Here is a 144179-nt window from a genome sequence, read left to right on the forward strand (position 1 = left end):
CTAGAGTAATGCTAGTGTTAGTCCAACCCTTCAATGTCATATCTCACTACAAATGTGTGATTTCTGTGTCTAAAGTCTTATAACATATTTTTTTGTTGTTAAATGTGCTAGACTTTCTTGGGCTTTCTAGTAATGCAGACTGCCGGTCCTCTTGCTGAATTATACTTATAGTTCTTTCTGATTACTTGCTTTGGAGGTTGACCTTGTGTTGATCTTCTTGCATTACTTTAGTTTCATAATGAGACATTTATTGCTAAATAATAACTAAACAAATTGTGCTTTCTGTAATGATCTTATTTTTTAATAAACCCTTATGATTTTGACTTTGAATAATTGTCTTGTAGAGATGTTCTTTGTTGACTTTGGACTCTGTTTTATGAAAACTCAGTCCTGTTCTTGTACATAAACCCTCTTAATTATTTTAATTAGAGCATCCACACCTGTGTACACCTCATTGGGATTCTATAAATCCTTTTTGCGACTCTTAAGAATGGATTGTTATGTTTAAGTCTTGACAAAACAAAAAATATCCTTCCCTGTATGCCTAAAGCCCATGGTCGTTTCGGATATATATGATTTGTCATGCTTAATTGACAGTTATAAGTTGTTTTTACATGCTATAAAATAGTTTCAGAATATACAAACAGTGTAGTACGTTGTTTCCATGAAGCAGTAACCGTCCAGAAAACAGCTATCTCTCCACTCACTTGTTGACGATATCCTTGCCTTTGACCCTGTACAGTGCTTCGCTGCCTTTTGTCTAGATTTGCAATATACAAATGCTACTAACATACTTACATACAAGAGCTGGAAATCAAAGATAAACTAATAATATAAAAATGCCTCTAATGCATCCTCACGTTGTTCTATCATTATTCCCATGCACCACTCACTTTGGCAATGCACAACTATACAGTGTGCAAAGGTTTCTTGCTCCCATTCCAAGAGCGTGTTTAAACTGATGATAAACATATGAAAGTAAAAGTAAATAAAAAGTAAATAAAAGCATTTGATATGAGTGTTGAAACAGAGACAAAAAAAGCTAGGTGTAATACATAGAAAGTGGGACTGGAGTCAAAGTGGCTAGGTTTACGTGACTGTTCCATAGAGTGTATTCCCGTAGGCTCATCACAAATGGAGATGGATGGTGACCTGCTCTTTATAAGACCACCAAAGCTGCAGGGCAGAATAGTCACAGACTTTAGTACCCACGGCGCCGCTCTGTTGGTTAAAGCAGTAGGGATTCATGTGGGTCCCTGATGTAAGAGGGGTTGTCATTCATAGTCTGCGATGGCCCTGTCACATGAAAATGCGATCAGTGAAGTTCTCTCACTTGTATTTTACAAACTCTGGTAAATCACAGTCACAGCCTGCAAATATTTGGGACGCTGGAATTTGTAACTACTGATAGCCACTGATTTTGGAAGACATCCATTGGCATTCACAAAAACATAAGCAGTGAAAACAGTAAATTCTTCATATGATCCATGACAGAACAAGTTAGGACCTCCCCTACCGGTTTATTAGATGTCTTTACACCTTTCTGTGTAAGAGTTTCAGAATATGACATAATGGATATAATTAACATCCTTCTTATAGGCGCTGCATACGTTCCAAGATGTTGTTGCCTGTTTTTCACACGAGGAGTGGGAGCTTTTACACAAATGGCAGATGGATCTTTATGCAAATCTGATGAAGGAAATTCACCAAGTCTTGATGTCTCTGGGTAGAGTATCATCAACTATCATGAACTTTCCTTCACTGTTAGCATCATTATTGCACTTGATTGTTCTATAATTTAAATAATTTTTAGGCAAATATAAGATGAGATCTGAAGTCAACTACAATATTATTCTTAGGGTCTGACATGAAAATAAATGGACCCTAATTGAATATTTGGTGTCGGCTCATTAATCTTGTTGCACAATGGCTTTGGTCAGTGCATCAATGCAAGCACAGATGGAGGTGGAGAATACAAGTGATGTATGTGTGGCAGCAGTGACAGTGGGATGGGCTAACAAGGTACCATCTGATAGGGGGGTCACAGGATGGAGTCCGTCTCAGAAGGTGATTAAAGTCCTGGTTGCTGCATGTTTTTTTCTCTCCTGAAATGGTAGAGGTGCTTTCCTTGAAGCCTTTGAACTCTGGTGTAACTTTGTCATATATGGTGGTGAAATACCTTGTAAGGTTACTAAATGTAGTTTTGTAGGAACCTTTTATTCAATAAATGGTTAATGTGCAGGCCTTCATATCTGCATGGATGTTTGGGAAGGAGAGTATGCATCTCATTCGGTAATAGGCAGCACAGATGCAGTAGAAAGCATACTGTGCTGCTGTAGTGTCACACCTGCTGGTTGTTGTAGACTTGTTTCTGATTTGGTTAACTGTTTCTAGGTTACAAAGCATGTGTTTTTAAAGCGCATATAAGCAACTGTAGTCAAAGATAAGCATGTCAGTTCATCGTTGGGCTTACACAGCACCGCATACTAGCAGTTTGAAATGGATGCAGTCATGATCTACAGCAGAGTCAACTGTCTGCTCTGCTGTCCCTTTGCTAGGTTAGAGCAGGTAAATAAAACAATTAGATAAAAGGAAATAAAACAATACCGCAAAAGTGGCTATTGCTAGAAAAATAAAGCACTACTGAATAAAATGTAACTGGGCTAAAGTGCACAACGGCAGGCCTAGTTTGCTAAATCAACGTGTCTAAAATATGGCTAAAATAGCTATACAACAATACGTCTGGTCCAAGCAAGTCCCTAGCACGCTTTCTCTGAGAAACATTTTATTAGTCTGCTTCTACACAGGGATAGCTAGACAAGATGAGATCTGCAAGGGTTAACAATAACTGTGCCACTGTTCACAAATAAAATAAGCAAAGTGTTTGATTGTTTAAAAAAATGCAGATAGAGAGACAGCTTCATAGAAAGGCAACTGACTAAAGTACAACGTGCCATTGTAAAAATAACAAAGCCACTATTCATTAAAAATACTAATAAAGTGGTTTGATATTTAAAAGACATGATAGTAAGACATCATTTTCTAAACATTGGGGCCCACTAGCAGCCTGCCACTTGCCCTCAAGTCAATATAGCTTCAGAAAAAGCATTCTTGTGTCCATCAAATGGGCGTAATTGCCTGTTGGCCACCTACAGGTGTAGTTCATGGGACCTCCAAGGTGGATCTTACACAAATGTCTGACCTGTCGGACCTTTTGCTTGAGCTTCGTTTAACACTCTTATTAATTTTCTTGTAAGCACCATCCAAGAATGTCAAAAGCATAGGAGTGTATGTCCTAGAGAATTGGGGCATGCAGATGTGCTTATGAATGTCAGCTTGTCTTTTGTCCAACTATGCAGATCAAATGGGAACTTCCATTCATGAAAATGAAAGCCACTGTGTATTTTTTCATTCCGACCTAAGGATGTGTGTGCGTTTTCTGCCACAAAACATGGGATGCTTAAATTTCCACAGTACTTAATAGGGTATATGATGTCTCTCTTTTAGCCATTCTTTTCTGTGTTGAAGTAAAATTGTAAATGTCAATCACAGCACTTCATGTATAAGCTGCTATGGCACATTATTACCAGCTTTAAAGTTTGTTAATGCCCAAATTGTGCCAGATTTGCAGGGGGCATTACCAGAGATATTGACTCCAAACTGCCATTTAACTGGTTGCTAAGTCTTTAATTCTCCAAAAATGGAAGTCCCCATTGCCCCTACTTTTGAAGTATGGCTATACAAATGTGCAAGGAAAAGCAGCAAGAGGAGGTTTATGCACAAATGGTTGTGGCGTTGAAAAAATTCAAGGGAATATGGGATGATGAAACTGTTGAAGCTGATTCTCCTTAAGTTTTCTTTTTCTCATTTTTCTTTATTTTCTCACCCTTTCCTGTTTTAATGATTGTTAGGTTTTAATTTGGACTAAGATTGGCAACCACATTTTTTGTACGTCTACCCACATCTATGTACGATTGGTAAGAATTAATGTGTCAACTGTAATGAACTGCTTGACGCCTGATTTTCAATAATAATTGTATATCTCTCAGGACTATTGGTTCGACGACTGTAGTGATGTCCTTAATTATGAAAACAAGATAGTTCTTGATTGTTTTCAGCATTTAAATAAGGATCTTCACTATCTAGGTCAGCATATGAGGACAGAGCAGAGATTAACTGTTTAACAGCATTTATGTCCCATGTATTTGCTAAGAGGTCAGGAATTATAACATCCTTTGGAGAAACTTTTAAAACATATGGAATTTGTATAATTTCGGTTGGCCGCATAATTTGATAAGGAACCTTTTCCCAAACAGCACCGTCCAGCACAGGATATGCAGTGATGCTGGCAGCATGGTAATCCTGACGTGCTCTGTGAGAAGAAGAACAAGGCTGCAGTTTCTGAAGCCCAGGAAACTGCATAGTCTTATCAGGAATATAGATCCTATGTACCAGAAGCGATATCACAATCAACATTTAAAAAATTCTTCAGTGGCATTCCAGATATATGACCATGATGGTAGAAGGTATCTGTTGCAAAACTGTCAACACCAGAGCAGTACGCGCGCTATTGGCGACAAAAATGCAAAAACCCAGCACTCTCAAAACAACGTAATTTATGCATTGTGCTGATATGTTGTGGTTTAACCTTTTGCATTGCAGAGTTCAATCCTGAAAACCTATTTTAATATGCTTACAAATACTGTTCCTTTGCAATGTAATGCTGCAGGTTTTCAGAGTGTGTTAGGGTGTGGCCCCTTTCCAGGGCCTTCCAGAGTCTTTCCCTGCAACATGCCTGGGCGTGGTTCTGGGCTGGGCCAAGACTCTATAAAAGAGAGCCATCCCAATTCCCAGTGCTCACTACTCAGAGGTCCCGGTGCAGAGCAGCAGCTTCTTCCTGAGCTCCTGTCCCGGCGGCCTATTTGGATTTTCCAGTCTTCTGCCCTTCATCCTTCATTGGTGATCATTGTTCCAGGTGGTAAGACGGTGGTTGGACTGTCCTGACACCGTTATTGAGAATTTTCATATTCTTGGTTTAATTCTTAAATGAGTAACAGATTACTTGTGCGCTACCATTTCTTGACATTTATATGGTAGTTTACAAATAGACAAGACGCAAGATTTGTTTCATAAAGGTTTGAATTTGTTATTCATTGCGTGCTACCATTTCTTGACATTGGCATGGTGGCTTAAGAATCGGCAAGACGCGCGATTCGTTTTATGGTGTTTAAACATTGTTGTCCATTGCGCGCTACTATTTCTTGACATTTACATGATGTTTTACGAATTGGCAAGATGCGCAACTCGTTTCATGAGGATGTAACTTTGTTGTTCATTGCGCACTACCATTTCTTTACATTTACATGGTGGCTTAAGAATCGGCAAAAGAAGCGCAATTTGTTTCATTGTACTTTAATCTTGTTATTTATTCTGAGCTGTTATTTCTTGACATTTACATCGTGTTTTACGAATCGGCAAGACGCGCGATTCGATTAATGATGATTTCACTTTAATATTCATTGCGTGCTACCATTTCTTGGTATTTTACATGGTGACACTCGAATCGGCAAGACGCATGATTCTCTCCTCGAGTTTAATTCATGTTGTTTATTGTATGACACTATTCTAAAATATTTATTATGTAATATTCGAGTTGACAAGTTATGTGATTTGTTTCCTGAATCCATATTGTGTTATTCATGGTGCACAATCTTTTTATGGTGTTTACTATATATATATATATATATGTATACATATATATATATATATGTATATATATATATATATATATATATATCCGCAATATGCACAATTTGTGTTGAAACATTTTAAGAGTACACAGAAGGCCAGAGTTTCTAGATGCAATATTGTATGGTCCTAGTACACATTCTCAAAACAGGATTTATATGTCTGGTTTAAAATTTTGTCAGAATGTTTTTTTGATTCTCATGTAAAGGAAAGTACTTGAATAAGAAAGATTTAATTTAATTCATCTTGATTCCCCTACAGGTATCCAGCCATCTTGAAACTTAGTCATTTTAAACTTAACTCTTAGATTGTTCATGTTTTCAGAGTGACTAGGCTTAGAATCATAGTCTAGTATAGATTTCAGGAGATATCATTTTCATATTGTGTGTTTTAACCTTTTTCTTACTACAGGTCTCCTTCCCAGCTGTTCCCTTCCTAATCCCCTCTTCCCCTCTTGAACTCTCTCAGTCTCTGTGATTTATCTATAAGAGTCTTGGAGCTGTTCAGTGGTGGACGTGTTGGGAACATGCACAGACCCCGAGGATCTGGTGACTCTGACAGAATAGTGAGCCCACAAATTATTATCCTCCTGGCTTGTGTATGTTCTCAGCATGGCCACGCTAGACGAGTTAGTCAAGGCTATCACCCAGCTCCAAGCAGAGGTGGTATCATCCAAAGAATTGACAACTAGCTTAGCAGAGAGAGTGAGTCAGTTGCAAGATAAGGTAGAGAAGAAGGAACAAAGTCCCACAGGTGTGTCTTGGCCAGGTACTTCCTCTCAGGCTTCTGGAAGTAATCCGATTTCCCTAAATGTTCCTTCTGCAATTCCTTTAGCTCCCCCAGAACGTTTCTCAGGTGATCCTTTGAAAGCGCAATCTTTCCTGGTTCAACTGGAACTACACTTCACCTGCAGACCAAATACTTTCCCCGATGCCCAGTCCAAAGTAGCTTTCTTGTTATCATATCTGTCTGGGGATGCAGCTACTTGGGCAATTCCTCTTGTGCGTAAAAATAGTCCCTTGTTGTATAACTGGAGAAATTTTGTTCGTGAATTTGAGAGAGTTTTTGATCGTAGAACTGTAACACAGTCAGCAGATCGTGAATTATTAGATTTACATCAAGGGAATCAAGACCTAGTGTCGTATTTAGCCAACTTTAACCGGCTGGTTGCCGAGACATCCTGGCCTGAAGAAAAACAAGTGGTCTTGTTTTACAAGGGACTCAAAGGGGAACTAAACGATATCTTAGCGCAAATCGACCCACAACCTACAGACTGTCAAGAATTAATAAATCTTGTCTTGAGACTTGATCATCGTTTAGCAGAACGTAAAGGAACGCGCAAAAAGATTGAAAAATATTCATGGCGCGTTCATGATAACAGAGACTCAAGAACTCCGAAAGAAAGAACGCCGAAACCGATGGAAATTGGAACCATCAGAAGACCTTTGACCAAAAATGAAAAGGACCTGCGCAGAAAAAATGGACAATGTCTTTATTGTGGGCGAAAAGGTCATTTTGCCAAAGATTGTCCAATCAAACCAAAGAACAAGCAAGGTCCAGTTCAGAAGGTCGCAGCCAATGCACAAGTCGAGTTGGAAAACTAAAACATCCGAGATGCAGAGAAGGGTTGCTCTTGGGTGTCACCGTGCAGCCTTCACAATCTAGACATCTTAAACTGGAAATAAGAGTTCAGGTCAAGAAAAAGATCTATTTCAAAAAAGCTATAGTCGATTCTGGGGCTACTGGGAACTTTGTTGATGTCCAATTGGTTTGTGCATGGGGGATCCCATGTATTGAAAAAAAGACCCCAGAAATCATCCAGGCAGTCAATGGAAAACTCTTGACTGGAGGCCCGGTAACTCTTCAGACTATCCCCTTGTCGATGATTTGTGAAGATAAGAATCAAAGAAAGAAACATAAAGAGAAAATCATCCTTGACGTGCTCCATGCTCCCCAAAATGGGATTATCCTCAGCTTGCCATGGTTAACTCATCACAATCCGGGGATCAATTGGGCAGAACGAAAAATTGTGTTCTCATCTGCGCTATGTAACAAACAATGTCTCCAAAAGATTCAAGTACCAAAAGTTTGCAACTCTTACATAGCTACTGCCGCGGAGAAAGAAATTCAGCTGCCCAAACAGTATTCATCTTACAAAGATGTATTTGATGAGAAAGGAGCAGAGACTCTACCTCCTCATTGATCTTATGACTGTCAAATTGACTAGCCCCAGGTGCGATACTTCCCAACTGTCGTGTATATGCCCTGTCAGAACATGAAAATCAACATTTATGAAAATACCTAGATCAATTTTTGGAGAATGGCTTCATTCGCCCCTCTAAGTCTCCTGCAGCTTGCCTTTGTTTTTTGTTCCAAAAGCTAATGGAGAACTTCGAACTTGCATCGACTATAGGGGTTTGAACAAAGTCACCATCAAGAATAACTATCCTTTACCCCTAATTCCGGTCCTATTGGAACAAGTAAAGAGAGCAAAAATCTACACGAAGCTTGACCTTCGAGGTGCTTATCATTTGGTCAGAATGAGAGAGGGAGATGAATGGAAAATAGCGTTCAAGACAAGATATGGCCTTTTTGAATACACCGTCATGCCTTTTGGTCTGTGTAATGCTCCAGCAGCATTTCAATTTTTCTTGAATGACGTTCTTAGAGAGTACCTCGACATATTTGCCATAGTCTACATCGATGACATTTTGATCTACTCAGACAATGAAAACGAACATGTCCAACATGTCAAGAAAATTCTTGCAGCCCTTCGAAAACACCATTTATATTGCAAACTAACCAAGTGTGAGTTTCATGTTACCACAGTTGAGTTTTTGGGGGTTATTCTTACCCCTCAAGGTATGGTGATGGCAGAAAAGAAAGTAAAAGCCGTATCGTGATGTACAATTTTTCCTGGGGTTTGCAGATTTTTACCGGAGGTTCATAAATCATTTCTCCCAGACAGTGGCTCCAATCACTAAGCTACTAAGAAAGAAAGAAAAGTTTGTATGGTCCCCAGAAGCTGATCAAGCCTTCTCGACTTTGAAGAAAGCTTTCTCCACTGCCCCAGTCTTGACTCATCCTGATGCAAATCAACCTTTCATAGTGGAAGCTGATGCTTCAGATGTAGCAATAGGAGCCTTCTTATCACAACGAAATAAAGACACTGGTCAACTTCATCCTGTAGCTTATATGTCTCGGAAGTTGAACGAAGCCGAACAGAACTATGTCATTGCTGAAAAAGAACTTCTGACGATCCGTGATGCCTTTAAAGAATAGAGACATCATTTGTTGGGTGCCAAATAAACTGTTACAGTATATACTGATCATCGCAATCTTCAATTCATGAGTTCCGCCAGACTTTTGACCCCTCGGCAATTACGCTGGATCCTTTTTTTTGCCGACTTTGATTTAGTAGTAACCTTCCGGCCTGGTAAAGATAATTGCAAGGCTGACACCTTGTCCGTCAAGATTCTACCACGTTGCCTGCATTTCAAGCCTCCAGAGCTATCATTGCTCCTGACAAGGTTCTATGTATCATAAAAACTGAAGATTTCTTTGAAGAAATTTGCAACTCTTTCACTGTTGAAAAATGGCAAACATGGGCCCAAGCAGATCCCAAAAGGTCAATCAAGCAAGGTTTACCCTTTCATGACGCTCGTTTGTTCGTACCCACTACCAAACTTCGCAAGATAGTGTTCCATTGGATGCATGTTATACCTACGGCAGGTCACCCAGGTACTCCTAAAACTCTTGAACTGATCCAACGTTATTTTTGGTGGCCTACCCTAACAAAAGATGTAAAAGCAATGGTAAACAACTGTGAAGTTTGTGCTCGCATTAAAACAAGTCATTCAAAACCAAAAGGGTTGTTACATCCACTTCCAACCCCAAGTTGTCCATGGGAGCACATTTCTTTAGACTTTATTACCGGTCTGCCAGTGGTTCAACAGCATTTAGTAATTCTGGTGGTAGTAGATAGTCTCACAAAATATGGACATTTCATTGCCTGTAAAAAATTGCCCACTTCCAGTGAATTGACAACTATTTTACTGAACAGAGTGGTTCGTTATCATGGACTGCCAAAGGTTATCCTCTCCGATCGGGGTCACAATTTTCCTCCAATTTCTGGAAGACATGGTGTAAAACACTCCAAGCGACATCTACGCTATCTACTAGTCACCATCCTCAAACAGATGGTCAAACGGAGAGACTAAATCAGACTTTGAAACACTACCTACGTGCCTACGCTGAAAAGGCATTTCATTCTTGGACATCTATGCTCTGGTTAGCTGAGTTAGCTTACAATAACTCATTCCACACTTCTATTGGCGTTACACCCTTTTTTGGTTTATTTGGCTATCATCTTGACACCTTGCCCATCACAATTCCTCAAGAAAGTTCTCTTACTCCAGTTGTGTCAGAAACCATTCAGCATTTACATCAAACCCAGAAACGGATTCAACAGCATTTAGAAAAAGCCAAACAAAAATATAAAAGGCATTATGACAAGAAACATTGTGAGGGACCGCAATATCAACCAGGTGACAAAGTGTGGCTTTCCACAAAACATATAGACTTCAAGAAGAAGCACATGTTTAACCCCAAATTCATAGGTCCTTATACTGTCTTTCAGCAAACCAATCCGGTGACCTATAAACTACAATTGCCCAGATCCTTACGGATTCATCCAGTGTTCCACACTTCCCTCTTGAAAAAAGGCAGTCCAAAAGGTCCACCCTCATCCAGCTCCTGTTCTAGTACAAGGGGAAGAAGAATACGAAGTCAAGAAAGTGTTGGATTCTAAACTGAGAGGGCGTAATCTATGGTACTTAATCTCATGGAAAGGTTATGGTCCTGAAAGTAACTCATGGGTTTCCGCATCTGATGTTCATGCTCCAGTACTTGTGAGACGCTTTCATCGTCTTAATCCAAGCAAACCAGGCCCTAGAGCGCGTCTGGGAGAGGGGAGTACTGTCAACACCAGAGCAGTACGCGCTCTATTGGCGACAAAAATCCAAAAACCCAGCACTCTCAAAACAACCTAATTTATGCATTGTGCTGATATGTTGTGGTTTAGAATTTTGCATTGCAGAGTTCAATCTTGAAAACCTATTTTTAATATGCTTACAAATACTGTTCCTTTACAATGTATTGCTGTAATGGTTTTCAGAGTGTGTTAGGGTGTGGCCCCTTTCCAGGGCCTTCCAGAGACTTTCCCTGCAACATGCCTGGGCGTGGTTCTGGGCTGGGCCAAGACTCTATAAAAGAGAGCCAGCCCAACTCCCAGTGCTCACTATTCAGAGGTCCCGGTGAAGAGCAGCAGCTTCTTCCTGAGCTCCTGTCCCGGCGGCCTATTTGGATCTTCCAGACTTCTGCCCTTCATCCTTCATTGTGGATCATTGTTCCAGGCGGTAAGACGGTGGTTGGACTGTCCCGACACCGTTATTGAGAATTTTCATATTCTTGGTTTAATTCTTAAATGAGTAACAGATTACTTGCGCTACCATTTCTTGACATTTATATGGTAGTTTACAAATAGACAAGACGCGCAATTTGTTTCATAAAGGTTTGAATTTGTTATTCATTGCGTGCTACCATTTCTTGACATTGGCATGGTGGCTTAAGAATCGGCAAGACGCGCGATTCGTTTTATGGTGTTTAAACATTGTTGTCCATTGCGCGCTACTATTTCTTGACATTTACATGATGTTTTACGAATTGGCAAGACGCGCATCTCGTTTCATGAGGATTTTACTTTGTTGTTCATTGTGTGCTACCATTTCTTGACATTTACATGGTGGCTTCAGAATCGGCAAAAGAAGCAAGATTCATTTCATTATACTTTGATCTTGTTATTTATTCTGAGCTGTTATTTCTTGACATTTACATTGTGTTTTACGAATCGGCAAAACGCGCGATTCGATTAATGATGATTTGACTTTGATATTCATTGCGTGCTACCATTTCTTGGTATTTTACATGGTGACACTCGAATCGTCAAGACGCACAATTCTCTCCTCGAGTTTAATTCATGTTGTTTATTGTATGCCACTATTCTAAAATATTTATTATGTAATATTCGAGTTGACAAGTTATGTGATTTGTTTCCTGAATCCATATTGTGTTATTCATGGTGCACAATCCTTTTATGTTGTTTACTATATATATATATATATATATCTGCAATATGCGCAATTTGTGTTGAAACATTTTAAGAGTACACAGAAGGCCAGAGTTTCTAGATGCAATATTGTATGGTCCTAGTATACATTCTAAAAACAGGATTTATATGACTGGTTTAAAATTTAGTCAGAATGTTTTTCTGATTCTCATGTAAAGGAAAGTACTTGAATAAGAAAGTTTTCATTTAATTCATCTTGATTCCCCTACAGGTATCCGGCCATCTTGAAACTTAGTCATTTTAAACTTAACTCTTAGATTGTTCATGTTTTCAGAGTGACTAGGCTTAGAATCATAGTCTAATATAGATTTCAGGAGATATAATTTTCATATTGTGTGTTCTAACCTTTTTCTTATTACAGGTCTCCTTCCCATCTGTTCCCTTCCTAATCCCCTCTTCCCCTCTTGAACTCTCTCAGTCTCTGTGATTTATCTATCAGAGTCTTGGAGCTGTTCAGTGGGGGACGTGTTGGGAACGTGCACAGACCCCGAGGATCTGGTGACTCTGACAAAAACCAGCAGCAAACAAGAAGCCACTAGTAGCGTTGCCCTAAATGGAAGTGTGTTTATTATTTCTTCTCTTTAAAATCCACATCTGAAACATTCTCATACAGTACAATTTGTTGTAGCAGAATCACTGCACGTGATGTTGGTTCTGTTGATGGCCCATATTAAGCCACGCAGTAGTATTAACAGTTGAGACTGCTAAAATCACACTCGCAGGTTAATCCATTGATGCTGGTAGTTGGTGCAAACCTGCAGACACACCTTCTTCAGTCCCCAAAATGGGGCATAGAACTTCTTAGCTATACTCTTCTTGGGATCAATCTCTCTGAGTAGGGAAAGGATGTGCTGATCTACTCTGGAGGCACCTTGGTGTCAGTAGGGGGTCTGCTGAACCGAACTGTGATCAGTCAGCATCTTCCTGTCTTTCTTTGAGACAGGCAATGGCGGGGGATTACAACTCAAGTGCCTTCTAGGCCAAGAACTGGAAAGGCCCAAAAACTTGCTCATCAAGGATCTTTTCTTGTACTATTTCACTCCGTTTGGGGAACTGCCTGTCAGGAGCTTTGGAAATCTTATCTTCACTGGTGGCAGAGTCACAATGCTTCAAATTAGATAGTTTAGTTCTAGTTTTTAAAAAATGTTTTTAATGTTCTGTAATACATTCAAGCAGTGTAAATGATCAGGTGTTTTGGACTCCATCTTTCCAGGGACATCAAGATTAGGCACATGCATTGATACTCTGAAGAGCATCTCATATGGGAGATGACCACCTAACACTCCACTAGTTAAATTATTCAGTGCTCTCTGAACCCCGTACAGGTTATGTTGCCAGCTTAATCCTGTATTCAATACCCTAGTATCAAGGCTTGTTTATGCTTATAATTGGCATGGTTTACAATTATGTTCCTTTCTAGGCATAAAGGGTGTGACTATAGCAGTTGTACTCCCATAGCAGACATTGCATCCATGAATGCCTTAGCGGCAAATGCAGGGATATTGTCTGAATGAAACGTATGAACTGTTTATATTGCTAATAAGCACTGCAATTATTTTATGACTGGATGAGCAGTATCAGTGTTTTGTGGCCCAGTCCAAAGCAATCTTGAACAGAGAGTCAACAGCAACTAGGATATGTTTACACCAGTTTATATTCAGATTGGCCTGAAATGGTTGAGGAAAATCACCCTAAATGGTTTGTCACAGATAGTAAGATAGGTCTGTGCTAGTTTTGCAACAGTAGAATGGCTTATTTGTTGACAAACAGGGCACTGCTGCAAATATTTAGTTGCTAGGTTTGGTAAATATGGCACCAGTATTGTTGCAATACTGTGGCATTGATACAGCAGCTCTTATGCAGTATGTGCAGAAGCTGTTCCTTCATGAGCTGTCCTCATTTTATCCAACCTAGCTTATACTTTAGGAATATGTCTTTCACTGAATCCAGGTATGAAAACCATGTGGATATTACCTTTAGTGTAGGATTAGGAGTATTTGGAAGAAAAGCCATCATAAAGCGTTTTCTCATCCAACACTACTTGCATTGCTACCAGGAGAACAGAACTTGGTCTGAGATTGGGTTACAGCAGCTACCTCAAAGGTTGGCACTGCAGCACAGTTTTTCTCTACTGTGAATTTCTTCACTTTTATGGGCCATGGTGTGCTGTACATGGGCCAAAGAAAGCTTGTCTTGTAGCTACCTTTTCCCAGGGTTGCTTATTCTTTATTGACTTCCCTTTTGAAACTCTGTAACCCTTCAAGCACTACTTACCTTTTGAATCTCTGCAACCGTTCAAGAACCAATATGGTGAACCTATATTAGATCACTGAACCCAAAATGCTGATTCAAAACAATAAGTGTGCAAAATGATGGATCTGATTTTGTCGGGCAAATAGCAGGGCGTGTATTTCTGTGAGTTGTGCAGTGGAATCACCTAAAACTTTAATATATGTGAATAGCAGCTTGAAGTCACCACCTTCAAAAATGCCCTGCACTGCTGTACAAGCCGCAGACTGTTTTTGTTTAGTACCAACCACTGAGTATCCAGAACTGTCCGTGTAGAACACATTCTTGTACACATGTATAGGTAAAACCGTTATGGTATATTTTGTGTGCACTGCTAAAATTATTATGCCTCATTTACCACATATCCATCACCTGCTGCATAATCTGCAGATTTTAACAAACAAATATTTCTAGCTCAGACAGATCAATAGTTACTAAAATGGGGGTACATGTTTTGCCACACAGTGGAAGGCCCTTCCCAAAGGTTAACTGGTCACCTTTCTGTTGCTCATTGCTGTGTTTGGCTGTTAAACCTTTACTAACAGGGTGAAATATTTGCTTAGATAGTGTTAACATGTGTACAAATTACAATATAATTAAGAAATACTGACATAAAATATGCTGTAAAAGATAATTGATTTTTTCTTGCTGTATAATTTAATCAACCCTCCCATATAATTTAGTTCTTTCCTGCTGCATAGTTCCAGTGACCCTGTCTAGATATGATAGTGTCTCAGGGTTGTCCTGTAAGATATCCATAATTACTGCTAAGAAAAAGCCCAGGACTATTCTTGTGCTCCATGGGTAATTTTGTATAGGTGTATTGAAAACAGACAAAGGAAAAATCAGTTAGCTATTGAGATTCAGATGCTATAATCTAAATTAAAAACCCATTGGAAATGTCCAGAGTTGTTTTTTTTCTCACTAGATTCATCATTAGTCCGGTACTATAATTGTTTTGTACAGCATGTGTGCATATATGTGTATTAAAATGTCTATGATCTAAAACTATGTCAGGCTTCAATACTGGAAAAAGAGGGGTGTTCATTGTGGAACTACAAGGCACTATTACAGGTTGATATTGCTGCTGATCTAAAATAGCGTTTGTATGGTGCTTGGTTTCTGGTTTCAAAGGACACTTAGCCTGCACTTGAAGCTCACTCCTTAAGGTACAGATCCTTTGTCCCACCATGCTTAATTTCTATATAATGCAGAAGGCTATTTAAGAGCCAACTCACATGAATATTTTCCCTGAGCTCCTCACATACTAACAGGAAAACACTGTCAATATCACCTCCTCACTGCAAGGTGCATCTCAAATAAACATACGAGGCCAGTCATCCCCTGAAAGAATCATGTCATAAGCCTCAGTCGAATGAGGCAAAAATATAGCTTTTATTTTGTATAGCATGTCCCCCTCAATCTGTATTTGTACATTATAAACCCTATCTAGAAGATTTACAGGTCCATCTGGTATCTCAACCTGTGGGTTTTCTTTAGTTGGAGTGACCACCAAATGGTCCTTGACAGTCTGGCTATTGTGAATTCTGCTCTACTGTCAAGAAGTGCTACCCCACCCACGTCCCACTCCACAGAAGTGTCCTAATGTCTTTGAGTCTGAACCTTTCTCCTTTTCTTGCCCTTCTACTGTCCTCGGAGTCCTGAAAAGAACGCAAGAATCCTGATATCAATTTGGCATTTTAAAATGTATTATGACTCCTCAAATTGAAACCACCCCTGCTGGACTCCTGCACCTTATTTTTAGCTTTGGGATGTAGTAGTTGTGGCGGCTGCACACTTTCCTTCAAGTTGCAGGCACCAATCAGAGAGGACCCAGGTCAATGGAGCTAACTTTGGGTTTGTGGACTCGAAATTGATTTTTTTGTATTGCAGCCATATATATACGGTTTGTTCGATAAAATGGTGACTAAGCATAATGTAGCTGCTGCAAGCATGACATCAGTTCACTAAAAAAATTGATTATAACAAGCTCCCTTAATCACCACGATCATCGGCACATTAGCCTGTCAAACAGATAAAACTGTTGAACCTAAATGAAAAAAAAATAGAAAAACAAAGGAACACTGGTCGATGGTACTGTGGTTAGAATAACTAAGAGTAAATAGAGCTGAAGGGCAGGTGAGATGCCTAGGGCTGCCCTGTCTGGGCAGGCGAGGATGCGTTCATGAAGTCCAGTACCACTGGGCCACTATGTTGTATAATGTCGGCACTCTGTCAGGACCAGTCTCGGAACCGAAATGGATGATGGTAAAAAAGCTTCCTCATCCATTCAGATTTGTTTTTTGTTTTTAAATTTGGGTTTGTGAACCCAGGTACATAGACCATCCGTGGACTAACAGTTCAGTTATGTCTACGTTGATTGAAAGGTCAGCTCAATACGAAGCCTCCAAAAAATGAATATCTTAATGCTGATTTCTCAAACTGCTGAATGGATTTACAGCAAACCAGCCAAAGTCACTTCCTTGAGTAAAGCTGTACATTCATGCGAAGTTTGATGTCATTAATTTCAGTGACCTGTTTGTTGCACTGTTCTTTTTACTGGAGTTAAAATTGTAAGTGTCAGTTTTTTCTACCCTGAATCACCCTTTTGTCCTGCCTGATGGCTCTACCCAAAACTTGCCATTTTGAACCCAAAACAAAGTGTTTTTTTTTTTTTAGAGTTTTGTATGGAATCGTGGAATGGCTCAGCAATTATCAACAAAAACAAGTATTTGCAATGCAGTGGGTCTCGCGTTTGCTCGAGTTAGAGCTATTTGCGTTGAAAATTACTAACTGGACTGTTCTTGCCACACAAGCTGAAAATAAAATGTAAAACAGTTGACATAAGTACGCTATTTCAAAGCGCCGGCGTGAGCATGAAGGAGACACACAAAAGGAAAAAGATGTTCGCTCGCAGTCAAAGTTATCGGCAGAAGTGTAATTATCCATGTAACAGGGTCGATGGCCAAGGCGGTAACAAAACCGCCCTAAGGAGGGACAAACTTAAAGCAGTTTCCAACGAAAAAAAAGGATTTTTGAAAGGCAAGCCCACGAACAAGTGATAGTGGTGGGCGTGGTTAAAAGCCCAGATACATACCAACACTTCGAAAAAGCAGTGCTTGCGTGCTGCTATGCTTGACCCAAAAATTACTTTTCATTGTATAGTATGATCGAACCGTAACTACAGAGGTGTTATCGGTGCCACATTGGCAACTTGTGCCTTTCACAAGTTGCACAAAGCTGTCCTGAAAGAGCAAAAACATGCCCGATTCAGGCAATTTTCAAAGCCAAAATATGTAACTGTCAAAGATGTTGGTGATATCAGTAAGGTGAATGAGGGTGAACTTTTTTGAAGAGTGAGATAAGTTTGAAAAGCGTGTGGCCCCATTAAAGACCGTGGATGCACTTTCTCAGGAGGGTGACCAGAGGTGAAAACAGGGAGGCACCTGCCAAATGTGGGCACGTTCAAAGGTATGAAAAATTGGTTTATTTCACATTTTTTCTGCCCGAAATTACCCCCACTATGATACAAGTGGAAAGGAAATTCACCCAATTACGTTTTCAAAATCCCCCTCTTTCCTGTTTCCAAATGTTGGCATGTATGCTACGGTTAGTTTTTAGGTCTTCCAAGACCGTTTAAAAAAAAAAGTACTTATACTGTATTTTCTTAGGGGCTCTCGGTGTGGACTCTTCATTCATTGACCTGCTGTTTTATCATTGATAGTTTACTTCCACCCACCACAGCATACAGCATGGGACACAGAGTCAGCCCACTTCGGCCATTGGCTCAACTCAAGAGGCAAGAACAGAATGCCATCATTCACAAGGAGCACATCCTCAAACGTGGGTCTCTGCAGTGCCAGCTCATAGTACAAAACAAAACAAGCAGTTCAGTGCCCAAAAGGCAGCACCCATCACTAGACACATTGGCTTTGCCAAAGCTTGTTTCCTGCTGTCGGTCACTAGGAAGCACGCCTGCTCTGCATATGGGGATGTGGAGAATTCTGTGGCACTTAACATTTGCAATGATTCCCTGATCAATGCGAGCTCACTCTAGGAGTATAAGGAGTAACTACTGATATGTACACAGCACAGAATTTAAATGTTCAGATTATTTCTAAATCGGATGGAGTGATGGAGGCAGTGAACTTGTTCTGAGCGTGCGCATAGGAGTAGTGTCTTTTCTCTGCGCCTGCTCGGTTATACGTCAGTCTTCTACGCATGCGCTTTGATCCGTGTCTCCATGTCCCAGGCAGGAGAGTGTGTTGATATTTACTTCCGTGTTTCATTCCTGGAGTGTACAACTTTATGTTTACACCTGTAAAACCTCAAGGAAGAAAAGGAATGTCTCACCAGAGCTCCGACAACGTGAGTAATATTGTGTACGTAATAGTAGTCTAAAGATAGGAACAAAATATGTTATAAAGTCTTTTTGTATTTTATACAACAACATGATTATTTACTGAGCTTGAACATAGGACCGCTGTTATTAGCGGCTGTGCTGCTTATGAGGTGAAGTAGAGGCGGGCGATCCGCCGAAAGCCAGAGCCTGAAGTCTGGCTCTGTCTGGGCTCGAGGTCCCAGTGGAACCTCGAGCCCATAACGAGCCGAGCTTTCATGTGGCTTGTGACTGCCGCCCTCGCGCTACCCTCACGCACAAAGAGATAGAAACAAAGCCTTAACATGTGAGGTAAAAAGGAGAGGCCCGTGTAGTGGTTGATTGGTACAAAGTGAAACCAGGATTTCATGTGGCTTCTCCGGTTAATTAGTGTGTGATCTCAGGCAAATAGTTTACTGAGCCTCCATTCTTTATTATTATTTTATATAAAAAAGCACCTTCTGATGCATGAGTACAAAATACCAGCTGTACAGTTCATTACCTGAAGGCTACATTCTGTACAATGAAGTTTGCCCGGAAAGCATCTCACCAGAGTAACTTTCCTATTTAGCTGGTATTTGAGTTACTAAACTCTACTGTTTAACTGGCCCTAGGGTTAACACCAGTCTTTTTTTTTTTTAGCAACTAACCTGCAGTCCAGTAAAACAGAGTAACTTTATTGATTTTGTGTGGCACACCTTTTCAGCCTTTTTTTACACATTTTATTGTTTGCAGTTGCTTGAGTACAGTATTCTAGAATGTCAACTGCTGTAACCAATGTGTGCTGGTGACATACCACCCGTTGACCCTAAACATAGCGAGTGGAATGTTGATCATCCTCCTTCATGATCAAGTCCTTTTAAACAATGACCTTATATTATTTGCTTGGACGAGAAATTAGAATATTAGTTTGCATACAGGGGATGTTCCTTAGGGTGGTCAACCGTCCCTTATTCTATAGGTTTGTCTTGCAGTCTCGGCTCCTGTCCCTCTACCTGCACAGAGGCACTCTGGGATCTCCATAGTTCTGCATTCTGCATTTTGGTTGCCCACCACTTTTCACCCTCTCAGAGGACAGGCAATTCTCACTCCTTCACTCCTTTACTACCTGTAAAAGAGGTTACTATTAGTGGTATGGAGAGAGGAGTTGCAGCACAGGTTCAGGTAGCAGCATCGTCATTGCTGAATCGCTGTCGTCGGTAGGCCCAAGGCGGCGGTGCATCGTGGGGGTCCTGTACAATGCAACTTCAGGCGCAGTTCTACTATTGAGATGCCAATCAAGCCACTAGTGCTTAAATAGCACTGTATGTGTGAATTAGAACATTGCTCGGGCCTGCCCTGGAAGTATACCCTTGGTCTTTTTTTCTTCCATTGAGCCTGTATTTACTTTCTGTCATATTGTCTGATCAGTGGACAGAGGCACGAGGAGAGTATCATTTGCCAAGGGTTAAACAGTTTGTTAGGCCAGGCACTTGTCAAGTTCTCCACGTAAAATCAGGTCCACTAATTGTAAATGTTCTCATTCTTGCTTAAAGGGGGTAAGAGGAATACGTTTAGAAGGTGATTGCTCAGGGTCACTCAATTTTGCCAAATAGGAAGCCATGATGAAAAACTGTGTCTCCTGGTTCAACATGTCCAGCAAGACAACAACTGGGATGATAGTGATTGTGATGGCATGATTAAGAGGCTGCCCTTACCAGAGAAATGTCACTGTCCTGTGGGCCCTGCCCAGCTTTAGAACACAGTGTTTTTCCAGCTTATATACATTGTAATCAATCAATCAATCAAGGATTTATAGAGCGCACTAATCACCCGTTAAGGTCTCAAGGCGCTGGGGGGGGGGGCTACTGGTCGTAGAGCCATGTCTTGAGGCGTTTCCTGAATGTCAAGAGGTCTTGGGTCTGGCGAAGGTGGAGCGGTAGGGAGTTCCAGGTCTTGGCGGCTAGGTGAGAGAAGGATCTTCCTCCGGCGGTGGTTCGGCGGATGCGGTGAGTGGAGGCGAGGGCGAGGCTGGTGGAGCGAAGATTGCGGGTGGGAGTGTGGAAGGTGAGTCTGTCGTTGAGGTAGCCTGGGCCTGTGTTGTGGAGGGCCTTGTGTGCGTGGATGAGGAGTTTTGAAGGTGATCCTCTTTGATACTGCTAGCCAGTGAAGGTCTCTGAGGTGGGGGGGAATGTGGTCCCGGCGTGGGATGTCCAGAATGAGGCGGGCGGATGCGTTCTGGATTCTTTGCAGTTTTGTTAGGAGTTTGGTTTTTATTCCTGCATATAGGGTGTTTCTGTAGTCCAAGCGGCTGCTGACCAGGGCGTGGATGACAATTTTCCTGGTTTCGACGGGAATCCACTTGAAGATTTTGCGGAGCATGCAGAGAGTGTTGTAGCAGGAAGAGGAGATGGCTTTGACCTGCTGAGTCATGCTGAATGTGGAGTCCAAGATGAAGCCTAGGTTGCATGCGTGGGTGGTGGGTGAGGGCGCGGTTCCTAGGGAGGTGGGCCACCAGGAGTCATTCCAAGTAGAGGGGTTGGTGCCAAAGATGAGGATTTCTGTCTTGTCTGTGTTTAACTTGAGGTGGCTTGATTCCATCCAGCTGGCGATGGCGTGAAGTCCGTTGTGGAGGTTGTTCTTTGCAGTTGTAGGGTCTTTCGTGAGGGAGAGGATGAGCTGAGTGTCGTCTGCATAGGAAACTATGTTGATGTGGTGGGTTCATGCGATGTTGGCGAGGGGGGCCATGTAAACGTTGAAGAGCATACATTGTAGCAGAAAAGCTAAGATTAAATGTTACGTGTTAGAAATATGTTCTTGAGTTGGTAGTCGGTTTGCACCCTGTCCAAGTAGGGATCCTCACTCTAGTCAGGATAATGGAGATACCCACCTCAGATAATCCCGGCTCACCCCCTTGGTAGCTTGGCACGAGCAGTCAGGCTTATCACGGAAGCAATGTGGAAAGAATTTGCACAAAACACACAGTAATACAGTGAAAACACTACAAAAGGGCTTCTCGCCAGAAAAATAGCCAATATTTATCTGTGTAAAACAAGACAAAAACGAGAAAAATCCAACATACAGGAATAAAGATATTAATTTTGCAAGAATTAACTTAAAAATACAGTTCCTTGAAGTCGATATCTCCATCTGGGGATATCACGGCTTAGTGAACAACAAATCCAACAGTTCAGGCTGGCTGCAGTGCCGCGGGCACACCACGGTGTCGGAAATACCCGCAAACAGTAACTTGAAAATGTAGGGCGTCGTGATCCTTGTGATGAGATCCGGAGTGCAGCATGACAGACGCCGGGGCGGGGGTCGTTGGGCTCTTGAAGTCACATGCGTTGCAGATCGAACTCCGGGTTGATGACGAAGTCAGGAGCGCTGCCATGGATAGCGTCGGGCTGTGGTGTGAAGCAGAACTGTGCGACGTGCGGTTCCCACAGGTCACAGTGCAGGCAGCGGCTCAGTGACAGTGTCTTGTGCCGTTGGTGAGACCAGGGCTGTGGTGTGAAGCGGGACGGTGCAACGTGCAGTGTCTCCAGGTCACGGTTCAGGTAGCAGCGTCGTCATTGCTGAATCGCTGTCGTCGGTAGGCCCAAGGCGGCGGTGCATCGTGGGGTGGGCTGTGTGTGGCACCCACGGGTCGCTGTGCAGACAAGAGCATCAGTTGATGACACAGGAGTCAATGGCGCTGGCGTCGGTGGACCAGGGCTGCAGTGCTGGACGGGACGGTGCTTTGTGTACCTCACCAGCGGTGTGAACAGGCCACGGTGCAGCATTGCTGTCAGCGTGGATCGTCGTCGTCGGGAATGTCAAGGCTGCGGTGTGAGAAAGGCGATGTGGAGTGCAGGGCCCACAGGTCACGGTGCAAGCAGCAGCTCGGTGACGGCGTCGGGTGGCGGCATCGGTGAGACCAGGGTTGCGGTGCGACGTTGGGCACAGCTCTGTGCGGCGTTGTCCCTTCACAGTGCAGTCAGCGGCGTTGTTGATGGCGTCACAGTGGGTTTTCCTCTGTTGCAGCACAAAACACACAGTTCCCAGTGAATTAGGCAGATGAAGCTGAAGTCTTTGATATCCCTGAGACTTCCAACAGGAGGCAAGCTGTACTCCAAGCCCTTGGAGAAACTACAGAAGCAGGATACACAGCAAAGTCCAGTCTTTGCCCTCTTTAAGGCAGAATCAGCAACTGCAGGCCAACCCAGCAAAGCACACACAGCAAAGAGGTAGTACTCTTCCTCCAGCTCTTCATCTTTTCCCCTTGGCAGAGGTTCCTCTTGATCCATAGGTGTTCTAAAAGTCTGGGGTTTTGGGTCCACTTTTATACCCAGTTCTGCCTTCGAAGTAGGCAAACTTCAAAGTAAAGTCTCTGTTGTTGACAAGATCCTGCCTTTTCCAGGCCTGGCCCCAGACACACACCAGGGGGTTGGAGACTGCATTGTGTGAGGGCAGGCACAGCCCTTTCAGGTGTAAGTGACCACTCCTGCCTCCACTCTAGCCCAGCTGGCCTATCAGGATATGCAGGCTACACCCCTGCTCCCTTTGTGCCACTGTCTAGTGGAGATTCACACCAGCCCAATTGTCAGTCTGACCCAGACATGCAATACACAAGCAGGCAGAGGCACAGAATGGTTTAAGCAAGAAAATGCCCACTTTCTAAAAGTGGCATTTTCAAACAGACAATTTAAAAAACAACATTACAAAAAGATGTGTTTTTAAATTGCGAGTTCAGAGACCCCAAACTCCAAATCTCTATCTGCTCCCAAAGGGAAACTGCACTTAAAAGTTATTTAATGACAGCCCCCATTTTAACCTCTAAGAGAAATAGGCCTTGCAACAGTGGAAACCAAATTTGGCAGTATTTCACTGTTAGGACATGTAAAACACCTCAGTACATTTCCCACCTTTAACATACACTGCACCCTTCCCATGGGACTACCTACGGCCTACCTTAGGGGTGCCTTACATGTATAAAAATGGAAGGTTTGGGCCTGGCAAGTGGATACACTTGCCAGGACGAATGGGCAGTTTAAAACTGCACAAACAGATACTGCAATGGCAGGTCTGAGACATGTTCACAGATCTACTGATGTGGGTGAACAACCAGTGCTGTAGGTCCACTAGTAGCTTTTGATTTACAGGCCCTGGGCACCCATAGTGTACTTTACTAGGGCCTTATGAGTACATCAAATATGCCAGTCATGGATAAACCAACCACCAGTACAATTTATATATGGAGCACTTGCACTTTAGCACTGATCTGCAGTGGTAAAGTGTGCAGAAACAATAAACAAGCAAAAACTAATCAGACAAAATAGGAGGAATTAGGTGAAAAGTTTGGGGACAACCCTGCAAAAAGGGCCATTTCCAACATTATGTATCCTAGTTCCATGCCTAAAGCGTACCCACTGCACCAGATCTTGTGGTAGTAGGTAGTTATTGGACAGCATTCACAGTACTTACAGATTTTTACCATTGGTGTTGCAAAGATTACATTTATTTTATTCGATTTGGATACAGAGTTGTTCATATTCTAAACTTGTCTCTCAAAAGTTGCAAAAGCGAGCAGTCAAGGCTTACTCCAGGAGGTGGTAAAAAAATTAGAACTCAGGTACATTATGAACAGTAATAACAATTGATAACCTCAATCTTGGGCCAAGTTATGTCTTTTTAGATGGCCCGCTAATAGGAGTGTGATTCAGAATGAATTCCCAAAAAATCTCTGTGCCACTCATTGTCCCCTGTCCCCCAACAATTGTCTCCTGATGTCTGTCCGTGCAGAAAGGTTTTTGCAAAGTGATAATGGAAATTTGACCACCCTACTTGCACCGAGCAAGAGGGAAGGCCGGTGAAGCCCAGCAAGCTTGAGCAAACATCTTAGGTTTTTACTTTTTAGTATTCAAAGACCCAAAGTCTCACTTATTGTGTGTGAGACTCGCAGATTTTGAACTAGGGCTGAGCTGTTACTCACAGCAGACTAGGGGCCAGATGCAGGAAACGTTTAGCGAGTCGCAAACGGCAAAAATTGCATTTCTAATCGCATTTCCCTATGCAGAAATGCATATTGCGAGTCGGGACCGACTCGCAATATGCATTTCAGAATCGCAAATAGGAAGGGGTGTTCCCTTCCTATTTGCAATTCGGAGTGGGATGCACTACCATTTGCGACCGCATATGCGGTCGCAAAGTGTATCGCAGTTACCATCCACTTCAAGTGGATGGTAACCCACTCGCAAATTGGAAGGGGTCCCCATGGGACCCCTTCCACTTTGTGAATGGACCCAAAATTATTTTTTCAGGGCAGGTAGTGGTCCAAGGTCCACTACCTGCCCTGAAAAAATACCGAAACTAAAGGTTTCGTTTTTTTTTTAAGTGCAGCTCGTTTTCCTTTAAGGAAAATGGGCTACACTTAAAAAAAAAAACTGCTTTATTGAAAGTAGTCACGAACAGCAGGCCTCCATGTTTGCGAGTGCCTAGACTCGCTATGGGGCCGCAATTTCCACAAAACATGTGTGACATCACTTCCTCTTATGTCATTGTATGTTAATCAGTTCTCACTGCTACAACTTCTCAAACCTTGAAAGGTCTTAGTTGGACAGTTGGACAGTGCTGCCTCAAGTTACCTAACTGCAAGAGAATCTGTTATTCTGAATTTCGTTTGGCTCAGCACCCACAAAATCCTGTGTGGGTGCTGAGTCCTAGGCTCCACATTAAACCTGAGACCTAGGGCCTGGCCCTGAGGTTAAGTAGGTGGTGCCAAAATTGTACTGTTTTAGTGATACAAGACTCCCCTCCCTGTCCTTGGGACATGCACAATGAGAGGTGGCAGCTGCAAACCGTTTTTGAATCTTTAGACTAGGGCAGGCCTTTCCTGCTTCCAGAACTGAGTGTGATGCCTACCGGCCTGCTCATGGGTAAGGGCCTGCTCATGTTTTATGCCCAGACTATATGCTGACTCCCATGTTGACAAGTATGAAAGGATGGGGGAAGACATGTCCTTAGAAATTCAATTTACCTATTTAGCAAGGATTTGCAGATTAGTCCTTTCCCTGAGCACTGGAAGATGGTTGGAGAATAGGGATGAGCCAGTAGATTCAGTTGTTGGAGGCAGATAAGTCTCTAGGCAGGGCCTGGGCCGTTCACTTAAATGGCCCATTCAAGAATGTTGATGACAGCCAGGTTCAGAACTTCACACTTATTGTGCTTGTGTTATGGGTGCTTCATTATGGATCACTATCTGCTGTGAAAGCCATCATAATTACACCAAGAAGTGTCTGCATTGCAGAAAGAAGATGAAGTTATGAGAAGGTACCTCCCCAATGACCACAATGCATCACAGAGGACTCGTGGGGATTCTGTTTTCCAGGGTTGGGATTGCTGATCACCAGTCTCCCAGAGGCTGTTGGGGAGTGGGGAATCTCCTGAATCTACATTTGTTGCTGGAGAATTTGTGAGTCTCCCATGGACCGGGGAGCCTGCCTGCTGAGAGCGAATAAAAAGAGTGCTGGGTCCTGCAGTAGTTCCCTTCCTGAGGAATAGAAGCCGTACTTGCAAATCTGGGAGAGGAGCGGACTAGGATAACTAACCTCTTTGCCCCAAACAAGTGTTCCCGGAGCCAACCTGTATGAATGAGAGTGTCCCTACTTCCCAGTTCAACCAAAAACTGTAAACAAAGAGTCACCTGTGCTCTCCTTTTGCGATTACCACAAGATGCTGAATACCCTGTGCTCATTCTGCCTTAAGCATAGACAAGTACAGAATCTCAGTATCTGGACCAGAGGGAACAGATTCACCACTGCAAGTGCTGGAGCCCTGTGTCCTTTGCCGAGCTGCTCCACTCATCAGTGTAGAGATAAAAGGATGGTGGGTTTGTCAAAACTAGCCCTAGTGACAACACATGTGATTGCTCATGTTGTGCACAGATCCGCACACTGGCACTTGGACAATCTGAGCTCCAAAAACCAGAAAACTCAAACATCTGGAAAACATTGACTTGAGATGGTTGAACAGAACTTCTTTGTGGGACTTGGAGTAATACCCAAACATGCTTACCAGAACTGCCTTGCAAGACTACTGGCTGATTTACGGAACCCAGAATAGCCACTCCACTTTAACCATAATCATCCTTCCCCTGCAGTTAAACTCAGAACGTTGTTTTACTGTGTAGTGAACTGTGCAGTGTTCATCCTTGTAGCACTGCTTCTTCATTATGTACCTTAATACTTATTGGTGTGATTAAAACACTTGTGTTTCTAAAAGAATACCACTGGCTGCACATTTACTTATTGTCTCTACTGGGTGATTGTTCAGTTCTGAGTCTCTAGACCCTACACTCTACCTTCCTCGGGGTGGTCACCCTCTCTACCGTGAGAGTCAGGTGCGGTAGGGATGTAGTTAGCCCAGTTAGCAGTGCCTTAGTAGGACTGGCCCCACAACATCATTGCTAAATGACACAGACACCATGGGGTTGAGGAACCTGTAACCCCTGCGCGCTCTGCCACCTCTGGAACAGGTTCTGACATTCTATTAATTAGTAAAATAACTGTCTTAATGAGAGTGCCCAGGGAACTGGGTTACTCATATTAATAGGTTCAGTTTGTATCTTCCTAAAAACAGTACAGTGGGCCATAGAAATCTGTAAGTTGCAGTTTTGTCAGAATAGCAGTTGCCTGTCTTCTACTATAAATAGGTTTGGCAGATAAGCAAGTTTGTGTTGAATTTACAGTATACCCCAGTGCCAACTAAAGAAACAAATATGGTGTGGGATGCCAGTTTGTGAGGCTTATAGATCATTCCAGAGAAACCACAAGCCCCAGTCTCGGTCAGTAAAAAAAACACATTCATTGAGACCCTTACATCAGCATGTTGAAGTCCAACATTGACTCGGTTCTTGTATTTGGTCTCCGAGGACAAGGGAATCACCTCAGAGGTCAGAAACTGCAATTTGGGCCAGACCATCTAAGGACTGAGCTGAGACCAACCTGTCCCTTAGGGCAGCTTGGTGGTTCCTGTGGTACACTGTTGTGGAATATGGTTTTGAGGTTGAGTCATAGTTATTAGGGTTTGCATGTGGTTCCTCAGAGCCTGTTTTCAGACCCAGAGTGTAAGATGCTGATTCCCAGCAGATGAAACAGAAATTATAACTTCAGGTCAATTAAGATGAGGCAGAAAAGATGATTTTTTAGCAGTCTTCTTAAGGAAAAGTTTCCAGAGGTTTGAGTTTGATGGGTTTGTTGCAGCACCAGTCAATATTTGTTTTAGTGTTTGAGAGGTTTTGGCTCTCGTAGTTCCAGAGTACACTATGTTATCACTGTTGAACTGCTGCCATTGTTTTGTGTATAGACTCTAGGACAATGTGTAAAACTCACTGATACCCCGGTGGGTCTCGTACACGCCATAAAGTCACATAGAAATAAAATAGTGAATTACTAGTAAGGGTCACTGTTTTCTGTTTTTACAGATAAACTACAGACAGAAAAACAATTCTATTCCAGTCTGTATTTATTTTTAAATGTGGATGAAAACGGAAATTAGGTTATGTTTTTGAGTGATTCTAAATGCTGTGCAGATTGACAGGTAGAGAATTAAAAAAGAAAGATATTTTAGTAATGAGGCTTAAAAAGAACATATGCACAATATTCATATTTGCATGTTTTCATACAAGTGTATTGATTTCTCATCCGTCTTGTCAGATAACTTTTTTCACTAAACCCAAATTAAATTTGAATAAATACAGTTAAAATTAGCAAAAAAGTAATACGGATGAATACTGCTGGAATTGTCAAAAGGATAAATACCATAAAACAGGGAGCCCTAATTACAAGCAACAAAACATCAACAATCAGAAACAGTAAGATTAAACAGGTCGGGCTGATAGGCTGATTTTTCTAGATAGCTTTATAAGCGAGGTAGAAGAATTTACATGTTAACCTTCTTTTTATAAGACCATTATGTAAATCACTTGATGGAGGAGCTACAAGCACTTTTTCTCATACAAGAGATTAGTCTGGCTGTCGAAAGGAGCACAATTTCAAGAAGCAATACAGAGGATTGGAGATCCCTATCAGGTTATTAACACATTAAAGCTAGAGATAAATCCAGCATAGGTTGTTCTCAATTGGTTTAGTGATAATGTTATGTCTAAAAGTTTGGAAAGTAAACTTTTTTATAGAGGTGTAGAAACAGTGATGTAAAACCCAGGAATTGTCCTATGGAGGTGAATGATGGTGCGATGCCCCCAGACTTGAATTTTTTAAGAAGTGATGGGTTGGATTTAGTTTTATTGGGGCGTCTAGAGGAGAAACTCTGATTTCTGAAAGTTCAGCATCAGGAAATTACTTGGCATCCAACATCAGCTTTATGCGGCTGCCTTGAGCAAAGAGCAGCAATAGACTAGATGAGTAATGTTTTTAAGTACAGTCGCGTGTTGTCTTCATATGGGTGAGAAGAAACTTTCGCCCCCTCCAAAAGTAAAGTCAAGTGGCTCAAGGTGCAAGTTACACAAAGTTGAAGGTAGGATGGAGCCCTTGGCAACACTACGTGGCAATGTTGCTTTTAGGCGTTACAATCTTCACTAACTAACGTAAGAAAAAATATAGAACCACGTAAGATGTGATTATTTAAAGTGGATTGTAACCTAAGGTGGTGAATGGTGTAACAATACTCTGATAGAATATATGGCCAGGTGTTTGACCTTTTGTTTTGCGACTCGCAATTTACAATATGTTTGGGAATTACAAATTGCGAGTCACAAAACAAAATGTAAGACAGTGTTAAGTACACTGTTTGTGATTCTCAATGGGGTCGCAAATGACATACGTCATCAATATTCATTAGGTAGGTCGCAATTTGCGACCCAATTTGGAATGGCTGCACTCACAGAGATGGTGACCTGCTGGGGAAAGCAGACCACCATGTCTGTGACTATTTTTTAAATAAAGCATTTTTTTTTTAATGCAGCCCGTTTTTCTTAAAGGAAACTACACAAACAGTAGTCTGGCTTGGGCTGTTCTAGAATAGTTCTGGCTGGATCATCTGTGGAATGTATGTAGGTGGTGAGTTGTGGACAGTGTGGCACTGGAAAAAAACATGTCCTTGTACCTTGTTGGGTTTCACTGCTAGGTGGCCATAGAAGTCAGAGTCTGGGAATTCCATAGCGAATTGCATGGTGAAGGTCATTATTTCGGTAAGTGTGGGAAAATCATTCCTTCTGTTTCTATAAAGAACAGGATCATTAGTGTTTGCCATGAAGGACACATTGAGAGTGGGCCAACAAAAAAAAAGAGTTTGAAAATTTTTATTGGTGGCCATGTGTGGACAAAGAAGTAGAACGTTGTGTCAAAGGATGTATTGAATGTGAATGTGCTGACAAGTCCTACAAGACTTTGGACCTTCCTTTGGAACCAGTAGCATGCCTTATCATCTCCTGTTATAGTTTGTTAGATTGTTAGTGTAATGGGCTAATGTATTTGAATGGAGGAAACATCAAGCACGTTTGGGTTTGATAGACATATTTTAAAAGCAATAGGAGAGTGAGATAGTAGATAAGGTAAACATGGATAATGTAATGTGATTTATTTACTGGTTATCTCCTAAAGAAAGGTTTACCACACATGTCCAGATTGATAACGGTACTCCTCTTACATCAGAAAAGATGGAAATATTTCTGGATTTGCATGGGATAAAAGTAAGGACCACCTCCCTGTATCACCCAAGTGTTAACCATGCCGCAGAGCAGTTCAGCCATGTGTAAAAAAGTACTGTAGAGTAAGCCTCAGCTAATGGTAAGAAGGTTAAACAGAAATAATGTTATGGTCCTATCATACTACACCTTTAGACTCAACAAGGCATATCCTTCCAGTGTCATTATAGGACACATTCCTAATACCAGGCTTGTGCCGGGTGGTTGTGTAGGTTGAAGGAGTATTGTTGGAACCCTAAAGAAATAAAAAATCATATATTTAAATCAAAGCAGAATTACATGATGTATTATGACAGTATGCATTGAGGGGAAGATGAGCATAAAAGAATGTCAATGGGTGAGGATAGGAAAGAAGTCAGAGAAATGAGTGAATATTTTCCTAAACCAAAGAAGGTAGTTCAGGTATTGATGAAGCCCGAGAGGAAGGATGATGGCAGATTGTGGATTTTGGCTTGTGTGACCATGGCAAAGAAAAGTTCTTGTTTTACAATGCAAAGCTGTAATTATACCTAAACTTGTGGAATGAATTCTGGGTATGACTGGTTTGATGGGGAAGACATTGGTGGCAATGATGTTAACACTGATGGAGGTCCAATGTGTGGTGGTAGCTTACCTGTTCTTTGTGTAGCTTCTACAAGTGAAAATCGGATTGTGAATGTTGGCGAAGAGTCAATGGATATCGATGGTTTGTGTGTCCGTTTGAGGTTTTGCCAGGCAGGCATCAGAAGAGCAGGTATAGTGTGCCTGTCCAAGGTGGCGTTCCAAATTGTGACACAGGATGTGTAGAAAAGATAGAATGCGATATTGAAACGTCCGAGGAGAGTTACTAGAGCACTGTTGAAATTGCATGATATAAGTTCTGTTCATACTTACCTTCTATAGAGATCCATTTTCACTGTATGTTTTATTGCTATTTAGCTGTTTTCTGTACTTTTGTTTAAAAAAAGAGGGGTGTGTAGTGTCCTATCTGTAGTGTCACTTTAATAGGGATCCTGCTGCAGATTGTTCAAGAATATTGCTAGCTAGACTGTCTGTGGTCTATAATTCCAGGTGTGTCCAAACAACCCTTTAGAGTTTGGCCTTTCACAGCAGACAAGAAGGAGAATAACCTCTACTACCTTATGGTACCTAATCAACCATAATGCATACATTATTATTGGGCATTACATTATTTCAATGCTTGCATAAATAAATCTTCATTCAGGACTCTCATAACAACAGCCTAAGTATGTCAAATATGAGCATGACAGATTATAATTTCATAACCATTTAATCTGCATAATCGTTGAATCTAAAGATCAGCACTCTTCCATGACAGCCACACTGTCCTTGTATAAACAAGTTATACAATTAGATGACGAATCTTAAATTCTCAGTCCGGTTTGATCATTTTGAGAGGCCAAAGGAAGAATTTAATTGATGACTGCTTTTAATTCACAGATGTTTCAGAATGTAATGAAAAAGGAATGTTTCAAATGTCCAATAATAATGTATGTATTATAGTTGACTAAGGACCATAAGGTGGATTTGTCCTACTGGAGTTTTTTTTTTTTCTTATCCATAACCCTAGAGGAGCAAATTTTATTTATCCTGTAGGTAATCTATGGCAAGCTCCTGATGCAATTTAAGGGGATGAACTGATGTAAGCAAAGTGTATGACACAAAAACCTGTTTTTTAGGTTTCGCCTGCACAGCGCTTGCAAAGTCTGTTGTTTAAAAAAAAAATCTTCTAAGGGGCTTTCATCCTGCCTTTAACTTTTCTCCAAAGTTTATTTGTTTAGTGCTTGTCATTCACTTGTGCATGTTCGTGGGTGTGTTTTTCCTGTTTGTTTATCTTCAGTCTCACTGTTTTCAATTTTGTGGAGCACGGACTAAATGCTCCTTTCTATTTTAGACTTTATCCGCCATAACAGACCTACTTGTTTCTTTGGAATTTAGCTTGATTGTTGAGTGGACATATACTTCGGAACTGAAGTTGTAATTTGAGTGTGATTGTTTGTTGCATTGACTTTGTCTTTTTTGGGTTATATTGATTCTATACATTTTTTACTGTTACGGTCTTCTGAATTGTTTTGGGCATATTGAACAACTTGAGAAATTAGTTTTTGGGGTATTTATACGCATGACAGTACTTATTTGTTGAATTTAGTTCAATTATCAAGTGCTTTATACTTTTGAGCAAAAGCATATTTTTGATTGTTGGAGTTTGCATGTATATTCAATTATTATTTATGCCGCTCCAACTTTAACTGCTATGAAAATGTGAGCGTTTATAAATGCAGTTTTTTAAATTACTTATTGTTTGTTGTGAGCATTTTTGCTGCATTTTTTTTTTTTATATCGCACAAGCTCTGTATTAGTGAATGTTATTTTTTTAAGGTTACATTTGGAATCAGTATTTACATAGCAACTGTATTTTACAGTGTTTACGAGTGATTCAGTTTGCCAGCAGCCACGCGTCCTGTTTACTCCTTCCTCTGTTTTTTTCCACTTTTCGCGAATGAGCGCTGGTCTTTGACAGGTCTGCATTTAAATGTGCGAACACTGAATGCTGAGGCAATGTAATCCTAAAGCTATCTCTGGCCTCTTTAATCCATTCGGAAAAGTGAATATACAGTGGAAACACAGAATTTTTTGGTGCCGTACATTTTGTGTTCCCCTTCCAGTTGCATGTGTTCAACACACTGAGCTATCTCAGTTACTGTTGGTGTAGTTTATTTGAATGTTTAAATCGTTGTTACAAATATTTGTGTCCTCTCATCGCCCCTGATGTCCTCTCATCGACACTCTGCCTGTTTACAAGCCCTGCTTAATTTGTAAATATGAACATGCCGGTGCCCAGAGCTCTCCTATGGAACACAGAACTGCTGCATTTAAATGTGCACACACTGAATGCTGAGGCAGCATAATCGTAAAGCCGCCTCGGGCCTCTTTAATCCATTTGGAAAAGTGAATACACAGTGGAAAAACAGATTTCTTTTGTTGCTGTTCATTTTCTGTTCCTTTCTAGATGCATGCATTCAACACACTGAGGTATCTCAGTTACTGTTTGTGTAGCTTATCCATATGTTGACATCGTTTTCTAGAAATATTTTGGTCCTCCCATTGCCCGTGATAGGATGAACACTCTGCCTACTTACCAGCAGTGCTTAATTTGTAAATATAAACATGCCGGTGCCCAAAACTCTCCATTGAAACATGCGGCTGCTGCATTTAAATGTGCGCTCACCAAATGTTGAGGCATCGTAACCCTAAAACCATCTCGGGCCTTATTTTCCACTGAAACATTTACTCTTTTGACAATCATGGCGCCCATCATTGATGTTCTTTTCTGTCTCTTTAATTGTTTGTTGAGGGCATTTCTCAAAAAAAAATTCCAAATTTAGATACGGCAAACTTAGTACGAGGGCATTTTAGCACTTGACATTGGTATTGTATTTTATACAATGTTACATTTCTTTTTAAAACAATCAGATCCTAATAATAAACAAAAAAATATCAAAGCCCCATAACCATATGGAAAACAAGCATTGGCAAAGCCAAGAGGTTTCGCCTTTGGTTTTTCTTTTGACTGGATTATAACTATCTAACTGGATTATAAATATTAGAAAACTCTTATAATAATGTTTGTTTTGAATTAGATAAACCGTTAGTAGTTGTTTATTTTGTGATGGATGTTGAATGAATTAACAACATGAACAATTATTAACCATTTATCAAATTTAAAACAAAGCCACAAGCCACGAACAAAACAATAACAAAAATGTATGCTTAAGGATAACATAACTCTTAACACATCATCAGATTCACATGAGATAGAAGAGCCTTTACCACCATAAAAAAGTATACTCTTTTCCAGTGTATGGCACAATATTACATTATATATATATATATATATATATATATATATATATATATATAGATAGATAGATAGATAGAGAGAGATTTTCCATATAGTCTTTTTGGTTTCATGAAAGGTTGTTAGCTCCACATTGACCTACTGGGTACTTAGCAACTGATCTCTGTACATAATTTGCAGTCCCAATACATTACATTAAGTAATGCATTTCTTCAAAAAGGTATATCCATTCATAGTTTACATTAGGAGCAAAATATATATGGGGTCATTACAACATTGGCGGTAAAAGCCGCTTACCGCCGTGCAGAAGACCGCCAACACACTGCCGTGGCTGCGGAAATCCGCCACAGCTATTATGACCCACATCCCGAAATCAGACAAAATTCAGACACCCACACAAGTCCGCCACACCGAAGGTCAGTGATAAACTGGCGAAAACAAATCCTCCACCGTCACGCCAACAGAAATACGCCCATGCTATCACGACCCATGAATCCACGCAGCGGTCTTTCAACCGCAGTATTCCATTGGCGGTACACACGGCTACGCTCAAAATACACACTCATCTCCAAAACACCACTACATTGGACAATTCGAAAGACACACACCTGAGACACATACACACACCTCTCCCACACACTCAATACTAGATAAAACACACACCCATATCACCCACAAACCCCTACGACCACAATTGAGAACGAAGCACAGAGAGAGACACCACCATCCACAAACTAGCAGCCACAGACACTCAACACCATCACCCAGACACACCACAACATATCACCACACTTATCACCACATACACCACCCCACACATCACCTACACCACCCCATCGCACGGCAAAGACACCCCAGGTTCTCTGATGATGAGCTCAGGGTCATGGTGGAGGAAATCGTACGGGTAGAGCCACAGCTATTTGGCTCACAGGTGCAGCACACTTCCATAGCTAGGAAGATGGAGCTATGGCGAAGAATAGTCGACAGGGTCAACGCAGTGGGACAGCACCCAAGAAATCGGGACGACATCAGGAAGAGGTGGAACGACCTACGGGGGAAGGTGCGTTCCGTGGTCTCCAGGCATAACATCGCAGTACAGTGGACTGGCGGCGGACCCCCACCTCCTCCCCCACAACTAACAACATGGGAGGAGCAGGTCTTGGTGATTCTGCATCCTGAGGGCCTCGCAGGAGTCGGTGGAGGAATGGACTCTGGTAAGTCAAATCTTAACTATCATATTCCCGACCCAACCTGCATGCTATCACAGACCCCCACCCCTATCACTCCAACTCCTCACAAATCTACCAATATCACAAACCACACATCCCAACACCAAGCCCTGAATGCAAAACCAAAGCATGGACACCCATCACTAAAGCATGCCCACTGCACATACCCATAACACCCCCTCACCCATCATCACACAAGCCCACACGCAGGAATGCTAGCACTGGGGTACACGGTCACCCACCCATTGCACACCATGAAACAAACAGATGCAAAAATCATGCCTTTCCACCCCTGCAGGACCACTACCTAACGTCACCAGACAGGAGGTCCAGACATCCACAGAAGAGGCCCAGAGTGATGACAGCAGCTCTGTCCACCTGGATCTACATGACCAGCCCGGACCATCGTGGGCCTCGGGACAGTCGGTTCCCCTCACACAGGCACAGGCCACCACAGACCTTCCCCCCTCTGGAAACACCAGCACAGCACCCACCCAGCGGGCCCATACCTCCGTCCCCAGGACATGTCAATCAGCTGTGTGTCCACCACTACAGGGAACCCAGGATAACCCACCACCCCAACGACAACAGGGACCTGGGGGCAGTGGTAGTGGGCACATGGTCCAGGGGACGGAGGCACAGGAACACAGGGGAACTGGGAGGGCTGCCGTGCGACAGGGGGCGGACAGGCCTAGGGAACCCATTCTCCACGAGGCCCTCTCCTCCATCATGGGAGCATATCACCACTCCCAGGAGACGATGGCAACGGTCCTGGCCAAGTTTCAGGAGACCCAGCGCATGCAGGAGGAACAGTATTTGGGGTTCAGGGAGGAACTCAAAACCATCAGCTCCGCCCAGGGCACCATCATAGGGTGCTGAAGGAGATACTGAACACCAGGAGGGACACTGTGGCACTCCAAGGGGCCCCTGACACTAGCCTGGATGATGAACTGCCCACCACCTCCGCCAGCGCTAGTGGACAGGAGGCACAGCCACAGGACCACCACACCAGCACCCCCCCCTGCAGACGGAGAACCACCCCGCAAGCGGTCCCTGGGAACCAGGAACAAGACAGAGCACAATGCCAAGACCCCCGCCAAGAAATGAGACCACCTGATTGTCAACACACTGTCTCACTTTGTAACCCTGTCCATATTGGAACTGCCCCAGCTCCACTTCCTATGCCCGTATGGGCAATGCACCTGTGAGACTAATAGACTGGACTCTGCCATGGACATTCCTCCACCATCACCCCTCACCATTTTACAACCCCCTCCAATATTGAGCACTTCAATAAACACCCTTGAAGCACAAAACAATCTGGAGTCAGTCTGTGATTTCGAAATTGTGTATTAGCAATGACAGTGACAAAATGCTTATTCAAATGTAATGTCAACATACCTATGTCACACATCTCAAGTCCATGAGGAATCTAAGCAGATGACACACGTTGGAAACCACACCTGTGAAACCGTAAGGGAAAATTACAACTCAGTGACCATATACTGGTTGAAATCGACAGACAGGATAGAGGTAGAAGTGTTAAAGTACTTGTAGTAGGCAGGAATGTTTTATCACCTGTGTGCCACTGGAAATATTGCTGGATGACTGAGTCCCTGTTGTCAATGTCTTCTTCCTCTGCTTCCTCCTCATCACTTTCCACAGGCTCCACAACTGCAATCTGGACCATCCTCCTACAGAAAAGGCACATGTCCTTGCAAAGCCAAGTTGTGAAGCATACAGCAGGCCACGATGATCTGGCACACCTTCTTTGGTGAGTAGAATAGGGAACCACCTGTCATATGGAGGCACCTGAACCTGGCCTACAGGAGCCCAAAGGTGCGTTTGATCACCCTCCTAGTCCGCCCATGGGCCTCATTGTAGCGTTCCTCTGCCCTGGTCCTGGGATTCCTCAACGGGGTCAGTAGCCATGACAGGTTGGGGTAACCAGGGGACTCTGGAGTTGACCCATCACATAAGGGATGCTGCTATTCCGCAGGATGTAGGCGTCATGCACAGAGCCAGGGAACATAGCATTTACCTAGGAGATATACTGGTCTGCCAAACATACCATCTGTACATTCATGGAATGATAACTCTTCCGGTTCCTGTACACCTGTTCACTCCTGTGGGGGGGGGGACCAGAGCTACATGGGTCCCATCAAAGGCACCTATGATGTTGGGGATATGTCCAAGGGCATAGAACTCACCTTTCACTGTAGGCAAGTCCTCCACCTGAGGGAAAACAATATAGCTCTGCATGTGTTTCAGAAGGGCAGACAACACTCTGGACAACACGTTGGAAAACATAGGCTGGGACATCCCTGATGCCATGGCCACTGTTGTTTGAAATGACCTACTTGCAAGGAAATGGAGCACTGATAGCACCTGCACTTGAGGGGGGATTCCTGTGGGATGGCGGATTGCTGACATCAGGTCAGGCTCCAACTGTGTACACAGTTCCTGGATTGTGGCACGGTCAAACCTGTAGGTGATGATCAAACTTCTTTCCTCCATTGTCGACATGTCCACCAGCAGTCGGTACACCGGAGGATTCCGCCATCTCCTCACATGTCCCAGCAGACGGTGCCTATGAAGGACAACAGCGACCACAGAGTCAAACAACTCAGAGGTATGTACCCACAGTCTACACAGAACACCATTCATACACAAAATGTGGCCTGTATTTGTGTTGTGAGACAAGGCCTAGGTATGTGTGACGCAGTTGGTAATTAGGCCATGTGGGCCCCTGAAATGGCGGCTGCCTGACCACTAAACTGGGACTATGGGATGTGAGGTAACTGCGCTGGCGTTGTACACCGTCGCGGTAGGCGGTCGAAGACCGCGGCGCAATGCTGCATTGGTTAACATTGGACCCTATGGGACCCAGGAGCCAATGACGATGTACGCCGGCGGTGATGGTACGCACCGCCGCGGACGTGACCGCCATTTTCTAGCTGTTGAATCACTCGATACCTGATCTTCGACAGGAGAGGACCTACACTGTAAGTGCTGCTGTGACCTCGGTCTGGAAGAGACAATGGCTTGTGCGTCTGGGGAAAGGGACCCTGCCTTCACTGCAGAGGAGTTGGAGAAGCTCGTTGACGGGGTCCTCCCCCAGTACACGCTACTCTACGGTCCTCCAGACCAACAGGTAAGTAGACAGGGAGCATGTTGTATGGGCTAAGCCTGTGTGGAGAGGGCTGGTTGTAAGAAGGAAGGGGGCACAGTTCTGCGTGCATGAAGGACTGTGAATGCATGTGCCACATGGCAAGGGTAGGGATGTGGGCCACTCACTTTGACGGTGCCGTTGGTAATGACTTCTCTTCTTCCCCTGTACATGTCATGTAGGTCAGCGCCCACCAGAAGAAGGATATTTGGTGTGCCATCGCCAAGGACGTCCGGACCCTGGGGGTCCACCACAGACGGAGCACCCACTGCCGGAAAAGATGGGAGGACATTCGCCGCTGGAGCAAGAAGATGGTGGAGGCTTAGCTGGGGATGGCCTCCCAACGTGGGAGGGGTGCCCGTCGAACCATGACCCCCCTGATGTTCAGGATCCTGGCGGTGGCCTACCCTGACTTGGATGGGCGCTTGAGGGCATCACAGCAGACACAAGGGAGTGAGTACACTATCATTCAGCAGACTTTGCGCGCAGTGAAGGTGTCTGGGTGGGGGAGAAGGGATGTGGATTTCCCTAGGCCAGGGCAAGTTCCGTAGGCTAGGCCCCTCCGTAAGGCAGGCCATGTGGCACCCAGCCCACCTCTGTAGAGTGCCAAGTACAGGTATTCATGCCCCTGTGTCATCTATGTGTGCAGATGTCGTCCATAGCCTTGTAGGCCATTTCCCAACAATTGCATCTGTAGAGCCCAACAGCGCGACGTAGTGCAGGGGGCTGCTGTGTCTGTATTGTCCGCCAACGGTAGCGGTAAGCCATGCACTCAACCTGTCTTTCTTCTGTCGCCCCCCCATTTTTGTGGTCTCCCTGTTCTTGTGTGCATTAGCATCATCAGGCGGAGGTACAGTGGCACTGGAGCACGAGAGAGCTGCATCCCACATGGCCATGGAGGGCCACACCACGGACTCAGAATACACCAGTGGGACGGAGAGCGAGGGGAGCACCACGGCGGTCACAGGATCTGCAACCAGCGACACGGACTCATCCTCCGATGGGAGCTCCCTTGTGGTGGCGGTAACATCTGTGCCCCCCACTTCTACAGTTACAGCCGCCACCCCCCCTACCAGCACCTCCCTCCCAGCAGCCCCTTAGCCTTTGCCCCGTGCCTGCTCACCCAGGAGGGTGGGCATCACCTTCGCCCCAGGCATCTCAGCCCCTGCCCTTGTCACCTCTGCTGCCCTCAGTAAGGAGGCCATTGACCTCCTCAGGTCCCTCACTGTTGGGCAGTCTACCATTTTGAATGCCATCCAGGGTGTAGAAAGGGAGTTGCAACACACAAATGCATTCCTGGAGGGCATTCATTCTGGTCAGGCTGCCCTTCATCGAACCCTGCAAACTCTGGCCTCAGCACTGATGGCAGCCATTGTCCCTGTGTCTAGCCTACCCCCTCCAACTTCCTCCACCCAGACCCAATCCCCTGTACCTCTGCCTATCCCAAGCACACCATCAGACCAGCCTGCACACACCTCAAAAACACAAGGGAAGCTCAGGCAAACATAAGCACCACACATCCCACAGGCACTCACGCAAACATCACACACATACAGACACACCAACATCCACTGCCTCCACTGTGTCCCCCTCCTCGTCGTCTCCCTCCTCCCTCCCAGTCTCGTCTACACTCACACCTGCATGCACTACCACTACAGCCACTACGTCCCGCACCAGCACACCCACCACCACACCCCGCTCACGTGCAGTCACTACCCCCACTACCATTTCCACGTCCCCTGTGTCCTCTCCCAGTGTGTCTGTGACGCCCCCTCCCAAGATACACAAATGCAGGCACACACCCACCCAACAGCCATCCACCTCACGACAGCCTCCAGCCCATGCACCTGCACCCAAATCCACAAAAGTTACACCTCCTACAACCACCACCTCTTCCTCCACTCCCAAACCCCCTCCAGCTACCCGTCCCAGTGTCTCCCAAAAACTTTTCCTGTCCACCCTTAACCTATTCCCCCCCCATCCAACTCATAGGTCCCGTACTAGCACCTCAGCCAAAAAATCTCCGGGACCAGTGGTGCCTGTTGTTACAGGTATGTGGAGTGCACCGGCCACCAGGCCAGCCAGTGTGGCACGGAGCCACAGCACAACCAGTCCCCCCCCCCTGTGAAGCACCAGAAGTTGGACAGTGCCCGGCGGGAGAGGGGGAAGACTCCAGCCAGCAAAGCCGCTCACAGGGGTCCCGGGTGGGAGTGTCGACTCAGCTGTGACTCCTCCCAAGGTGGGGAAGGGGCAGAAGAAATCTCCAAAGTCTGGGAGGAGCAGCACGGCGGAGAAGACCGCCATCATCCCCGCTGCCCAGGAGGCCTCCGCCAGCCCCATTGTCACTGCCCAGGAGGCCACCGCCAGCCCCAGAGTCACTGGCCAGGAGGCCACCCCCAGCCTCATCGTCACTGCCCAGGAGGCCACCGCCAACCCCAGAGTCACTGCCCAGGAGGCCACCGCCAGCCTCATTGTCACTGCCCAGGAGGCCACCGCCAGCCGCAGAATCACTGGCCAGGAGGCCACCGCCAGCCTCATCGCCACTGCCCAGGAGGCCACCGCCAGCCCCAGAGTCACTGGCCAGGAGGCCACCGCCAGCCTCATCGTCACTGGCCAGGAGGCCACCACCAGAGTCACTGCCCAGGAGGCCACCGCCAGAGTCACTGCCCAGGAGGCCACCGCCAGACCCATCGTCACTGCCCAGGAGGCCACCGCCAGCCCCATCGTCACTGGCCAGGAGGCCACCGCCAGCCACAGCCCAGCTGGCCAGGAGGGCTCCGCAAGCCACAGCCCAGCGGACCCATGAAGGACCGCCAGCCACAGCCCTGCTGGGCAATGAAGGACCGCCTTGGCAAGGACCGCTGAACAGGGCAAAGACCGCTATGGAAAGCACAGCTGAACAGGTCTGACACTGGCAACTCAAGCACCGCTGAACAGGCCAAGGACTGCTGAACAGGGCAAAGACCGCCATGGAAAGCACCGCTGAACAGGTCTGACACTTGCAACTCTAGCACCACTGAACAGGCCAAGGACCCTGGAACAGGGCAAAGACCGCCATGGAAAGCACCGCTGAACAGGTCTGACACTGGCAAATCAAGCACCGCTGAACAGGCCAAGGTCCGCTGAACAGGGCAAAGACCGCCATGAAAAGCACCGCTAGCCCATTTGCGGCAGGGCCAGTGACGTAACTGTGACCGTCACGGGGTGTGTGCTGCACTCTGGGCACCAGTCCCCCTCCAGAACCAGTGGAGAACAGCATCCACTCCGTCTGTCCTGCACAGGATGAAGCACTCTGGGCACCAGTCCCCCTCCAGAACCAGTGGAGACATGCATCCACTCCGTCTGTCCAGCACAGAATGAAGCACTCTGGGCACCAGTCCCCCTCCAGAACCAGTGGAGACCTGCATCCACTTGAGAGACTGTGGCTTTGCACTCCCCAGGATGGTACAGTGGACAACCCACCCACTGTAGAGACTTGTGAGACTGTGGCTTTGCACTCCCCAGGATTGAACAGTGGGCAACCCACCCACTGTAGAGACTTGTGAGACTGTGGCTTTGCACTCCCCAGGATGGTACAGTGGGCAACCCACCCACTGTAGAGACTTGAGAGACTGTGACTTTGCACTCCCCAGGATACATCAATTAGCATGGAGCCTCCTCGTGGATCTGGCGTGGTGCACTCATCCGGCTGAGGTGCCCCCCCCTTCCCTGCCCCCTGAGGTGCCTATTGTATTTCTATCTGATGCCCCTGCAGTGTTCTCTCCGTTTGGATTGGGTATCTTGAGTGGGCCTCGCCCATGCATTTTGGGCCCAGTGGTCCACGGGCTATGAATGGTGCAATACCGGCACTACTAATCGTGGTGTATATTTTGTTTATTGTGTATATATATATATATATATATATATATATATATATATATATATATATATATATATATATATATGTGTATGTGTATATATTTGCTTACTGTATTTTTATATATTACAATGGTTCCGCTCATTTCTTTTTGTCTTTGCATTCTTCTGGGGGTGTTGGGGGGTGTTACTGTAATGTATAGATATGCATTGGTGTGTGTGTTGTAGTGGGTGAGGGTCGGGTGGGGGTTGGGGTGTTGAGAGTGTGTGTCCCTGTGTTTTTGCCTCCCCCTCCCCTATGTCGTAGGTGCAGTACTCACCATGGTCTTTGCCGCCGGCGTTGATGATCCTCGTAGAGGCGCAGGAAGACTAGCGCTGGCAGAATATGGAGTTCCGGCTCCATGGTGCCCTCCTTCCTCGTGGAGTGTTTAGAGGTAAGCGTTTTCCCTTTGAAATGGCTGTTTTCGCCGTGTTTTTATCCGCGGTGAATCCGCCCCGGAAAAGGTGGCGGATTGGTAGGTTGTGATAGGGTGGGCGGTACATTGTCTTCCGCCTGTCTGTTGGCGGTGACAGCCGCGCTGTTTGTTTATACCGCTGTGGCGGTCGGAGTGTTAAAGTGGCTGTCTTTGTTGGCGGTTTCCGCCACGGTCATAATTCCAATTTTTTTACCGCCGGCCTGTTGGCGGTCTTACCGCTGCTTTAACACCGTCTGCCAGGGTTGTAATGACCACCAGAATATTCATGGCACGGCTTGTGGAGCAAAGATGAGCCATCCACATATATTTTCCTGACTTGTGACTGAATGTACATTCCCACTTAGCAGCCCTTTCTAACAGTTCAGTCATTTTCTGTCTAAAATTTGTGAGTCAGTAAATCACTTAGCATGTTACCAGAGTCTTTAAATATGTTACGTAGGCCTTACATTATGGTAGGCTGTAAGTCTCCATGATTTAATATGACTATACAATGATGAACATGTTATTCATTCACACCAAACAACATACATTTGATTAGATAAATAGGTGTGAAGTGTGCTTTTAGGTTATCACTAACAGGAGCTCAGTCCTGGCTCATGCTATGGAGACCTTGATTGTGTAGGAAGACTGCATTGGTTTCTGATTGTGATGAGTAGAAAACATTGCTCATCTGATCACTATAGTATCTTCATGTAGGATTTGTGTGACCCAAGAGCTGGAGTGAAAAAAATCCTGTGTTACATGAGCAGATTTTGTTCTATGTCATGCCAGACTCTTCAGTTTCTGAACACAAGATAAATGTTTATTTACAATCCTTCTTTTAGGCGCTGCTTACGTTCCAGCATGTTGTTGCCTGTTTCTCACAAGAGGAACAGAAGCTTTTATACGAATGGCAGGAGGGTCTTTATGCAAATCTGATGAAGGAAATTCACCAAGTCTTGACGTCATTGGGTAAAGTTACACTGAATGTACTGTCTAACGTTTGCAAAGTCTGTAAATTACTAGAAAGCATGCAGCACTCGTAAAGGGTTTAGAAATAGGTTTTTGAATTTTCCTTCACTGTATGGTCATTGTATTTGCAGTTTTCTATATTTTGATTATTTTTTAAACATAAATAAGAAATGAACTTCCTTTTGATTGTTGATTTTGGACCTGAAAGCAAACACTAAGAAACAGCTACTCAGCCCTCTCCTTTTCTGTTCGTCCCTCACATTACCAACTTCTCTGTTTCTAATCACTTGTCACCATCATCCACAGTCCCACACAAAATCCTCACATAATCAATAAAAGGGCCACCATCACCAAAACTATAGCTTCTATTTTACGGCAGAATGGGCCACCCCTTACACCAAAGAGTCTTTGCACAATTACTTACATAAACCAGGTGATGATTATAAACAATTGTATAATTATTGACATGGCTTAATATCTGTTCTGTTACTGTATTTATTAATGATAAAATGAATTCACAAAGCACATCAGGCTGCACTTCTCTCCTGCAGTACACACTTGTGTCAGTGGTTACCATTGCCTGTGGAGGCTGCGTGCTCCTCATTTCTGTAACCATGCTCTATACAAACCCCACAATTACATATTTTTTGTCTTCTCAACTCAAGAAGCTGTTAATCGTTATAAAAATGTCCTTCATTGTTTTAACCAGGTTCTGTGATTGCAAACTCTATCTTTTCATTGAGAACAAAAGAAAAGGATGGTGTCTGTTCTGCAGGAAAGGAGGACACTGACAGAAGACAGAGAAACAAGCACCTCCCAAGTGAGTAAGACGAGTAAAAGGGTTTCATCAGGAAGCTGGCAGGGTATTTTATGCAGCTTTCAGACATGGGCATTGATGCTTCCTCGTGGACTCAAGCATGCACTTGCACAGATCCTCTCAGGAACAGACCCACACACAGCAGACAAGTATTGACTAGAAATGAAATAATGCTGGCTTCAGTTTTCAGCATTAAATTGTTGTTTTTAGAGTTCTTCATTGAGATGTACCCCGAGCATCTTTCTTGAGATAAGAAGAGTGTTTAATGATGGTTCACAGCCCTTAATTTGTATAGCGGCAGACCCAGAGTAAATAGCAGCACTGGAAGAGGCCTTTTCGCAGCAAAAAGTTAACTGAAGTTTTGAAAATTGAAAAAATGTGGCCCACCCAGTCTTCCGGTGGAACTATGTATCACTTTACAACCTATCGTCACAGGCCTCGGTACAGCAGGTATTGAATTCCTCCCTCAGTGAGGAAATTAGTAGTTGGAAGAAACCCAACAGCAACCCTGAATAGTGCGGTGACTGCTGGCTGATGTCAGAATTTCTACATTAAATGAGGGACTGGAACGCGCTGGCCTCTCTCACCTGGGCTAGGCAAATTGTATATATGACCCCTCGTACAGGGTGACTGTTGGCCCAAAAGTTACCCCTTTGTCAGTTGGGTCTTGAGTAGGCGATATCAGCTAATTCTGCTGGTTTCCAGCACAGTGCTTTCTGTGATATAAAGTGAATAATGAAAAGTAGAAGGTGATGTGTTGATATGTTTCATGCCACTCCAGACTTTTAAAATGATTGATTAGATATTTGGGAGTGATGTTCACCTTTGATGATCGTGTCCTGGTAGAAACCAATATACGCAAAATCATATTAAATATAGCTGCTCTATTTTGCCCCCTGAAACTTTTCACCTTTTAGTATTACCAATAGGGTAAATATCACTATGGCAGAGTTGGCTGAGGTTACTTCTATGGTTAGTGTGCTCCCCGCTGCTTTTATTTCAGGAGTGTAGGGTAATTTACAAGCTGTGCTGGCTAGAGACAGAAACAGTTTTTCATAGAGAAAACTATGGTGGTGTGTACTAGAAGGTGGCGGGAGTTTCTCTGAGCTGCAGTTATATTGATTTGCAGTTCTCCTATGATATGTGAGCTGTTTATTGAGGGGGCAGTTGCCCAAGGCGGACAACGTTGAAGGTAATCAGAACATAGAACATGCACAGAGAAATCATAGTTGACTTGTGGCTGGAAATGGTGCCTCATTAGACTCAATATGGATTAGGGAGATATGACTGATTGGTCTAAATTTTCCACTGGCAGAAGGCTCTGTTGTCGGAAACACAGTGGTTTGCCAGATTCACCATAGAGCAATGAAATATGAGTTTGGAAAACAGGGTCCTCCACCATGTTTGTGGTGGAGGACCACGTCCACTATACTTTAAGTTTGTCCCTTGGTCGGTGTCCACCACTGTATTAGTGGCAATGATCACTTAACAGCTTTAAAGTGAATAAGTAATGTTATTACAGCCCAAGAATTATTACAAGCGAATAGAATGTTAGTTGCCTACCTGAAGCGGGTGGGGACAAATGATGGGTTCACTTAGATGTCTGTCTCCAGAAGGCTAAGACAATTGATGGAACAGTAGCCTAGGCAGATAATTAATTTTCTCGTGTGCTATATGAATTAGGTGGTTGTTTGATCTGAATTGTAGTAATTTCACATAGTGCTTTATCTCATATTAAGAAAGTGTTTAATGTGTTTTTGTTCTGAATCAGATATTTTGTACAGAATAATGTTGACTTGAGACTGATGACAGCAATCAAGGACGTAGCACAGGAGTAGGGGGAATTCATCCCATCCCACCAGAGAAGGATTGCTCGGGAGAAGGGACCAAGCATTGAAGCTAACTATGTCATTTATGAGAGAAGGAGACGGCCGTGTAAATGTATGAAGTATGGGGCACCTGGCAGAGCTAAACTGGACCGAGTCAGGTGGGGAGGGTGGGCCCAGAAAGAGCCCACTGGGTAGGACTGTTCATTAGACTTCCAGAGGATTGACACAACGGGATTCCCTGTCTTTCATGTTACCCATACTGTTGTTGGTGATGATTTGATGATTTGGGACCATGGACCCTTTGTAGGCAATTGTATCTACTTAGCAGTCAATAATAATGCAGTATGGTGGTGATGCTGCTGTTCCAGCTCCTAAAAATAAATTATTATTTTAAAGAAAGTTATGATTAACAAATGTATTTAGTAACATTTTAGATCATTGTTGTACTTTGACTATATCTAAGTTTTGACCTGGGAAGAAAAACCCCATTTGCACCATCCTAGTTACACGTGAACCACGTTCAGAAAGCTAACCCTGATTTACAAAAGTCAATATTACTATCCTTGTAGCAGACCTGTTTTATAGACATTTGTATGTGATAAAACCATTAATTATTACATTAATGATTTTTACAACATCTTTATGATTCAACAGTCTTTTGTTGTCAACTCTAATGATGCTTAATTGTCATCTTCTCTTGTAGGCCAAGAGTCTGATCTTTGCTTGATGGAAGATTATATCTTGCAAGGAAGAGAAAGCTCCACCAGTCACAGCTCAGGTGAAGAGCACATGCTCTGGGTTTCTTATGTTGCTGTGGTGGGCCAGTCCTTCCTCAGAGCTAAGCAGCATTCCCTCCTCACCTCTCTTCCTCATCCCAGTCCTTAGTGATTTGCAACGAGTGCAACAATGAGCTCAGATGCTATAAGGTCCTGTCATAAACCTCTACGATATATAATCAGGGCTCAAAAAATCTACTCGCTATGTCGAGGTTTATTTTATGAGGTCGAGCTATTTTTAGATTCCACTCCAACCTTCTGGAGAGTGGACAAAGAACAGGTGTTCTGTTCAGTCAAAAACTGAATTAGCAATTAGAGATGCCTTTAAATCTTATTTTTGTCACATTTGCTCTGTGTTCAGAGACAGAGGTCAAAAGTCAGTTTGTTTTCTTGCAATGCAAATACTTCTCCTTTTGAATGCAGAGTTCCAGGATTTTGTAAGGTGAATTATCTGACCTATGTGAAGTGAAAGGCTTTTGGTATCAGTTTATTCCTAACACACAACATTTATATAACTAAGTTAACTTTACAAACATTTCAAAATATATTTCAGTAGCTGTGAAAGACCATTTTTTGTACTTCTGCGTGATGCAAAAAATATTTTAATAGGATGAAAAAAAGTCAGAACACTTTACTTGGTGATATGCAAATGATAAATGTTTTCTGAAACCCAATTTTCACAGATTATTGTTAATACATTATATAGTTTTATCAGTAAAGCTGCAAGTTAATGGGAAGGTTTTTGGACATTTCTTGGAAATTTACTGTCTGTAAATGACAATGCACTACTACATCATGCTTTATTAATCTACTTATTAAAAGTGAGTGTTTAAACATAAACTGAGAAACACTTCTGCCCTGATGGCAAAGCTATTAGTAAACTAAGAGGCAAGTCATGCATGGATCATGTGTACCCTGCATGTGGGCTAGATTTATTATACATGGAGCAAATGTTTAGTGTATTTAATCAAATATTTGTAGCTGCACTCATATGTGAGAATGAAGAAAAAGGTGACTGGAAAATACAATATTTACCTGGGATCACACAATTTGAGACCCGTTTCGGGGTCAATTACATTACAGTTAAGTCGAGTAGATTACTCAAGCTACTCGACCTGCGGGTCGAGTAACATTGTTATGATTTTTCGAGGCCTGTCAGTGGGTGGTTTGCTCAGTAACACAACAGATGTGACATAGAATTAGGGAACAGTGGAAGTCAAGCACGCCTCTTCTGTCAGCTTCAGAATTGCTTGAGGTGGAAACCTAGTATTGTCTTCATCGATGTGGCATGTTGTGAAAGGGGTAAAGTGGGTTATCCGTTTTGAGGCATGATCCTTATATTTATATTATTATAATGAGGTAAATGAACAGATATAGTTGTTATATTGTGAACAAAATGCTGAGCTGTATGCTGGCTAGATCTTGGAAGCACCACAGACGCGCGGACTACATGCGTAGCTGGATCAGGTTCGCACATGGATCTGCACTGCATGCAGTTGTAGCATGATTAAAGAATGTGACAGTACCATGTGGACCAACATTGTTTTTAGATTAAAACTATACCCTGCTTAAAGCATCTTTTATCAATCCCACTGAGCCTCCCAGTGGTGCCCACCAAGGCTCTTGACTGCCCTCAAAGCCAATGTGTATTCACTACTTACCAGCAATGCTTTACTCCTTCCTTGAAGAAATGCTGATGTCCAGCAGCAGATTCCTGAGCAGGGTAGATGTATCACAAAGTGGTCTTGCATCTGTTGGTCTCCTTCACACGCTCGGTGCACTTATTCTGGGGCAGCGCCCTCGCAACTGGGCCACTTGGACTTCAGCACAATGTGTACATTTGCCTGCAAGTGTAGGCTTAATACCAAAGCTTGTTTCAAAGCAGCTAGCTCTTTACTGCTGATGCTTACCTTCCATATCTTCCTTCTTTGCTAGGCAATGCCTTGCTCTTGTCTTGCAGCAACATTACTCCTTCTCAAAGCTACTCCCAAACCTTCAAGAGGTGGGATACGTGTAGTGCTGTCTAAGAGTCAGCAGCAAAGGTGGGGCCATCCCCTTACATATCCTTACTTGTTTTCAAGTTTCTTTTGTTTTGCCAGCAACCCAGTTTTTATTATTTTTGCCAGTTCCTCCAGTGGACTTATGGTCATAGTGACTTCACTGCCTTGCAGTGCGGGGATATAAAGATCTCAGCTCCTACACTACTGCGTCCCTAATGACTGGACGGTTCTCCATTCACAGCAGCTTCACTCACGACCCCATAATTTCAGCAAGACATCCCCTTAGTCCCATTTTCAGAACACTTCATGTAGGTTATTTTTTTGTTTCTTCTTCCTTCTACTTTACAGTTCATTAGATATGTCTGGGTGATTTTCACCAGTGTAAAGATCACTGTCCTTTTAATGTGGATGCCAGGTTTGCATCGATTGATTTATCGATGTTTGACGTGCATAGATGTCCTTTATAGCTCAGCTCTTCTCTTACTGAATCTGCCTACAGTTAGTAGACCGCTCACTATTAGGGAACATTCATATCATGCGTTGTTAGTTTGCCCAGGAGCTCCTGTTTACACAGAATTCACAGTGCATCCAAGTATCACAAGAAGGGCGGGAGGGCGGAAGGAACAGAGGGAGGGAGGATGGATTTGGTAATGAGGTCCAGCACCATAGCTCCAGCTCCAATGACTGACACTAAAATCACTGGATGTAGTGAGGTGAACAAGGAGGTGACTGGTCCAGGAACAGATTTTCAGCTTCTTTGACTTCCGGAGAAATCAATGGATGTAATGAAGCAAGCCAGGAGGTGAAAGAGCAAGGTTAAGAACTAACTTGCATCTTGGAGGTTTGCAGGTACCCTGTTTCTACCTTCTTACCAGGGTATGGTGAGCCTATGAAGAAGCATGCCACGTTACGTGGGTGAGGCTTCCTCATCCAGAACAACTGCATCTGGTATCTAAAGCCTAGGGTGATAAGAAACACAAAGGTGTTCTGTATCATTTTGTGCCCCATGCTCATTGGGTTTGCGTTTGTTGACTTCTGCAGAGCGTGTGGAGCGCACAGCTCCCTCCTTATCTCCTGTTGTGATTTCAAGAGAGGTCAAGGGCTATAGCTTCAGCTTCATTGACTGATTGTGAAATCAATGGGTGTAATGAGACGAGAGGGGAGGTGAGTGAGCTCACAGTCTGTAGCTCCAGCTCCACTGACTGATAGTGAAATCAAACTTTGATACCTCCTTTTATACAGAACACTCGTTGACTATAGAGATGATCTCAGAGGGCATCAAAGAAGAGTCCGTGACTTATCCCACGGGTGATCGGAAACCCAAGGAAGTTCAATGCATTCTCAACCCTGAAGGTGAGTCATCTTTTTCTGTTTGAATCAAAATAACTAGGGCTCCCTGTTTTCTGTTTTTACTGATTTTTTATAGATTCAGACAGAAAGCATTGTGTTTCCTGTCTGTATTTATTTTTCAAAGCGGAAAAATACAGATAATTTGACTTTGTTTGAGTGACTCTCCATGCAGAAATTAATGACTTTCAGACCAATAGCTGTACACATTGGCAGCATGGGAAGTTACGAAGCTCAATGAGATTTTCTTAAATTATTGCATATCTCAACATGTATTTTTGCTTTTATGCTAACTATTCAATGTGGTTTTATTATGGTATTATTTTTGGCTGTGTAATGTGCTAAAACCTGACAGGCATCAAAGTATGAGTGCTCGTTTATCGTTAAATAAATGCAGAAATATACGAGTTATCACCTCATCTGTTCACAAAACACAAAATAAGGATGAATACCAGTGAGATAGCCAAAAACTAAATATGGATAAAAGCAGACTGAAATGTTAAAAAAAAATTAATACCATAAAACTGGGACCCTAAAAATAATATGGAGTCGATCAGATGAACCAAAGGGATCAATGACACTAGACCTCCGCCTGCGTGTTGGAAATGGGCATCAAGCGATCATTCTGTTATGTTCACTCAAAGTCACATGACCTCAGTGATCGTTTACTTCATATTTGGAACATTCTAGAACATTTCAGAACCTACAGAAGAACAAAATATATAAGACATTAGCAGGCTAAATTAAACCCTCCGTACTGCTCCCAGAGCTCAGAGATCCCCATTAATATTTGACAGATTATGCACGTTCTCCGATAGTGGTGTTCTGTCGCCATGGTCAACAGAGGGTTAAAAATAACTTGATGTGTTGTGTTACCATTTTTGTCCTGATAACCCAATTATAAAGCTCTGAAATGATATGGTTTGTGTAGTGTAATGCTTTCTTCTATAAGGCGTCCTTGCAGAATGTCGCTGTATGTGGGATTAAGTTTAAAGGTCATTAAAAAGTTCAGGAATCTGACACATAATTGGACCTCCTTCCCACCTCTGGGTTCTGGCCATCATCCTTAGACAGTTAATAGTCTCTGATTATCTCCTGTAGCTCAAACGCCTGGAATAACCCATCTGACCCCACACCCATCCTAGCTACATGTATCTCCCCATCCCCGACTTCATTTCTGCATAGGATTTTCTTTGAGAGATTTAGCGTCTGAGTAGCGGTAGTGTCATAGAGTTTACACACTTAGGGCCAGATGTGCTAAAATGCAATTTTGCATTTCCTAAACAGGGACTTCATAGAAATCGCTATTTAGGAAATACAAAATGCTATGTACAGAGATACCGAAAGTAGGAAAGTACAAAGTAGGAATCGCTATTAGGAAATTACAAATGAGGAATCCCATTGCATTTGTGTCAATGGGCCAGTTTTGCATTTCCCAAATAGTGATTTCCTATTAGGAAATCGCCATTTGGGAAATGAAAACCAAGGGTGGCAATGGGCAAAAGCCCCCTCTTGGTGCACCCCAAAATAGTTGTGCACATGCATAGCACACATATGCCCAAGGGACATGTGTGTGCTCTTTTGCAATTAAAAAAAAACATTTTCAGGTGCTTTATTTAAATTGCACATGGTTACCATCGACTTCAAGTCAATGATAATTGCATTTACGAAATGCTTTGTACATCAGAATAGGAATCGGAATCACAAAAGGGTAATTCCTATTTGTGACTTCAGAAGTCCTTTGTACATCAGAAAAGGCTGTTTTGCATTTCTTAACGGCCTGCAATACCACGTTGGACCATTAGGAAATGCAAAAGGGCTTTTTACATCTGGCCTTTAGCCTTACGGTACTCCTAGTATCCAGGAATAGAGTCTAAAGGGATGCTGTCTTGGTATTTCTGCAGTTAGTGGGTTTACATGGATGTCGTCATGGTGCTTCTGATGTGTTGGGGTGGAATTTATTTCTGCAGTAATGTGATTTACACAGATAGGGTCATGGAACCCCAACAGCAATGGGGTTTACAGCAGTGGCATCAGGCTGCTAATGCCATGCTCTGACGGTGGTACAGCTATGGCATCATTGCACCTCCGCTGTGAAGGGGTTGACTTTAAAGAGATAGACTCATGGCGCTCCTGCTGCGATGGGACGTAGGTTGTAGAGATGTGATCCTGCTACTTCTGAAGTGATTGGGTTTACAGAGATAGCGTCATGGAGTTAATCCATATATTTTCAACATAATTACTTTAGAACTAATTGATCACATATTTTCCATATCTGGTTGAGTTTCAGTTAGAATTACACAACTCTGCTATAAAGAAATGAAGGCATGTTGGGCCTGATTTAGAACTCAGTGGGCGGGTTACTCCGTCACAGCGGTGTCAGATATCCTGTCCGCCGAAATCTAAACCCCGTTATCTTCTATGGGATTTAGATTTCGGCAGACGGGATATCCATTATCCTTGTGACGGAGTAACCCATCTGACGAGTTCTAAATCAGGACCTTTGTATCCGTGAAAGGATTATTGTTTCCCATGGCCGGGAATAAAACTACGCAACGATCAGTGAAAAGCAGTATTGAATCAAACCCAGTTTGGAGTACAGTGTATTCCCGGATACAGTGTATCACACTGTGAAATGGAAGAGTTTTATGTCTTCCAGAATTTCCTTCTCTCCTATTCATGCCTGAAGTGAAGCTCTTTGATCTGGCTTCTGGAGAAGGAATAGAAGGTGACGACAGCGACAGCCCAGGTAATGACCGATGCACCAGCATTGATACACGACTTGGCCTGGACATTGATTGTCCACATTCTGGTCACGCCTTCAGTGGGATATTATGCTCACGGACCACAGTGAGATTCTTTAACAAATTTGCTCACTAAGGGCCAGATGTAGCAAAAAAATATTTTGCGACTTGCAAATTGTGAGTCATAGCGACTCGCAATTTGCAACTCGCAAAATATTATGCAGAAAGGTGTCTCAGACACCTTCTGCGACTCGCTATGGGGTCACAAAGACCCACCTCATGAATATTAATGAGGTGGGTCGCAGTTTGCGACCCCATAGCGAGTCAACGCACTCACAGGGATGGTGGCCTGCTGGAGACAGCAGACCACCATGTCTGTGACTGCTTTTAAATAAAGCAGTTTTTTTTTTTCTTTTTGCAGCACGTTTTCCTTAAAGGAAAACGAGCTGCAAAACGAAAAACTTCCGAAACCATTTGGTCCATAGGACCACTGCCTGATCTGAAAAAAAAATTGGGGGGGGCATTCACAAAGGGGAAGGGGTCCCATGGGGACCCCTTCCCTTTTGCGAATGTGTTACCATCCACTTCAAGTGGATGGTAACTGCGAGTTGGTTTGCGACCGCATTCGTGGTCACAAACCAACTCAGCATGACGATGCAGTCGCAAATAGGAAGGGAACGCCCCTTCCTATTTGCGAGTCGCAGCCTCAAATTGCGAGTCGGTACCGACTCGCAATTTGAGGTTGTGCATCGCGTTAAGCCTTTTGCGCGTCGCAAACTGCGTTTTTCGCAGTTTGCGACGCGCAAAAGGCTTCCTTCATCCGGCCCTAAATTAGTAATGAGTCAAAACTAATTTAGAATACAGTAACCACATTATTCCTGTCTGAAATGTAACTATTTTACCTCCTCCAGGATTTCTTTCCCTCCCGGAGCCTGAGATGACATTTGTGAATACTGTTGATGGAGACGGAAAAGGAGAGAGGCACACTAGTGTCACTGCAGGTACATTGCAGATCTCAAATTTTTTTCACAAATTAGGTTGCGTAGTGAGTGTCCTGTCCCATTGCTGATGCTTCAGAGTTCCCATATCACTAGCATCGGGCAGAGACTGACCCCCTTCTAGTAATCCCAGCACACCAGTGGAGCTCGCAGGTCGCAGTGATGTTCTTTTATAAACTTGTGAAAGCAGATCATGCCTTCTCTCTGTCCCTGTTATGTTTTCCTTTGTTCCTGTTATTCTTACTCTGTCTTACTTTAACTAGTTTGACACATTTTCGCAGGATTGGAAAAGGTGGTGGAAGCTTGTTCCGTGGGCCAGCACTGCATTAAGATGAAAGGTGGTGTCAATAATCTTAAAGGTGAGTAAGCTTTCACCAGAAAAAGAGATGTGAGTAACCTCCTCTAATGCAGTATTACAGTAGTATTTCTTATTATAATTGTATTTATATACCGCTTACTATCTCTGATAAGGCGGTGAAGCTCTTTTTGGCGAGTAGCCAAATGATCCAAAGGCTTAGTGGTGGATTTGTATATGTAAATATAAGTTGTTAATTTGAGCGGTGGACATGTGACTGTTAGTTTGAATAAAGTAGGGATAGAGTAGGGAAGTGTGTAGATAGTGTTATTTGGGAGTTCATATTAGTTAGATGAGGTTTGGAATGACTCAAAAGAGGGACAGAGGAGGGAAGAGTCTAGAAAGAGTTATTATTAGGGAGATCATTGTAGTAAAATGAGGTTTGCAATGAGTCAGAGCAGGGATACAGAAGGGAAGAGTCTAGGAAGTATTATTTTGAAGATCATAGTATTAAAATGAGATTTGGGGTGAGTCAAGGAGGGATAGAGGAGGGAACAGTCTAGAAAGGGTTATATGAGAGGTCATAGTAGTAGAATGTAGTTTGGAATCAGAGAGTGGAGGTGGAGGAAATATTGAGAGAGGTGCAGGATGAGACAGGGTAGTGCACTGGAGAGAGCTGAAGGCTTTTTTTCTTTCTACATGCAGTAGGAGTGAAGTAATAAATATACTGCTACGTAACTACATAGAAAGGGTATACATTTATAAGGAAAATAATAAAGAGATATAAAATTGTATTGCTTAAATTTCCATATGTGCAAGTATGGATAGATAGTGTGAAATGCAGACTTTCAAGCGTTGCTGTACATGAAAGCTAATTTATTTGTGTATTTTTATACTTTTTTCCTTTTTTATATATTTATTTTATTTTTTTGTGTTCCTCAATATTTCAGTAGTGAAACATATATAGATTAAATTGTTATAATCATAAATAGAGACCCATAAGCATCTAATCAAATAACTTTATGAAAACTATGCAGTGACCTTTATACACATTTAACATAAACTAATGTATACATATTTATATATTTTTTATATATATATATATATATATTTTTTTTTCAACCATAAGTAATATATACATTTGTTAAGCATGCATAAAGAGTATATATATTTTAAACCATAACCAGTATACATATCTGTACAAAGAAATTCTCATATCTAAATACATACATAGAATCAAATTATACATATTTGCATACACAGGATTATGCTGTACATTTGTGTTTGAGTGTGGTGGTCATGTAGGAAACAGCTAAATCGTGAGTAGTCTTCTAAAGATAAGATAGTTCTCTTTGAGCCTTATGTTTGGGGGCAATGAATTCCATAGTTTGGTTGCTTGAAAAGAGAAAGGTGTACCATCCATGTTTTTTTTGTGTGTGCTGGAGTTCTGGGGCAAGGTGCCAATCTGTAGCTGAGATTCCTTTATTGTATGTATTTGGTGATTTTATTTCTGATAAAAAGTGGCCCTGTTCCATGAATTGTTTTGTGGGTGATACAAAGCAGTTTAAAGGTGGATCTTCTGGCAACTGGTAACCAATGTAAGGCCCTCAAGGTAGTGGAGATGTGGCCTTGTGACTTTACATGTAGGAGTTGTCTGGCAGTTCTGAATCCGTTGTAGTTTTTTTCAAAGTTGATGAAGATGATTTGTGGTAGGGGCTATTGGCATAATAAAGTTTAGACAGTACAAGAGAGATAGTAGCTTGGACTTTGTGTGGAAATCCATGGTGGAGATGCTGCACAATTTGTTACAGTAATGAAGCTTGATCTTGCTAACCTGTTTACTTGGGCATTCATTGATAACTTGGAGTCCAAGGTAATTCCAAGGTTTCTTACTTCCTTAGATACTTTAAGAGGTGGTCCTAGATCATCAGGCCAGGAGTAGAGTGGGTCATAATTTTTGCAGTCGCCGCATGTAAATATTTCAGTTTTGGAAGCATTCGATTTGAGGCGGCTCCATGTCATCCACTGATCGAAGGCTCTCAGGCAACTGAAGATTTTTGAGTTTCCAATGTCTTTGGGGCATTCTAGTTTAAGAAGTATTTCTGTGTCATCTACATAGCATAACATGTGAACAGAAATTATTTGATCATTGCCGGCATTGACTTCACGTAGATTTTGAAAAGCAAGGGGGGGGGGATGATAGAGGCTTGAGAGACCCCTGCTTTTGTGAAGCACGACAAGGATGAGAAAGGGGGAGTAAGGATGATATTTGGCCAGTTTAAAGGTATGATGTGACCAAGTTGAGAGCAGTCCCCTCTATTCCAGCTTTGTAGAGTATTTGCATTACATTAGTGTTATGGTTAACAGTGTCGAAGACAGCTGAAAAGTCCAAGGGCAGTGGAACAGTGACTTTGTTCCGGTCTGCTGTGTTTTTAAGGTCATCCTAGATGGCGATGAGGGCATATTCTGTGCCTCTTCCTGGGTGGAATACAGTTTGGAAGTCGGAAAGAATGGAGTTATCGGCAGTGAATTGTGACATCTGGGTGAATGCTGCTCTTTCTATCAGTTTGACCAGGAAAGGTCCATTTGTAGTCGGTCTGTAGTTGTTTGAGTCATGGAGGTCCAGGTATGTTTTCTTTAATGGGCATATCTATGCCTTTTTTACGTTTTCTGGAAAGATTCCGGTACTTACAGAATTATTGATGTTTTTCTTATTGGTGTGGCAGCAGAGGTAGTTAAAAGAATATTCCTGAAGATTTGTGGTGGACGAGGGTCCGAAGGGCAGCTGGTAGCATGCTTGCTTTGACCAGACGCAGAAATTCGCTCTGTGATAGTTGTTTGAAGGAGTGCAGAGGCTGGGTTGGCTTACTGTTGGAGGGGATTTTTGGGAAGGAGTTGGTGCTGGTGGTTTTCCTTTGTTTTAAATAGGAGTCTACAATGTCTGCTTTGGTTGTGTGATGATTTGCCAGTTTGTTAGTAAATTCTTGAATCATGGGATGAGTTCCTGCTCTGCACTTAGGCTTGTGAAATTCATAAAGAATGTTATAAAATTCTTTATATGTACATTTAGCATTTTGAATTCTGACTGAATAGTACCTTTTTAGGTTTTTTGATTGTTGGCTTGTATATTTTGTTACGTTCGTTTAGGTGACGTTTGTCTTGATCACTACTGGTTTTGAGCAAGGTGCTTTCCAGCTTTATAATTTATTGTTTGATCTTTTTTAGTTCTGTATCCTCCAAGGTGCTCTTTTTTTCTGTCCTGCTTTGATGTTCATAGTGATGTTAGAACATCAAACTCTTCCTGGAGCCACTCATAAGGTTTTTGAACTGAATTCATTGTGTCTAGATCTGTGTTGGACGTTAGTTGTTTCTAAGTATTCACAATTGAGTTTTTGCCATGGTCGATAGGTGGATGCATGTATGATGGCCTCAGGTATGTTGATTTGCGGTGTTTTGAGTTGGAAAACTACCAGATGGTGGTCTGACCATGTGACTGGAGTAATCATTTAAAAAATAACTAGTGCTGGGTTTGCAAAATGACATCTAGGAAGTGTCCAGTGATGTGTGTGGGTTTGTGGACAATTTGATACAGGTTCAGCGTATCTAGGCCAGTGATGATAGTTCTTGCATGCAGCATATTGGGTTTGTCAGACCATATGATTGGGTCACCAAAGTGGCGTAGGTTGGTGCGTAGTGTCATAAGAAGGTCACCAAAGTGGCATAGGTTGGTGTGTAGTGTCATAAGAAGGTCACCAAAGTGGCATAGGTTGGTGTGTAGTGTCATAAGAAGGTCACCAAAGTGGCGTAGGTTGGTGGTGTAGTGTCATAAGATTTTAAACTGTGTCTAGAAATGTGTCTGGGAATGTTGGATTGCTTGGTGATGGTCTGTAAAGAAGGAGGAAGTTACAGGGGTAACTCTTACTGAAGGTACGGCTTTATGCAACACTGGAGCTGTGTCCTCTCCCAACCCTGATTCAGTAATGAAGTGTGAGTCAGGTTGCATGTCAGTAAGTAGAAAGTAGAAGTGGTGCCTGTGTTTCGAGCAGGATCTAGCATTTATTAGGAGGCAGTCTAGGGATTGTGTTTTGGTGGTGCTGTGACTTTGTTCGCTAGAGGAGTGAGTAGTACCCTTTGACCTTGTAGCAAGTGTATTATTAATGTTGGTATTAACTATATGAAGCTAGCTATAATGTTGTCTGTCTGCATCGTAATCCTCGTGTAGCATCTTTAAAAGGCATTTTGTTGGGTCTGCGTATGTAGGTGGTGCGGATGGTGGTTGAGAGTGAGTTGGTGTGCTGTGTTGTTTTTTAGAGTAGCTTTGTTGTGTAATAGATGTGAAGAGCGGAATGTTGTTTATTTTGTTTGCGTCTGTTTAGGGTGGAAGGTGTATGGGCTAGGGGTGGTGGTGTAGCTTCTGGGTCTTGTTTTAAGGATCTAAACTGTGCAATGGATGAGAGGCCAAACATGTCTGGTGCCAGATATTGGTGTAATCTAGATAACACCGCTGCTTGGATCAAGAGTTTACAGTAGCAGTAGTCCGCTCTGAGCCGATATTTCTCAGAGCATCAAGAGTTAAGTTTCCAGATTTAATGTCTGCTTATATTTGAGGAAGAATGTGGGCTGGGAGGAAAAAAGGACTCCAGATTGCGAGCAGCCATGACAAGAGCAGGTTAAAAGAACTAGGCCATGAGAACAGTTCAAGAAAGGAGAGGTGGTCAGGTCTCTGTTCATCAGCTGAGTCTCAGTTTTACCGCTGCTGAAATATAATCCACTTACATTTACACTTAACAAACTTCATTTGGTTAGAGAAAAATAGATAAACGCTTGGACATCAAAATATTGAAGTTAAAAATCCGATTAGTCTGTGAATACTTTTACAAGAAATACATATACATAAAATAACATGTATATATAAACAATATGTTAAAACCTGAGTAAAACATTAAACATTAAGATTAAAATTATAGGTCTACCTTGAAAGCCTGTCCTGCCTAATCAAAGTACATCGTGCTTCTGGAACGTACTGCTGAACGGAGAAAGAAGCTGACACACTCACAGGCCTCTGCATCGCTAAGTTGCTGCAGATCATAATAGGATCATTGCAGTGTCTAAGGTTCCTTAACTTTAAATAGTGGGCCAAGTACCGCTTAGTGTAGATCTTCTAAAAATCACAAAAAATTAGAAGCTGCAGCATTGATTGACTCGAGGACTCATCACAAGGACAAACCATACCTTCTAAGATTCTTTGGAACCCAAGCGGGCAAAAAGCAAGTACTTAATTGTGCCGGCTCTCAATCTGATCAAAAGTGAACGCGTCCACTGACTTCTAGTAGGCCATAAGTATCTGCTGGATGAAATGTCCAGAGATAATTTCATATAACTTGCCACTGATGGTGTCAAACGTTCAGCCTTCTCCCTTCCTACTTGGAACTAAGCTAACACTGCAGCTTGTACCATTTTACTATCCTTTGCAAGACCGGATGTAGTGTTGGTGAAAACGTGAGACAGGCTAATTTCGCTGAGCAACATTTTAACGTACGCCAACCCGGGAATCGTGGAGCCCTTATCGCATGATAGGCAGTCGGTTATAATGTCTCTAGTTAATGCTGCCTTCTCTTTCTTCCTCACCGACAGACTGATGCATATACAGTCACTTAGATAACCAACACCAAGTTCCCGATTGCAAACAAAATGGGTTGAGAGGGGGATGGCCAGTATTTTCCTAAGAAAACAATTATCTTCACTCTGCAATGTCCCATGATCTGTTAGTCCCCGTACCCCGCCCCGGGTGTAGCTAGTGACATAGACCCACAGCAACGGCGGAAGTTCTCTCCCACCAAACGGGCAGGCAATACTAAGGAGGGAACCTATACCTCTGGCCAGTTTTGCCATCCATGTTGCCACATGTGGTGCCCACAAACGTGAGGAACTAAAAAATACCCCAAGATACGGGACGGTGCCTGTGCTCATTGTACACTGGATACCTAGTCACTGATCTAGCGTGTTAAGTGCTGCAAGTCATAGTAAATGATTTTGTATAATTTGTTGTCAAATCTAGGGCAGCCATAAACTTGATGAATGAATGCACTAACTTATGCAAGGCTTTAAGAGTCCACGCAATGAGTACAGCATTGTCCTCATACAATAAAGCAGGCAACGACACTCCATTAATCTTAGGAACATCAGTAGTACTTGTGATTAACTCGAGGACCAATTTATTGATGTAGAAAATTAATAACAATGGGGCAAGAACGAACCCTTGTCGGACGCCCCGGTTAACTTGGATTTCCTTCAATACCTCCCCATTTTGTCCAAACCTAAACCTCGCCTTCAAGTTGGTGTACAACAAAATTAACAAATGCACCAGGGTCAGATCAAGCCCCATCTCGGAGAGCACCCCCACAACTTTGTCCGGCTCACACAGTCTAAGGCCATTGAGAGATCCATGAAGGCCAAGTAAATAGGCGACTTCTTGGCTACCACGTATTTCTCAATGCGCAGAGTTAAATTTAAACATTGTTTGAGTCTGCCAATTCCGGAACAAAACCCATACTGACAAGCACTTAAAATGTAATTGTCTTGGACCCATTCTAATATTCTATTGTAAAGGACTCTACCTAAAGTTTTGGTTGGAATGTCCGTTGACGACATAGGGCGATAGCAGTGTGGCTTTGAGCGGTCACCTTTTTTAAAAATAGGAACTATCATCGAGCTCAGTCAAGAAAGAGGGATTGTCTGGGGGCTTAGATTATTAAAAATATTTGCTAATAGGGGTGCCCAGAGATCAGTTTTGCCTTTAATTAGATCAATTGGAACACCCTCTGGGCCTGGGGCTTTGCCCCTTTTACTCAGCTGTATGGCAATAACAACTTCTTGTACCAAGGCCTGAAATGATGATGGGGGTAGAATCCTCTGCTGCAAATAGCATAGATTAATCAGACACTTGGTAAATTGCATAGAAGTGAGCCTCCCAAACAGTACTACTAACATAAGTGCTAATGGTAGTCAACATTTGGTCTAAATAGCGAACACTAGAAACTGTGCTCCAGAAACGTTTACTGTAGTTTTAACTGAGGAAATGTGTTTGAAAGTGTTTGGACTAACCATGAGGAAGAGTTGTAGTGTTCTCTTCTGAACATGAAGCGAATGGATAGTGTTGCATATAATCCACTTAGTTGCATCCACCTTTAGGAGCTGTAAGGGAACTGCGATCCCCTGGAGTTATTGTTGTTATTAATGCTGAGCTCATCCAGAAGTTGGAAGTCGTCAAAGTATGTTTCATAGCACAGGCCCCTATTTGTAATCAGATGCACTACACTACATACCCGAGACTTCAGTTTGGCAAATGTATCTGCTTGCTTTGTACCTGCCCCTGATTCCTCTCACTTCCACGTTCCAGTACTGTCACTGCTCATGCTGCTATAATTCTTAAAGTACAAATTCCATTTATTGACCAGTGTTACCAGCGCGGCTTCAGAAGCAGTTGTTTGTGTCTAGCTTTGTGTGTAACATAGTAGGGTGTATGTTAGTTGGTTATGGAACAGAGACTTCACATAGGGATTACTGTTGTAGCGCTGGGATTGCTTTAGTGCCTCCTTCCTCTACCTGTGACTGTGAAATCATTGGATTTAAGGAGGCAAATGGGGAGCTGACCGAGGTAAAGGGCCATAGTCCAGTGACTGGCAGTGAAAATCAATGTATGTAATGAAGCTTGCGAGGAGGTGATGGCGTTCGATGCCGAGAGGTTCGGCTCAAATGATTGCAAACATGAGTGGGCGTAATAAAACGAGCAGTGAGGTGACGGAAGTCCAGGTCCAGAGATTCAGGTCCAGCAAGCTATGGTGAAATTAATCTTTGATGTTTCCTTTATTTCAGAAAAAGAGTTCATTATAGAGATGATATCAGATGGCATTAAAGAAGAAGAAGAGGTCTATCCTGTGGCTGATCAGGACTCTGAAGAAGTTAAAAACATTCACAGCCCTGCAGGTGTGTCACCTTTTTCTGCTTGAAAGGAAAAAATCAGGGAATCGATCACAGGAATCAAAGGGATCAATCACACTAGGCCTCCGGCTGCGTGTTGGAATTAGCCATCCCATGGTCTCAGGAGAAATGATATGGTAGTTTCTCAGCATCTTATCTGATAGGCACTGTTAGTTCTGTTGAACAAACACTGCTGTACTGTACATTCAGGTTTCTACGTAGTGTACAGTTATTCTCTGGCCACACACATGTATTTAGCTGACCTCCAAGCTGTGGGTTATTTGACAACCCATTGTTCAGAATTGGCTCTGAAGCCTACAATGCTTTTGCCATCATAGTTTTAAAATAGTGCTTTAGCTTGTACGGTTTAGCTCTTTTCCCCCACATGTTTAAGGATCCAAGGTGGGTGCAAATGAATACGTTTCAACCAGTGCTTAATTTGTAAATAAATAGGTGCTAGTGCCCAAAGCCCTCCTCTTAAACATGCGGATGCTGCAATTAAATGTGTGAACATAGAATACTGAGGCAGCGTAATCCTGAAGCCTTCTCGGCCTCTTCAATTCATATAAAGCCACTCTCTGCCCCTTCTGCTCACTCTTGCAGCTTTCTACTTTCTCCCTTTGTGACGCTTTTTCGTTTTTCCCTTCATCCGTTTTTCCCATATGTCTTTTGCTCGCAGCAAATGCTTGAGGCCGAAGAATAAGCCCCGGCCCTCAAAAATAAATGCCGGTGCTCAGCACCGGAAACAACAAGCACAAATTAAGCACTGGTTTCAACAGATATGGCTTCCATTCAGTGAATATAAGAGCAGCCCTGTGTCTGGGCAAGTAACAAAAATGTATTTGCCAGATGTGGACAATAGACACACATGTCCTGGACATAGTTAGATCGGACACATTCTGACCATTGCAGGCATGATCCTTGTATATGATGGGGAAGATTCACAAGCAAAGAGTAAAGTGTGGGGGTGACCTCTGGCTATAATAATTTTGATATCTTATTTCATCTTCTGTTTGTGTAACACTGATCTCTACTAGGCAAGTTGGATGGCAGATACATTATGCATTATATCCTACTCATAAAAGAAGTCTATAACATGTGTACAAAATTAGTTATAAAGTAATTAAAAAAATTGTTCAGTGGCACTGACCTGTCCCCATCCCAACACACTATAGAGGTCTCACTCTTCCTATGGAATACCACCTGGTCAAATCTGGTTTCTTTTCTTGTCTGTTCATCCGGGTGTCTCTGCTGCAGCACACTCTGACAGTGTGATGATCACTAATAGTTTGTGGGTTTAGTGACTTGGACCCTGATTTAGAGTTTGACAGCTATGTCCTTGACACTTAATACCACTTGTTACACGCACATACTTTTCTTTGTTTTTCACAATACAGATGTCTGTCTGGCGAGAAAGATTAAAAGGGCAGTTAATGAGGCAAAGACAAAGAAATTACTTTTGGTAACTATCTTTCTGATGGGTATTCTATTTCTCTCTTCTGGGATCTCCATTGATTTCAATGGAGATTCCTTTGAGATTACAGGATTACTCTGAGATTACAGGGTTACAGGTAAGAAACCATTCCTTTCTCCTGCCATTGAATATCCACGGGGCCAGACTCAATCCTGAAATTCCCAATAGTTCTCCTGCAGCATTAGGTGGCATTGGCTCCCTCTCATCCTTGTTTACTGCATCAATGTGACCTTGTTGGAGCCATCCTGGTGCTCTGGCGTCCATTTCTTCAGCCTTTATAGGCAGAGATGAGACAAGTGCAAAACAACAGTGAATATGAAGCGCAATATATTTATATGAGAATGTTATTTTTCAGATAATCATAACCAGCGGGGAAGTGGGCAGACTCTTTGAGGAATGTACAGATAGATAAAGTATCCACCAGAAAGATTGTTACCAGAGGCAAGCAACCTTTTCTTCAGATGAATAATTCTATCTGTAGATTTCTCCCTAATGGTGGGTCTGAAGGAATGGTCAGATTATATAATATTGGAGCACAAAATGAGCATCCCTTCTCAATTCTGAATCCAAAGCAATAATCCACCTCTGGACCGCCTTGCCTTCCAGCCTGAACTCCTTTATTCTGTAGATGTAATAACTGCCTGCCTTCTATGGGTCCAGCCTGTATATCCTCTTGTCCTCTTTGGTGGGGTCAGCGAAAAATGTGGGAAGTGTAATTTGATGCCCTGCATGGAATTGAGTAACCGCCTTAGACAGAAAAGCTGCTTATGTCCAGTGAACTAATTTGGTTTGTTAGAAACAAGTCGGACACACAGGGGGGCATGTTGAGTCTGGCAGTCTTGAGACCGCCAGACTCGGCATGGCCATCGGACCGCGCGGTAGTGGCGGTCCAATCCGCCACATTCCAACCTCAGCTGATCCGTTGCGGTCATACCGCCGACACCGCCAGGCTGCAGTCAGCCTCCAGCCTGGCGGTCCCGGCGGTTGTAATCCGGATTATGAGTTCCATTCCCCCAGTCTTTCCATGGCGGTTTACACCGCCGTGGAAAAGCTGGTGGAATGGAGGTGCTCGGGCCCCCTGGGGGACCCTGCAATGCCCATGCACTTTCACGCATTTCACTGCCCGAATTACGGGCACTGAAATGCGTGATGGGTGCTGCTGCACCACCACATTGGTGCCGGCTCGATTCCAAGCCGTTGTCAATGGTAAGGCCCTCTTCACCGCAGGGCCGGCGGACGGAAACACTGTTTCTGCCTGCCAGCCCTGCTGTGAACTTGGAATAGGGCCGGCGGTGTCCTGGAGGCACCAGTGGTCAGGTGGTGGGTTGAGTTTGTGACCCCCATCATGCTTGTAGTTCACTAACATGCAGAGTCAAAGTGATGCCCACCAAAATAAACATGGGTCCTCGTTAGCTCGCAGCACCACTCTGTTGTCATTTCATCAAAGTCAGTGTCATACGAATGCCTGATGCCCACAGAAACTTGGCCGTAGCACACAGTGTGAAAGAGGCAAAGTCCTGTTCCAGTCATAGTCCAGGGTGTGCCTTATGTTGAAGGCAGTCAAGATCTGCAACTGATTCATTGCTTACTCTACAAAGCAGGCAGAGCTGGCTGCAGATCCTTTCACTTTAATTTATGGCTCACAAACCAAACATGCAACAACTTCACGTTCAGCTATGTATAATAGTTGCTGCACCTCTCTGAGAGCCAGTCCAAGGTGCACTATCCTAGAATTTATTTCCGGCAGCAATGAAGCTCAACCAAACAGAATCTGTTTCTCTGCTCTTTCTGAATGGTGTTCTCAAAGGCAACTTATCTAGTAGAGAAACCGGGAAACTTCTGGACCAACTTGCAATTGAAAGGCCAGATGTGTTGGGAGTGAGTGAGTCACATGTCAAATTGCATCTGAATTAAGATTTGATGCTGCTCTTGCTGTACCATCCTTCCAAGGCTTGGAGGTCAAAGATGCTAAATATCTCAGTCTTCTATAGATCAGTCTGTTTCTGAATCCTGCAGGTGTGCTCAGCAGATGCTGTGTTCAGGCAGAGATCATTAATGCAGGTATATTTCCTGGGAATCCAGATCCTCTAATAAAGCTTAACTGGGAGAGACTCAACAATAGAAATGTTATCAGTGAAATTGTAATTTTCTGCATTGGATTTTTTTTAATACTCGAGAAAGAAATCTCAGGCATATTTTTAAGGCACCGAAATGTATAAATACTGATAACCACTGTTTTTCAGAATTTGGGAAAACATTGAAAATACATTGGAATTCACAAATAAAACCCTAAAAACCAGAAACCTAATTGACTCCAACCAGTGTCGGGGTTTTAGGAGTTGTAAGCCGACAACACTTTAATATATAGTTGGTTGTCACAAGCGATCTTTTGCTTGGTTTTTACATAAAAAAGCTACGTCTTGTAATGAGACAGGGGAAGAACCTTATGAGGAAGGGGCTTTCCTGTTCACAACAATGTAGGGATTTCATGAACAGATTTGGAGTACTTCTTTTGGAGAGTTAAGTGCATTTCAGATACTGTTAGACTGCTTCCATTTGCCATTGGTGTCTTTCTCTACACTTGTATATCTCGGGTCTCTAAGATATTAATCGCTGCAGTGAACGATTCTTATCTAATGCTGGATTTCTTGGTGTTCAGTTATAGAACTGAGTGGTGGTACTTTGTATTGGAGGGATGCTCAGCCTCTGCTTAAAGGACATTCTCCTTTTATTTAAAACCCACCCCCACAGCATCCAACGATACTTTATACTTTTCACATGTCTTTGGTTCTCCTTATGTGATAATTTCCTAACTACAATTGTAACTCTTGTTTTCATTCTGCAGCCAAACAACCTAAGGCGAGAAGCTTGCACGAGGAAGAGTCTGAAGCTTGCTTACAAAAAAGTCACCAAGTCTTCAAAAGTGAGAGATGCTTTTCCTGTATTGAGTGTGAGAAGAGATTTAACAAAAAGACTCTTCTTGAGGAGCATCAAAAAATCCATGCTGGGCTGAGACCCCACCGCTGCACCAAGTGTGATAAGAGCTTCACTGGAATGTCAGGGCTTCTACGACATGAAAGATTACATAGAGCATTGAGGCCCTATCACTGCAGCATGTGTGAGAAAAGCTTTCCTCGAATGCCAGATCTTCAAAACCACCTAAGAACACACACAGGAGAGAGACCCTATTGTTGTACTGTGTGCGGAAAGAGCTTTGCCCAAAAGAGTAATCTTCAAACTCACCAGAGAATCCACACAGGGGAGAGGCGCTTCCGCTGCACTGTGTGCGAGAAGAGCTTTGTCCTTAAATCAGATCTTCAGAGGCACCTACGAATACACACTGGGGAGAGGCCTTATCACTGTACGGAGTGTGCGAAGACCTTTACTCAAAAGCAAAACCTTCTAACGCACCAAAGAACGCATTCAGGATTCAGGCCCTTTCACTGCAGCGTGTGCGAAAAAAGGTTTGCTCAAAAGTCAGATCTTCTAAAGCACCTAAGATCGCACACAGGAGAGAGACCTTTTTTCTGTACTGTGTGTGAGAAGAGCTTTACTCAAAAGCAAAATCTTCTAACACACCAAAGAACACATATAGGAGAGAGGCTCTTTCAATGAGCGTCATATGAAGAGAGCATCAGTCTAAAGTCAGCACTTCAAAGGTACCTAATAATATCCACGCGAAAGAGGCGCTTATGCTGCACTGAAGGTGAGGAGAGATTCCTTCTAAAGTGGTAACGACGGCGCAAGTTGCTACACAGAGTGATTGTCACGAGTGATGACATTTCACTGCTGAATGTGAGAAGAGATTCATAAGCAAGATGCAACTTCTCTGGCAGCTGAAGACTCACATAGGAGGATGCTTTAATTCCCTGTACTGTGAACAAACTATATTTATTCAGAAGATTTTTTTTTGCCACAACTGCTACTTTACAAAGGAAACAGGTGAACTGCAGAAAAGCACATAGGAACTCAGTTAGTACTTGCCTATCAATTAAGATTAGGACATTTAAACTCTGCAATAACTGAACCTACTATTTTCCCATGAAATCTGTAAACATGTTACAGTCCCTCCTGCACCTACTATTTGTACAGACTTATAATGTAAAATAATAAATGCAGACCATGTGCGTAAATGTATAGGCTGTTCCATCATGACATCATAGAAATATGGCCTCAATCAAATCATTGTAGACTAGTGCATAAGCAAAGCCTTCAAGAAGAGAGTTGATAGGTGATAAAGATGTATTTGAAGGTATTCCACATTCTTAAATCTGAAATCTCAAAAAATGACAAGACTCAAAAAACCATAATCTGATTTATGACCCTTGGAATAAACCAATTAAAAAGTAACCTCCATCTGTTCTACTAACAGATTGTAATCTTAGATGTAAAGACGCATCAAGGAACACACTGAGAAATGGCATGTTTGGCTCTTGACCTGGTCAATGCTGTCCCCATCGTAGAGACGCACAAATGACATTGGATCTTTATTTGGTTAACACAAGCTTTTGAATTAATTTCATGATCATTTGTGTTCTTTCCATGGGAACCTCAACAACAGATCAGTGTATTCTTGTAAATTTGTAAAATATGTTTTGCCAGAGGAATGTTTATTTTTTTATTTTTATAAAAGTACTTTGCTTTTTAAATCATTAGCTTGTTATTTAGATGCACTCAAGACAGTCAGCCTTTGGTGCATCAGCAGAGTTATAAGATATAAAACAATTATCAGCAATGCACATTTAAATCAAAAAGGGAGTCTAGATAACTATATATTTGAAAAAACAAAAATGAAAGCTGCACTAAGACAAAGCAAAATGAACAAGACGATTTCTTTCATTGTGGATATCATGCAGTAGTCCTGAAAACACTTATAAAGGCTAAGTAAAGAAGCAGTCAAAAAATATAAGCAAGACATAGGGCAACCCTTAGGTTAGAAGCTAGTGCCCTCACACATCCAATCAAGTGTCATGCTTCATCATTAGGCAAGCTCCTCTTCAGACCGGAGCTGCAATGTCTGACGGGCACCCCTGAACGGGGGCTCTTTGCCGGAGATCTTTTCTCAGTAACACTGTGCCGTAAAAGAAGGTCAAGTGACTGGTGCCCCAATTCCAGGCACCACTTAGGCGAGGAGAGAGAAGAAATGGCAAACAGAAAAGGTTAAAATCGGCCGATAGCTAGGGTTTTGAGTCAGAAAGGGATGCAACCATTAAACTCATGTCCAAATCAAATAAAACCAAAATATGGCATTCAACAACATGAGGAAACGCAGACATGCATGAAACATCTCAATCAGTATAGAGATGGGCGCATAGCGTATAACGATACCGCAAGGGAGCTATGCGCGCTGCTCATAGTAACATAGGCTCTAAGAACAACTTACTTCGTCGTCGGAGCTCCCAAGCGTGGGACCTACCCACGGCCGTGTTCCTGCATTGATAAATAGGACACCCGGCCGTCCGGGATATAATCGGCACAACCCGGAAGTCTGAGGGCTCGCGATCACGTGGGCCGTCACAAAGGTGGAAAGAGAAGACGGACTCGTGAGACCCGTTCCCCTTCATAGAAACTAAAAAAGGACTAGAAGGAGGCTAAAAACGATGACCTCGAGCAACCCAAGAGTGGCAGATGTTCTAAAAAATAAACACACCACCTCTGCAAAGTAAAATTTACATGGAGTGGAAAAAGAAAGACATTATCTGAAGAAACAAATCAGGTTTGATTTAACAATGGCTGGGATATATAGTTATAAAATGGGTTAATAGAGTTCTTATGGGATGTTAATCCCTGCTAGCTCCAATTGTCAAGTCGGGGAACTGCCTCGAGAAAGAAGACATGGGGGTGCATAATATACTATACCCCCTACAGGGGTAAGGAGGGGACAGCCAGGGCGAGAAAATGGTCAGGGGTGACCGTCAGACATTGCAGTGCCGGTCTGACGAGGAGCTTGCCCAGTGATGAAGCATGACATCCGATGGGATGTGTGAGGGCACTAGCTTCTAACCTAAGGGTTGCCCTGTGTCTTGCTTTCAATTTTCCCCTTTCTAGGAACAGTGTATTCTTGATTTTTGTTAGTAGGTTTGGGAGAACATACACTGGACCTTTAACCTCCCTGTACCTCATTTTTTGTTCATCAAAAAATATATACTGGCAATCAGAGCAACAATTCCCTTTACAAGGGAGTGGGGGAATGTAGCAGACTCGATAACAGGCAACCAATGTGCTATGGAGAAGACATATTATAGACAAACTCAAGCTTCCTTATCCCTAGATCCGTCAGTGAGAGATCTTCATGTGTGTATGTGCTATTTGCATAATACTGCCCTAGCCAGAAAAGGCAGCAGAACACTGTACAGGGTCAAAGACAAGCATACGGTCAAGAAATTATAGGAGGACATCCCAGCAATATTAATTTACCACAGCTAAACGGCAAATGTTGCAACTACAGTTTGAGACAATTTAGGATCAGTACATCGAAACAGTGAGGCAATGCAAGGGTTTCATGAATTTCATGTGCATGTAGATGATATGTAGACATTTAGAGAGACTGGATACTTAAGTTGTAGAATCTCCTTAGCAACTTAGGAAAGTTCAGTCTCCCACATCCTATTACAACATAGTCATTTTTTGGGGCTCTACTTCTTAATGTTGACCATTTGTAGTGTTTAGGCCATTGCATGAGTGGAATATCCTTGACAGTTTTTTTTCTTCTGAACTAAGCTAGAATTATATTCCTTATCGCCTCAAGTGGTCCATGTCTTTTGATTTTTTAGGGTGTTTATCGGGGTTACTTAGCCTCAGTCTTCCAGGTTAGACTTGAGCTTGCCATATTTTATATTTGGAAGTTTGCTGTGGCATCAGAATTTTATGTTCACTGCTTCTGATCTGTGGACAGAAATCTGATACTGGTACATTCAGTTTGTTGGTTGTTACTAAAGGCTTCCTGTAGGGCAGTGAAACAGACACACACACATGTTGGAATGAGAGGAGTAAGAATTTCCATAATCTCTCACTGCTAAATCGGCCTTTGGGCTAACGGGGTCTATAAATTATAAGTGAGAGTTTGCACAAATTCCTGTATACAATTAGATTGTGTGGATAGGAGGCCGAGTTGACAGTGTATTGGACTGTGGTGAGGTTCTAATGTTGTCTGTTGTAAATGAGGATAATATATAGAGATCCAGTGTTGCATAGTTCACTGAGCACTACAGGGCATAAAGACAAACCGAGGGATGCAGTGTTTGTGGTGCTTGGGCTGAGTCTTTGAGACAGTCTGTTACTCCCTAATGTTTCCACTGGAGATAGATAGGTTGCTTGAACATTGGCTATTACAGCACCAAAGGAGCCATGCCATAGTGACCCCACTTGCCAGATCGGAAAGCTAGGCAGAGCTCCAAAGTAGAGGTCTTGCCATCTTGTCTCCCTACTGTTTGCCCTAGCATCTCCCCACACCACTGTGGTTGATATTGGTGCCAGAAATGTAAACCTTGAGCCTTTGTTCTTTCTTTGCTTGGGCCTGGAATTCAGATGTCTCAAGATTCCCCTCCTAGTAACTGTTTGCTCCCCTAGTGACACACAGCTACTGTCAAGCCTTGAATGCATTTTTCTTTCATTCTGATGAAGGATGGAATTAAGAGTACGGTGTTCTTGTTGGAAGATTGTTCCCCAACTCTGTGATCCTCTTATAAAAATTTCTTATTGAACATCTACCTTGGGTTTGGCTCTCTTTCTGCTTCACCTGGACCCCCTCCTGCAAAGTTAGGAGGCAAGGAATAGGCAGAGATAGGGTAGTATTAAATGCATTTTAGGAGTATGTGAGCTATGGGCCAAATGTTTGAAAAAATGGCCTTGTGAATCGCAAAAAGCAATTTTTAAGAAATCACTATTTCCGAGTCGCAATTGGCCATGTAACAAAATTGCGATTCGGAATTAGCGATTTCTTAAAAATCGCTATTTGTGGTTTGCGAGGCCCGTTTACCGTATCACATTTAGCCTTTTCGCAATTTGCGATTTTTTACCGATTCTGTAAAAAATCGCAATTTGCCAGAAATTTCGAGAAAGCACACCTGGAGGAGCCTGATGACATCACAAGCAGGAAGTGAGTCATCGCAGGCAGTTTCAGGTGCCACACCCAAACCAGCATCCAGAGAGAGCAGCCCAGCCACACAGAGCAGCACTCTGAAGGAGGCAGCACACCTGAGCCAGGATGGACACCTCAGCCCAAGGAAAGGAGAATGGAAAGAGAAAGAGGAAGTTCAAATTCAGCGAGCAAGAGCTTGAGGTGCTGACAAAGGAGGTGGTCAGGAGCCATGACCGCCTTTTTGGCAAAAGCTCACTCCAGGTGCCAGAGATTGAGAAAAGAAGACTCGGGGCAGATATCCAAAGCAAAATCTGCGCAATTGGAGTGGCACAGCGCTCGGTCGACGAGATAAAAAAGAGGTGGTGTGACCTGCGGTCCTGTGCGAAGGAGAGGGTGGCAAGAAGACTGCAGGAGGCCAGGGGCACAGGAGGCGGTCCACCCACAGAGACACCATCCACCCCATTAGAGGACCTAGTGGAGTCGACACTCCTCCCTGAAGCTGTGACAGGCGTCACAGAGATAGACACCTCCGGCACACCAAGTACCAGCCAAGGTAAGTGCAATATTGAATTGTAACCCCATATGTGTATGCACAAAAGCCCCTTAGGAACAAGCAAGTAATGTTAAACATTGTGAGAAGTAGTCCAGTCCACATCTTAGAAGCAGCACAACAATTCATTATGGGAGTGGCAGTCCACAACCCATAGCTGCAAGTAGCACATACAATGTATTTGAGTAGAGCGACACCCAGAGGAACACAACACCCACAACACAGTGAAGAGAAGTACCTGTACCTTTATTACCATTGTGTGACCGTAATTTTAACAAACATAACTGACATTCTGCATATTGTCATTGCAGGTGGGTCAGGCCCAGCAGCCACAGCATCAGCAAGCGTAGGCAAGACTGACACCCATCCAGCCTCTGATTCCAACACAAGTGGGTCTCTCACCATTGCGCCTGTCCGACGCAGGCCCAGGGCACTGCCACTGCCAGAGCTCAGCCAAGACTCAGATGAGCAGCAGGAAGGGCCAATTTCCCCATCACCAACAGGCAGGCGCAGCCAGATGCAGGAGACCAGTTGTCAGCAGACCTCAGCACCCCACAGGATGGCGACAAATTCCGGTGCACAGCAGCATGAGGCAGGTGAGGGTCCCTCCTTTTTTGGTGGGCTGGAAGCTGCTATGTTGCAGCAGCAGCACCTACAAAATAAAAGGATCCTTGGATTACAAAAGAATTTGCAGCAACATAACACCAACATGGGGGGCCTGCATCGCCAGCTTGAGTCCCTCAATTCTAACATAAAACTGCTGCATGAGGGACAGGTGCAGGCATCACAGGACACCACAGAGCTCACATGTGCTGTGAGTGAACTATGCCAGGAGCTGCACCATGAGAGGGTGAGGTACCGCAGACAGGAGCGCAGATTTATGAACATGTTTGGCGGCTTCTGTCGTTCTGTGAACAGGGTGGCAAATGCAACGTCACTGATTGCACGTCGTGCAGTGGCTGCACAAGTGGAGGCAGCACACAACAGCAGGGATGTGGCTAACGGACTGGTACAAATCACTAATGTGATCGATAACATCCTGGGACAGAGGTCAGCCACACCTAGTGAGCTTGCACTGGGGGACACAGAGGACAGTTCCAGCCTCAGCAGTGTAGCTGTACCAGCATTGGACACCAGACGGCGCAGTGCCAGGCACAGCACTGCCACTGAGGCGGACAATAGAGGTGCCAGTGAGGTAACTGGGCACCTAAGAGGTGTGCCTGGCCGCAAAAAATAACTGTAGCTGCCAGAGGGGTAATGATTTCACTATGACGTAATAGTGCATTACTCAGGACCTTCACCGTCTCTAGTTTTTCACCTAATTTTATTTGCAATTCGTCGAACGAACATTACCTGACATTAAGGTAATACATTTATTTCACTACAGGTACAGTTGTCAGTGCATTTGTGTCATTCATACTTACATCTGAAATGGTTGTGTGTGATGTCAGCACGCCTTTGCCTTCCCTCTGCTGCACTGCTCCTGTCTGCTGGCTGTAGGGGTGGTATGGGATCGTCATCCTCATCTGATTCAGTGTCACTGATTTCTATAGGTATGCCCCTGGTGGTAGCTATATTGTGCAAGATTGCACAAGTAGCCACTATTCTACATGTTGTCTCTGGGCTGTACTGTAGTGCCCCTCCACTTTTGTGGAGGCACCGGAAGCGACTCTTCAGCAGTCCAAAGGTGCGCTCTACCACGTTGCGGGTCGCCCTGTGTTCTGCATTGTATCTCCGTTCTGCAGGTGTTGCAGGATTGAGGTAGGGCGTCATCATGTAGGTGCGCACTGCGTAGGCACTGTCTTCTGGAAGGGACATAGGGTATGATGAGTAACTGAGCCATCTGACATCAGCACGCCATCAATGCACCATTGTATAGAGGGACAATACCTAGTAGAAATCCTTCTCCAAACTCCCCAGCTAGCAGTCTTGTGTGTATGCCGCTATGGCGAAAGATGTACGAATCATGTGTGCTCCCTGGGTACCTAGCCACGAAATCAGTTATGATGTAGGAAGCATTGCATAACACCTGTATATTCATTGAATGTTGGTATTTCCGGTTGCGGTACACATACTCTGTGGCCGATGGTGGACAGATTGCAACATGTGTCCCATCTATGGCACCTAGGACGTGGGGGAACTGTGCTATCTGGTAAAACTCAATTGTTGTCTGCTGTATTTCCTGTGGGGTGTGGGGGAATCTGATATACTGGTGTAGTTTGCTCAGCATGGCGTTCATAAATGCATTGAAAAATCTGGAGAGGGTACTCTGTGAGACCCCTCCAGCTGCTGCTATGACCCCTTGATAGCTCCCTAAGGCAAGTAGGTGGAGGGAGCATAATAACTGCACATGGGTGGGGATGCTATGAGTCCTATGTGTTCTGCGCTGCAGTATGGGTTGTAGCTCAGCTATCAGATCAAGTATCATGGCTGAGTTTAACCTATACCTCTCATATATTTCCTCCTCTGTCAGGTTAAAAAGTGTAATGTGCACTCTGAAAATGCGCTCCTGTCTCCTCCTCCCTCTCCTCAAACCTGCCAAGATCCTCATCCTCCTCGCCATGACGTAGAGTGCAGCCATTGTGGAAAAGAGTCTGAGGCATTCTGGGCCTCTTTATATAGGTTGCACCTGGTTTCACTTAGTGGTATTTTGCATGTGCAAAATGCCATTCTGCGAAAAATCGCAATTTGCAATTTTTTGATGCATCTGTTTGTGACTTGGATTTTGCGACTCGCAATTTGTGCCTCGCAATTTCCTACTCGAAATACCGAATCACAACATGCGACTCACAAAACCAGGTTGCAACTCTAAAAATCACAATTTGTTCAATTTTTTATTTTTGGTCTGCGAATGCCTTTCATGCATCGCAGACCACGTTGTTGAACCCGCAAATGGACGATTTTTGCGATTTGCATCGTTTGCGATTGCAAAAAAGTTTCATACATCTGGCCCTATATATATTGAGGTCACTCTCTTCAGGTGCCTCCATCCCATCTGTTTCTAATTTCTAAGCTTGTTTGACTCAGGGATTATAGGTTTAAAAGCCAGCATGCCTCACAACTAATTTTATCACAAGAATGGAGGTAACCCACATCAAATATGTAGACCTGTATCACTGAGACTTAACACTGATGAAGGAAACATAGTACAACTATTTGCATTTAGTCCCATAGTCCTGGGACTTGAGATCAGGGTGGTTACTGCAGATGCAGATGATAACAATATCCCAAGGTTGAGCTTAATACCAGAATACAGATGAAGTAGAGAAATTGGAGAGCACAAAAGCAAAAGAAATACTAGGAACATAAAAAGGAAATGGAGGGAATGGTAACTTTACATCTGTTCTGTGTTGAATTGAATTTAATCTATGTTGGTTAAATAATGGGTTGTGAAGTAGATAGCGCTGTCTGTTTAGAACCTTCCCTTTGACTTACTAGCCTCATGCTTCTTCGTTCCGGACTCCTGCCTCTGACTCCCTGCCTGCACACGCTATGTCATGCTCTACAGTGCCCCACTCCCCAGTCCTCAGATCCAGGCAGACATGCAGCACTGGCCCACCGTAGAAACCACAGGTCTGCGTATGTGCAAAGTAACAAAGCAGCGTGCAGCTTCACGCTTCCTTTCACCATCCAAAAACCAATCTCAGTAGCTGATTATTCTCCCTATTTTCAAATACACAACTAATTTTGTTAAACGTAGCACATCTACTAGCAGAATGTTTGCTGTCTGCGTGATTGAGATAGGATAATGTTTTAGTCCATTTTGCATAAAGAATTTTGCATTAATGTAAACATGATGAGGGTGGATTCTATAAGTCTGGAATGGTAGGAATTTTGTGAAAAGTGAAAGGGTTTGAGATCTTTCTCGAGTAGCACCCATTAGATAGTAAGTGTGGAATTCAGAGAGGGTGAGTTGGCATGTTTATTCTTACCAAGTCTTCTAGATTTCAAGTTTGGGCAGTGCTATGCACCTAAAAGTGTGGGTAAACTGTAAACTTCGTACTTGTATAGCGCACTACTCACCTGTTAGGGTCTCAAGGTGCTGTACGCATACCGCTGTGGAACCCCTCCTGGCTTTTCCCTGTGAGGTGCCCACTCCTGGGCAACCTCCAAGGTGAAGCCAGGCATCCCAGCGCTGTTGGGGCCGTTGTGGAGATTAAGCAAGCTATTGCCCAGAGTTACAGAGTGGGACCCATGAATTAGATTAGGCACCGATGCGAGAATTATCAGGTCCGAGGAAATTGAGCCCAAGACCCGCCAAGGAAGGAATTGAACCCTGGTCCCGGGCCAGATTTCTGCATCAGGGTCTGCCGCTCTAACCATTGAGCCACACTTCTCCACCATGCCACTGGGCATGTTGTAGTTCAGGCAAGGTTGTGTGTGTGTGTGTGTGAATGTGTAGGAGGCTGGCCTGGCTTGTAGTGGGTACCAAGGGGTACTTACACTCTGTACCAGGTCCAGTTATCCCTTATTAGTGCAGAAGAGGTGTTTCTAGTAGCTTAGGCTGATAGAAGGTAGCTATAGCAGAGCAGCTTAGGCTGAACTAGGAGACATGCAAAGCTCCTACTATACCACTGGTGTCACATGCACAATATAATAAGAAAACACAGTACACAGATATACTAAAAATAAAGGTACTTTATTTTTATGACAATATGCCAAAAGTATCTCAGTGAGTACCCTCAGTATAAGGATGCCAAATATACACAAGATATATGTACACAATACTAAAAATATGCAGTAATAGCAAAAGGAAGTAATGCAAGCAGTGTAAAGTTACAATAGATTGCAATAGGAGCACATAGGTATAGGGGCAACACAAACCATATACTCCAAAAGTGAAATGCGAACCACAAATGGACCCCAAACCTATGTGAGCTTGTAGAGGGTCGCTGGGACTGTAAGAAAACAGTGAGGGTTAGAAAAATAGCCCACCCCAAGACCCTGAGAAGTAGGTGTAAAGTGCACCTATAACCCCCAGAGAGTGCAGAAGTCGTGATAGGGGGTTTCTGCAAGGAAGACCAACACCAGCAAAGCAACAACAGTGGATTTCTGGACCTGAGTACCTGTGAAACAAGGGGACCAAGTCCAAGAGTTGCGACAATGTCGAGAGTGTGCAGATGCCCAGGAAATGCTAGCTGAGGGTGCAAAGAAGCTGCCACAGGATGGAAGAAGCTTTGGTATCTGCAAGAACGAAGAGGACTAGGAACTTCCCCTTTGGAGAATGGATGTCCCACGTCGTGAAGAAGCTTGCAGAGGTGTTCCCACGCAGAAAGACCGCAAACAAGCCTTGCTAGCTGCAAGGGTCGCGGTTAGGGTTTTTGGTTGCTGCTGTGGCCCAGGAGGGACCAGGATGTCGCCACTTGGATGAGGAGACAGAGGGGGCGCCCAGCAAGTCAGGGTGCCCTCACAGAAGCAGGCAGCACCCGCAGAGGTACTGGAACAAGCACTTGGAAGAGGAGTGAACCGGAGTCCACCTGAAGTCAGAAAAGGGAGTCCCACGACGCCGGAGGACAACTCAGAAGGTTGTGCACTGCAGGTTAGAGTGTCGGGACCCAGGCTTGGCTGTGCACGAAGGAAATCTTGGAAGAGTGCACAGGAGCCAGGGCAGCTGCAAATCACGCAGTACCCAGCAATGCAGTCTAGCTTGGGGAGGCAAGGACTTACCTCCACCAAACTTGGGCTGAAGAGTCACTGGACTGTGGGAGTCACTTGGACAGAGTTGCTGAGTTCCAGGGACCACGCTCGTCGTGCTGAGAGGGGACCCAGAGGACCGGTGATGCAGTCTTTTGTTGCCTGCGGTTGCAGGGGGAAGATTCCATCGACCCACAGGAGATTTCTTCAGAGCTCCTGGTGCAAGAAGGAGGCAGGCTACCCCCAGAGCATGCACCACCAGGAAACAGGCGAGAAAGCCGGCAGGATGAAGCGATACAAGGTTGCAGTAGTCGTCTTTGCTACTTTGTTGCAGTTTTGCAGGCATCCTGAGCAGTCAGCGGTCGATCCTTTGGCAGAAGGTGAAGAGAGAAGTGCAGAGGAACTCTGGTGAGCTCTTGCATTCGGTATCTGAAGAATTCCCCAAAGCAGAGACCCTAAATAGCCAGAAAAGGAGGTTTGGCTACCTAGGAAGGAGGATAGGCTAGTAACACAGGTAAGAGCCTCTCAGAAGGAGTCTCTGACGTCACCTGCTGGCCCTGGCCACTCAGAGCAGTCCAGTGTGCCAGCACACCTCTGAATCCAAGATGGCAGAGGTCTGGGGAACGCTGGAGGAACTCTGGGCACCTCCTCTGGGAGGTGCAGGTGAGGGGAGTGGTCACTCCCCTTTCCTTTGTCCAGTTTCACGCCAGAGCAGGGCTGGGGGATCCCTGAACCGGTGTAGACTGGCTTATGCAGAGATGGGCACCATCTGTGCCCATCAAAGCATTTCCAGAGGCTGGGGGAGGCTACTCCTCCCCAGCCCCGACACCTTTTTCCAAAGGGAGAGGGTGTAACACCCTCTCTCTGAGGAAGTCCTTTGTTCTGCCTTCCTGGGCCAAGCCTGGCTGGACCCCAGGAGGGCAGAAACCTGTCTGAGGGGTTGGCAGCAGCAGCAGCTGCAGTGAAACCCCGGGAAAGGTAGTTTGGCAGTACCCAGGTCTGTGCTAGAGACTCGGGGGATCATGGAATTGTCTCCCCAGAATGGCATTGGGGTGACAATTCCATGATCTTAGACATGTTACATGGCCATGTTCGGAGTTACCATTGTGACGCTATACATAGGTAGTGACCTATGTATAGTGCGCGTGTGAAATGGTGTCCCCGCACTCACAAAGTCCGGGGAATTTGCCCTGAACAATGTGGGGGCACCTTGGCTAGTGCCAGGGTGCCCACAAACTAAGTAACTTTGCACCCAACCTTCACCAGGTGAAGGTTAGACATATAGGTGACGTATAAGTTAATTAAGTGCAGTGGTAAATGGCTGTGAAATAACGTGGACGTTATTTCACTCAGGCTGCAGTGGCAGGCCTGTGTAAGTATTGTCAGAGCTCCCTATGGGTGGCAAAAGAAATGCTGCAGCCCATAGGGATCTCCTGGAACCCCAATACCCTGGGTACCTTAGTACCATATACTAGGGAATTATAAGGGTGTTCCAGTATGCCAATGTGAATTGCTGAAATTGGTCACTAGCCTGTTAGCGACAATTTGGAAAGCAGAAAGAGCATAACCACGATGGTTCTGGTTAGCAGAGCCTCAGTGAGACAGTTAGTCATAACACAGGTAACACATACAGGGCACACTTATGAGCACTGGGGCCCTGGCTCTAGAGCTGTGGTGATGATCCATGACTAATACTAAGAGTAAACAAAAGCAGGAAAGTCATGTTACAAAAGAAAAACACACAATTTTGTTGGAAGTCCTATTTAGTATCATACCCGGGCCTTTGCAGATTCTTAAAGCAACAACAAATGGCCGGTATTTTTCACTTGAAAAGGTTGCAACCTGTTATATTCTCTTGTGGTGACTATGTTTATAACAGAGAACTGGTAACCCTGCCCACAATGTGCCTTTCATGACTGGGCTTGCCACCTGGCCAGTTTTCTACACGCAGTACCAACTGGCCAGTATAAAAATAATAAAAATCACCTAATGCTAGTGGTTTTTTGCCTGTATCTGTCCCTAATTTAAAAAGCAAATATTAATAGAAAGTACTCTTAAATGTGTTCTAGAGCTGAGGTAACAAGCCTTAATCATTAAAGTAAATAAAGAAAAGTCATGTTGCAAATGCATAAGCATACGATTGTGTTTAAAACCCTATATAGTATCATGTCCGGGCCTTTGCAGACTCTTAAAGCAACAAGAAATGGCCGATATATTTCTCTTGGAAAGGTTGCAACCCCATCCAGAATATGTTTTTCGCGACCTACACTTGTCAATATTTGTATTGATCACTGGCCCCCTGGAGACTAGTCTGAGACCTCTACACCCTATGAGGAGAGACTGCTCTGGGTACTGCTGTACTTTAAGCAGTAACTGCGTGCTCACAGAAAGCTCACGCATAAAAACTATTAAAAGAAAAGCACGTGTCTTTTCCGCGTAACGAGATGTGGCTTCATTCTGAGCAGGCCGCTGCCACACGCATGCGCAGGCTGGGTTGTCGCTCTCCTGCGCATGGTCCATCAGGTCCATCATCCTCTGCGCCTGTTGGTACATAATTGTTCTGCGCATGCGCTAATGAGTTGTATCTTTACTCCGCGCATGTGTAGATATAATCAATTCCATTCTCCTGTTTCTGTTCCCAAATGTCGATATTTCGCCGGGCGCTGTTCGTTTCCCACGCATGCGCAGTTATAGGGTGTAAGGAAATGCCTCCTTGGCATGGTTACCCCCTGACTTTTTGCCTTTGCTGATGCTAAGTTATGAATCGAAAGTGTGCTGGGACCCTGCTAACCAGGCCCCAGCACCAGTGTTCTTTCCCTAAACTGTACCTTTGTCTCCACAATTGGCACAACCCTGGCACTCAGATAAGTCCCTTGTAACTGGTACCCCTGGTACCAAGGGTCCTGATGCCAGGGAAGGTCTCCAAGGGCTGCAGCATGTCTTATGCCACCCTAGGGACCCCTCACTCAGCACATACACACTGCTTGCCAGCTTGTATGTGCTGGTGGGGAGAAAATTACTAAGTCAACATGGCACTCCCCTCAGAGTGCCATGCAAACCTCACACTGCCTGTGGCATAGGTAAGTCACCGCTCTAGCAGGCCTTAGAGCCCTAAGGCAGGGTGCACTATACCACAGGTGAGGGCATATGTGCATGAGCACTATGCCCCTACAGTGTCTAAGCAAAACCTCAGACATTGTAAGTGCATGGTAGCCATAAGAGTATATGGTCTGGGAGTCTGTCAAACACGAACTCCACAGCACCATAATGGCTACACTGAAAACTGGGAAGTTTGGTATCAAACTTCTCAGCACAATAAATGCACCCTGATGCCAGTTTGCACTTTATTGTAAAATACACCCAGAGGACATCTTAGAGATGCCCCCTGAAAACATACCCGAATTCCAGTGTGGGCTGACTAGTTTCTGCCAGCCTGCCACACACCAGACATGTTGCTGGCCACATGGGGAGAGTGCCTTTGTCACTCTGTGGCCAGAAACAAAGCCTGTACTGGGTGGAGGTGCTTCTCACCTCCCCCTGCAGGAACTGTAACACCTGGCGGTGAGCCTCAAAGGCTCACCCCCTTTGTTACAGTGCCACAGGGCATCCCAGCTAGTGGAGATGCCCGCCCCTCCGGCCACTGCCCCCACTTTTGGCGGCAAGGCTGGAGGAGATAATGAGGAAAACAAGGAGGAGTCACCCCCCAGTCAGGACAGACCCTAAGGTGTCCTGAGCTGAGGTGACTCTTAATTTTAGAAATCCTCCATCTTGTAGAAGGAGGATTCCCCCAATAGGATTAGGGAATTGCCCCCTCCCCACAGGGAGGAGGCACAAAGAGGGTGTAGCCACCCTCAGGGCCAGTAGCCATAGGCTACTGCCCTCCCAGACCTAAACACACCCCTAAATTCAGTATTTAAGGGCCCCCAGAACCAAGGAAGATAGATTCTTGCAACCTAAAAAAGAAGAAGGACTGCTGACCTGATGCCCTGCAGTGAAGACGGAGACGACAACTGATTTGGCCCCAGCCCCACCGGCCTGTCTCCCTACTTCGAAGAAAACTGCAACAGCAACGCATCCAACAGGGTCCAGCGACCTCAGATTCCTCAGAGGACTACCCTGCATCTAAAGGACCAAGAAGCTCCCGAGAACAGCGGCCATGTTCATGAAACTGCAACTTTCTGCAACAAAGAAGCAACTTTAAAGACCCCATGTTTCCCGCCGGAAGCGTGATACTTTCCACTCTGCACCCGATGCCCCCGGCTCGACCTGTGGAAAGCTAACACTACAGGGAGGACTCCCCGGCAACTATGAGCCCGTGAGTAGCCAGAGTTGACCCCTCTGAGCCCCCACAGCGACGCCTGCAGAGGGAATCCAGAGGCTCCCCCTGACTGCGACTGCCTGTAACAAGGAACCCGATGCCTGGAACCAGCACTGCACCCGCAGCCCCCAGGACCTGAAGGAACCGAAATCCAGTGCAGGAGCGACCCCCAGGTGACCCTCTGCCTAGCCCAGGTGGTGGCTACCCAGAGGAGCCCCCCCCCTGTGCCTGCCTGCATCGTTGAAGAGACTCCCGGGTCTCCCTATTGATTCCTATCTGAAACCCATCGCCTGTTTGCACTCTGCACCCGGCCGCCCCTGTGCTGCTGAGGGTGTACTTTCTGTGCCTACTTGTGTCCCCCCCGGTGCCCTAAAAAACTCCCCTGGTCTGCCCTCCGAGGACGCGGGTACTTACCTGCTGGCAGACTGGAACCAGGGCACCTCTATTTCCATTGCCGCCTATGTGTTTTGGGCACCACTTTGACCTCTGCACCTGACCGGCCCTGAGCTGCTGGTGTGGTAACTTTGGGGTTGCCATGAACCCCCAATGGTGGGCTACCTTGGACCCAACTTTGAACCCTGTAAGTGTTTTACCTACCCGTGAACTTAACAATTACTTACCTCCCCCAGGAACTGTTGATTTTTGAACTGTGCCCAGTTTTAAAATAGCTTATTGCCATTTTTGTCAAAACTGGACATGCTATTGTGATTGTAAGGAAATGCCTCCTTGGCATGGTTACCCCCTGACTTTCTGCCTTTGCTGATGCCAAGTTATGATTTGAAAGTGTGCTGAGGCCTGCTAACCAGGCCCCAGCTCCAGTGTTCTTTCCCTAAAACTGCACCTTTGTCTCCACAATTGGCACACCCTGACCTCCAGGTAAGTCCCTTGTAACTGGTAGCCCTGGTACCAAGGGCCCTGATGCCAGGGAAGGTCTCTAAGGGCTACAGCATGTCTTATGCCACCCTAGGGACTCCTCACTCAGCACAGACACACTGCTTGCCAGCTTGTTGTGCTGGTGGGGAGAAAATGACTAAGTCGACATGTCACTCCCCTCAGGGTGCCATGCCAACCTCACACTGCCCATGGCATAGATAAGTCACCCCTCTAGCAGGCCTTACAGCCCTAAGGCAGGGTGCACTATACCATAGGTGAGGGCATAGGTGCATGAGCACTATGCCCCTACAGTGTCTAAGCAAAACCTTAGACATTGTAAGTGCAGGGTAGCCATACGAGTATATGGCCTGGGAGTCTGTCATGCACGAACTCCACAGCACCATAATGGCTACACTGAAAACTGTGAAGTTTGGTATCAAACTTCTCAGCACAATAAATGCACACTGATGCCAGTGTACATTTTATTGTAAAATACACCCATAGGGCATTTTAGAGATGCCCCCTGAAAACATACCCGACTACCAGTGTTGGCTGACTAGTTTCTGCCAGCCTGCCACACACCAGACATGTTGCTGGCCACATGGGGAGAGTGCCTTAGTCACTCTGTGGCCAGGAACAAAGCCTGCACGGGGTGGAGGTGCTTCTCACCTCCCCCTGCAGGAACTGTAACACCTGGCGGTGAGCCTCAAAGGCTCACCCCCTTTGTTACAGCGCCACAGGGCATCCCAGCTAGTGGAGATGCCCACCCCTCCGGCCACGGCCCCACTTTTGGCGGCAAGGCCAGAGGAGATCATGAGAAAAACAAGGAGGAGTCACTGGCCAGTCAGGACAACCCCTAAGGTGTCCTGAGCTGAGGTGACTCTGACTTTTAGAAATCCTCCATCTTGCAGATGGAGGATTCCTCCAATAGGATTAGGGATGTGCCCCCCTACCCTCAGGGAGGAGGCACAAAGAGGGTGTAGCCACCCTCAGGGCTAGTAGCCATTGGCTACTAACCTCCCAGACCTAAACACAGCCCTAAATTGAGTATTTAGGGGCCCCCAGAACCTAGGAAGATAGATTCCTGCAACCTAAGACGAAGTAGGACTGCTGACCTGAAGCCCTGCAGAGAAGACGGAGACACCAACTGCTTTGGCCCCAGCCCTACCGGCCTATCTCCCCAATTCAAGAAAAATTGAAACAGCGACATGTACCCCATGATCCAGCGACCTCTGAAGCTTCAGAGGACTAGCCTGCATCTAAAATGACTAAGAACTCCAGAGGACAGCGGCCCTGTTCCACAAAGACTGAAACTTGCAACAAGGAAACAACTTTTAAAGGACTCCACGTTTCCCTCAGGAAGCGTGAGACTTTCCACTCTGCACCCGACGCCTCGTCTCGACCTGCAGAGAAACAACACTACAGGGAGGACTCCCCGGCGACAGCGATCCTGTGAGTAGCCAGAGTTGACCCCCCTGAGCCCCCACAGTGACGCCTGAAGAGGGAATCCAGAGGCTCCCCCTGACCGCGACTGCCTGCTTCAAAGAACCTGACGCCTGGTAAAGACACTGCACCCGCAGCCCCCAGGACCTGAAGGATCCAACCTCCAGTGCAGAAGCGACCCCCAGGTGGCCCTCTCCCTTGCCCAGGTGGTGGCTACCCCAAGGAGCCCCCCCCTTGCCTGCCTGCATCGCTGAAGAGACCCCTGGGTTTCACATTGAAACAAATTGCAAACCTGACACCTGTTTGCACTCTGCACCCGGTCGCCCCTGTGCCGCTGAGGGTGTACTTTTTGTGCTGACTTGTGTCCCCCCCTGGTGCCCTACCAAACCCCCTTGGTCTGCCCTCCGAAGTCGCTGGTACTTACCTGCTGGCAGACTGGAACCTGGGCACCCCCTTCTCCATTGAAGCCTATGCGTTTTAGGCACCACTTTGACCTCTGCACCTGGCCGGCCCTGAGCTGCTGGTGTGGTAACTTTGGGGTTGCCCTGAACCCCCAACGGTGGGCTACTTGGGACCCAACTTTGAACCCTGTAGATGGTTTACTTACCTGCAAAACTAACCAATACTTACCCCCCCCAGGAACTGTCGAAAATTGCACTGTGTCTAGTTTTAAAATAGCTTATTGCCATTTTTGTCAAAACTGTACATGATATTGTGTTGATTCAAAGTTCCTAAGATACCTGAGTGAAATACCTTTCATTTAAAGTATTGTTTGTAAACTTTGAACCTGTGGTTCTTAAAATAAACTAAGAAAATTGATTTTTCTATATAAAAACCTATCGGCCTGGAATTGTCTTTGAGTGTGTGTTCCTCATTTATTACCTGTGTGTGTACAACAAATGCTTAACACTACCCTCTGATAAGCCTACTGCTTGACCACACTACCACAAAATAGAGCATTAGAATTATCTCTTTTTGCCACTATCTTACTTCTAAGGGGAACCCTTGGACTCTGTGCATGCTATTTCTTACTTTGAAATAGTATATACAGAGCCAACTTCCTACATTGGTTGGTCAGCGGTGGGATACAAGACTTTGCATTTGCTGGACTACTCAGCCAATACCTGATCACACAACTAAATTCCAAAAATTGTCATTAGAAACTGATCTTTGAAGTTTGAGCTATTTTTCTAAATTTTTAAAAGTCCGGGTAGGGCCTTGTGTTAGTCCCTGTTAGCATTTCTTTTTAGAGTTTAAAAGTTTTGTAAAAGTTTGAATTAAGTTCTAGAGATAGTTTTAGATTCTTAAAAAGTATTCCAACTTTTAGAAACAAAATGTCTACAGAAGAGTTAGTGATGGAACTCAACCTCACCCTTACCTGCATCTTAGGATGTCAGAGTTAAGGTCTCTCTGTAAAATCAAAAAGATAAAAACTGGTTCAAACCCTACCAAAGTACAGCTCCAGGAGCTCTTGGCAGAGTTTGCTAAAAACAACCCCTCTGATGATGCCCTCACAGAGGGGGACACTAGTGAGTTGGAGGAACTCCCACCTCCACCCTAGATAGGGAGACCAGGGTTTCTCCAACCCTGACTCCAAATGTGATAGTCAGAGATGCTGCTTCTCTCACAGGAGAGTCCACCAACTCTGGAAGCATTGAGGACAGCCTCAATGAAGATGACCTTCTGCTAGCCAGGTTGGCCAAAAGATTGGCTTTGGAAAGACAGATCCTAACCATAGAAAGGGAAAGACAAGAGATGGGCTTAGGTCCCATCAATGGTGGCAGCAATATAAATAGGGCCAGAGATTCTCCTGACATGCTACAAATCCCCAAAGGGATTGTAACTAAATATGAAGATGGTGATGACCACCAAATGGTTCACAGCTTTTGAGAGGGCTTGTGCAACCAGAAAAGTAAACAAATCTTACTGGGGTGCTCTCCTTTGGGAAATGTTCACTGGAAATTGTAGGGATAGACTCCTCACACTCTCTGGAAAAGATGCAGAATCCTATGACCTCATGAAGGCTCCCCTGATTGAGGGCTTTGGATTCTCAACTGAGGAGTACAGGATTAGGTTCAGGGGGGCTCCAAAATCCTCAAGCCAGATCTGGGTTGATTTTCTTGACTTCTCAGTCAAAACATTGGATGGTTGGATTAATGGCAGTGGTGTAAATGATTATGATGGGCTGTACAATCTGTTTATGAAAGAACACCTGTTAAGTAATTGTTTCAATGATAAACTGCATCAGCATCGGGTAGACCTAGGACCAATTTCTCCCCAAGAATTGGGAAAGAAGGCGGACCATTGGGCCAAGACTAGGGTGACCAAGACTTCCACAGGGGGGTGACCAAAAGAAAGGGGTCACAAAGACTCCCCAGGTGAAGAGTGTTGAGACATCCAAGGGTAAAAGTAAAGAGTCTTCTATAGGGCCCAAAGAACCTGTTCAGGAGGGAGGGTCCAAAGCCTCTTCACAATCCAATTTTGGGTACAAGGGTAAAAACTTTGATCCAAAAAAGGCCTGGTGTCGTAGCTGTAATCAGCAGGGACACCAAGCGGGAGACAAGGCCTGTCCCAAGAAAGGTTCCACTTCAAACTCTACTCCAGTTAGCACTGGAATAGCCAGTCTCCAGGTGGGATCAACAGTGTGCCCAGAGCAAATTAGGGTGCACACTGAAGCTACATTAGTCTCTGAGGGTGGGGTGGACTTAGCCACACTTGCTGCCTGGCCCCCTTATATGCAAAAATACAGGCAGCAACTCTTAATTAATGGGATTAGTGTAGAAGGCCTGAGGGATACAGGTGCCAGTGTCACCATGGTGACAGAGAAACTGGTTTCCCCAGGGCAATACCTGACTGGACAAACTTATCCAGTCACCAACGCTGACAATCAGACTAAAGTACATCCCATGGCTATGGTAACTTTAGAGTGGGGAGGGGTCAATGGCCTGAAACAGGTAGTGTCTCCTCAATTATCCCTGTAGACTGTTTGCTTGGAAATTACCTGGAGTCCTCAGCATGGGCTGAGGTAGAACTCAAAACCCATGCAGTCATGCTGGGTATCCCTGAACTGGTGTGTGTCAAGACAAGGGCACAGTGCAAGGTTCAGGGTGAAAAAGTGGTTTTGGAGCCTAGAATAATGGCCCAACCCTCCAAGAGGAAAGGAAAGAGGACTGGGGAACCAGCTTCAACACAATAACAGAAAGGGAACCTCTCTTCCCAGGAAGACGTTCTGCCCTCTGAGGGAACTGAGCCCATGGAGTTGGAACCTTATCAGGTTGAACTCTTAGGCCCAGGGGGACCCACAAGGGAACAGTTGTGTAAGGGACAAGAAACATGTCCCTCTCTTGAAGGCCTTAGGCAGCAAGCTGCTGAAGAGACCAAAGGAAAAATCACTGGAACACATAGGCCCTCATTCCGACCCTGGCGGTTTCAAACCGCCAGGGTGGAGGACCGCGGGAGCACCGCCGACAGGCCGGCGGTGCTCCAATGGGCATTCCGACCGCGGCGGTAAAGCCGCGGTCGGACCGGCAACACTGGCGGTCTCCCGCCAGTGTACCGCCGCCCATAGGAATCCTCCAAGGCGGCGCAGCTAGCTGCGCCGCCGAGGGGATTCCGCCCCCCCCTACCGCCATCCAGTTCCCGGCGGTTCTCCCGCCGGGAACCGGATGGCGGTAGGGGGGGTCGCGGGGCCCCTGGGGGCCCCTGCAGTGCCCATGCCACTGGCATGGGCACTGCAGGGGCCCCCGTAAGAGGGCCCCTAAATGTATTTCACTGTCTGCTTTGCAGACAGTGAAATACGCGACGGGTGCAACTGCACCCGTCGCACAGCTTCCACTCCGCCGGCTCGATTCCGAGCCGGCTTCATCGTGGAAGCCTCTTTCCCGCTGGGCTGGCGGGCGGCCTGAAGGCGGCCGCCCGCCAGCCCAGCGGGAAAGTCAGAATCACCGCCGCGGTCTTTCGACCGCGGAACGGTATTCTGGCGGCCCCCGACAGGCCGGCGGCGACCGCCGCCGGCCAATGTCGGAATGAGGGCCATAGAGTCTACTGGGAAGATGGACTCCTCTACACTGAGGCAAGAGATCCCAAACCTGGTGCCACTAGGAGAGTGGTAGTACCTCAGGAGTTTAGGAAGTTCATTCTGACCTTAGTTCATGATATTCCACTTGCTGGGCATTTCACCATACCATCCACAAACCAATGGTCTTGAGAAAGATTTAACAAGACATTGAAAGGCATGATCATGGGGCTCCCTGAAAAACTCAAAAGGAGATGGGATGTCCTCTTGCCATGTCTGCTTTTCGCCTACAGAGAGGTGCCTCAGAAGGGAGTAGGGTTTTCCCCCTTTGAACTTCTGTTTGGCCATCCTGTCAGGGGACCACTAGCTCTTGTAAAAGAAGGCTGGGAGAGACCTCTTCATGAGTCTAAACAAGATATAGTGGACTAAGTACTAGGCCTACGTTCCAGGATGGCAGAGTACATGGAAAAGGCAAGCAAAAACCTTGAGGCCAGCCAACAACTCCAGAAGATGTGGTATGACCAAAAGGCTACTATGGTTGAATTTCAGCCAGGGCAGAAAGTCTGGGTTCTGGAGCCTGTGGCTCCCAGGGCACTTCAGGACAGATTGAGTGGCCCTTACACAGTGCTAGAGAGAAAGAGTCAGGTCACCTACCTGGTAGACCTAGGCACTAGCAGGACCCCCAAAAGGGTGATCCATGTGAACCGCCTCAAACTCTTTCATGACAGGGCAGATGTGAATCTGTTGATGATAACAGATGAGGACCAGGAAGCTGAGAGTGAACCTCTCCCTGATCTCCTCTCCACAGACCCTAAAGATGGCTCAGTATATGGAGTGATGTATTCAGACACCCTCTCTGGCCAACAGCAATCTGACTGTAGGAAAGTCTTAGAACAGTTTGATGAGTTCTTTTCCCTAACCCCTGGTCAGACATACTTGTGTACCCATGATGTGGACACAGGAGACAGCATGCCTGTCAAAAACAAAATGTTCAGACAGTCTGGCAAAGTTAAGGAAAGCATCAAAGTGGAAGTCCACAAGATGCTGGAAATGGGAGTCATTGAGCACTATGACAGCCCCTGGGCTAGCTTGCAGATGGAGGATTTCCCCATTAGGATTAGGGATGTGCCCCCCACCCTCAGGGCTAGTAGCCATTGGCTACTAACCTCCCAGACCTAAACACACCCCTAAATTGAGTATTTAGGGACCCCCAGAACCTAGGAAGATAGATTCCTGCAACCTAAGACGAAGAAGGACTGCTGAGCTGAAGCCCTGCAGAGAAGACAGAGCCAGCTAATACTATTACATTGTCCTCATACTAGCAAGAATGATGAGGAGAGTCAGGATGGAGACAGGACGAGTAGTCCAAATAGAGCCTCATCTTAGAACTTGTCATTGATAAACAAATCAGTAAAGATCTTTGACTAATTTAGCGAGGCAATGAGATTGGTGGCCATCATCTAATATAACCCCACCCCCAACTTTCACCTTGGTGTTGGTTGCAGTTGTTACGGTAGAGCTGACATTTTAGAATCGAAAGCAGTTAATTTCCGTTTTATATATGTATTCAAAATGGACCTACCTTGAAACTAGTAACTTGGACGGACACTGGAAAAGCTACATATACTCAGTATCACAAAGATTTAATTACAAGGAGATAAATACTTAACCATACTGTGCACATTATGGAGGGCCTACACAAAATCTTCAATTGTGACAAAGATTTTTATACCCATCTGGAAGAACACCAGCGAGACATCAACATATTAAGACCGAATACATATACAGAGTATACCATAAATTTTATTAGAAAGAAATATTTAATTGTAGATAAACAAAACCATACTGAAGAAAAACTATTCACATTTTTTGACATTTCATCTCAGATGTCTCTGCAAAAGTACAAATCTCAGAGTGGACCAAGGTCACATAAATGTACTCAGTGTGACAAAACCTTCATTACAAAGACAAAGCTGGTGATACATCAGCGAACTCATACTGGCGAGAAACCATATGAATGTTCTGAATGTGACAAGGCTTTCAGTCAAAAAGGTGAACTAGTATCACATCAGAGAATTCACACTGGAGAGAAACCATATATGTGTCCTCAATGTCAAAAGGCTTATAAGAGAACATAGACCCTTTTGCTACATCAGAGAAATCACACTGGTGAGAAGCCTTTCAGATGTTCTGAATGTACCAAGGCTTTCAGGCAAAAGAGTGAGCTTTCATTACATCAGAAAAATCACACTGGAGAGAAACCTTATACATGTTCAGAATGTGAGAAAGCTTTCATTACAAAAACACAGTTGATAATACATCATCGAACTCGTACTGGTGAGAAGCCATACAAATGCTCTGAATGTGATAAGGCTTTCAAGCAAAAGAGTGAATTATCGTTACATGAGAGAATTCACACTGGGGAAAAACCATATAAATGTTCTGAATGCAATTATGCTTTCATTCAAAAAGGAAAGTTGAAGAGACACCAGAGAACTCACACTGGTGAGAAACCATCTAAATGTAGTGAGTGTGAGAAGTGTTTCATTACAAATCAACTGTTAATAATACATCAAAGAAATCACACTGGTGAGAAACCATATACATGTACTGAATGTAAAAAGGCTTTTAGGAGAAACAGTGAGCTTCTGCTACATCAAAGAAATCACACTGGTGAAAAACCATATAAATGTTCTGAATGTTATAATGCTTTTAAGAGTAAGGGCGAGTTATCGCTACATGAGAAAAATCACACTGGTGAGAAACCGTATAAATGTTCTGAATGTAACAAGGCATTCAAGCAAAAGAGTGGGCTTTCAGTACATTAGAGAAATCACACTGGGGAGACACCTTATAAATGTTCTGAATGTGACAGGTCTTTCATTACAAAAAGGCATTTGCTGCTACATCAACTTTCTCACACCGGCGAGACACCATATAAATGTTCTGAGTGCGACAAGATGTTTAAGGAAAAAAGTAACCTCTTGCTACATCAGAGGAATCACAGTGGAGACAAACCATACAAATGTGCAGAATGTGACAAGACTGTTAATAGTAAGTCTGAACTATTAGTTCATCACAGAATCCACACAGGGGAGAAACCATATAAATGTACTGAATGTGTCAAAACTTTCAAGCGAAAGGGTGATCTATCAGTACATCAGAGAATCCACACTGGGGAGAAGCCACATAAATGTTCAGAATGTGACAAGGCTTTCATTACAAAGACAAAGCTGATGGTACATCAAAGAATTCACACTGGCGAGACACCATACAAGTGTTGTGATTGTGACAATTCTTCAAGCAAAAGAGCCACCCGTTGTTTAATTTGAGAAGCCACACAGGGGAAAACATATAAATGTGCTATGTGTATCAAGCCTTTAATCAAAGTAAGAGATCTGATGACATATCAGATATATAACAGTAGAGAGACAGCATGATAGGACTTTTCAGCAATATAGTCCTCTCTCAGAATGCCCACACATGGGAGATTATGTAAATAATCCTAATTTGAGAAGTCAGTTTAAAAGTGTCAGGTGATACAGAGCAGACTGAGCCTCGTGCATTAAGAAAATGTAAATTCCTACAGGAAACCATTGTATTTTATCAGAATACAGAAAACAAGAATGACCTAAATGTTCAGGCAACTCTACTGGTTGGGGAGATACGGGTAAGTGACATGCTCACAGTTACATTTAGCCATTCAATGTGCAGTTCATGGTTCCAACAAAAGATCCCTCAAGATACAAAGCGAAAACAGTAGCATGCGCAAACTAGCAAAAACTAACAATTTAAGAAACAGAGCAAACCAAAGTAAAATGGAAGTTTCGTAGAATTTACAAGGAAATATAGCAACATCAACATCAGACTAATACAACACACATAAACAGAAGTGGTTTAAAAAAACAAATTAGAACTTTAAAAATGGAGATTACTCATAAAATACATTGCCAATGGACATTGTACCAAATGGTATACTGAATGTATAAAGAAAAAGTGGATAATCAGAATGATGCCGATTTTGTAATACAGGACTGATGCAACTGATAGTGATTAAACATTTCATTATCAATATATACAAGATTCTGTATTGTATAAGCACTGTGTACAGAAAATTCTTATATGATATTCCCTCTGAGCACCTACTTCACTGCCTAACTCAGCATTTAATTGAAATCATATCTATACACTAAAATGAGTCTCTGTACCTAAACCATGCTTAAACCCGAACGTTTTGTTTCAAGATACTTCAGTAATATTCGTGGACATAAAATTTTGGAGTTATTATTGGATTTACAGAAACGTTTCATTTGATCATGATAGATATATGCACAGATGAGAGTGTCCTTGCAGCTAATGTTTCAAATGTCTCTTTTTTTTGCAGTCCCTCATTTGCATAGTCTCTTGAAATACTAAAGCACACCTTGTCGAGACCCTTTGTGATTTCTTAACAGTCGTCCTGGAATCAGGTCTTAGCCGCAGGCCCTTGTGTTCATGAAGAAGCTGGTTTACTGAATTTTGAGGAGGGAGGGCAGCTTGATGCTCTGCAAGAGACAGTGCAAGTCCACTTGTGAGGCAGAAAGTATATTAGAACTCAACAGATAATTTAAAAAACTAAAGAATCATAAGCATTTCTGTTACTTCGTTAATACATTGAATACAGCAAGTGATGTCAGTCCAGCGAACTTTATCAACCTCATCAAAATCTCTGTGGATATCTTGTTAAAAATGGATAGCCATAACTCAACATTTCCCTTGGATATAGTAAATACATTAGACGCGCTGGATGTAGGGGAGAGAGAAATAAATGTCCTCTTGTTGATCACTTGTGAGATTTATTGGGAAAGGGAAAGAAAGATAATCCTTTCTCGTAGAGAATATTATACACTCCAGCTGCTGTCTTTAATTCAGACCCTCAGTATTGGACATCATAGTACTCTGCAGCTCTTCGAAGTACAGTAGTGCCAGGTATGTAGAAGAAATCAGTACTACTGTTTAAAAAAAGCAAGATCGAGGATCCCAAGAATTAATCGGCTAATTGCACTTTTGACTACAGATACCAAGGTGTCTGCATGATTTCTTTTGGATTTCTTTTGGAAGATCTTGGAGCAAGTGTGAGTGAAAAGAATTTACTTATATTTTATCCGACTGGGTTCTAGGCAAATTATGGTACAATTGACATTATTATGATAAACCAACTCCCTGCTGGTCTGTCACTTTATCCATGTTGTCAGCGCAAGGCATTTTATCTGACCAGTTATAGCTGCTCCTTGGAAGAAGATTGTAGGGCCTGATTTACAGAGAAGGGTCTATAAATATGCAGAATTGTTGCATGTTTAAACAATGAGTAAAATAGTGATGAAATATAAAACCTGAGCACTACTAGTACAGTACTACACAGGACCTGGCATGGCACTCCTATGAGTGACCGTGGCATTCCTGTGGGAGCTGCCACTCAAGCTTCACCCCCATGGCACAGCAGTATTGTGCAAGCTTCACCAAGGAGGCTTGCATGCTTCTGCAGCAGCATGGCGTGTAAGCTTGTGTGGTGGTGTCGTAGGACTCTGGTCATGGGGACAAGACCACTGGATTCAGGCGGCAGCACCACCGCCCGTGGGGGACTGAGCCCTATTCCACACTCTATGATAGCTGTCGGCTAAACCCTTTCAGCTAGCTACCAGCACCTCACCAGAACCCAAGAGTAAAGGTGATTTGTGGCAGCCGACACATGACACTAAGGTGGTCATTCTGACCGCGGGAGCACCGCCGACAGGCCGGCGGTGCTCCAATGGGGATTCCGACCGCGGCGGTAAAGCCGCGGTCGGACCGGCACCACTGGCGGGGTCCCGCCAGTGTACCGCCGCCCCATTGAATCCTCCGCGGCGGCGCAGCTTGCTGCACCGCCGCGGGGATTCCGACCCCCCCCTACCGCCATCCAGATCCCGGCGGTCGGACCGCCGGGATCCGGATGGCGGTAGGGGGGGTCGCGGGGCCCCTGGGGGCCCCTGCAGTGCCCATGCCACTGGCATGGGCATTGCAGGGGCCCCCGTAAGAGGGCCCCTACATGTATTTCACTGTCTGCTGTGCAGACAGTGAAATACGCGACGGGTGCAACTGCACCCGTCGCACAGCTTCCACTCCGCCGGCTCGATTCCGAGCCGGCTTCATCGTGGAAGCCTCTTTCCCGCTGGGCTGGCGGGCGGTCTGAAGGCGACCGCCCGCCAGCCCAGCGGGAAAGTCAGAATTACCGCCGCGGTCTTTCGACCGCGGAACGGTAATCTGACGGCGGGACTTTGGCGGGCGGCCTCCGCCGCCCGCCAAGGTCAGAATGAGGGCCTAAGACTTCTCAGGGAAGTCGAGGTAGAACAGATCTTACCCCTTTCTCTCCGTTACAACAGTCTCATACATGCGAAGACAAACAGAAGCAGGATTTGGTTCAATACACTTTATTGATGCAATTGCGTTCTATGTAAAGAAGCATGAATTGCGATCATCAGTATTATGAAACACAATACTATCATTGAGGTGACTAGAAAAGTGAAACAGAGAAAAAGTCCCACCATGCTGTCACAGTAGTGAATCTAAAATCCCTATCTGCACTAACAAAATTCTACATGAGTGCAATAGCAGTGTTAGGCCTAATCTGCCTGTCCAGTCCCTGGAAGGAAGCCCAATTTCCATACCTGTGCTATAGGTAGAGAAGAGGTCTGTTGGTCTGAGATAGAAACACCAATTGGGGAAATCCTTTTGAAAGTTCAAGCTAGGATACCAATAGGTATAATACCACAGACGTCTCTGTATAAGGTAGTTAGGGTGCCTTTAGCACGTAAGGAGGCAGAGATACTTAGGAGATCCGTAAAGTCAGTGCCTAACCAACGTCTAGTCCTTGGAAGGAAACCCAATCCCCATACCTGTGCTGTAGATAGAGAAGAGGTCTGTTGGGAGTCTTCCCACGTAGATGAAGAGAAGATGTAGAGTTTCAGCAGAAACTGCGACAACAACATGCAGCATTGATGGCTTACTGGCTGGAATGTCCCCTCTGATTTAGTGGGGCGGTGTGTTTTTTCATAATAAACGTTATTGTTCTAAGAACTGCTCTGACATGATAATACATGTTTTTCTCTGTATGGTAGACATTGAACTATTTGGACTGGCAATATCCGGTAAACTATCATATACACCCTTGGGTTGAGCACAAGATGAAATGTTGTGCAAAAGAATGAATAACAATTTCTCCATGGAAGGGCAACTGATAAAAATAATAAAACATTGCTCTAAACTGAAGCTTTGCTAAAATAATAATAAAATGACATGAAAGTGAAAGGGCACAGGCTTCAGGTCCAGAGCTAAAATAAATGTGCCTGTGTAAAATGCTAACATAACCTCTCCCCATTTTCTGTTCAAGAGTGCAGAGGTCTATAATACCTAATACTAAAATCACCAGTCCTACAATACCTATGTAAAAGCAAGCTAAAATATACATAAGAGAGATAAAAATGCCCATGTTGACAAGCAGAGCAGACCAAAGTTGATCCAAATTAAAAAAGGTCAATTTAGAATTGCATAAAAACTTGTGATACGAATTAAGGCCTAATGTTAGTGTTCAACAGTATTTGTGATCCTGCAAAAAAAATCACCAATGTCATCTATAGTTAGGGAATCGAGGAAATATCCCACTCTGGCAGGTGATAAATGTAGGAAAGTGCCCCTTTTGGAATGCCTACCACCCCACTTTTTACCTGATGTTGATGCTGACTTGACTGGGATCCAGGCCCCAGCACCAGTGTTCTTTCCCTAAACTGTACCATTGTTTCCACAATTGGCACACCCCTGGCACACAGCTACGTCCCTTGCAAAAGGTACCAGTGGTACCAAGGGCTCTGTGGCCAGGGAGGGTCCCTAAGGACTATAGCATGTAATATGCCACCCTAGGGGACCCCTCACCAACACATGCACACTGCCATTGCAACTTGTGTGTGCTGGTGGGGAGAAAAAGGTAAAGTCGACATGGCATTCCTCTCTGGGTGCCATGCCTAACAACCACTGCCTCTGACAGAGGTAATTCACCCATCTAGCAGGCCTTATAGCTCTAAGGCAGGGTGCACAATGCCACAGGTGAGGGAATAGCTGCATGAGCAATATGCACCTACAGTGTCTAGGTCCATTCTTAGACTTTGTAAGTGCAGTGTGGCCATATTGAGTACATGGGCTGGGAGTTTGTCATTATGAACTCTACAGCGCCATGATGGCTTCACTGAAGACCGGGAAGTTTGGTATCAAACTTCTCAGCAAAATACATCCACACTGATGCCACTGTTGGATATATTGTAAAATGCACCCAGAAGGCAGAAGGCATCTTAGAGTTGCCCCCTGTATTTCACCCAGCCGTCTAGTGTAGGGCTGACGAGCCTGTGCCAGCCTGTCACTACCGGACAAGTTTCTAACCCCATGGGGTGAGAGCCTTTGTGCTCTCTGGGTTCAGGAACAAAGCCTGCTTTGGGTGGAGGTGCTTCACAACGCCCCCTGCAGGAACTGCAACACTTGGCATGAGCCTCAAAGGTTCCGGTCTCCTGTCACAGTGCCCCAGGTCACTCCAGCTAGTGGGGATGCCCGGTCCCTGGACCAAGCCCCACCTTTGGTGGCAGGTCCGGTGGGAAAATTAGGAAAAACAAGGAGGAGTGACCATTTCTCCTAGGACCACCCCTAAGGTGTCCAGAGCTGGAATGACCCCCACCTCCTTGCAAAATCCTCCATCTTGTTTTGGAGGAGAGTGACCAATAGGAATAGGAATGTGCCCCCCTCCTGAAAGGGAGTGTGCAGAGAAAGGGTGTAGCCACCCTCAGGGACAGTAGCTATTGGCTACTGCCCTCTGACCCCTGTAACACCCGTAAGTCTAGTATTTAGGGGAACCCCTGAACTTTGGTCTTCAGATTCCTGGTGACCTCAAGAAGAAGGACTGAAGAACTGACCCCAGAAGTGAAGACTCCAGACAACAACTGTCTTGACTCTAGCCCACCTGTCCTGTCTGCAGCTTCAAGAATCCTGCTACAAAAAGGTGACACATCCTGCAGGACCAGTGACTTCTACAAACCCCCAGAGGACTACCTGCCCAGCAGAGGACCAAGAACTCCAGAGGACAGCGGCCCTATCAACAAGAAACTGCCAAGAAGAACTCTAGAACCGACCCGGATCTGTGAGCCCTGCCCACTCTGCACCTGACACCCACGGCTGGCCCACTGGTCCACAGAAGGTCCCCACGCAATTCCAACCTCGAGTCCACCCTGGGTTGACCCCTCCTGCCCAACACAATGATGCCTGCATTCTAGATCGGAGGATTATCCGCAACACCCCCCCCCCACGTCCACGACCGGATCTGACGAAGATTCCAGATGCCCAAAAATACCCCTCCACCCTCGTCTTGGGGAATCCGATTGATGGTCCAGCAACGTCCAGTGGGCACCTCTCCTCCTTATCCAGCCTTTGGTTTTTCACAACCAACCGCTGCAGCATCTTTGTGACCTCGGGTTTCCCCCATGGAAAAGCATTGGGTGCCCGATGCTGTGTACGCACCATGTATCCGGCCGCCCCTGTGCCGCTGAGGGTGTGTTTGGTGCTGACCTGTGGCCCCCTGTGTTCATCTAAACCCCCCGGGCTTGTGCCCTAAAACCGAGGGTACTTACCTGCAACCTGTTTTATTCTGAGTGCCCCTAGTCCTCATAGGATTCCAATGAAAACCCAACACCAACTTTGACCTCTGCACCTGGCCGGCCCTGTGTTGCTGGTGGTGTACTTTTGGGGTCAACTCAACATTTGACCTGCGGACATCCTAACCCCCGAACTGGGTTAGTAAGTTGAGTACTTACCTGTTAACTGTGCTAGCACTTTTCCTCTCCTAGGACTATATTGGTTCCTATGAGAAATTGCATTAAGTGCCTACTTTTGAAATTGAAAAGTGTTACTTACTTGTAAATTGTTTTGTCTGTAAAATCCAAAGTGCATTTGATATATAAGTTTGTTACAAACTTACAACTGTACTTACCTGCAACAAAGACTCTTTTGGTTCTAGCAATAAAGTAACAAAATATAAAGTTGCTATATAAAAACATTGGCCTGGAGTTCCTCATTGAGTGTGTGCCTCGTTTCTTTACTCTGTGTGTACAACAAATGCTTTGCACTACCTTCTGATAAGCCTAACTGCTCGACCACACTACCACAAAAGAGAGCATTAGTATTATCTACTTTAGCCTCTGTTAAGCCTCTGGGGAACCCCTGGACTCTATGCACACTATACCTCATTTTGGTTTAGTATATACAGAGCCAGCTTCCTAACATAAATTAACCATTGTGTTGGCAAGAAAAGCGAAGGAGCACTCATGTTCTGTTGCCTCAGTCAGAGCTCCGGCCTTGGAAGTAGCATCCCGTGTAGTGCCAGGTGTTATAGCATCAGGAGCCACTTGCTCCACAAGGGGCAGCTCATAGGAATCTTCTCGTAGCAATCGCAATCTCAATGTGCATTTCTGGTACTGAACCCTAATCGAGAACACCATCAGACCTACATCCAAAGAAAGTATGTGCTGTATTGCAAGACAAACTTCAGTGCATGTTCAAATGGGCACCGAAAACATCGAAAAATGGGCTGCATTCAATTCAGAACTGGTCTGAATGACAAAGACCAGTTGGACTCTAGTTATTCCAGGAGTGGTGCTCCAAAATACTGAATCATGCGTTCACGACACAGTTTGGCTGGTGGAAGCACCATCATTCCTCTTTATTGAGATAGGGCAGCCATTGCTAATGAAAAACAGCAACAGCAGAATACCACCAATTAATGCCAAAGTTATAGGGAATTCCCCCAAAACACTCAAAGAAATTGAGTGTATGGTTGAAGGTATTATGCCAAGGACAGGTTGAAAGGTGCTGACAAAACCAGACCATTCGCCTTAATGAAATGCACAATCCCAGCAGTGTTAGATGCATTAAAAATGTGACAGATGAGTTCACTGAAATGTTTTGGAAAGTTTGTATTTAAAACGGACCTCGCTACTTGAGCAGATGTAAGCACCACATGTTTTTGGAACAAAAGAGTCTTCAGTCTGCTCAGCTTGTCAAAATTTACATTCAGACTAGCAATATGAAGCCATACTTCTGCTACTTTTATCCCTTGTGTGGGGGGAAAAAGCATGTTCCTGCAACAAGTCAAAATTTGGGAGACCGAACACACGTAGGTGATTCCGGCTTGCATACCACAACAGCTTTCATCATTCAGCATCACATAGATCCCATTCGAGAGCTCCTTGAACGCCGGATGAATCAAAGGGACAGAAACACTCTTCAGATAAGCTAAATTCGCTACTGAAGCATCACATGCTCCTTGCAAGGGCGGCTGTTTGCAAATCATTGAATGGCTTACAGAAATCTTGCATTCACTTCAGCTAAGAAGGACCTCTTTAATGCCATTGAAACACTTGTGCGTTATGGGAAGCTACCACACATCATGGATGTAACTGTCTTCTAGCCACTCAAATCTGCCTGCTGGAATGTGTTTCAAACACGAGGTGAATTAAAGTGGTGAAATGGGCAGATTAATAACCCAGTGTATTAAACTAAACTACAGACAGTATTTCCGCCCCTGCAAAAGGCAGCTTTTCTAACTTTTCAATGTTAAGCATAATATAAGTTGCTTCTTTCTAAGCCACTACTTGCATCAAATTAAATGTGGCAAATAAGACCCTGGAGCTGACATATTGCCAGGGCACACAACCACTTTTTAGGTTTTGCCTGCACAGCAGCAAAGTCTTATGTTACTGAAAAAAAATCCTTAATGGGACTCAGAACCTGCCCCTACTTCATCCCTTACTTACCTGAACTTCTTGTTTGTTCATTCACACGATGCTCCAACATCTCTTGAATTTACTTGCTATTTATTGGTTAACAGGTCAATTCCTGCTCTTCTGCTGTTCTGTTCTACTTCTGCAGTCATGTAGAGTGTGCCCGAAGTACACCTTCTGGTTTTTGTTGATTGTTTACTTCCTAGTAATGAAGATGAACTGAACGCAAGTCACATCATGTTGAACGCTTGTCAATTCATGTTGAAATGTGTATAAACATGTCAGCCATCTTGCAATGGAGTATCGAATGCAGATGTAAAGGAAGCAGCAAGTGGACTCATTATGTTGTGTTTTTCATTACTTATAATGATTAATGACAGTTGTAAATATTAACATTATTTGTGTTTGTTTCTTAAATTACCAGTCATTTTTATAGAAAAGTCATTTGTATAACTGGGTGATATTTTTTTTTCAAATTGTTATTCTCTCAGTGACTTGTTAATGGGCAGTCACAAGTGCAGTTGTCTGGCAAGCACTAGGGTCATGATTTGAATGGTGCAGCAGGTACAGTGGCACCTGGGCCAAGAGTTGTCAGAACTCCTCTAAGCACCAGATATTGCTATATTTGACTACTAAGCAGGCAGTCACAAGTGCAGTTACCTTGCATGCATTAGGGTCATGATTTGAATGGTACAGCAGGAGCAGTGGCACGGGGGCCACAGGGTGTCAGAACCCCTCCAAACACAGATTATTGCTAAATTTTACAACTAAAAAGTCTGTCACAAGTGCAGTTATCTAGCAGGCACTAGGGGCATGATTTCAGTGGTGCACCAGGAACAAAAGATCTAGGCACCCCACTAAACACTTATTACTGCTATATTTTAAGACTAAACCAGCAGTCACAAGTGCACTTATCTTGCAGGCACTAGGGTCCTGAGGTGGATGGTGCAGCAGGTGCAGTGGCACCAGGGCCAAAAGTTGTCAGAACTCCTCTAAACAACAAATATTGCAATATTTTAGCACTAAACAGGCAGTCCCAAAAGAAGTTATCTTGCAGGCACTAGGGTGATGTTGAATGGTGCAGCAGATGCAGGGACACCAAGGCTAAAAGTTGTCAGAACTCCTCTAAACACCAGCTATTTCTATATTTTACTACCAAACAAGCAGTCACAAGTCCAGTTACCTTGGAGGCATTTAGGGTCATGATATGAATGGTGCAGCAGGTACAGTGACACCAGAGCCAAATGTTCCCAGAATTCTTCTAAACGCCAGATATTGCTATATTTTACTACTAAACATGAATGGTTCAGCAGGTGCAGTGGCACCGGGGCCAAAAGGTGTCTGAACCACTCTAAACACAGCCTATTGCTAACCTTTACTGCTAAACAGGCAGTCACAAGTGTAGTTACCATGCAGGCAATAGGGTCATGATTTAAATGGTGGAACAGGTGCAGTGCAAAGAAAGCAAAAGTTGTCATAACTTCTCTAAGCACCAAATATTGCAATGTTTTACTACTAATCAGGCAATCACGCATGCAGTTATCTTGCAGGCACTAGGGTCATGATTTGAACGGTGCAGCAGGTGCAGTGACACTGGGGCCAAAAGTTGTCATAGCTTCTCTAAACACCAAGGGGCATATTTAAGAGTTCATAGCGCCATCTACCAACACATTATCGAACTTTTTTTAACACTAATATTTCGTTAGATGGCCAAAATCCCCACGCCATATTTGCAAAGTGGCACGATGCATGCATTGTAACACTTTGTAAACCCCTGCGCCACATTATGCCTGCGCATGGCATAATGTATACATGGGGATGTTCCCCTGTTGGGGGGGGGGGCGAAAAAATGGCGCAAGGAAATGTAAGCGATTTACTTGCGCCATTGTTTTCAGCACTTTTAATGCCTGCTCAGAGCGGGTGTTAAAAGGGGGCATAGCATTATTTATAATGGGCCCCTAGGTACTCTGCAGGAGTAGAGCCAATATTTTGGTGCTACTACTAGAGTATATCAATAGCGTCATAAAAATTGACGCTGTTGCCCCCTACCCTGCGCCATGATGCGCTGTATTTTAAATACGGCGCACAGATGGTGGCGGTAGGGGGGCGGTAAAGGGTGCAAGAAAAGTGGTACTGCACTGTGTGCAGCACCACTTTTCTTAAGTATTCCCCCAACTGCTTTTTATATTTTACTACTAAACAGGCAGTAACAAGTGCAGTTACCATGCAGGCACTAGGGTAATGGTTTGAATGGTGCAGCAGGTGCAGTCGCACCTGAGCCAAAAGTTGTCATAACTCCTCTAAGCATCAAATATTGCAATATTTTACTACTAAACAGGCAGTCACAATTGCGATTAGCTTGCAGTTAAAAGGGGCATGATTTGAATGGAGCAGCAGGTGCAGTAGCACTGGGGCCAAAAGTTGTCATAGCTCCTCTAAACACCAAATATTGCTATATTCTACTACTAATCAGGCTGTCACAATTGTGGTTAGCTTGTAGTTAAAAGGGGCATGATTTGAATGGTGCAGATACAGTTGCACTTTACTATATACACATTACTATAATAATAAAATGTCATATTAAATAAGGTATAAGTTACAAGATTGGAACCCTGGGATATTAATTCAACATACATCTCAACATAAACAACTATTAATGGTTTATCCGATTTAGGAAAAACATTTTTGTAACCTTTTTCCAATATTTATTATCCAGTTAATAAGATAGAATGCAAAAGAAAAAACAAAGGTGTAACCTATTAGCTTTGCCAATGCTTGTTAGAACTAGTAACGTCCAAGCTAAGTGCATAATAGATCTAAGTTGACTCTGCCTATGATGTAAAAAAGATATTGTTTTGAATTTTATCAATTGCAGATGAGACAATGTTGTTAAGTGTGTACATGTGGTTGGACAAAGTGTTCATACCATTTTCTACAACGGCTAGAGCTTTCTGCAGATTTTCTTTATCTATCTGCCTCAACCGGGTGGCGGCTTCTGTTTGTGAAAGTTTCCAAATTTTATTTTATATATTATATATAAGAAGCGCTTTGGACATGGTTTTCTGGGACCTAACAAGAAGTCTTATAAGTCTGTGTTTTCTGACAGGAGACTAAGGTGTTGTTTAATGGCTGTTAGTGTGGAAAATTTCAACCATTTTTGACACAGTTTGCCCACGCTATATGTAGCGATGATACCAAAGTGCTCTTGTGAAATGTAACAAGAGTCAAGATGGCTCGCTCTAAAACCCCATGTGGACTTTACAATATGCGCATGACAATCATTTGTGTCAACTGGCCACAATAACCCTCCCATTGGGACCTGAAGGTGTTGAATTAAATGTTCCCTTTTGGACCCACCCATTGATCTGTTCTTCAGTGACATTTAAAATCTTTTGCCATTTATCAAATTTAGCCAGTAAAGGAATACTGGGCGCATTCAATTCCTTAATTTTCGCAAAGCCTAAACAACTTGTTTGCTGTACAGTTTGATTCAGAAATATAATTTGTAACGGAATAAGGCATGCTCTAAACAAAGCGTTCTGTCCCTGTATGTGCCAAGCTCTAGTTACCCACACACTCTTTAAGTCAATTGTCTTCAACCAATATTCATAGCCTTCTATAGCCAACTAGGAAACAAAGAAATCAGAATAATGAAAATGTCACTTACCCAGTGTACATCTGTTCGTGGCATTAGTCGCTGCAGATTCACATGTTGTGCATAGCCCGCCATCTGGTGTTGGGTCGGAGTGTTACAAGTTGTTTTTCTTCGAAGAAGTCTTTCGAGTCACGGGACCGAGGGACTCCTCCTCTTTGTCTCCATCGCGCATGGGCGTCGACTCCATCTTCGATTGTTTTCCCCGCAGAGGGTGAGGTAGGAGTTGTGTGTGTTAGTAATAGTGCCCATGCAATGGAGTGAATAAGTATGTACCTATTAAGGTTTAAATAATATATTTACAAATGTACAAAGTTGAAGCTAACTTCCAAACGGCTACAGGCTCCCGGGGAGGTGGGTGGGCACATGTGAATCTGCAGCGACTAATGCCACGAACAGATGTACACTGGGTAAGTGACATTTTCAGTTCGATGGCATGTGTAGCTGCAGATACACATGTTGTGCATAGACTAGTAAGCAGTTATCTCCCCCAAAAGCGGTGGCTCAGCCTGTAGGAGTGGAAGTAGTTTGAAATAAAGTTCTTAGTACGGCTTGACCTACTGTAGCTTGTTGTGCGGACAGCACATCTACACAGTAGTGCTTAGTAAATGTGTGATGCGTAGACCATGTGCCTGCCTTACATATTTCGTGCATTGGAATATTCCCTAGGAAGGCCATGCTAGCGCCTTTCTTTCGGGTTGAGTGTGCCCTTGGTGTAATGGGTAACTCTCTTTTTGCTTTAAGGTAGCAGATTTGGATGCACTTAACTATCCATCTGGCTATACCCTGTTTTGATATTGGGTTTCCTGTATGAGGTTTTTGGAATGCAATAAACAGTTGTTTAGTCTTCCTGATGTTTTTTGTTCTGTCGATGTAGTACATTAGTGCTCTTTTGACGTCTAATGTATGTAGTGCCCTCTCAGCTACGGAATCTGGCTGTGGGAAGAACACTGGTAGTTCTACCGTTTGATTTAGGTGGAACGGTGAAATAACCTTTGGTAAAAATTTAGGATTGGTTCTTAGGACTACCTTATTCTTGTGTAGTTGGATAAAAGGTTCCTGTATTGTAAACGCCTGAATTTCACTTACTCTTCTTAGAGATGTGATGGCGATGAGAAATGCAACTTTCCAGGTTAGGAATTGTATTTCGCAAGAATGCATGGGTTCAAAAGGTGGACCCATGAGTCTTGTTAAGACAATGTTGAGGTTCCATGAAGGAACGGGTGGTGTCCTTGGTGGTATAATTCTTTTAAGGCCTTCAATAAATGCTTTAATGACAGGTATCCTAAATAGTGAAGTTGAATGGGTAATCTGCAGGTATGCAGATATTGCTGCAAGGTGTATTTTAATGGAAGAGAAAGCCAGGTTTGATTTTCGTAAGTGTAGTAAGTAACCCACTACATCCTTTGGAGATGCGTGTAATGGTTGAATTTGATTATGATGGCAGTAGCAAACAAACCTTTTCCATTTGCTTGCATAGCAGTGTCTAGTGGATGGTCTTCTAGCTTGCTTTATGACTTCCATACATTCTTGGGTAAGGTTTAAGTGTCCGAATTCTAGGATTTCAGGAGCCAGATTGCTAGATTCAGCGATGCTGGATTTGGATGCCTGATCTGTTGTTTGTGTTGTGTTAACAGATCTGGCCTGTTGGGCAATTTGACGTGGGGTACTACTGACAGGTCCAGCAGTGTTGTGTACCAGGGTTGCCTTGCCCATGTTGGTGCTATCAGTATGAGTTTGAGTTTGTTTTGACTCAATTTGTTTACTAGATATGGAAGGAGAGGGAGAGGGGGAAAAGCGTATGCAAATATCCCTGACCAGTTCATCCATAGGGCATTGCCTTGAGACTGCCTGTGTGGGTATCTGGATGCGAAGTTTTGGCATTTTGCGTTCTCCTTTGTTGCAAATAAGTCTATTTGAGGTGTTCCCCAAAGTTTGAAGTAAGTGTTTAGAATTTGGGGGTGAATTTCCCATTCGTGGACCTGTTGGTGATCTCGAGAGAGATTGTCTGCAAGTTGATTCTGGATTCCTGGAATAAACTGTGCTATTAGGCGAATGTGGTTGAGAATTGCCCATTGCCATATCTTTTGTGCTAGAAGGCACAGCTGTGTCGAGTGTGTCCCCCCCTGTTTGTTTAGATAATACATTGTTGTCATGTTGTCTGTTTTGACAAGAATGTATTTGTGGGTTATGATTGGTTGGAATGCTTTTAACGCTCGGAAAACTGCTAGCAGTTCGAGGTGATTTATATGCAGCTTTGTTTGATGTACGTCCCATTGTCCTTGTATGCTGTGTTGATTGAGGTGTGCTCCCCACCCTGTCATGGAAGCATCTGTTGTTATCACGTATTGTGGCACTGGGTCTTGGAAAGGCCGCCCTTTGTTTAAATTTATACTGTTCCACCATAGAAGCAAGAGGTATGTTTGGCGGTCTATCAACACCAGATCTAGAAGGCGACCCTGTGCTTGTGACCATTGTGATGCTAGGCACTGTTGTAAGGGCCTCATGTGCAGTCTTGCGTTCGGGCCAATGGCTATGCATGAGGACATCATGCCTAGGAGTTGTAATATCATCTTTGCCTGTATTTTTTGTGTTGGATACATGCGTTGTATAATTTTTGGGAAATTTTGAACCCTTTGTGGACTTGGAGTGGCTATTCCACTTGTTGTGTCTATTGTTGCTCCTAGGTATTGTTGTACTTTGCACGGCAGAATGTGTGATTTTGCATAGTTGATGGTGAAACCGAGTTTGTAGAGGGTTTGTATGACCTGATCTGTGTGGATCTTATCAGTGAGTCGGTCTTGATTAGCCAGTCGTCTAGATACGGGAATACGTGTATTTGCTGCCTTCTGATGTGTGCAGCCACTACTGCTAGGCATTTTGTAAAGACTCTTGGTGCGGTTGTTAAACCGAACGGCAATACTTTGAATTGGTAATGTATTCCTTTGAATACGAACCTTAGGTATTTCCTGTGCGACGGATGTATTGGTATGTGGAAATACGCGTCTTTGAGATCTAAGGTTGTCATGTAGTCTTGTTGCTTTAGCAATGGTAACACTTCTTGTAGCGTGACCATGTGAAAGTGTTCTGATTTGATGTAGGTGTTTAGTGTTCTGAGGTCTAGGATTGGTCTCAGTGTTTTGTCCTTTTTTGGTATTAGAAAGTACAGTGAGTAAACCCCTGTATTTATTTGTGTATGTGGTACCAGTTCTATTGCGTTCTTTTGCAGTAATGCTTGAACTTCTATTTCTAGGAGGTCTGAATGTTGTTTTGATATATTCTGTGTTTTTGGTGGTATGTTTGGAGGGATTTGTAGAAATTCTATGCAATAACCATGTTGGATAATTGCTAAGACCCAAGTGTCTGTTGTTATTTCCTCCCACGCTTGGTAATACTGACTTATTCTTTCCCCCACTGGTGTTGTGTGGAGGGGATGAGTGACGTGTGAGTCACTGTTTGGTTGTAGGTGTTTTGGGGCTTTGAAATTTTCCCCTGTTTCTAGGGAATTGTCCTCCTCTGTATTGGCCCCGAAAGCCTCCCCTTTGGTACTGTCCCTGGTAGGTGGACGGTGTTGAATGTGAGGTGCTGGCTTGTGTGGCCTGACCCCGAAACCCCCCTCTAAAGGTTGTTTTTGCGGAAGGTGTTGAAAGTGCCTCTGCTCTGCGGGGAGTAGAGTGCGCCCATGGCTTTTGCAGTGTCAGTGTCCTTTTTTAGCTTCTCAATTGCCGTGTCCACTTCAAGTCCGAACAATTGTTGCTCATTGAATGGCATATTGAGCACCGCCTGCTGTATCTCCGGTTTAAAGCCAGATGTTCGTAGCCACGCGTGCCTTCTTATGGTTACTGCTGTGTTAATTGTTCTCGCAGCTGTGTCCGCTGAATCCATAGAGGAGCGTATTTGGTTATTGGAGATGTTTTGTCCCTCCTCAACCACCTGTTTCGCCCTTTTTTGTAGATCTTTGGGTAGATGCTCAATGAGGTGTTGCATCTCGTCCCAGTGGGCTCTGTCATATCGCGCTAGGAGCGCTTGAGAGTTAGCGATGCGCCACTGGTTTGCAGCTTGTACTGAGACCCTTTTTCCGGCTGCGTCGAACTTGCGGCTCTCTTTATCTGGGGGTGGTGCATCGCCCGATGTGTGAGAGTTGGCTCTCTTGCGAGCTGCCCCTACTACAACCGAATCTGGTGGCAGTTGTGAGGTGATGAAAGCAGGGTCTGTGGGAGGTGCTTTATATTTCTTTTCCACCCTTGGTGTTATTGCTCTACTCTTGACAGGCTCTTTGAAGATTTCCTTTGCGTGCCTTAGCATTCCTGGGAGCATAGGCAGGCTTTGGTAGGTGCTATGGGTGGAGGAGAGGGTGTTGAAAAGGAAGTCATCCTCGACAGGTTCCGAGTGTAGCGACACGTTATGGAACTCTGCTGCCCTAGCCACCACTTGTGAATACGCTGTGCTGTCTTCTGGTGGTGAGGGCTTTGTAGGATACGCCTCTGGACTGTTGTCTGACACTGGGGCGTCGTATAAGTCCCAAGTGTCCTGGTCATCTTGGCTCATGGTGGTGTGAGCCGGTGAATGTGACGGAGTCTGTGCCGGTGATATGTGAGTTACAGGTGGAGGAGAGGGTGGCAGAGTTACATTCTTCACCAGTTTTGTTTGTGGTGCTTGTTCTTGTTGGAACTCAAGTCTCCTTTTTCTCCTAATAGGGGGAAGGGTGCTGATCTTCCCTGTTCCACTCTGTATAAAGATCTGTTTTTGAGTGTGGTCCACTTCAGTGGATTGTAACTCTTCCTCGAATCTATGTTTTCGCATTTGAGAGGACAGTGATTGTTCCTCTGAATAGGAACTGGTAGTTGGCTCGGTTGCGGGTCGTTTTGGCACCGAAACTATGTCCGTACTCTTTTTCGGCTCCGAGGCGACCTTCCTCTTTTTCGGAGTCGAACCCTCTCGGCGTCGATCCTCCTCGGTGCCGCTGTCTCTGCGTCAAGCAGCTTCGGCTCCGCTATCTCGGCGTCGATCTTTGTCGGCAGCACTTTCTCGGTCCCGAGATGGCTGCGTGCCTGTGTCTCGACCCGAGTCGGACGATCTCGGCACTATTTCGGCCTTTTTCGGTGCCGATGGTCGGTCACCGACTTTATGGGTTGAGCCATGGCCTGTTGGCAGTGGCGTCCCCTGGGCCTTGTCAGTTTTCTTGTGTGCTGGCTTCGACGTCTTACTCACTGTTTCGTGGTCGTCGAATTCCTCCGAGTCCGATTCATGGATCGAGAAGGCTTCCACTTCTTATTGTTCCTCGAACTCTCGGTGTCCTGTCGGCGTGGACGCCATCTGCAGTCTTCTGGCTCGTCGGTCACGGAGCGTTTTTTGGGACCGGAACGCACGACAGGCCTCACAAGTTTCTTCCCTGTGCTCGGGCGACAGGCACAGGTTACAGACCAAGGGGGTGAATTCCGCCCCCATTATACCGCTCCGCGGTCAGAAGACCGCGGAGGGTATTATGAGTTTTTCCCTGGGCTGGCGGGCGGTCTCCAAAAGACCGCCCGCCAGCCCAGGGAAAAACTCCCTTCCCACGAGGATGCCGGCTCGTAATCGAGCCGGCGGAGTGGGAAGGTGCGACGGGTGCAGTGGCACCCGTCGCGTATTTCAGTGTCTGCAAGGCAGACACTGAAATACTTTGCGGGGCCCTCTTACGGGGGCCCCTGCCGTGCCCATGCCATTGGCATGGGCACGGCAGGGGCCCCCAGGGGCCCCGCGACCCCCCCTACCGCCATCCTGTTCATGGCGGCTTTCCCGCCATGAACAGGATGGCGGTAGGGGGGGTCAGAATCCTCATGGCTGCGGAGCGCGCTCCGCAGCCATGGAGGATTCAAACGAGCAGCGGAAAGTCAGCGGGAGACCGCTGACTTTCCGCTTCTGACCGCGGCTGAACCGCCGCGGTCAGAATGCTCGTTGGAGCACCGCCAGCCTGTTGGCGGTGCTCCCGTGGTCGGTGGCCCTGGCGGCCACCGGCCGCCAGGGTCAGAATGACCCCCCAAATGTTGGTCTGTATATGGGTATTTGTTGTGGCATTTAGGACAGAATCGGAACGGGGTCTGTTCCATCAGCGTCAATGTTACACGTGGTCGGGCAGACCAGGCCCCGACGGGGGATCGAAAACTACCCCGAAGGGCAACGGAGCTCTTCACGATTCGATTCGGTGTCGATTCTATCTAACCCGATCCCGAATGCAACAATACCGACGTAATTTTCCGATTTTTTAGCTATCTTTCCGTTCCGAAACCCGGAGCGAAAGGAACACGTCCGAACCCGATGGCGGAAAGAAAACAATCGAAGATGGAGTCGACGCCCATGCACAATGGAGACAAAGAGGAGGAGTCCCTCGGTCCCGTGACTCGAAAGACTTCTTCGAAGAAAAACAACTTGTAACACTCCGACCCAACACCAGATGGCGGGCTATGCACAACATGTGTATCTGCAGCTACACATGCCATCGAACATTAATGTTATACCTGTTAACAAAATGTTCCGCAATTTCGTAGGTGGCAATTTAAAATACTAAGACATTTTTAACATCATGCCCAGTAAAGTACAAACACTTTTCTACATATGGTTTGGAACTCTCCACCTGCGGAGTCGGAGAATATTCCCATTGCATGTAATTATAGACAGTTCTCGGGGTGCTGGCCTAATGTATAAAATAATATCCGTAATGATGGTAACAGAACATTTCCCCAAAATGTGCTGTTGTTTGATAAACATCTTCACTTTCAAACACAACTCAAACATAACTCGCGCCTTCGCCATGCACAGTTTTCTTATCAATAATGTTATAGCAAACGTTGTAGTGATATCAAAGATGCCAGAAGTTCTCATCAATAACATAATATGTGGAGTAATTAGCTGTGCATGAGGAAGAAGCAAGTTATAGTTACCTTAGGGCACGAGTTATAGTTACATGAATTTAACTGCTGAATTTCTATGGTTTTGTGCGAGTAAATTCAGAACCTAACTATAACGTCCCTGTAACCTTTGTTTTTTTCAGTGAATTTGTATGGTTTTTGTAACAGAAAATTATTTTGATTACTATACGTTATACAAAACGCCGCCGCGCACGCCTTTTGGCTGTGTGCAGCACGTGTGGGTCGCAAGGACTGGGCTTACAGCCAAGCCCTTATAACCCCCAAACCTGTGCCATGCATGGACTTTGACCTTGTGCAGCCCAGGTTGGCCACAGGGCCTGTCTCTGTCAGTGGATGTGTGAGTGTATGAATATTGCATGCCATGACGCAAAAGTATATTAAACCTATATTATGCCCCTAAAAAACACCTATATCACACTCCTGGGGTCAGGGCACCTTCACCCTGACCCCTTATGCCACTTTCAATTTGAATTTTTACCCCCCCGGGGACCATGTTCCGAGAAATAAAATGGCAGTCACAACTTTCTAGGCAGGTTGCGGGCAGCGAATTGCAACACTTATTTTCACAGGTCTAGTCGCGGAAATTCACGGATTTCTGCAAATTATTTGCGAAATATTCAAATCCGGAGAGATACAAATGTATTTGCCCTTTAATATCTCCTAAACTAGTGAACGGATTTACACCAAACAACAAAAGGCACAATCTGCGTTTCGGCGGCGAGGTTTCTGCTAAATGTGGTGTAATTCCGTCCAGTGGTTCGGACCCCAGACTTGTTGACAGGTCCTATGGGAATGAACATGGGACACACACGTTTTTAAGCCCCTTTTTTCTGGGCCCCCACTTGACGGATCCCTCCAAAACTTCCTGTGCGCTACAAGAATCACTGGGCCACTTTTTTAAAAAAAATTTCACGAAGATTCGTCAAACGGTGCCAAAGATATAGGGAAGTCAAAAAACGCTTTTTCTATGGAAACATGGTCCTAACTACAATAGGTTATATGTGTGTGTGTGTGTGCATATATATATATATATATATGGAAAATATCACTTACCCAGTGTACATTTGTTCGTGGCATGTTGTGCTGCAGATTCACATGCTATACATATTGATTCCGACATCTAGTCTTGGGCTCGGAGTGTTCCAAGTTGTTTTTCTTCGAAGAAGTGTTTTCGAGTCATGGGATAGAGTGACTCCTCCTCTCGGTTCCATTGCGCATGGTCATCGACTCCATTGTTAGATTATTTTCCTGCAGAGGTTAAAGGAAGGAGTGGTAAAGTTTATAAGTAAAAAAAGAGATGTCCATGCAAATGTAAATGTATATACATATGTACAAATGTGTTAACTTAAACGATTACAGGCTTCCGGGGAGGAGGCAGGGTGCATGTGAATCTGCAACACAACATGCCACGAACAGATCCATTCAATGGCATGTGTAGCTGCAGATACACATGCTATGCATAGACTACAAAGCAATTTTTCCTCCCAAAATAGCGGTGGCTAGCCTGTAGGAGTTGAAGTTGTTTGAAATAATGTTCTCAGAACAGCATATCCTACTGTGGCTTGTTGTTGTGATAATACATCCACACAGTAGTGTTTAGTAAATGTATGAGGTGTTGACCATGTAGCTGCTTTACATATTTCAGCCATTGGTATATTTCCTAAAAAAAAAGCCATTGTTGCACCTTTCTTTCGTGTAGAATGTGCCTTAGGGGTGATTACAAGTTGTCTTTTTGCTTTGGTATAGCATGTTTGTATGCACCTTACAATCCATCTTGCTAAACCTTGTTTTGATATAGGATTACCAGGATGTGGTTGTTGAAAAGCGACAAAAAGTTGTTTTGTTTTCCTAAATTGTTTAGTTCTGTCTATGTAGTACATTAGAGCTCTTTTGAGGTCTAATGTATGTAGAGCTCTTTCTGCCACAGAATCTGACTGTGGAAAGAAGACTGGCAGTTCCACTGTTTGATTGATATGAAATGATGAGACTACTTTTGGTAGAAATTTTGGATTTGTTCGTAGTACAACTTTGTGTTTGTGTACTTGGAAGAAAGGTTCCTCAAGAGTAAAAGCTTGTATTTCACTTACTCTTCTTAAAGAAGTAATTGCTACCAGGAAGGCAACTTTCCATGTTAGAAATTGAATTTGGCAAGAGTGCATGGGTTCAAAAGGTGGTCCCATAAGTTTTGTAAGCACTATATTTAGATTCCAAGAAGGAACTGGTGGTGTTCTTGGTAGAATGATGCGTTTTAAGCCTTCCATGAACGCTTTAATGACAGGAACTCTAAATAAAGAGCTATGTTGAATAGTTTGTAAATATGCAGATATTGCAGTAAGGTGTATTTTAATTGAGGAAAATGCTACATTTGATTTTTGCAAATTAACTAAATTACATACAATATCTTGTATCAATGCTGTAAGAGGATCTATGTTTTTAGATTGACAGTAATAGACACATCTTTTCCATTTGTTTGCGTAGCACTGTCTAGTAGTGTGTTTACATGCTTGTTTAATAACTTCCATACATTCTGATGGGAGTTTTAAATACCCAAATTTTATCACTTCAGGAGCCACATCGCTAGATTGAGAGCATTGGGGTCTGGATGTCTGATTTGACCTTTGTTTTGTGTTAACAAATCTGGTCTGCGTGGGAGTTTGGAGTGAGATACCACAGATCGATCTAGTAGTGTTGTGTACCATGGCTGACGTGCCCATGTTGGTGCTATGAGTATCATGTTGAGTGAAGTTTGACGCAACTTGTTGACCAGAAATGGAAGTAGTGGGAGGGGGGAAAAGCGTAAGCAAATATCCCTGACCAATTGACCATAGAGCATTGCTTTTGGATAGGGGATGTGGGTGTCTGGATGCGAAGCTTTTGCATTTTGGCGGTCATTCCAACATTGGCGGTAAAAGCCGCTTACTGCCGTGCAGAAGACCGCCAACACACCGCCGTGGCAGCGGAAATCCGCCACAGCTATTATGACCCACAGCACGGAATTCGCCAAAATTCAGACACCCACACAAGTCCGCCACACCAAAGGTCAGTGTTAAACTGGCGAAAACAAATCCTCCACCGTCACACCAAAAGAAATACGCCCACACTATCACGACCCACGAATCCACTGCACACTTATCACACCACATACCACCCCACACATCACCTACGCCACCCCATGGCACGGCAAAGACACCCCAGGTTCTCGGAGGAGGAGCTCAGGGTCATGGTGGAGGAAATCGTCCAGGTCTAGCCACAGCTATTCGGATCACAGGTGCAGCACACCTCCATAGCTAGGAAGATGGAGCTATGGCGAAGAATAGTGGACAGGGTGAACGCAGTGGGACAGCACCCAAGAAATCGGGAAGACATCAGAAAGAGGTGGAATGACCTACAGGGGAAGGTGCGTTCTGTGGTCTCAAGACACCACCTGGCAGTTCAGTGGACTGGCGGCGGACCCCCACCTCCTTCCCCACAACTAACAACTTGGGAGGAGCAGGTCTTGGCAATTCTGCATCCTGAGGGCCTCGCAGGAGTAGGTGGAGGAATGGACTCTGGTAGGTCAAATCTTAACTATTACATCCCCCACCCTACCTGCATGCCAGCACATACCCCCACCCTCACCCTCACCCCCATCACTCTAACTCCTCACAAATGTCCCAACATCACAAACCACACATCCTAACACTAAGCCCTGCATGCAACAACAAAGCATGGACACCCATCACTAAAGCATGCCCACTGCACATACCCATACACCCCCCCTAAACCATCATCACACAAGGTCCCACACAGGAATGCAAGCACTGGGGTACACGGTCACCCACCTATTGCACACCATGGCACACACAGATGTAATAAACATCCTTTTATACCCCTACCCAACGATACCGGACAGGAGGGTCCAGACATGTCCACACCACCAACAGAAGAAGCCCACAGTGATGACAGCACCTCTGTCCAACTGGATCTAGATGACCAGCCCGGCCCATCAGGGACCTCTGGACAGTCGGTTCCCCTCACCCAGTGACAGGCCAGCACAGACCTTACCCCCTCTGGAAACACCAGCACAGCACCCACCCAGCGGCCCCATACCTCCGTCCCCAGGACACGTCAATCAGCAGTGGGTCCACCACTACAGGGAACCCAGGCTAACCCACCACCCCAACAACAACATGGACCTGGGGGCAGTGGTAGCGGGCACACGGTCCAGGGGACGGAGGCCCAGGAACACAGGGGAACTGGAAGGGCTGCTGTGTGACAGGGGGCGGACAGGCCGAGGGAACCCACTCTCCACGAGGCCCTCTCCAACATCATGGGAGCCTACCACCACTCCCAGGAGACGATGGCAACGGTACTGGCCAAGTTTCAGGAGACCCAGCGCCTGCAGGAGGAACAGTATTCGGGCTTCAGGGAGGAACTCAAAGCCATCAATTCCACCCTGGGCACCATCGTAGGGGTGCTGAAGGAAGTACTCAACACCAGGAGGGACACTGTGGCACTACAAGGGGCCCCTGACACTAGCCTGGACGATGAACTGCCCACCACCTCCGCCGGCGCTAGCGGACAGGAGGCACCGCCACAGGACCACCACACCAGCACCCCAACCCCTGCAGAGGGAGAACCACCTCGCAAACGGTCCCTGAGATCCAGGACAAAGACAGAGAATGATGCCAAGACCCCCGCCAAGAAATGAGACCACCCTGAATGTCATCCTACTGTCCCACTTTGTCACCGTCCATCCTTAAACTGCCCCAACTCCACTTCCTATGCCCATTAGGGCAATGCACCTGTGAGACTAATAGACTGGACTCTGCCATGGACATTCCTCCACCATCACCCCTCACCATTTTTCTACCCCCTCCAATATTGAGCACTTAAATAAACACCCCTAAAGCACAAAACAATCTGGAGTCAGTCTGTGATTTCGGAATAGTGTATTAGCAATTACTGTGGCAAAAAGCTCTTTCATTTGTAATGTCAACATACCTATGTCACACAGCTGTAGTCCATGAGGAATCAAAGCAGATGTCACACATTGGGACCCACATCTATGAAATCATAAGGGAAAGTGACAACTCAGTGACCATACAATGGGTGAAAACGACAGACAGTAGAGAGGTAGTAGTGTTTAAGTACATGTAGTAGGCAGGTTTGTATTCTTACCTGTGTTTCAATGGAAATATTGCTGAATCACTGAGTCCCTGTTGTCCAAGTTTTCTTCTGCTTCCTTGTCTTCACTGTCCAGGGGCTCCACAGCTGCAACAACACAGCCATCTGGACCGTCCTCCTGCAGAAAAGGCACCTGTCATCGCAAAGCCAAGTTGTGAAGCATACAGCAGGCCACGATGATCTGGCACACCTTCTTTGGTGAGTAGAATAGGGATCCACCTGTCATATGGAGGCACCTGAACCTGGCCTTCAGAAGGCCGAAGGTCTGCTCGATCACTCTCCTAGTTCGCCCATGGGCCTCATTGTAGCGTTCCTCTGCCCTTGTCCTGGGATTCCTCACTGGGGTCAGTAGCCATGACAGGTTGGGGTAACCAGAGTCACCTGCAAATGGCGAGGGACAACTGCTAGACACACACTAACCTGTAGGGATATCCCCAGACCCAGACAACCATTCCCACTGTCTTGCTTCCAGGTGCTCACCTAATAGCCACACACGGTGCCTCTGGAGTTGACCCATCACATAAGGGATGCTGCTATTCCGCAGGATGTAGGCGTCATGCACTGAGCCAGGGAACTTGGCATTCACATGGGAGATGTACTGGTCTGCCAAGCATACCATCTGTACATTCATAGAATGATAACTCTTCCGGTTTCTGTACACCTGTTCACTCCTGTGGGGGGGGGACCAAAGCCACATGTGTCCCATCAATGGCACCTATGATGTTGGGGATGTGTCCCAGGGCATAGAAATCACCTTTCACTGTAGGCAAATCCTCCACCTGAGGGAAAACGATGTAGCTCTGCATGTATTTCAGCAGGGCAGACAATATTCTGGACAACACGTTGGAAAACATAGGCTGGGACATCCCTGATGCTATAACCACTGTTGTTTGAAATTACCCACTTGCAAGGAAATGGAGCACTGACAGCACCTGCACTTGAGGGGGATTCCTGTGGGATGGCGGATAGCTGACATCAGGTCTGGCTCCAACTGGGTACACAGTTCCTGGATTGTGGCACGGTCAAGCCTGTATGTGATGATCATATGTCTTTCCTCCATTGTCGACAGGTCCACCAACGGTTGGTACACCGGAGGATGCCGCCATCTCCTCACATGTCCCAGCGGACGGTGCCTATGAAGGACAACAGTGAGCACAGAGTCAAACAACTCAGAGGTACGTACCCACAGCTTACACAGAACACCAATCATAATCTAAAAATTGGCCTGTATGTGTGTTGAGTCTAGGCCTAGGTATGTGTGACGCAGTTAGAAATTAAGCCATGTGGGCCCCTGAAATGGCGGCTGCCTGACCTCTAAAGTGGGACAATGGGATGTGAGGTAACTGCGCTGGCGTTGTACACCATCGCGGTAGGCGGTCGAAGACAGCGGCGCAATGCTGCATTGGTTAACATTGGAGCCTATGGGTCCCAGGAGCCAATGACGATGTACACCGGCGGTGACGGTACGCAGCGCCGTGGACATGACCGCCATTTTCTATCTGTTCAATCACTCTATACCTGATCTTCGACAGGAGAGGACCTACACTGCAAGTGCTGCTGTGACCTCAGTCTGGAAGAGACAATGGCTCGAGTGCCTTCACATCAGAGGAGTTGGAGAAACTTGTGGATGGGGTCCTCTCCCAGTACACGCTACTCTACGGTCCTCCAGACAAACAGGTAAGTACACTGGGAGCATGCTGTATGGGCTATGCCTGTGTGGAGAGGTGTGGATGTAAGAAGGAAGGGATGCGGCGTGCATGAAACAACGGTGAGTGCATGTGCCACATGCCAAGGGTAGGGATGGGGGCCAATGACTGTGACAGTGCAGTTGGTAATAAGTTTCTCTTCCCCCTGTACAAATCATGTAGGTCAGCGCCTCCCAGAAAAAAGGATATTTGGCGTGCCATCGCCAAGGACGTCCGGACCTTGGGGGTCTACCACAGACGAAGCACCCACTGCCGGAAAAGATGGGAGGACATTCACTGCTGGAGAAAGAAGACGGCAGAGGCTCAGCTGGGGATGGCCTCCCAACGTGGGAGGGATGCCCGTCACACCATGACCCCCCTGATGTTCAGGATCCTGGTGGTGGCGTACCTGGAGTTGGAGGGCATCACAGCAGCCACAAGAGGGTGAGTACACTCTCATCCTGCTGATTTTGCGCTCAGTGGAGGGGTCTGGGTGGGGGAGGGGGGCTGTGGGTTTCCCTAGGCCAGGGCGAGTTCCGTAGGCAAGGCCCCTCCGTAAGGCAGGCCATGTCGCACCCCACCGCACCTCTGTAGAGTGGCAAGTACACCTAGTCATGCCCCTGTGTCATCCATATGTGCAGATGTCGTCCATAGCCTAGTAGGCCATTTCCCAGGAATTGAACAGTGGAGCCCAAGAGCGTGGCGTAGTGCATGGGGCTTGTGTGTCTGTCGTGTCCGCCAACGGTAGCGGTAATGCATGCACTCAACATGTCTTTCTTCTGTCCCCCCCCCTTTTTGTGGTCTCCCTGTTCTTGTCTGCATTAGCATCATCAGGCGGAGGAGCAGTGGCACAGGAGCACGAGGGGGCTGCATCCCACATGGCCATGGAGGGCCACACTACGGAATCTGACTTCACCAGTGGGACGGAGGGTGAGGGGAGCTCCACGGCGGGGACAGGAGCTGAGACCAGCGACACGGACTCGTCCTCTGATGGGAGCTCCCTTGTGGTGGCGGCAACATCTGTGCCCCCGCATCTACAGGTACAGCCGCCACCCCCCCTACCAGCACCGCCCTCCCAGCAGCCCCTCAGCCTTTCCCCGTGCCCACTCACCCGGGAGGGTGGGCATCACCTTCGCCCCAGGCACCTCAGCCCCTGCCCCAGTGACCCCTGCTGCCCTCAGTGAGGAGGCCATTGACCTCCTCAGGTCCCTCACTGTTGGGCAGTCTACCATTTTGAATGCCATCCAGGGTGTAGAAAGGCAGTTGAAACAAACCAATGCATTCCTGGAGGGCATTCATTCTGGTCAGGCGGCCCTTCAGCGATGTCTTCCTCTAATGGTTCTGCTGCAGCCCTGGCTATAACCTGATTATATACTGTAGTATCTTCAGGCGAAGATGGTTTAGAGGGGTAGGTGTCTGGGTCTTTGCTTGGGATGGGTTCAGGGTCGTAAATGTCCCATGGATCAACAGTGTCTTGTTGTGAATCAAAAGAATGCGTTGGAGAATGCATTGGTGTAGGACTTGTATGAGGAGAGGTAGGCAGGTGCGGAGGATCAGGAGGAGAAGACTGAGGAGGTGCTGGCTTCTCTTTTTGTTTTGGCATTCTAACTGGGGGCTGTGCAGTGTCCAATTCCTCCTGAAATGCCAGCTTTCTCTTTGTTTTTAAAGGAGGTGCTGTGATGATTCTCCCTGTTTCTTTATGGATGTGTATCCTAGACTGTCTCTCATCCATAATTTGAAGGATTGGTTCAATTTCTGTCTCTTCCTCAGAGGTTTTATGGCTTTCTCGCAGTCTTTTGGAAAGTCCTTGTTCCTCTGTATAACCTGCCTTTTTCGGTTCCGAAGTTTGCTGTTTTTTCGGTATCGAAAATGATGAGGAAGGTCTCGGCTCTGAAACAGTTTTTCTAATTTTCGACTCCGAAAATTGTTTTGTGCTGGAGTCTGAAATGGAGCTTTTAACCCCTTAGCTGCTGGGCCGTTTCCCCCCCAGTGCTGAGCCCTTTTTTGGCTATTTGGGGTAGTTCGCGCTTCATAACTTTTTGTCCACATAAGCTATCCATGTCAAATTTGCGTCCTTTTTTTTCCAACATCCTAGGGATTCTAATGGTATCCAGAGTTTGTGGTTTCCCCTGGAGGAGACCAAGAAAATAGCCAAAATACAGTGAAAATTTTGTTTTTTCCAAAAAAATGGGAAAAAAGGGCTGCCGAAGAAGGCTTGTGGTTTTTTTCCCTGAAAATGCCATCAACAAAGGGTTTCTGGTGCTGAAATCACTATCTTCCCACCTTTCAGGAACGGGCAGACTTGAATCAGAAAACCACATTTTCCAACACAAATTTGGCATTTTACTGGGACATACCCCATTTTTACTATTTTTGGTGTTTTCAACCTCCTTCCAGTTAGTGACAGTAATGGGTGTGAAACCAATGCTGGATCCCGGAAAGCTAAACATTTCTGAAAACTAGACAAAATTCTGAATTCAGCAAGGGGTCATTTGTGTAGATCCTACAAAGTTTTCCTACAGAAAATAACAGCTGAAATAAAAAAATATTGAAATTGAGCTGAAAACAACAGCCATTTTTCTTTATGTTTTACTCTGTAACTTTTTCCTGCGATGTCAGATTTCTGAAAGCAATATACTGTTTTGTCTGCTGGACTCTTCTGGCTGCGGGGATATAAAGGGCTTGTAGGTTCATCAAGAACCTTAGGTACCCAGAGCCAATAAATGAGCTGCACCCTGCAGTTGGTTTTCATTCTATACTGGGTATACAGCAATTCATTTGCTGAAATATGGAGAGTGAAAAAGAGGTATCAAGAAAACCTTTGCATTTCCAAAATGGGATCAAGATAAGGTTTTGAGGAGCAGTGGTTATTTGCACATCTCTGAATTCCGAGGTGCCCATACTAGCATGTGAATTGCAGGGCATTTCTCAAATAGACGTCTTTTTTACACACTCTCTTATATTTGGAAGGAAAAAATGTAGAGAAAGATAAGGGGCAATAACACTTGTTTTGCTATTCTATGTTCCCCCAAGTCTCCCGATAAAAATGATACCTCACTTGTGTGGGTAGGCCTAGTGCCTGCGACAGGAAATGCCCCAAAACACAACATGGACACATCCCATTTTTTGATAGAAAACACAGCTGTTTTTTCCAAAGTGCCTACCTGTAGATTTTGGCCTCTAGCTCAGCCGGCACATAGGGAAACCTACCAAACCTGTGCATTTTTGAAAACTAGAGACCTAGGGGAATCCAAGATGGGGTGACTCATGGGGCTCTGACCAGGTTCTGTTACCCAGAATCCTTTGCAAACCTCAAAAAGTGGCTAAAAAAACAAGTTTTCCTCACATTTCAGTGACAGAAAGTTCTGGAATCTGAGAGGAGCCACAAATTTCCTTCCACCCAGCGTTCCCCCAAGTCTCCTGATAAAAATGATACCTCACTTGTGTGGGTAGGCCTAGCGCCCGCGACAGGAAATGCCCCAAAACACAACGTGGACACATCCCATTTTTTGACAAAATACAGAGCTGTTTTTTGCAAAGTGCCTACCTGTAGATTTTGGCCTCTAGCTCAGCCGGCACGTAGGGAAACCTACCAAACCTGTGCATTTTTTAAAACTAGAGACCTAGGGGAATCCAAGATGGGGTGACTTGCGGGACTCTGACCAGGTTCTGTTACCCAGAATCCTTTGCAAACCTCAAAATTTGGCTAAAAAAACACATGTTCCTCACATTTCTGTGGCAGAAAGTTCTGGAATCAGAGAGGAGCCACAAATTTCCTTCCACCCAGCGTACCCCCAAGTCTCCCGATAAAAATGATACCTCACTTGTGTGGGTAGGCCTAGCGCCCGCGACAAGAAATGTCCCAAAACACAATGTGGACACATCACATTTTTTCATAGACAACAGTGCCTACCTGTGGATTTTGGCCTCTAGCTCAGCCGCCACCTGGGGAAACCTAGCAAACCAGCACATTTTTGAAAACTAGAAACCCAGGGGAATCCAAGATGAGGTGACTTGTGGGGCTCTGAACAGGTTCTGTTACCCAGAATCCTTTGCAAACCTCAAAATGTGGCTAAAATAACACATTTTCCTCACATTTTGGTGACAGAAAGTTCTGGAATCTGAGAGGAGCCACAAATTTTCTTCCACCCAGCATTCCCCCAAGTCTCCCGATAAAAATGATACCTCACTTGTGTGGTTAGGCCTGGTGCCCGCGACAGGAATAGATCACACAACGGTCAATGTTGGTCCTTACGTGAGGCAGCTGTTGACCCTGGGGTGATCCATTCCTGACACAGGCACTAGGTGTAGACACTCAAGTGGGGTAGTGTTTTTATCAGGACAGGTGAGGAGTCACTGGGTGGTAGGAATGTTGTGGATCCCAGCATATTCCTGTAGTTTGTGTGACAGAAATGCGAGAAAAATTGAGTTTTTTTTCAACATTTCAGCTTTGCAGGGTATTCTGGGTAAGAAAACTTTGGGGAATCCACACAAGTCACACCTCTGTGGACTCCCCCGAATGTCTAGTTTCCAGAACTTTTTGGGTTTAGTGTGTTTCTCTATATGGCCGCCGAATCCAGGACCAAAAACACAGGTGCCTGTCTTACAAAACCAGTTTGTTTTGCCATAGATAATTTTGATGTCTCCACAATATGATTTGGGTGGTGGAATTTGGGGCTGAACTAAATTGGGGAGCTCCCAAGAGAGCACTCTCTCTCTCTCTCTGCTTGCTGCCGCATTCACCTGCTCTCTGGGTTGGCCTAACCCACTATTACCCAGTTGCACGAACTTCTTGAGAAGGGACAGCAGGACTGTCCTCATCACCTCCCTCATAATGTACTGGAAGAGGAGTTATCGAATGGGACTCCTCTGACTGAAAAATCACTCCCAGAGTCTGCACCATTGTCCTATCCCTCAGATGCTGTCTCAGTATCTGATTTCTCAGTCTCTGATCCTATGTCAGAGCGGTCCTCTATAACCCGAGTGCAGGCAGCAGTCATCCATTAAGATGCCATCTCTGCTATTGGCTAAACTGTTGCTCTAAAACACTAGCCTACGTAGACAGTCACAAAATCGGTGGTGTGAGATACGTGCAACAGTAGAGGTCACCTTACCTGCGCTTCTTCCCTCAATCAGCACGTACTTTCAAGACACTCAAAAAACACCTTGTCACATACCATTCGTCACAGTCTTTAGCACCTCCTGCGCCCAGTCCAAACAATCATTATTGGTGCTCCCACTCCCTCCTCCTCGGATTCCCTCATTACCACCCAGCAAAAGTGCCCTTCATCTCTCCATAGCCGCCCTCCACCCCGCACATACATTTCATTGGTATTATAGCGCAGGTAATGGCTGACTTTACTAATGTACTCAGCTATTTACATAAAATACAGATTTGCTCTTTGCAGTAGGCATATACACCTTCTGCGCTTCTTTATGGCACTAAAACTGCCACTAGACAAGTCGGACCCTTTTCCCCCCAAGGAAACCACACACATATTGACAAAAGTGATATATATATGACAGCCAACCACCTGAAACTCAACTCAAGCAAGACCGAAATAATCCTCTTTGGCCCACACAAAAACACCTGGGACCCCTCATGGTGGCCCACCACGCTAGGCCCTGCACCCACCCCGCCAACCACGCACGCAACCTCAGCATCATCCTAGACTCCTCCCTCTCGATGACCCAACAAATCAACGCTCTCACCTCCTCATGCTTCAACATACTCCGTATACTGAAAAACATTCAAATGGATCCCCACAGAGACCAGAAAAACTGTCACTCACGCACTCATCAGCCGCAGGCTTGATTACGGAAACGCCCTCTACGCCGGCACCACTCTAAAACTCAAGCGCAAACTACACGCATCCAGAACTCAGCAGCACGACTCATCCTCGACCTCCCCCGACACATACACATCTCTCCACACCTCAAATCCCTCCACTGGCTCCCCATTGACAAAAGGATCACCTTCAAGATCCTCATCCTCGCACACAAATCACTCCACAACACAGGCCCTGCCTACCTCAACGAGAGTCACCTTCCACACCCCCACACGAAACGTCCGTTCAGCTGACCTCTCTCTCGCCTCTGTCCCCCGCATCAAACACACCACCACCGGGGGCAGATCCTCCTCCTACCTTGCACCCAAAACCTGGAACGCCCTCACAACCCACCTTCGCAAGACCCAAAACCTACTTCTTTTCAGGAAGGGCCTCAAAACCTGGCTTTTCGAACAGTGAACCTCCCAGCCCCTTTCCCTCCCCCCACCCCCCCCCCCCCCAAGCGCCTTGAGACGCTCACGGGTGAGTAGCGCGCTATATAAATCTCTTTGATTGATATATATAGATCTACCTCTATATATATATATCTATCTACATAGATATATCTATAGATATATCCATGTATATAGATATATCTATCTACATAGATATATATATATATATATTTTTTTTAGTTGTTGTATGGTTTCCTTGGGGGCCAAAATGGCCCCCAGGGAAACCCTACAACATCTAAAAAAAAATATTGCCCCCACAGGGGGTCACCCTGCCCACGGGCGACCCCCTGTCATTTTATTTTATTTTTTATTGGGGAAAAAAAAAATTCCCCTACCTACCTTTTTTTAAATAAAAAATATGCCCTGGGGAGGGGGGGGGGCGGCCCGTTTTCCGTGGGGGCCGCCCCCCCAAAGTGAAATCCCTGGCGTCTAGTGGTGTTTCCTGGCCCCCGATCGCAGCTGTGCTGCGATCGGGGGGCCAGGAAACACTTTCAGAAGGCCTCGTAAGAAAGGGGAGAGTCTCCCCTTTCTTACGAGGCCTTTTGAAAGTGTTTCCTGGCCCCCCGATCGCAGCACAGCTGCGATCGGGGGGCCAGGAAACCTGAAAGTGTTTCCTGGCCCCCCGATCGCAGCCAGTGGCCGACGCCCGCACCTAAAAGGTTAATAGTCTATGTCGACTCCGAAGTTGTCAGAGGCGTGGACTTTTTCGGTGCCAAACCCGAGGGTCGGTCACCGACAGTCTTTTTTCGGGCCGAACCATGGCCTTCTGGCAGTGGTGTACCCAAGGCCTTCTGTTGTTTCTTGTGTGGGGGTGCAGGGGCAGACGTACTCATATGCTGGCCGGCTGTGATGGGTCTGTCTTCCTTAGATTTCTGCTCCGACTCTGTGTCTCGGATAGAGACTGCTGTTTGCATTTGTTCCTCTTTTGTAACGTTCAAATATTCTCAGCTCTTTAACGCTATTTCTAGCCTTCTTGCTCTTTGGTCTCTAAGAGTCTTTTTCGATCGGAACGATCGACAGGCCACGCAGTTTTCCTTCCGATGGTCTGGAGAAAGGCAGAGGTTACAAACCAGATGCTGGTCTGTGTATGGGTACTTAGCATGACACCAAGGGCAGAATCGGAATGGAGTCCTATCCACGAGGCTCTCCACGCAGTCGGCCCGAATAGGCCCGAGTTGGGCGCGCCCGCCCCAAAGGGCGAACAAAGTTGTTTTCCGACGGTACTGCTGTTTCGATGGTAGATGAATAACGCGATCGATACAATTCCGACGAAAATAAAGGTTTTTTAGAGTTTTCCGAATCGAAATCTCAGAGCGAGAGAAAACACATCCGAACCCGACGGCAGCGGCAAGAAAACAATCTAACAATAGAGTCGATGACCATGCGCATTGAAACCGAGAGGAGGAGTCACTCGATCCTGTGACTCTAAAAGACTTCTTCAAAGAAAAACAACTTGTAACACTCCGAGGCCAACACTAGATGTTGGAATCGATATGCATTACATGTGTATCTGCAGCTACACATGCATCGAACATATATATATATATATATATATATATATATATATATATATATATATATATATGGCAAAATGTATTGCCTGTTGTACTGCTCACATTGTAATTTTTTTGCTCAATCATTCAAATAAACGGTATTGACTGGCACAGTCACAAATAGGCCAACCAAAGCATGGACAATAAATAAACTGCCCTCTAATTAAAATCCAACACAAAGTTAGGGGGGCAAGGGGGGCATTTCTTTCACTGGCAAACAACAAATCTTAACAATTGTTCAATGTAAATCAGTACCTGAAAAATCTGCTTGGTCTCAACATTATATAAAGCTTTGTACTTGAAAGCAGTCTGAAATATGATCCCTGTGCCAAAAAAGGAAAAAAATTAAAATTAATATAGACAATGTAGGTGATGTCTCTTCTATTTGCACACCAGTCTAAATATTACATTGCTACATGGGGGTTTGAGGTTAGGCCATGTTTCCCCACCATCCTGCACTTGCTTCACTGCCGGTCACTGCAGTGCGACCTCGACACTCAAGATAATGCGATCTTTCTTCACAAGTGGTTGTTCTCAACTTTGCATCAAAGTTCTCTAACTCAAGTTCCAGAAGACATGGACCCTAGAGCCACCTACCACAACATCCCCTGTATCATCGCCATCCTCACAACAGTAGAGAAACTATTTAGAACAAGCATTTGCAATGCAATGGGTCTCGCATTTGTTTGAGTTAGAGCTATTGGTGTTGTAAATTCATAAATTGACTTTTCTTGCCACATAAATTGGTCGACCCTTCCTCATAATTTGGTGCCAGATGTATCATGAAGGCCTATGGCGATTCGGAAATAGCGTTTTTTATGAAATCACTATTTCCGACTCGCAAAATGCCATGTATCACATTTGCGAATCGGTAATAGCGATTTCTTAAAAATCGCAAATGCTATTACCGAAACGCAAATTGCGATACCGGCCCCATTCGCACCTATGGGCCCGTTGGCCCATATCTGTGAATATTTTGCATTTCCAAAATTGCGAATTCTTAACTAGAAATCGCAATTTTGGAAATGCAAAACCCCAGGGTGCTGGGGCCTAAGGCCCCCTCTGTTGCGCCCCAAAAATATTTTTTTCACCATGTAAGGTGCACACATGCCAAAAGGGCATGTGTGCTTTACATGTAAAATTTAAAAATGCATTTTAAATGCATTTTTAAAATTTGCACATGGTTACCACCAAGTTCAACTTGGTGGTAAATATTCCTAAATGCCCAAATCGCATTTAGGAATTGCTTCATACATTTGCTAAGGATTCCTTATTTGCGATTTCTGATTTAGAGAATTTGCTAACACAATTCCCAAAAGAAGACAGCCACGGAGGAGTAACGAGCGTTCAAACAGTCATAGTGTAATAAGGATGTTAAGTTGGCCTGAATCATTGGTCATAACTGCAATAAGGAGAGATTGATAAAACATATATAATTATCATATAAACCCAATAAAAACCTTTCTCAGAAATAAACGTTTGGCAGTAGACTGTGATGCTCAGAACAGCCCCTAGAGGACACCACAATGAAAATAGCATTTGTAAGAAACATTGTAATATAGCCCCTAGAGGGCCTAAACACATAAAAATAAATGATTTAAAGTATTGCAGTGTAACCATATATTTAGCCCCTAGAGAGCACAGTGCATTTTAAATTTTCATGGCTAGTAGGCCTACTGCAATGATATCACAAACAAGACCATTACAATTCAAACTACTCTCACCTGTAAAACAAAAGTTCCAGCCATGATAGAGGTTAAAAAGACAATGAATGGAGGGAGGGGTTATTATTTTGGGGTCCCCACTAACCTAGTGTGGGGACCCACAGATGCTCTAGATAGAAAGAGCAGGTTATGGTGAATGTTTTAAAGGTGGTCCCATTGTCCTAGGACCACCACAGGCTGAGTTAAGAGCACAAATGTTTTGTAAAAGATTGCCCTGCAAAGCATTATGGGATGACTGAGTGCAGCAAATACTGTAGCCTGTTCACTGAATGCTCAGAACAGCCATTAGAGAACACAACAATAAAAATACAATTTGTAAGGAACATGTTCATGTTACCATATAATTAGCCCCAATAGGGCATAACCACATGAAAATAGAATGGCACAAAGTAATGTAGAGCAACCGTACATTTAGCCCCTAGAGGGTATAGTGCCTTACACATTTTTAGGTCCAGCAGCCCTACAGCAATACTAAGGCCCTTAGAACACAAACTACTCCAAGCTGTAAAACAAAGGTTTCAGCCACAAGAGAGCTTAAAAAGAGAGTAAATGGTGGGTGGGGTTTTTATTTTGGGGTCCCCATTGACCTAGTGTAGGGACCCATAGACCTAGACACAAAGAGTGTGTCATGCAGAAAGCTTTGGTGGTGGTCCCATTGTCCTAGGACCAGCACAGGCTGAGTTATGGGTAAAAACAATTGAAAAAGAAGGCTTGCAAAGCATTATGGCGTGACTTTTCCCAAGTGCAGTGAATATTCTAGTATCGGCTTTCCCGCTGTGGCAGGAGAACCACGTTGTGGATTTTTGTGTTTTTAGTAAAGCATTTATCAATTACATGTGTTTTTGGGAAAGCTATGGAGCATGATTGGGAGAGCCAAAAGAAATGACTGATTACGTAACAGTGTGAACAATGTGACCAGCGCTCCAATACCGCTGATGGAGTTTTGTTGTTGGTGCTGTTTCGCGCTGTGAGGGCCATGGCTACCATGGAGCAGTAAGGGGAGAGGCAAATGCAAAAATAGTTCCTACACGCTGAAGTATATGGGCAGTCGTGCAATTATCCATGTAACGGGGTCAGTCTGCAAGCCGGTAACAAAACCGCCCCAAGGCAGGACAAACGTAAAGCAATTACCAATGACATCAAGGGATTTTTGAAAGGCAAGCTTACGAACAAATGAAAGTGATGGGCGTGGTTAAAAGCTTACAATACTTACAACAGGTCAAAGCGCATGTACACTTGTATTAAATACAGCACATCCCTGCGTTGTAAAAATGACGGAGTGTGGTGCTTCCAAATGTGATGCAGCGTCATGATCCATCATTTTCTTTTAAATCTGGGCCTTAATGTCAAGAATTAGTCCCTCTATTAACCCATTTTTGATTTGGCGTCAGAATAGAAAGCAATCTTTACCAGCAAGTATTGAGATTTAGAGAAATAGTAAGAGAGGCAAATCTATAATGCTTTTTTGAAAAAAACAGTAGGCCTCGTCCATTTAAAAAGTTTGAAATGGGATTATCATGTAGAAGTGAGTGTTCTTGGTTAAATAGTCAGAAACAGCTATTTCTTTGAGGCATTAATTTATGGGTGAGTGTGTGGTTAAATGAAGAGCATTTGGCAGTATTCGCACTTCTTGAGAATTTAATTATTCACATCACATGGGCTTTAGTGAGACCTTTTTCATAAATCCAGCCATAAGTGAAGTTGCATAAAATAAAAAGGAATATAAGAAATCCACTTGTCATTATGTTTTACCTCCGAACTCATCTGATTCTGCCCTGCATGCCCTTCCTTCGCCAGCTCTTGCCACATCAAAGATGAGGGTTTTGGGTAAGCCATCTTCCTTATTTGGGTGGCATTCGGAAAGCAACAACGCACAAAGGGTAATGATTTTGCCTACAGTCTCACAGGGCATACTTCAAGGCACCACCACTCTTATGTGGAGCCCTGTACCTGGCCTCTAGAAGCCCAGATGTGTGCTCAACAACTACCCCTGTACTTCTGTGCGTGGTGTTGTATTTCATTTCACTTCAGTTTCGGCACTGAAGCTCCCTCCAGGATTGTTCTGCATGCACACTGCCACCTAAAACAAGCACAACTCACTTGTCCTTGACGTACATTGTAGGAAAGCTGGTGTGTTGACATGACAATTGTATGTTACCTATCTAACTAGGAGCCACATCACTCTCCTCTGCCAGACGTATATAGAGGGCACAATGTTTGAAGATGTAGGACTCACGGTGGTACTAATGGGGCACCATGCGTTGCAGACTGAGTGAGTGTTGGTTTTTGCAACTGTGATACAGAAATTCAGTGACCGCTGGTTAACAAAGGTGCCTGTCCCATCCATGCAGCCTATCACTTGGGAAATGTGTGGTTCTCTGTAGACCTTCACCAGGGAGTTCTCCAATTCCTGAAGGGTGTTGTGAAATACACCGGTTGTTAATGGCCAAGAGATGCAGAGAACACAGGGCCTGCTAAGCTACAAGGGGTCAGGATGGCCTGACCCCTGTTTGTGCAGCTGACTAGCACATGCTCATCTACAAGGTCTAGTATCACATTACTACTCAGCCTGCACATCTCACTTACATCCTCAGTCTGGTTAAAAACTGTGACTGTATACATTATCTCCTGTGATGCTAGAATCTTCATTAACCTTGCCATAGCATACAGTATAGCCATTTAAATAAAACAGTGACTCTGGGTGTCCTTTTATGGTTTGCACCTGCTTCTATGGATGGTGACTTGAAAGTCCTCAACAACTGCAAGTGTTCAGTATATTAGAGATTTGCTAATTGGTAACTGCAACTAGGAAAAGTTGCAAACTATCTGTTTTGCCAAATCGTCTGTTAGCTATGTAAAGTCTGCAAATTTCTCTTTATGGTAGAAACCTAAGAGATTTCTAGGACTGAACCATGCCCAAAGCCTTATAACAGTGCATATCGCTGGATAAGGTGGTACTTCTGCAAATGAATCTGGAATACAATCCCCTCAAAGTAGAATAACTTACTTTACATAGCCTTGATTGACCCTAGCAAAAAGAGCACTTACCACAGTGGACGGATATAACCACCATTGTTAAATCCACAAAATCTTAGACGCGAATCTTAACAAGCTAAAGATACTGGGCTACTTGTTTACCCGCAAGAATTGAATTAATTACATTTTTCCTAACACTGCCGAAAGGCTGGCCCCTCAACCCTTTCTTTCACATAAAAAAGAGAAGCTCTGTCAGCTTTAGGGCTCCCCCTCCATGTTTCTAGAAAATCACACAGTTGTAAGAGCAGGTCTCAAACCAAGGCTAAGTCTATGGGCCTGATTCTGAGTGAGGCGGGCGGCGGTAGCCGCCCGCCTTGCGGGAACCGCCATATGGCCGCTCCGCGGTCGAAAGACCGCGGAGGCCATTCAGGCTTTCCCGCTGGGCTGGCGGGCGACCGCCAGAAGGCCGCCCGCCAGCCCAGCGGGAAACCCCTCCCCACGAGGAAGCCGGCTCCGAATGGAGCCGGCGGAGTGGGTATGTGCGACGGGTGCAGTGGCACCCGTCGCGTATTTCAGTGTCTGCATAGCAGACACTGAAATACATAGTGGGGCCCTCTTACGGGGGCCCCTGCAGTGCCCATGCCATTGGCATGGGCACTGCAGGGGCCCCCGCGGCACCCCCTACCGCCATCCTGTTCCTGGCGGGAGACCCGCCAGGAACAGGATGGCGGTAGGGGGTGTCAGAATCCCCATGGCGGCGGAGCGCGCTCCGCCGCCACGGAGGATTCTGTAGGGCAGCGGAAAACCGGCGGGAGACCGCCGGTTTTCCGAATATGACCGCGGCCGAACCGCCGCGGTCAGAATGCCCTGCGGGGCACCGCCGGTCTGTCGGCGGTACTCCCGCCGACCCTGGCCGCCGGGGTCAGAATGACCCCCTATGTCTCAAATAACAGAACTAAATTCCTGGTCAGGAATCATTTAGAAGAGACTAATATGTAGCTGAGGCCAGGACTATGCAAGGAGGATTCCCCACAGCTCCACTCCAACATCTGTGACACTTCAGGGCACTTTAGGCTACTAATCCACCTAACCCTTTCCACAGACTCTTCCTCCCTCAATCTCTCCTTTACTCATCCCAAACCCCATTCTATTACTATAAACTCCCAATTAACACTTCTGTATTCTTCCCTCCTCCTCTCCTCCATTACTCCAGTCAATCCAACTAACAAACTCACATATCTGCGGCTCAAATTAACTCATAATAATACCATACCTCCCTATACTAATCCACCACTAATTCCTTTTGGGTTCCGGAGTAGGGTGCTACTCACCGAAAATCGCTTCAACGCCTCATCGGGGGTAGTAAGCGCTATATAAATACTATTACAATACAATACAATACAATCTGGCTTGCAAGAAGTGGCAGACCAGGATTGTACCCACTTGTTTATAAGTGCCTCAGGCGTCATCCTTAGTTCTGCTTTACTGCCTAAACTAAGCATTCAGATCAGTTAAACAAGGGACTAGATACAATGGCTTAGCCCAATTGACATCTCTGGGGCCTTCTCCTTCCTTGCCACACTATCCAGTTCCACATACATTATCTATCACATTGCAGAAGTGGACTAAAGGGAATATTCTCACCCTGATCTCTAGCTTCTTGAATGGATGAATCTCTTTAAAGCTGCTTCCTCTGCCAAGGGCTACAGGGGAAATTACATCATATTCAGGTATTCTTTTGACATTTCAGTCTGTCTTTATCTATATGTGCATTTTGCTCAGTTCATCTGTATTTATTTTGTGGTTACTGTAAAACATAAAGTGCAGTGGGTATATGTCCATATTAATTTAAGCAAAAAATGTTTACTCATCTTTGAATGTTAAATGAGATTTAGCCATTTACAAGACAATACAGTCATCTGAAATAATTTGCGTTGTAGAACAGCTTAAAAAGATTCAATACAGCAGCAACTAAAGCTTCATTAAGAAATATATATTTTTTTCTTTTTTACTCCCCTACTTGTTAATCGGCACAGCTAATCTTCCAAAAGAAAACCTGTTTTCTGATTTTCCATACTTAAAAATAAATACAAACAGGAAAATAGATTGTTTTTTGTCTTTATTTATCTGTAAAAATCAGTAAAAATGAAAAACTGCAGGCCTTAATCATAGTGGATGATTGTTTAAGAAATATCTTAATTTCAAATAAATTTCACACCACTCCCATTTCGTTGTTTTTTTTTTTTGCTATATTCTTTAAGCACTAAGAAAACAGATGAATCTAGGCATGGATAATACATTTATTTTTACCAAAAAAGAATGTCACCTTTTATCGTAGGTGGTCTCATCATTCATCATTTCCCTTGTGCCAGTGGTGTCAGGTGTATCAGAACACTTGGGGCCTGATTTATATTTTGGAGGATGAGTTACTCTGTCACAATGGAAAATATTTGTGAACTACATTTTAGCACAAGCAATTATGCATGCGTAGATTTGCTGTGAATAGCTGTTGAGCGTTTCCAAATTCACTTTCCTCCAACCACTTTTTTTCCAAACCCTGGAAGAAGTTTTACTCCTGCCCTGGTCAGGAGTTAATTTTTAACCGTTTTCAGTATTGGGTAAGACGATAGAAGAGCTGGTGAAACCCTCTAAAACATGCAAGTTAGTAGGTTTGTCCAGACTCAAAAGGCATTAAATCCCTTTAACATATTGCTCACCACTACCTCCGGCCCCAGTATGTGATATGTGGAAAGGTGGCAAAAGAAGGAAATTGATAGTATTCAAACCGTACAACAGTATGAGCTCCAGCATAAAAAAGACAAGCTCTTCTGTAACTAAACTGCTGCCATAATTTGGCACCACACTAATTGGCACCAAAGGGATAAGTGTTTTTTTAAAGGACAAGTAGATTTATGACATAGCCTATCCCATGGACAAGTAGATATGTTGTTGATTTCCACACCCCTGCAGCATCACTACTAGCATGTGGAGTACAGCTTGACCCATAGCCCTCAAATACATGCAGCCATGTTGGTCAATTGGAATTGGTGACTCATATTGTAGGTCTTGCCCTCAGGTGAGAGTCAACGTATGATCTGGGTTCTATTAGTGTGTGACAGGAAGTGGAGTCCCTGGCCCTAAATGAGGATTGCCAGACGAGTCATGTATGTGTACAAGTAAGTGGGGATGAGTCAAATGATGTGTGATACTCTGCAGATAACCAACTCTGGCAATGATGAAATGGGGTGAGCGTCAGTGCTAGCAATCTACCTAGTTTCACTGGGCCTATCCCCTCAGAGTTGGCACACACTGGTCACTGTTTTGGACTATGGAGCCAACTGTGTGTGTAATGAAATCTCATGAGTATACACAGATAGCACAGGCATGTTAGGTACATGCCCTTACACATTCCTGCAGTGTAGCAATGTTGCTAGTGGTGTAGAGTAGTGAGCGGCTGTGTGACCATTATGCGCCCTTGTCCACATGAATGCACAATGTGCATGCAAGATAGCACAACAAGGCAGACTGCTGTGGTGTGCTGTGTAAAGGCAGCCTGCAGGATCAAATACATTAACCAAACCCACATCACTTTCACAGGAGCTGTGGCCTGAGTAGAGGCCAGAGGGAATGTATGGCACCCTGATGACTTAGTGCAATGTGCAAAGTACTGCTGTCAGTAGATGAAAACACATTCAGTATAGCCATCATGAAAAAGAAAGCTAATCTCCGAGGCAGATGTGTACCGTACCTCAACTTACCAGCACTGGCAGGGAAGGCCAGCAAGCTGCGTAACTGTGTTGCAATGTGTGGTATGACACAAACTATCACTCTTATCACAGAGTGGTGTGTGACCAATGCAGAGATACTGCCATCTGGAAGGCAACTACAGTGCCACTTGGCCTCAATTCCTACAAGTCACATAAGTCCTACATCAATGTTGAACTAAAAGTGAATAAGGATAACATCTGTATGTCAGCCAAATTATTCATGTCAACATCTATCATAGATCACAATTGACAATTCTCCATTTCACTGCAGAGAGAGAAAGTGCACCTCCTGACCTGCTGCCTGTCCTGGATGACCAATTGCTGGCAATGAGATCCTGCCCCCCATGGATAATAACACTTTTCAGCAAATCCTGTACTACACTGTAACACCTTCTCTAGTTGCAGGAGGGGCTGACAGCGTTGAATGGGTCTCCAAAGGAAGCACCTACCATGGGACATACCATGTCTACCAGCCCAAGCCCAGCCCTGGACTTCAAGTTGTCTTCCAACTGAAGGTTGTAGGTGTCCAGCATCAGCTGGTAGATGATGGTGACCATCACAGACACCCTAGAGGGAGTCCATAGGTGCCTTAGCCCCAATAAGGACACCTCTGAGGCAATAAGAGGCACTTATCCTCTGCTACAGGTATTGGAACAGACCCTGACTGACATCGCTGGTGTCATGAGGCAGAAAAAAGTACAACAGCCCTGCCAATGTAACACTAGTGAGGTTTCCACCCAGCTGGAGGCTATATGCACCATATGTAAAAGCAGGACTCCTATATTGCAACAATGGGTGCCTTTCACTGCAATGTTGTTGCTGTGCTGACAAGCCAGCAGGCCCTTTCTCAGCGCTGTGCTGCCTTCCTTGTTGGCACAGGCGGCAAATGCTGCTGGAGACAAGGGAGCCACATCTTCAGCCCCTCATGTATGTGTGCCTCAGATGCCTCCTGCATAAATACTACCATCCTCAGGTGAGGTACAACAAACATCTGAGGAGGAAGATGTGGAATGTACCAATTTCTGGGGGAGAACTAGCCAGTAATATCGGTCTGTGGCTCTTGGCCAGTTTCCCATCGGACCTGTGTTAAATATCATGCCATCGCCCTTGTCACCTGGTACTGTCTCCTTTTTGTATGCCCACCTCTGATTCTGATCCATTTTGGACTATCGATGAAGCTTACGTTTCCTAATAGCAATTTGGATCTCCTCCTCACTGGAATACTCCTCTCCGTCACATGTCTTATCCACCATATCTGGACATCTTTTGGCTCTCAAACATTCTTGGGGTTGCTGCAGTAAGAACTGCTACTGTGAATCAGCCTATGATAACACCTGTAAATAAATGCACAAACCGGAACCTGTGTGTTGTATGTCTGTTGCACGTAGGACTAACTAGACCATGGTGGATGTGCAGACACAAAAGGCACTTCCTACCATCTAAAGGGAATTGTATCATCATGCCCATGTCAGCCTCAATGCTTATATAGAAGATATTCTATGAGTACTAATATAATGCATGTACTGAAAGTATGCTGATAATAATGGCCGGACTCCTCCAGTGTAGCATCATATCTTTGCCAATCAAAGATTTAGAAGCTCAGTGCTACACCTTGAATGTCATTAAGCATGAACTGCAACTACAAATATTTGTGGTCCTGTGTCCAATGAAAAATGGTGTATCAAGGAACACAGGGATACATAGGGACAGTGTGTCCCTTTGGCACTGACAGTCCTCACATGCATTGAGTGTGAGTGACATCAACTGTACTACACACAGACATAGACCTTGGAAACAAGCTACACATACCTAGGCCGAGCGTAAAGGTGAGACAATTGTGTATTCAAACTTAGCAAGTAGTTGCACTAATTCACATGCAAGAAGTGCCACACGTAGTAAGTACTCAATGCCAAGGATGACTGACATTTCCAGTCAGCTGGAGGCCACTTGTATGGCTACAAACCACAATGAAGTACTAGTACAATGCTGAAAGGGTGAGCGCATAAGTCCCAAGCACCAGTGTGTGTACCTACACAGCCATGATTGTGTACCATGTGGTGACAGATCTATCCCTCCAGTACATGTATCTTAACTTACACACCGTGCTACATCAGGTAAATATCTGTGTTGGGCTGTGTGTCCAGTCAGACAAAGAGGACCACTTATGGAGTCCAAAGAGTCTGGAAGATTCCCTAAGTTACTCCACTGCAACGTTGACTGACTTGTCCATAGGCCTCTCACTAAGGGCCCAATGTGCAAAGCAATTTTGTGGTAGCAAAATGGCCTTCTATAATTGACCATCCCTATGTTGCGAGTCGGTATCCTGTTATGGACTCACAATTAGGAAAGGCCATTCAAAGGGCATCTCTTCCTAACGGCGTCTCGCAGGCCCATGTAAGATTGTTTTGTGACCGTGAATGCAGTTGCAAAACAATTGCAGTCAATATCAATTACAAACTAGTGCTAACCCATTCACAAACGAGAAGGGGTCCCCACGGGACCGCTTCCCCTTTGTGAATGGTACCAAAAATGTTTCTTCAGAGCAGGCAGTAGTCCCACGGACCAACGCCTACTCTGAAAAAATAAAAAGAAAACGTTTCATTTTTATTTTTGAAATGCAGCCTGTCTTCCTTTAAGGAAAACAGGGTGCATCTAAAAAATAATGCTTTATTAAAAAAGCAGTCACAGACGCTGTGGTCTGCTGACCCCAGCAGGGTACCATCCCTGTGAGTAAGGCCTTTTCTAAATACGTCGCAAAATGTGACCTGCCACATGAATATTAATGAGGCAGGTCCTTTGTGACCCATTTGGGAATCGCTAACAGTGTCTCAGACACATTTGTACATTACAGATTGTGACTCGCAATAAATATGCAAAATGCGAGTCGCAATTGGTAATGGTCAAGCATCGGGCCCTAAGTTACACATATCTACAAACACTGCGGGCAGTTCCTACATCATGTACTCAAACCAACATTAGCAATCATTGCAACTGTTATGCAGTAAATACTTTTGCATTGTGAAAGTAGATAATATCTTAATATATGATTATCTTAAAATTACAAATTAAAACTAACTACCCTATACTACCTAACACTATCTATCCTAGGCCTAAACTAACCCAACCCACCTATCCTACACTAACTTATCTTAACACTACCTTAACCTACCTACATGCAGCCTAGACTATGCTACACATTTACCACAAGACATGTTAAACATCAACTCCTTACCCCCTTTAATACACGTATCTCTGTACAACACAAAAGACAAAAAACATCTTAAACATACACTACCTAAACATATAAATCTAAACAAATATATATATATTTTATTAAATGTTTGTTCTTTTTTATTTTTTCATAAATCACACAGTATACAACAACCCTCACTAAAAAAAATACCCATCCGTAAACACACCTAAAAATTACTCACTCATAAGATATACTAACTTATACTACCTTAACCTATACCGGTGCTAAAACCTATTCTAACCTATGCTAAAAAGACTAAACTATAGAAGCAATTGTTAAACAACAGGGGAAAGGGAAAAGCCCAAGGGAGAATTAAATTTGGGCACTGGTCCTGTCCACTGTCTGCCGCAAGGTCTGTATCATGGCCAGCATTCTAGAGTTTCCCCTCTACAGCAGTTATCATCTGTTTAATTTCCTGTAGGTCCTTCAGGACCTGTGTCTCAAAATTTGAGGCCATGGCCTGTGTTGCTTGTGCCGGCTGTGCAGATGATGGTCCTGGAAAGTCCACTGGTACTTTGCTCTGGCATGGGCCACATTCTGAGGTGTTGGTGCCTTCAAAGGTCCTGGTCCCCCCTTTCCTGCCTGACTCCTGGTACCAGCCGCCTTCCCTTCCTCATAGAGCCTCCTCATCCACTTCTTGGCCTTTGCCATGTGCCTGATGTAGCAGTAGCAGTACAGCCTGATAACACGGGCTTTCTCCTCATCTGCCATCATGTTGTCTGGTGGAGATGAAGGAACTATGTATGAGCTAAAGCTGAACTTGTACATGTTGTCAGCAATACTAGACTCATAGTTTCTAAACATCACATTTGGCATGTCCAGCCAAAACCACATTTTGGGAAAGAGAAATGAACAATGTTTCTTCTAAACATATGCTTCTCCTAATGTAAAAAGCTAAATGTACTCAAGTTCTCGGAGTGTAGGTATATGAAATGGCAGTGTCCACACAAATAAACATAACCATATCAATCCAGAGACTGAGTTGGAAGCATGATGTGGCGTACACTTGGAAAGGAACACATGGTACACATAGGGACTCCCTAGTACTGGTTATGCAGCAGGCAACAGGGTATATTTTGTGGTCAATAACCTATGTGAAATGAGTTACCCCAAACAACTGCAGGTAGTGTGCCTCTGCACTGGTTAACTTGTATGGCAAATACACAAGGCCACACACATTGCTGCATTGACTGACTCCGTTCCAGGTAGTTAAAACAGATCTGTTGGACACTTCTCCAGTACGGTGAAATACCAGGAACCCTAACACTTAGCTTATAGAGTACAGTTCTTAGAAACCCACAGGGACCTTTACATATCTTAGTGTCTAGCCATACGTGAGCAAGGTTTCTTTCCTTGACGCACATTTACAAAAAGCAAATTTGTGTAATAAGTGTGTGCATGCATGCTGCAGATCTCACGTTTGCAAGTATTTTGTGCTGTATCTTGCAGGCAATCTTCCACTACGAGTTAAGGCCATCAGATTTGCTGCTAGCCAGTAGGGGTAACGCCACCAGTAGGTGAACAGTGTAATGGGCTGTATGCTGCTGACACACTGCAGACCTGCATGTGGTCCTTCCACATCAGATACAAATTGAAAAACTCACTGCAAAGGTACGATTACGTTTTCTGGATCAGTACATTGGGTATATGACGCCATGAGTTAGACATTGGACTGCATTTCCATGTGTAGACTAGTGCATGTGCCACATGTACCCCTTCCTATTCTGTCTGCACTGAGGTAGGATTCTTAAAATCCTGTCAGGACCTACCAGGCCATATGTCCATTCCTCTCCATGTGGACAACTACACTAGCAATGTGCATCAAACAGGCAGTCTAAAGATGAGCCGTCCAACCACATGGTCAAATAGAGTTTCTCTCTTACATCCTTACATCCCCATGCCATCTTGGTAAAAGCTCCTATGTCACCCCATCTCACGTGCTGATGATACGGAATACTCTAAGGGATGCTCAGGTACCCATGAGACTGGATTAGAGTTGCCATACCTCAGGATAATTGTGGCCTAAGTGGTGAAACAAAGTAAATGATTCCTACAGACAATGTACGCACACCCTCACAGTAACATACAGCGGTATGCCATCTGGCCACTGTGCTTACCCTAATCAATGACTATGTGTAACTTTGACCCCTCCCAACTACATATGCAGCATCTATCATAGGAAGGAATGTTGTTTTGTGATGCCTAGCCTGCTCACATGGTCACACAAGTTTATCTGATTGTGAAGTCTGGCTAAACATAGCTACTGTATATATATGGACGACAAAACATTTCAGTTTCTGAACAGCATCAATGCCTGATCATGCCTATAGTCTTTCACACTGTACTCATTTTGGTAGCGATAACATATTCTACATGTACGGGCACAGTTTGATGCCAAATAACAATAGTAGAAGTATTATTTTCGAAAAGAAGCTCACTGTGTTTAGTATTCCATGATCCTGTAATGTTGACATTTGTTAATGTTGTCTTGGACATGTGTTACACCGCACCTCCAACCATCTCAAATTTGGACATAGGCAAGCATACTGTGTCCTAAAAAACAGCCTATCTCATGCCACTTTCCTGTAACATATTTTAGGTCAATATTTTTTATGTTTTTGCCATGGCGTGGCAAAACTTCTGACCATCTGTAGATATTGGGACTGGCGATGGTACATGTGCCATAAGCATCCAAACCTTAGCTGGGCAAACATTACCACGGCAGATAATGAACGATCAATCACGTGGGCTTGCCATGTGTCCTTATCCATAGCACGTTATTGTGTGCTACTTCACTGGTGAATTGACATGTACTGTAAACTGGTTATTGTGAATGATGCTACCCCATACACATCACAATGTTACACATATCATATATCACACACAGCCACTACAGAGCTAAAAACACATTATATTGACACTCACTGGTAGCACTGGGGTCCCTGAAGGACTCCACCTCGGCCCGGGTGTACGGTGCAAGACCACCTACAAGACAAAAACATGGTACATTGCTTTGTGAATACTGAAAATGTATACTGTGTACATAAAAGCACAGTACAATGACATCACAAATATCTGATATTCTCTGCATGTTGGACATGTAGCACGTGGCAAAGTTGCTAAGACTTAACCATGAACAGATATGCCATATGGAAGTGTCTAAGGACAATATCAAACTAATCATGCCACTGGTGCACAGAGTGGACAGTATGAACAAAACACCCTTCCGTGCTACATGGTGCAAGGGTGCATGCCTTTGATGACTATATCAACATTGGAATGACCAAACTCTGGAAGTTATTAAATTGGCAGGGGCATGCTGAACTCTATGTGTGTGCTGAACAATGTAACACACATCAGACGGTTAACATGATGGGTAATTTTCATTACTTTTCTCCTTACATGTTACAAGTGCAGGGTATTTCAACATTAAACATTCCTGCTCTGTACCGGTTTGTATGTGAATTAAGGTCATGTATACAAATACATACATGTAAAATTATTTGGTCTGAACCAAACACCTTGTTTAGCCAGTGGTGTGACAAAATGTGAGGGAGCCCCCTGTAACATACATGGCAGGTGGCCCACATTTTCTGGACCCAGTCATGAGCGCTGAAGCCTGGAGCTAACACTCCCTGCACAGTGCCGGAGGGGGCGCCCGGGACCTCTGGGTCTCCCACACACTGTGGAGTCTGCAGGGACTATTGTTAGGCCATTGTGAAAGCCCCCCTGGGGTGTGGGGTTCTCCTTAGTGCCTGTGTTGGACACCCTTATTTTATAATTAGCCCGTAACCTATGCCTTTTACAAGTAGACACATTTTTATTCATTTCAGATGTTTCGGCACAGCCAGTCTTTAGCTCGTTGTTTTTATATTTTAATTAGCTGCTTCATTCTGAGAAGACATAGGGGGTCATTCCGACCCTGGCGGTCATGGACCGCCCGGCCCGGGGTTGGAGGATGCACCGCCAACAGGCTGGCGGTGCATCAAGGGCAATTCTGACCGCGGCGGTAAAGCCGCGGTCAGAAAAGGGAAACCAGCGGTTTCCCGCCGGTTTTCCCCTGCCCCTGTGAATCCTCCACGGCGGCGCTGCAAGCAGCGCCGCCATGGGGATTCCGACCCCCTTCCCGCCAGCCTGGTTCTGGCGGTTTTCACCGCCAGAACCAGGCTGGCGGGAACGGGTGTCGTGGGGCTCCTAGGGGCCCCGCCAGTGCCCATGCCAATGGCATGGGCACTGCAGGGGCCCCCTAACAGGGCCTCACATTGATTTTCAGTGTCTACCTAGCAGACACTGAAAATCGCGACGGGTGCCACTGCACCCGTCGCACACCAGCAACTCCACCGGCTCCATTCGTAGCCGGCTTCATCGTTGCTGGGGCTTTCCCGCTGTGCGGGCGGGCGGCCTTTTGGCGGTCGCCCGCCTGCCCAGCGGGAAAGTCATAATGACCGCCGCGGTCTTTTGACCGCGGTACGGTCTTCTGACGGTTCCCGCCAGGCGGGCGGCTTCCGCCGCCCACGGGGGTCAGAATGACCCCCATAGTTGTTTGCACTGCACATTTTATCAGCCCTTTGTACACATTTCACTTTGTTCGGTACATGATATTCTAACTTGTGTTGCCACTCCAGGAGCTCAGGAGTCAGTCCCTAATTCCTAGACATATTAGCACGTCAGGCCTGTTCTTAGAACACTGCAGTATTTATTATATAAACACCACATAGGCCAAAAGGGGGCAGAGGGCATTCCAGTCATAACCGTCCTGCGATGCACATCATTCGATTGACAGCTTCACTGATCCTTGCGCTAACTCTTCAGCTACCCGAGAGGACTGGCATCCAGACAACAGGCAGACCCTGCCAGCTTTTTCAGGTATGGGATTGGAGTCCTTCCTTTAGCCCAGGATAGGCAGAAGGGTTTCCACGGCTATGTTCTTAGATTTCAGACATAGGGTGTAAGTAGGAATCTTTAGGCTTTCAGGATCATACAAAGTTGGTGGGATTGTTTATCTTCTTCAGACTGATTGTAATGATGATCGCTGTGTTATGTTTCATTTGAACACACAAAATGACTTACCCCCTTGATGATGCTGTTGGGCACTCAACTGCCCATCAAGGTCCGGATAGCCACCGCAAGTATGTGGGCCATTAGGGGGGTCAGGGTGTGGTGCATGCACTTCCCATGTTGGAATGGCTGGCCGAGCTGGACTTCAGCTGACTTTCGGGTCCAGCGTCGTAGGTCCCCCCACCACTTTCTGCAGTGAATGCTGGGCCACTTGTAGACCCCCAGAGTCCACACCTTCTTGGCGGTGTCCTTTCATATTGTCTTTTTTTTATAGGCGTTGACCTGTATGGATAGGAAAAAAGAAAGGAAAAAAAAGATTTTTGTGAGATTTTGTTTGTTTGTATAGATGCAACACAATTTTGCCAAAGCAGAGACATTTCCAAAAACTCACTACAGCATATTTTAAACATTTCATTGTGTCCTGAAACTAAAATTATTTAGTGAGCAGTTGAGTACCCTCATCACTTTTCATGTCCTTATTTTACAAATCCAGGTAACTAATGTCATCTAGGCCAGGAGTCTGAAACATTTCCTGTTGGGAGAGCTTCTTCTGATCAGTGAAAACCATTGTGAGCTCCTGAAGGCTAAACAACTTGTGCCCACACAATCCCAAGCCCAGCTGCATTGTCTTAATGCCTAATGTCCATTGAGCCAGACCCTATGCTTTGAATAATATACTGTGACTAAAGGCACTATGAAAGGGCTGCCATGTGTCAGTGTGAGCGTGGTCTTTGGTGATGTATGAACATGTGTTTGCAGGAATGGGAAATATTTGTCTGGGAGTCTGAGAGCCTGTGTTGTATGTACTTGCAGCACAGGCGGTACCTTACACTATATGTTGCAACTCTACATCAAAATAGTAGAAATTTAAAAGGGCTTAATATAAATCTGCAGACATGGTTTTTTATTCTGCACTTTACATTTCTAACATTTCAACATATGGCTGTATTTTTTTATTATACTTATGGCACAGTGTCTACTGGCCACTGGGAGTAAGGGGCATGCAGTTTGTAAATGCCAACATTTGCAATGTGAGTAAATTGAAATGAAGAGTTACCTAAATCATCAAGGTAAAAATTAATTATAATGTATAAACATTTAAACGCATTGATAAACATCATTTTGAACATAGCCCAAACAATTAGTTGACTTCAAACGCAAAACTTCACTCAGGAACTAAAAGGGACATTTTAGCCTGTGTTTCCTAAAACAACTAGTTATTGAGAAAAACATTTTAATTTTAAACATGTACCTGTCCCTCTGGTGTGCTACAGAGCTGGCTGAACAGAGACTGGACCTCCGTCGTCAGCACATCCAACTCCTCAGCTG

General features: G+C 44.7%; 1 protein-coding gene and 1 pseudogene across 1 annotated transcript; both read left to right on the forward strand.

Annotated features, from left to right (window-relative positions):
• The first annotated feature begins 18435 nt into the window (after positions 1-18435).
• On the forward strand, positions 18436-92329 carry LOC138249621 (zinc finger protein 585A-like; annotated as a pseudogene).
• On the forward strand, positions 72077-73992 carry LOC138248879 (nuclear apoptosis-inducing factor 1-like). Its single transcript, XM_069202856.1, has 2 exons — positions 72077-72717; positions 73026-73992. The coding sequence occupies exons 1-2, from the start codon at positions 72291-72293 to the stop codon at positions 73949-73951; spliced, it is 1353 nt and encodes a 450-aa protein (XP_069058957.1). The 5' UTR covers positions 72077-72290; the 3' UTR covers positions 73952-73992.
• Positions 92330-144179: the final 51850 nt, after the last annotated feature.

Source organism: Pleurodeles waltl, chromosome 8, assembly GCF_031143425.1.
Source record: "Pleurodeles waltl isolate 20211129_DDA chromosome 8, aPleWal1.hap1.20221129, whole genome shotgun sequence".
NCBI classification, from domain to species: domain Eukaryota; kingdom Metazoa; phylum Chordata; class Amphibia; order Caudata; family Salamandridae; genus Pleurodeles; species Pleurodeles waltl.

Excerpts from the sequence above, each read along its gene's own strand:
- LOC138248879 (XM_069202856.1), top strand. The coding sequence starts at position 72,291 with ATGGACACCTCAGCCCAAGGAAAGGAGAATGGAAAGAGAAAGAGGAAG. Across the intron at positions 72,718-73,025 it reads CACACCAAGTACCAGCCAAG|GTGGGTCAGGCCCAGCAGCC; the intron begins GTAAGTGCAATA and ends TTGTCATTGCAG.